We start from the raw sequence: 110000 nt of genomic DNA on the forward strand, positions 1-110000 counted from the left end.
CATTGTCCACATTCACTCGGCATGACGCTGCATCCTGTCAGGAGACTCACAGACATGCCGCACAGTATATGTTTTGTATAACTGACAGCGCTCAATTTACTGTATAAATGACTGCCTACCCCCGCCACCGCCACCGCCACCGCCACCGACACACACACACACACACACACACACACACACACACACACACACACACACCACCCTCAGTCCAACTCCACACACTCATCATTGTCTGTCCTGAAAACGAATTAGTCACACATGTATGCATGTGTACACAAACACACCCAGCAACAAATACACACACGCACGGGCCACACAAAGACACACACAGCCAAAGAAACACTCTCTTACAGACACACACACACACACACACACACACACACACACACACAGCCAAAGAAACACTCTCTTACAGACACACACACACACACACACACACACACACACACAGACACACACACACACACACACACAGCCAAAGAAACACTCTCTTACAGACACACACACACACACACACACACACACACACACACACACACACACACAGACACACACAGGCAACACTGGTGGTCCTGTGTGGGGGGAGCTAATGCTCTCTCTCCTTTGTCTCTCACGGGAGGGCGAGACAAAAGCAACAAGTCGACAGGTAAACAAGCCGTCATGTTTGGGCACCGTACCTGAGAAAGCGTTCTCCCCCTCCTCCCCCCTGCCTCCCCCTCCTCCCCACTGCCTCCCCCTCCTCCCCACTGCCTCCCCCCTGCCTCCCCCTCCTCCCCACTGCCTCCAGGCCAGGTTGTTACCACTAACAGCAGTACCCTCGACAGGGAGGCCATCAGGAAGACTGCCGTCCTCTTTGACATGCCAATCATCTCAGGCCAATGCCAATCTCTCTCTCTCTCTCTCTCTCTCACTCACACTCACACACACACACACACACACACACACACACACACACACACACACACACACACACACACACACACACACACACACAAGACAGAGAGCCTTACCACAGCCACCCATACCTGCTCTATCAGAGGCATACAGCTACAATGTTGTCCACAGGAGAGAAGGAGGGAGCTGAACCCTGTCTGTCTGCTTGCCTGTCTGTCTGCCTGTCTGCTTGCCTGTCTGTCTATCTGTCTGTCTGTAGATCTGTATGTCTGTCAGCCTGTGTGTGTGTCTGTGTGTGTGTCTGTCTGTTTGTCTGTCTGTCTGTCTGTCTGCATGTCTGTGTCTGTCTGTCTGTCTGTCTGACTGTCTGTCTGTCTGTCTGTCGGCCTGTGCGTGTGTTGTGGTGGGAAACATCTCCAGTATTTCTCCACTGAGGATAACCAGAGTTCCAGAGGTCCTTCTCCCCCTCTCCTCCCCCTCTCCGCCCCCCGTTCCCCTGGCCTGGCCTGGCCTGGCCTGCTAGGTGTGCCTGCCAGCCTGGGTGCCTGGATCCTGGGGTGCACTGGGAAAGAGAGAGGGGTGGTGCCCTGGGAAAGAGAGAGAGAGAGAGGGATAGAGACAGACGTATGGAGAGAGAGAGAGAGAGAGAGAAAGAGAGAGGGAGAGGAGAGGAGAGGAGTGCATCTCTTTCCCAGGCGCTGTGTCTCTGTGTGTTTTATTGGTCTCCTTAATGACGCTGTGTTTGGGTGAAGTTTTATCAGAGAACAGAAAGCAAGAGGAGGGTAAAGTGCCTCCTGCTAAAGACTCTCATGAACAGCTTTATGGGCAACAGATACTGTTTTATCTGGCAATCAAGATAAAAATGCCATGGTTGTTCATTGCTCCGGCTTTTCCACTCCCAGATTCCCAGATCTGGAGCATGTGGAATTGGAATTCCCAGGGCCGGGCTGTAAATTGTCTTTCCGGGGACGACGGGCCGACATGTCCCCCCCCCCCCAAATACCATTCACTCACTCACTCTCCCAAAAAAAAAAGTCAGGAATGTTGAGTTTCACCTATGTGTCCTTTGTGAAAAACACATGGATCGCTTGTTTTCGAGCCCTCGGCTGTGAATTACAATTGGCTCCTCCAGCTCCCCTGATGGTTCCGCAATGAGAACCGGCGTTTTGTGAGAAAATTCAATAGGCGGTCGACTTATTGTTGGTGTACAAACAGAGTCGAAGTCACTGAACAAACACATAGTGAGGTTTCATTCAGGCTCTGCGTTTTTCTGGAAATAAATACAACTCTTTAACTCATGAGTAATGTCATGGGGAAGTCGAAAAGCCAAGAACATGTCATTTCCGTTGTGCTGCGTCCATTTCAGTGAGGTTGATGAATCGATACTCCAATGAATGAAAAACACAGTATGTACAAACTAACCTGGGAGGTTCCAACCCAGTCCTCAAGATCCGGGATATTACAATATGCTGTTATTGTACCAGAGAACATAGAAGAGGGAACGCCAGCCGTACGCTGCCATTGTCAACAGGTACTGTATGAACATGTGCTATTTTAGAATTCATAGGCTAACCATGACCATAATGAGTTATATTTCACCCATACACACACACACACACACACACACACACACACACACACACACACACACACGCACGTGCACGCACACACACACTTATATACATATATATATATATAAACATCACACATATACCTTATATACATATGGGTATGATTTAGAGAAATATTGTTCATACATGATTTAATGTCTTGAATGATGTAAGCTGCCCAGAGTATTAGGTCCACTGAGCAAAATAAATTCTACATGTTTTTACATTTTCCATTGCCAAATAAGACCCAAAAGCCATGTTGAGAGGGTTTACTGGGCAACCTCCAAAACCTTTGTCCTGCACTCCCTAACGAGGTACGGGTCGGCGAGCTCAGGTGACAACCTTAGTCCCTTCGCTGGCTGAAAACACAAGTGTTTTTTTTTTTTAAATGTGGTGCCTGTTATACGAGCAGACACTGTGATGCAGGTTTCACCCCATCCACCCTGCCCTTCCCAGGTATCTCCATCCACCCTGCCCTTCCCAGGTATCTCCATTCCCCTGTCTGGCTTTCACCTGTCACCTGTGTGTGTGTCTCTCTCTCCGATTGTCCGTTTCCATGACTTTCATCACTGTTCACTATAGACCTCGTTTCCACTGAGGAGAAGGCTCTGGCAGCTTTTTAATTATTTCTCCCCTCCTTTTTCTTTCTCTTCTGACAGTCCCGTCCCGTCCCCCCGCCCCCCGTCCCCCGCCCCCCGCCCCCCGTCCCCCGTCCCCCGTCCCCGTCCCCCGTCCCCCCCGCCCCCCGTCCCCCCCCCCCGTCCCCCCCCCCCGTCCCCCCCCCCCGCCCCCCCCCCCCCCGCCCCCCGCCCCCCGTCCCCCGTCCCCCGTCACCCGTCACCCGTCACCCGTCCCTGCTCACCTCTTCACGGCTCTTACTAATGCGCTGGTGGCTCCCCCCCAAACCTCACCACGCCCGCCCACAGCTCCACGCTCCCGTGACAGTGCTGGACGCTCACTTTGTCTCCATGTTTGTCCAAAAATTGTTTCAATATGTATTTTTCGGAGCGGTAATGTTTACATAATAAATCTTTATGTCAGGGAATACAAAGGGCCTATATAGGCAGCGGCGGCTGTGTGTGTCTGTGTGTGTGTGTGTGTGTGTGTGTGTGTGTGTGTGTGTGTCACTGTGTGTGTCTGTGTGTGTGTGTGTGTGTGTGTGTGTGTGTGTGTGTGTATGTGTCTCTGCGCGCATGTGTGTGTGTGTATGTGTGTGTGTGTGTGTGTGTGTGTGTGTGTGTGTGTGTGTGTGTGTGTGTGTGTGTGTGTGTGTGTGTGTGTCCTGGGTGGCTGGCTGAGCTGGAGCAGGAGTCTCACAAGTTGTTGCTCTTGTTACCGACTCCAACTCAACGCTGCCGTCCCAGAAAGCAGGATTCATAAAATACTACTTATGAATTCACAAGATAGTCGGGTGTCCTTGACAACTAACTAAACACTCCCGAAATCCTATATCCAAGTTTAGCTTGTCTAAATATTAATTGGCGGCCTGTGGTGGTCTTCCCTGCACTCTGGAATAGGCCCCATGCAGGGCTGTTGTCAATGGAGAGGAGGAATGTGAATGTTCCAGAGGCATGTTACCATGTCGACTCCTCAAGGCTGTGAGCACGCCGCCCTCCACCAAGCACCGCTGACAGGCCTCAGGGTGTGAGTTGTTACCTTTCCCATGCTCATGGGTGTCAGCCTGCCTGCATTGGCAACCTGGTGAGAATCCGCAGAGCTAGACACACACACACACAGAGACACACACGCACGCACACACACACACACACACACACACACACATAAAGACACACACACACAGAGAGACACACGGATAAACACAGACACATACACACACACACACACACACACATACACACACATACACACACACACACACCTACTGGGAACTAATTTTCCCACATTCACTGCAGTCTGCTCTGCTAATGGGGAGGTGGAGGAGAGAGAGAGAGGGAGGGAAGGAGGGAGGGATGAGGAGAGAGAGGTAAGGAGGGAAGGAGGGAGGGAGGGAGGGAGGGAGGGAGGGATGAGGAGAGAGAGAGAGGGAGGGAAGGAGGGAGGGATGAGGAGAGAGAGGGAGGGAGGGAGGGAGGGAGGGATGAGGAGAGAGAGAGAGGGAGGGAAGGAGGGAGGGATGAGGAGAGAGAGGTAGGGAGGGAAGGAGGGAGGGATGAGGAGAGAGAGAGAGGGAGGGAGGGAGGGAGGGAGGGAGGGATGAGGAGAGAGAGAGAGGGAGGGAGGGAGGGAGGGATGAGGAGAGAGAGAGAGAGAGGGAGGGAGGGATGAGGAGAGAGAGAGAGAGAGGGAGGGATGAGGAGAGAGAGGTAGGTAGATAAGAAGAGGAGGGGGCAATGTGGAGTGAGAGAGAGAGAGAGAGAGAGAGAGAGAGATGGTGGGCCTAGAAAAACCAAACTGTCCACATTTTTGTCAACAGAATATGAGCAGGAAGAGAATGGCCTCCAACTACTGTACACTGACAGAGCGAGAGAAACAGAGAAAAGGGGGACACTTTTTTCTGTTTGAGGGCCGAAGGGGGGTGTATGTGCGCATGCGTGTGTGTGTGTGTGTGTGTGTGTGTGTGTGTGTGTGACAGAGCCGGGGCAATGCTATCCCAAACACAGCCGAGTGCTATAAGCCTCCCCCATAAATCTCGTAGCCTATGGAACCACAGCCAAGCCCGGTGAGGTGTGCTGTATGTGCTGGTCCGCATCGCGCTGAGCCTCGCGAGAAGCTAGAAACCAGATGTTACCGCGCGGGGTAAATAACACTATCTATCATGCGTGTGCTGGAGGCATCAGTCGAAGGGGAAGAAAACGACTTTGTTTTGGTTCAAGTGATGGCAGCCCAATCCCCCTGGAGCCTTCAGGTGATTCGGGATGAGATGCACCCTTATATGGTCCCCCAGGGGAGGCTGGTGGAGGTAGAAATCTGAGGACGGGCTTATTGCCATGCATGCATTACAACAATGAGCCCGTCCTCCGATTTCTACCTCCACCAGCCTCCACTGCCATATATGGTCACCCCCCCCCCACATCCCCGCCCTCTCCTCCTCCACCACCCTCCCCTCACCCCCCTTCCTCCCGCTCCTGGCAAAACATACACATCATGTCCACTGCAAATCCACTCTGTTGGTGAAATCATGGTTTTAATCCGGTATGGGAGACCGCCTGTATTACAGCACGCTGTGTGGTTAGTGTTTCTGGGAGCGAGTGAGTGAGTGAGTGAGTGAGTGAGTGAGTGAGTGAGTGAGTGAGTGAGTGAGTGAGTGAGTGAGTGAGTGAGTGAGAGAGTGAGAGAGAGAGAGTCCTGGAATACAAAACAGACCTGGTCCTCCTCATCAGCTTCCATTAGCTACAGCACAGTGGCAGGCAGGTGGCTGGGATACCAGGGGAGGCTGGTGGATGTAGAAATCGGAGGACGGGCAAACACACGTGTTTCATACCATTCCTCATTCCGTTCCATGCATTACAATGACAACAACTTACCCTTGGTAGTTTGCCTCTTAATTTAATGAGATCTAATTTATATAGCAAATATTAAGTTAAATAAATCAAATCGATCAAACCAAAACAATATTCTGATACAAAATACCGTAAGTCTGAAGTCTGTGATGGCAGCCAAGCCAACGAGGAGAAGTGAGGGGGGGGGGGGTTGAGGAGAAGTGAAGGGGGGGGTTGAGGAGAAGTGAAGGGGGGGGGGTTGAGGAGAAGTGAAGGGGGGGGGGGTTGAGGAGAAGTGAAGGGGGGGGGGTTGAGGAGAAGTGAAGGGGGGGGGGTTGAGGAGAAGTGAAGGGGGGGGGGTTGAGGAGAAGTGAAGGGGGGGGGTTGAGGAGAAGTGAGGGGGGGGGGTTGAGGAGAAGTGAGGGGGGGGGGGGTTGAGGAGAAGTGAAGGGGGGGGGTTGAGGAGAAGTGAAGGGGGGGGGTTGAGGAGAAGTGAAGGGGGGGGGGGGTTGAGGAGAAGTGAAGGGGGGGTTGAGGAGAAGTGAAGGGGGGGGGTTGAGGAGAAGTGAAGGGGGGGGGGTTGAGGAGAAGTGAAGGGGGGGGGGGTTGAGGAGAAGTGAAGGGGGGGGGTTGAGGAGAAGTGAAGGGGGGGGGTTGAGGAGAAGTGAAGGGGGGGGGGGTTGAGGAGAAGTGAAGGGGGGGGGGGTTGTCTTTTCTACTGATGATCTACGCACCAGACCTGTTTACGTTGGTAATCTCCAAGACCCGCGTAATCAAAACAGCACTAATTTCAGAAACGATTGGAAATTGTGACATCGCCGCTTTCAACAACACACTTCAAGGGGCTCCTGAGACCAGTCAAGGGAGGGAGGGAGGGAGGGAGGGAGGGAGGCATCCATGGCAAACTGGGTTTCAATGACATCATTCGTTGTTCTCTCCATGTTTTTGAAGTGGATATCCATCCGGTGTGGAAACCCTGTGATGTAAATGTTCTTGTCTCTCTGCCTCTGACTGGCTGCCTGTTCCCAGTTGGCCGTAGTCCTGCTCACACCACGCCAGTGATGTCACAATGGGCTCTCCAGTGCCGCGGAGCTTGTTGGTTGCTGCCCAGTGTCAGGCTCACTTAGCCCTGATTGGTTTAACAGAGTCTGGACGGTGTGTGCTACCTCTCCGGTCTCCACACGGAGCCACGGAATCAGAACGTAGAACTGATCCTGTTGGAGCTGTGTTCTGTTATGACTGTGGTGAATCAGTGTTGTGATTATTTAACTGGTCGGAGATACAGAGGATTTGACATTCAAGGACGAGGGACCCCCTTGATCTCAGGACAGTACTTGCAGAGAGACAGGCAGGCAGACAGACAGACAGACAGACAGTCAGACAGACAGACAGACAGACAGACAGACAGACAGACACACACACACACACAAACACACACCATTATGGCCATCCACAGCATTATATACTTCTGGAGAGAGTGTGTGTGTGTGTGTGTGTGTGTGTGTGTGTGTGTGTGTGTGTGTGTGTGTGTGTGTGTGTGTGTGTGTGTGTGCGCATGTGTGTGTGCATGTGTGTGTGCATGTGTGCATGTGTGTGTGCATGCGTGCGTATGTGTGTGCGTCACTGGCATTGTTATTGAGAATAACCATTTACTGCAGGGGGGGGGGGTGACCATCTGAAGTCAGACAGACATCAGCAGGGAAGGTTCCAGCCACACCACCACACCACCACACCACCCCACTGCACTAAATCCACCGCCCATCTTCACAGGACAGCAGTGATGATGATCACACTGCTCCACCTCCGGGCTGCAGTAGCACTTAACTACTAGCCATTCCCAGTTGTGGCGTAATTACAGCATTTAACTGGCTTAATTATACCTGTGTGTCGCAGGACTCATCGTTTTGCAATGGAAAAGACTTGACAGGCAGACAATTATACAGACACCATTGGCAGCATGCATGGCCACTGTTGCACGAACACTGCCCAGGGTCATATACAGGCCTAATGGTTATACTGATTTGTACTCTTGTGCAGTGGGAGGCAGACTTTGTGAAATTATTATATTTATCATAAATGGCAATAATCATCAATCATAGGCCTATCATCACTAAGAATAATATGAATTACTATAAACGTTGCTAATACACGTTATCCCTCCCTGATGTTATTGTTGTTGTTGTTGTTGTTGCTTCTGTTGTTGTACAATGTCATTGTTATAGTTTTGTTTTCATCCGTTATCTTGACTTCTAAAGCCAATACATTGATAGCTCACATTCAGATGAACAGCCGCCGCACTACAAATGAGAGCTCGAGAGATTACCGTGCCTCCGGTGACACGGTGGAGTGTAAAAGCAAGCACTTCAGCCGCGCGGCGATAACAGTCAAGTGCCGCTATAGTCGCACGGATCTATCTGCGGTTTACGTCATTGTGTAAAGGGCAAACACTGGCACATCCATGTTGTAGGCCTATGCCGACAGAGTCACTCACCAGAGTAACCCAATGCCCCTGGAAAGGTACGTCGCTCAAGCAGACCTGAGAATAGGTGAGTGAGGTCTACAATTGAGAAGGAATAACCCACTCTGGAAAGAACCATGGGAAATGGTCCCGCTGCTCTGTTCCCCGTACTCCAGAGGGACCTCTCTCTCTCGGCCCAAGAGCTCTACTTCTAATCCCCCTAGAAGCCCTCTCACAGAGCCGTGCTTTGGTTCATGCATAGCTCTTGGCTGGGTTAAAAAGAGAATATAGGCACAAATTTCACACTTTCTTCCATGTCTTTAACAACACAGTGAGAGAAGTACAAACGGATCTACAGGCTGGAAATGTACTTATTGCCTCCTGCGCCGAGGGTCTCGTCTGTAATGGATGCAGAGCGAATAGGCCGTGCAGAATAGAGCAAAATACAACGGTGCCAAAGGTTGATATCAATCTCGTTCGTTTGTATCCCTTGGCAGATGGGAAGTAGCCAGGGCCTAATAATTCATCTCATTTAACGCAACATTGCCTACCTAAATGTAGGCCTATCCGAAAGGTAAACGCCGAACAAGTTTTGAGTCTTTCTGTAGGCCTAAAAACGTCTATGTTAATAATATGTGTGTGTGAGTGCATCGGTGAAATAATACATATCTATTTGTAGTTCCGATCCACACAGTAACTTAAGGTTAATGCCGTACATTCAAGAAAATGCGGCGCACGTCTCGATGCAGCCCACACATATTTCTAAGTGACCAAGTCATGCCGACGTTGAATCCTTAGTTGTTGCATATGAGTAGGCCTATAAACACAATAGTCTATAGCTCACTGCGGCATACCTCAGTTGACCTTCCATTTATTTAGAATAAGGTAGGTCTATATGCGTAAAGGCCTAAATCCGGGCTGAAATCCCACGCTGCATGCTATGTCAACTTCAAGACCTTTCTCATTGTTTTGCTCGAACCTCATTCATATTTGCGATTTGCAGTCAATGACTGAATTGAATTGATTGAATTGCCCAGTTCTTTCATTAGGGTTCAAATTAATCCGTACTGCCGTGTACCTATAGCCCTAGCTAATGCATACACCTGGTAGGGACAACAGGTAGCCTATAAGACACAAAGGTAAATGCAATATTGTTTTCTAGGCCTATAGAAAATATTTAGACCTGATATGGCGTCAGCTTTGCAAGAATGTTACACTCAAGAAATACGTGATAAGAACTGCTTCGTCGGCCGTAAATGTAGGCACCCGTTTCATTTGAACAATTTAAATTAAAATAACCTGATTCAGAAGGTATAAGATTCTCTGTTCGATTCTTGAAATTAGTTAGACATTATTTCGTTGATGGAATACTTCAACGGGAGACACCCAAATATGTTTTCCAATGATGCTCCATTGGCTTCAAACACAATCAGTGAAAGGAATCAATTAATCATATTTTTTTCTCTGCGTTCTATTTTCCAGTATCATTGAATATGATTTAAATACAAATTGCAACGTGTAAAGCAACAGAAATATAGACTTACAATACTTGGAAGTGGCACGAGCTAGAAAGCTGTTTTCTGCCGTGGAATGACAAGGCTACTCTACTGCATTTAATCTGTTTTCTTGTTTACCTTTTAAAAGGTATGCGTTAGAGGAAACGTTTCAGATTCTGCAGGGCCCTAAGGCCTATACGTAAATGGAGGTTCGATTATTCCAGATCGTTTATCAAATATTCTACTGAATTGTGTTGAAAGCAAAAACATATATTTTCGAAATATAAAGACTTACATTATAGAATTAAAACAAGAATACGTTTTACTGGGGACAATTAAACATTTGGAATTATTACAGATAACGGATGATAATGCATCACCTGCAATTAGGGTCTTGAAAAACGGACTTAATCGAATACAAGTAACCATTAATCGGCGACCGTTACCCAATGCGACGTTTTAACCTTGAAACGGAGGAAAATAATGACTTTTACAATTTGGAGAAGTTTGAATATTTAACAATATACAACAAATTCAATAAAATAAATGAAACTTTAATACTATGCGTCTGCATGCATATTTACAATTACATTGTGAAGAAATGCGCAAATCCATCTGTCCAAGGGCATCTGAACACCATAAACCATCAAATTCATGTTTTTTTGTTTGTGCGTCCTTTACACCCGATATTTTTTCTAATAAACTATTAGGCCTATTTGTTACGTAAGTTATTGTTTATTTCGCATTTTACATTTGGTCCAAACATCAAAGATGGTTAAAAAAGAACGCTTTTCTGTATTGTCTTCTATATAGGCTAAGACTATCTAAAACAAAAGATAATTAACACAACGTAATATATTCAAAATATATAATGTTTACGCTTTAAGGCCCGTTCATAGGCCCTCCAAAGAGACCAGTTGCTGGTACACCTCCTCGAGGCAGATCGCGCATCCTGTATCACGTTGCCGTCGAGGGGTTCGTTTGCGTGACGTCACCTGGACACGAGAAAGGTCTCCTGAAGAAAACCCCGCGCGACGCAGAGCAGCTATCAAAGAGCATATTTGGACACAGCATATGCCCGCACTAAAGTGGATCTATCTCGCACCTGCATGGGGACATTTTAACTATATTTCTGTCTTTGCTGGGAACTAACTGGTGAGTGTCCGCGCGTCTAGAGTTATACATGCCTTACTTATTTAACAGAAGGAAGCTCGTCTGTGATCCCAGAGTGGTATAGTATCTAGGCGTGAGAGTGTTTTCTGCACGCCGCAATGCCGTTGATAGAATGTTGTGGACTGGTTAAGAATAGTATTAGGAGATCAAGGGTGTTGAGTATAACCCCCCGAACGACACAGCAATAGTGCAACGTGTTAACACGTCCAGTGTCTACACTCCAGGCTTGATATCAGAGTGCAGGGGAGACGGGGTGCAGACACAGCTGGACCGAATCTACCGTCCGGCTGTTATAATGGCAACACGCAGGCTTTGAGTATTATACATGGGCATGAAGGGCTTGTAACGTGATTGTTCAAGGGAGGGAATATATGACAGCCTTCCTGTTTAAAGTTTAATATCGCAGAATTCGAGTTTAAAGATATAGTTATAGTTTCCTCAAAAAACATCCACTCGTAAACATTGTGCAATTTAACATGTTAATGTGCAATAACTAAGACTAATTAGGATACTATATGCCTCGTAAAATAATTATAAGGTATTGCGTAACACATTTAAAAAGCCCACATGTTAGAGGACACAATCACATGAAGACAATAATAAAAGGCTCTTTATATTGATGTTTTGTATGTTTGCCCTTATGGTGTGAACAGCACTGTCTGAATCTGTACTAATCTCTGACTGACATGGCAGATGAAGCAGATACAAATAACTCTGTGTGTGTGTGTGTGTGTGTGTGTGTGTGTGTGTGTGTGTGTGTGTGTGTGTGTGTGTGTGTGTGTGTGTGTGTGTCTGTCTCGGTGTGAAAAGGGGAACCATGTATTATGTCACGATTTATTATCGACATAAAACGAGCAAAGGGATTCCTGGAGATAAGGGGGGTTATGTGTATACATCACGGTCAAGATAAACTTTTAGGCAACACTAGATAAAGATCTCTTGACTGCTTGGAACGAAAGGCCAACACATTGACTAACATGGGGAAAGAAGGTAGCCAATAAAAGTCTCTATTCTAGTTGGGTAACATTATCATAGCTTAAGCTATATTTGTCAATAAATAAAACAAACTGTATAATGATGTATATAGAAGGATGATGTTTAATGCAAACTGTTTATTTTGCTTTTCAGGCATCTGGAATGGAACTTAATTTGTCGAAGAATGCAATCTCTTGCGGAGATACAGGTATCACTAGCATGCTTTACCGCTCCTTCTTACATCATTTGGTAACACTTTAATTTACAGATGGCGGATTTTATTATGCAGCCAAAGCCTAAATGTATAGCACTTAACTAGTAAATGCTATAATGAATCAAGTCTAGGTGTAACCTACTATGAGCAGATTATACAGCAATCCAACCTCAACAGAAGATAGCATAGGCTGCATGCGTAATTAAGCCTTGGCCAGGTAAAACTAAAAGTTAACCGATAATTTAATTGGAATTTCAAATAGTATATGAGACAAACCAGCAAATAGGACTCGTAAAATCCATTCATTTTCTTGCATCTGAAGTTTTTCCATTTAAAAGGGTTTATAGCCAGATTGCCTGCTTTGCTGTGGGCCTGTAGCTTTTTGCGTACCTCGAAAACCCTTAAATCACGTGATTTTGTTTTCTACAGCGACACGCAGACTAGCTTGCATAAAAGTATCATAGCAAGATCCAGTGGTCACTGTGACAGATTGGATACAATTTGCAAATTAAGATTGGAAATTAAGATTACAAATTGTCTGTTGATGTGTGGTTTGATTATAGATGAAGAATATACATTGGGTTCAATATGATGTGACAATATCTATCCGTTCAAGCAAAGACACTGCATATAATGAAAGCGATCGGACGTTATCTTGAATTTTCTCGCGTTACCTTTCATTTGGTATGGACATACCTGAGGGGTAAAAGTGGAACAATGTTTATTGTCTTTATTGACTTTATAGGTTCATACATCTCTTTAAGTTATTGCTCTGTTTAATGTGTTATTGCAACATTGGCTCAGCAAAGCACAGTTTAAGCCATGCGTAAAATCAGGTAAAATAACTTTTCATAGTTATAGGAGGCAACAATAATAATGTATCTCATTGAAATGAACCAATACATAATAGGCCTATCGTGTCCTATCTATTATTTCGTGCGTGGGACCATGAGGCCAATTTCCAGTGAAACACTCCCTCAAATGTCAGGATGCTTATCGGGACAGGGTCAGGGCCTTGGAAGAAGTATCCACTCAAGATGGGCATGATGGTCACCAAGGCAATAATGACATTAGCGCTATACTCGTCTCCGGTTACGAACCGTGTCCAGTTACATTCAAGGCCCACTTCTTTCTTCCCTTTGAATGTCAGACAGCGTTTAATTTTCCCTGTTTTCGTTGCCCCAACCATGGTTTGTTTAGCTACCAGGAAAAGCGAGGATTAAAAAATACTACTTGAATTCTATTTTTATTTTTTGTTTGGTTTAACGACGGTCGTTGAGTTTATTTTCAGTCCCCCGAGAAAATATTACTGTTTATCTTGCCAATACCCTTTAACCTGTCTCGTTGGATAAAAAAGCTTTTGTAGATTATCCGTCACGCAAGTGGCAAGTGCCTACTCCTTCAGAACCTAAAAATGAACCAATATGCGCGCTCCAACTTTCAATGCCAAAAACGTTGACACAACATTTCTCACTGTTAATGTATTAATGGAGCTTTGATTAGACCTGCATAAGATCAAGATAGTAAGTCCCGGCAGCCGCTTACATATATAGGCCAAAGCTCAGGCAGATGTTATAGGCATCTCTATGGGCACAACACTCATTATCAAATGAGCGTTAAACCAGAAAGGCATCATGGCGCACACTGTGCGCCATTTTTATTGTGCACAAATCCATTGACAAGTGTTAAATCCAGTCCATCTAAATTCCAGTCCATTCAGGAGGTTCTGAACAGAGTTCGTGATTTGAAAACAATTGTATTGGCTGGAATTCAAATGTTAGTATGCACAGAGCATTAAGAGTGCGCCTAATCTTTAGAGTATCGCATGTTCTTCCTAGTGGTGATGAGCTGGGCCACAAGAACGTGGCGTGCAGAACACGCAGTATAGCCTACATTGTACAAAGAGGTTAATGAAAACAATATTAGATGACAAGGCGCAGGCGAGAGAGGTGAACAAATAAATGAAAAAAAAAAAGTGAGTGATTGTTGAGAGGTTGCACAATTGCCTTCTGAAAGATCCTAAAGGGCAGCTTTCCAGTTGGACGGGGTCTCATGTCAATGCTTAGCACTGGCGCCTGTACGGCTTGTAGACGGAGCGTAGCGAACGCCTTACCTGGCCAAAGTCATTACTTAAGCGACCATTTGTATGACGAGAAAATAGTACCGCAGCTGTTCTCGATTAACAAAACAATTATCAAGGTAATCTTCTTCCTTCTTAAAAGTTACATACATATCATGTTCCTGTTCATAGACGTGGGTTTTACGACAACAGCAAATTGCAATTCAGTGTTTTTAATGACAAAAAAATCCTAAAAGAATGCTGTCGAATAGAGTAAATAGTGGCCAATCACTATAGGATACAATGCTGCGATGCCTGCGATCAAACATCCATAGTTTTTCTTGCCTATATAGTGGACGAAAATAACTCGGTGAAGTGATGAGACATTTCTCCCCAGTCATTTGCGACCAGCAGGCGCCGCTCAATTACAGTTATGTCTGAGACAGTCCATAGGGTTCAGAGAGAGATTGCGACAAAACAACAAGCAACTCCATTCGATTGAGATATTTATGTGTTGATGTTAGCGACAGAAACTGTCAATCTAATGCAACATATGAAGACAGTTCCCTTCCATTAAGCCTATAAGCCGTAAGGCCTGTGCTACGACTTGTACATGGAGAGTAAGCGTCATTGTGCATGGTCTGTAGCCTAATGTTTTTATGACAGCATTAGGCCTATATTGTTGTTGTAGACGGGAATGGATTTAATATTTACAGGAAACAATTTTTCATTGTAGAGCTAATTGGTGTCCCTTGAATATTTCCATCTTAAGAAAGATTGTTCAGCAATGCACTGCTTTTGGAGTTTTTTTTTTATATTAACAGATGTAAGTTTGAGTCTCAAAGATATAAGCTGTTTCAGTGTTTTTAAATGTTTGTATCCTGTAGTTAATTGTGTTCTCATGTAGAGATTATTTGGTCTGTAGATAACAGGTATTATTTGACACAACAGGTGGGGTTTGCAACACACACACACACACACACACACACACACACACACACACACACACACACACACACACACACACACCATTTCATTAGTTCTTCTGACATAAGGTCTACCTCAGTGGTTGTATTACGTGATTGTTTATCTGACCGGGTACAAGGCGATCTCATCCAAAACGTCCCCGGACATGAATTGATTTACTATTACTGCACATTTTGCAGCAGTGTGCTTCTTTCATACACATAATCAAGTATAAATTAGGTACTTTCCCCGTATGTTTGGCGTTGGAAATAACAGGGAAGGCCTATGCCTATGGCAAATGTTTATTCAACTCAGTTCATATCCGAGATATACATTGCGTGCGTGTGTATACAAGCGCACCCAGCTGCCGCGCGGCCGCCTGTTCCATTGCCATCGAGCATATTTCAAACATGTCTGAATAAAAAGCCAATTTTCTCCCAAACTTTCCAACGCAACTGCAACGCATAAAGCGCCGTTGCCTCACGCGCTCCCCTGAGATAAATGGTCTGAAAAAAAAGTGCTCTCGCACGCAGTCAGATTGAACACTCTTTGTGGGTGGGACTCCTTCTCAATTCGGGGAGGTTTAACGGAAGAGATGGGTGGGTCCCGTGTCTTGGTTCCAGTGCGAGAGCTTCCATTCGGTCACACTGTCCGTATTCCCACCAGCGGAAACTGAAAGCGGCCAGGCTGCTACGGCCAGGCTGTCACTGTTGCACGGAAAAAAGGCTGTTTTTCCGGAGAACAATTCCGTGGAAATCTTGTTTTGCAATGGCAATTGTTTGGCTACGGATGGATTTCCAAGCATAGGCTTTAGGTGTTGAGGAGAGCTCGGCATATACAGGATTTGAATACAGTTTTTTTTAATAAGGCATCATTCTTTTCAAGGTGGAATGAGTTTGGACAGAATCGCAGAGACCGTGAGACCCCCACAGGCGCGCGACATGGCCTCGACGTTTCATTTGCCGAGAACTTCGAACACCACTCGAGAAACATTAGAGAACTCAAGCAGCGAGTCATCAGATACTGAAATAGCAGGTACATTACCACTATATAATGATGTTTTTAATTATCTCATATTCCTCCCATTGTTAGCGATTAATATCTCTTTAATCACGCCTATCGTCTTAAACCGACACATAGGCCTATTATTCGATAAGAGATATCAGACATTCAACCTGCAATGTAGGCTAATGCAACACAGAAAAACTTCCACTGTAATACGCATGGGCCATATGGTAGAGGGAGAAGTCAACGAGTGGCCTACGGTTTCTAAAACAAAGGCAAAAGTTTGTTAAAAGGTCTTGCAATGTTGGGCCAATTATAAATCAACTGTAGCCTATTTGACCACATGCAAGTTAATGAAAATTATGCCGCATTTTATTATTACTTTGATAATGGGTTATTAGGCGAGGTATATAGCCTGCACCTATTATTGAAAGGTATAAATGATGTCTTGCATTACCTTTTATGTCAATAATTCCAAGCAGAACGAGAATTGCGTTTCAATCGGTGCCAAATCTTCAAAGAGGTTATAACATTAAATTATTTATTTTAGAAAAGCAAAGTATGTTGACCTGATGAAATTACAAACACGCAACAACGCAAACAAGTCATGTCAACACAACGTAATGACTTGAGGAAGAAATGCAATGCAGTCTTACATGGTTTAACACATATATTGATCAAAAGTGTTTGATGTGGCAATGTGTGCTGTGGAAGAAGACTGGTCGATTTGTATTATTCCACTTATTCTCTGGTTTCAGGCCTAACGCATAGCAGATACACTAGCCCTGCAAACCACGTACGGAGAATTAGGTCTGTCAATAGATTGAGAAGTAATAATGGTGATCTTTAAATGACATTTTCTATGAAGAGTGACCTTCCACATGTAGACTATGTGGCTATTTTGATACTATGAAATAAAGGCTATCTTGGAAAGACACGAATACAAGATAATGGGGAAGAGATAAAACTGGACAAACTATGTGCCAAAAGGGAACTGTGTTGATCTATCGGCCACTAAATAGCTGTATAGATGTCTAATGGCAGATCTAAAAGAATCAATATTGAACCCGGAGCTAAGCTGTTAATGTTTGACCAAGAGAACGCGATACTCATTGCGGTCTTTACTTTATAATGTAATTTATTATAACTTCATGGCTTGTAGACACTTGAAATAATCTTAAAATACATACTGCACGGTAGGCTTATAAGCTAGATTTTCTTTCCTATACCGAGGTCAACAGAGATTGTGCATTGCTTGTATTGAGTTGGACTGTAGATGTAGGCCAAAGCAGGGGGAGGGGGCACAGCTCCTTAGTTGTTAAAATCAAAGTACCCAGCAAGGCTCTGTAAAGTAAACTGCATGTATTTACCTTTCTGTCTGTCTTTCACAGAAAAGGAGAGGAGCGTTGAACACAGAAGTGATGACGGAAACGCGGAAGACCCCAAGAAAAAGAAAACGCGGCGACAGAGAACTCATTTCACGAGCCAGCAGCTGCAAGAGCTCGAGGCCACCTTTCAGCGGAACCGGTACCCGGACATGAGCACCAGAGAGGAGATAGCCGTGTGGACCAACCTCACTGAGGCCAGAGTCAGGGTAAGGGCCGCGACACGCTTTTTGAGCCGTGCGTAAACGTCTACAATACAAAAACAATACGAATATGAATGAGCATAATTCTTCAGCAAACACTTCCGTTGAAACCTGTTTGGGTTTATTGCTTGACTTCATGCCTACACTCGAACATCATTTAGATGACTCCATCGCGATAATTACCAGTGATTACGAACATTATAAGGTAAAACTGACACTCTAATTTCCCTCCCCAAGCATTTCAGTTACTCAGCTAATCCCCACACTAAAGTTGACAACTCAGGCGAACTGGCTCTTTCTCCTTTGACATTTCCGATAACATCGCTGTCAGAATGACGTATGAACACAACTGAATCCACGTGTGATTACTTTGCGTGCTATTTATAAAATTATGCAAATTATAGAATATTTCTTTCGGTGACACAGTGTTATGAGTCACTAAGTAATTACTCTTTAATGTACAGTCAATAACAACTCCTCAAAATATTAATATTCTAAACATATGTTTACAATTGGCTGCTGCGTAACAAGTGGTCATCATTGATCATCTCTCGTTGTGATAATACGTGTTAAACCAAATATTGAACAAGAATAATTACAGAGTATAGAAACACAGTATATATAACATAGAAACCGGGTAAACAAAATAAGCGTGAGTTTTGTTCGCCCTAATCTCGTCAACATAACCCTAAACCTATTCAAAGGCCTAGGCCTATACTACTATACTTTTATACTAGGTCGTAGGTAGCGTAGCCTATAGTCCATGTTTTTCTTCAATTGCAAACGGACTCAATCACCGTGTGTCTATCCATCAATACAATATCAATCAATATAAACGCTTATTATAACAGACCATGATAGCTTTCCCTTTAATCACACTAAGTCGGACTCATGAGATTCTGGGTTACGACGTTACTTTGCTTTTGCTTATTAGCATGTAAACCTAATTACTTTAATATGCTTTAATGTTGTAAAAAAATAAAAAATAAAAATAAGGCTATATACGGCTATATTTTAGGTTTGCCTGCCTATAGCCTATGGCTTAAATAATTCAATCCTGGTTTCAAATACAGTTCAAACAACTATGCTCTGCTCTCCAACACTGAAGCAGGTAGCAACAAGTCGATGTTAACTTATTAAAATCAGGGCTATATGTTACATGCGCCTTTCGTTTTTTTAAGATACAATTATGGATGTTTTCCCATTAATAGCCTATTCATCATTTAGAAAAAATATATCTTTAATATGTAGAAAAGCATAACATTGATATTAATGGCCTATTCCATTGAATCACAGTCAAACCATACCGTATTGATAGCTCAACAGAAACGTTTTTTGGGGCAAATTCTGCACTGTTGCAAGTGCCCGTCCAAACATTGCTTCAAAGATGATTGATAATTCGATCACTTTTGTTCAGATAGTATAATTCGTTGGACATGGCATGTCAAAGTATTAGGCTTAGGCTTACATATTTTCTGGAGATATACTGAAGCTAAAACACAATGATGACGGTGCTTTTTTAAATCTCACTCTTAAGCTTTTGGTGTCAAATCTTTCATGTCTTTGTGGACAATTTATCAATACAACTATACCCCGGAAGACTATAAATAGCGTTAGGGTTAGGGTTAGGGTTAGGATGATATAATAGGCACCTACTTGTAAATTGTTTCTATAATAAAGTAAAAACGAATTGTTTCCATTACGCAAACTCCAGAAGACCGTCAGTTTTGTAAAATTGTACTCAATAATAACTGTGCATAGGTTTCCACCTTCTTTATATTGTGCACTGTATTTTGGGCACTTGTGTGACTAAAAATAATAATCAAAGCATAATGGTATGAATAATAATAATAATAATAATAATAATAATAATAATAATTTACTTTAACTTTTTTCTTTCATCTTTAGGTGTGGTTCAAAAATCGCAGGGCAAAATGGAGGAAGCGTGAGCGCAACCAGCAAATGGACTTGTGCAAGAACAGCTACCTGCCCCAGTTCAGCGGCCTCATGCAGCCCTACGACGACATGTACCCCGCTTACACATACAACAACTGGACGAACAAAGGACTGGCCCCGGCCCCCTTATCCACCAAGAACTTCACCTTCTTCAACTCCATGAGCCCCCTCACTTCCCAGAACATGTTCTCCGCTCCTAACTCAATCTCCTCCATGAATATGGCTTCCAGCATGGGCCACTCGTCCGTATCGGGGATGCAGGCTGCGGGCCTGAACAACATCAGCAACCTTAACGGTATCGGCACCTCTACAATCAACTCTGCCATGTCCTCGTCCGCCTGTCCGTACGGGCCTCCCGGTTCTCCTTACAGTGTATACAGAGACACATGTAACTCTAGCCTGGCGACCCTGAGACTGAAATCGAAGCAGCACCCAACCTTTGGATACAGCGGGTTACAAAGTCCCGGCTCTAGTCTTAACGCTTGTCAATACAACAGTTGACGCATCAGCCGTGATGAGAAAAAATAATTTGCGGACAAATTACCTGCGGAAGGGGCAAAAGACAACTAAACTGGATTAGTTGCAATCATTTATTTTTCAAATGGATTATGCGGGTTGTATGTGTTTACCAATGAACTTGCACAGCAATTTAAATATCCATGTTTTTGGATTTAAAGTGATGAAGACGTGTTACATTGCAACGTTGTACATAATAACGTAAGACAGACAAAGGAACTCTTGTGTATTTTTCGCTTGCTTGCTTTGAGGACTCAACCCTATTTGAACGTGGCTTGTAGGCCTATGTCTACTCTTGGATTAGGAACACAAAAAAAAGAAACAAATATGCCTATGTATCCGGACCCGGTAGAAGAAGAATTCTATTGTACATAGCTTAGACTTTTATATTGCTAATCTAATGTGTGCTTTTACCGTCTATGCAGGGGTGCCACGGGCCCATTTTAGGCATTGTGTCCTGTTTAGCGTGACTTTGCTTTTACATGCTTTGTCTGGAGTACTTTCGTTTTATTTGTTAATTTGTTGCTTAAATAGAAATCCCGCATGCTTAACTTGAGTGCAACGTGTTTTGTACAAGTTGGTGATAATGTAAGGTTTTTGCAGAACTAAGTAAGTAAAAACTAAGTCCATTGTAATGTATACAAAAAGGTGATTAAAGGTATCTTCATGTGTTTATGGTAATATGTTTGAATAAACTACAGCAGATAGGCTAGATGTTTATTTCAGGTATTTATTCAATGGGGGGGGGGTGTCTAGTGAATTAAAACAACCCAAAACAAATATACTCCAACCTTTTATCATAGTCGAACGTAATGTAAAGTAGGCCTGTAGGTCTAAAGCTAACAAATAATTATTTCAGAGACGACAACTCAATCAGTGATGACCATGAAATGCCATCCGGGCATTCCAGCGCTCTGTGCTATTCGTTCTAGCTGGACGTTTCACATCGTGACGCAGCGGGTTCTGTTGACAACACCGTCAGTGTGGGTTAATGTGGGCTGAACCGCAGAGGAGAAGCAGGCTACTGCAAGGGAATTTAGTGCAGCAATCATACTTGCCATGATGAAAAGCTAAGAGCTGGCTAGCGAGGAGCGACTTGGCACTGCCGCTCTCTCTGTAGCTCATTTATTTTTTAATGTGGGTCTATTCCTTTTTTTAGTGTTTCTTTAAACTGTCGACATAATAATAATAATAAGAATAATACTGCAGCAGGCATACACATACAAGTACTGCAGGCCTGTTGGTAAAATAGATCCATTCTCAGAATAACATTGGGTCTCGTCCCAGGACGTCAAAAGTATCCAGAATAAATTATTATTTATATGGTCAAATAGATAGCGGACGTTATATCTTAATGGACTAAAAGCGAAGTTTCAGAGACGTGTGTGAGGACAATGAGGGGGAAAATCAATACGATATCTCGTGGTCGACACCTTCAGTTCTGTCCCTATCTATATTACTGACCATTAGGCTGATATTCACGCCAAGCTAACAGTATCGACAACGTTTATATACTTTGAATTACATAGAACTGATAGTATGCCAAGCTTCATTAATTATTATTATTATTAACTATTATTGTTGTTGTTGTTGTTGTTAATATTATGATTATAATTATTACTGGTATTATTACTATAATTATCATTATTATTACCACATTAATCCTAACTTGAGAATGGCGCACACAACTCGGTTTGTTTGTGAACGGTTTGTTTGTGCATTGATTTCAGGAGGACACGTTTGCGCAAAATGTAGTGATCGGTCCAATCTATGTTTGAGATGATAATAAAACGAAATCAATGCTTTATATTGACTCATAACAAAAACAAAGCTTCATTGTCATAAATGCAATCATATACTTTCCAATTATATCCCTTTCAATTCTCTTTCATTGAATCAGTTGAAGGGCAGTCCAGGCAATCTAGACTAGAGGGTAAAGTTCAAGATGTCACTTTATGACATGTAAATATTTGAACTGGTAGACCTGTGCACACAGGAAAGTCATTGCTTGTGGGTCTACCACTTCTGAGTAGCTATCCTGCAATAATAGAACATGATCCTGCAAAGACAAAATAACCAGAATCATCTGATCAAACAGGATTACCCCTTCTGAGAAGAAAATAATATGTCCCATGAACCCAATTTATGGAAACCCCCATGTTAAGGGATATGACCCATCGCTATCAATAACAGGGGTGTGTTGTGTCTGTCTGTTTGTCTTTCTGCCAGCAGAGGGTAGGATTGTGCATCTGGGCCCAGTATTTCAAAACTGTTAATCTGGATCAGAATGATGTGGATATTTTTTTTCTTCTATCCAGGATCAGATCTATCTGGCTGATTTTGAGTAGTACAGGGGGAAATCAGCCAGCTCGATCTGATCCTGGGTAGCAAAAACTAATCTGGATCATTCTGATCAAGATTCAACGTTTTGAAATACTGGGCCATCTGTACCAGCTAATGTGGTAGCCTGAGATTTAAGAGAGCAGGAGGTTCACACCAGAGTCACTCAGGCTTTAGGTCTGAGGGGGCTACAGGTATACGGGCCATGGACACTGGACACTGGACACTCCTGATCATGGTCTGGACTGGTATATTTAAATGCTAAGTGGGACCCTTGGGAGGAACCAACACAGACGTCACCCCATTGAAGTTGAGTTTGAAACGGTTACAGTATGGGTTACGGTTAGGGTTAGGGTTAGGTTTAAGGTTAGAGTTAAGGGTTAGGATTAGGGTTAAGGTTTGGGTTAGGGTTATGGTTAAAGTTAAGGTAAGGGTTGAGGGTAGGGTCATCCCAGGGATCCCACCTAGCATCTCTCAACTTGTATAGGGGTGTGTGCAGGGAACCCAGGCAGTCCAGGCCACACTCAGCAGAGCACAACATTGTGGAACCTTCAGATCTAGAAATACATCACGTAAAACACGCTACGCCTCTCTGACATGTAGGGTGGGTGAATCATGCCCGGCTCTATCGATTCTACCATTCTATCTCTATATGCACCACTGGATGCCTATCTATTCATGACATCGCTATCTGCACCTTTCGCTAGGCTACGTCGCCATAGCGCCCTGTGGGGCATGACTCTGGCGGGGCAGCCGGCAGTATCTGATGGCACGGGCGGTCAGACGAGGAGGAGGATCAGCTGACTCTACTCTACAAGCAAGGCTCAGTTTCTCACTCGCCACCACTGCTGAGGAGCTGTTCCACTACATGTAGCTACATCTTAACTGTCCCTCCTAAAGACCTCTTCATCCCTACTACTAACCCTAACCCTAACCCTGTACAAGTTTCTCTCCTGTAAATAAATATTTAAAAAAAAATGTAATAATAAGTAATTATTCCTTCTTCTAGCATTGTGACTGCCAATAGCCCCTGGTCCTACCATAGATTACTTTTTCTTATGATGACTGATGGATAGATGATTCACTTACTTAGACACATGTATTTGTTGTGAGTCGCTTTGGATAAAGGCGTCTGCTAAATGCCATGAATGTAATGTAAATGTAAAAGCTCTGCCATCAGTTTAACTACATTTCGCAATAGCTTGGTGGTAGTTCAACAAATTCAAATCTTAGTCGTGTTTCTTAGCGGTGTAGTTAAGGTCCTGTCACAACTCACTACATTTAAAAAAATAAAATAAAATAACAACAATAACAAAAGACATAGGAATCTAACTATTATTCCAGCCCTTGAACTTCCACTGTCCCCACTCATTTCCTCCCTCCCTGCTTACAGTCTCCCCACTTTGCTCCACCTCACCTGTTTATTTCTCTCTTAAGAGCATTTCAGTTGTGCACCTTTTGTCCTACAGACAGGTCATCTGTCAATAACTGACTGGCGTGTGATGGACAAAGTAGTTTTGATGTAGTGAACTTCATACCATTTCAAAGCAGCTTAGGTTTGACCAACTATCTTCCTCTTAAGGGCAGCTCCAACCGCTTCCATTGTAAATTGGTAGCTTAGTAAAATATATTTTCAGAGTAGCTTCCCAAACAACACAGAGAGACATGTGACAGTGTTATAAATATGCCATAAATGTGCATATTCTGTATATAATAATAGTGCTATAGTTCCTCTCTGCAGGTTCAGGATGCCTGCCTGGCGCTCTGCTCCCTGAGCTTCATGTTCCTCTCCCTCTGTGCTTTCTGCTCCTCCTCCAGCAGGTCCTCCTCCAGCAGCTCACTCAGCACTAACATGGCCTCAGAATACAGCTGCTGCAGCCTGCAAGAGGATACATATCAGGGGAGGCTGGTGGAGGTAGAAATCGGAGGATGGGCTCATTGTAATGCATGCATCAAACACCAGCCTCCACTGAGATATATACAGTATACCATATATATATATATATATATATATATATATATATATATATATATACACATACATACATACACACACACACACACGCTCTTATTTGATCTTTTCCTAACAACAATAATGTCCTGTAATTGGAAATCACCATGGAGACTAACATCGGTGCAAAATATAAATGTTTTCTCTGTGAATGAGATATTATCCTTTTACTCTAGTCAATGCACAAGCCGCCATAATCATGTCCAGGAAGTGCCTCTGCACACTTTGTGTTGTGTCAGAAAGACAACATTTCATCGCCATTTAGATGCAGACTTCCGGGGATATAGTTTAAAGATTTGAAACTGAAACAAATCTACAACAAAGCAACAGAGATCAGTTCAAAGTTCTGTTTTGGTAGTAAAAACTCAACGGGGCCGGACGGCAATGGTGAATATTGTACAGTAAACGCACATGTCGTAACAAGCCCGGCTACACCAACAAAATTACTATAATGATAGACGCCCTGAGAAAATGATGTAATTACCCCAAATGCCATCTCTGCATCAACATAATTGTGACAAAGCCGACACATGACAGTCATTTGAGGATTAACCTCGTAAATCTATGTTGTTAGGTTGTGGCCAAGAGTACGGGAGTTGAATTATGCGAACATTTACAAATCATTGATGTATCCATTTCTTAACCACATTCTGGAAAAACTGCTTGGAAACTACTCTGTTCAATCCACTGCAACAACTGAGAGGGAAAAAAACATAATTCATCCTGAGGTGCAAGAATACATTTTCAGATCCACGAAATGAAACAAAAACACAGCCTAACCTACAGAGTATTAATTAAAAAAACATTGTATATTAAGGGTATTGTTTGACACCCCGTTACCCGTTTTACTTAAATGCGGCTTCTTCATTGTCAGGGTGTGAATACAGCTAGTGGTATCAACACTCAACCTACAGTTCCAATGCGTCCATCATAAAACTCTGTCATAACCTATGAACTATCAATTAAATTCAACATGAAGCCAAGGCAGCTCCTCTCTCTCGACCCTGTAGACTGGGACGATGTTAATCATCCCTGTTTACTGTCTGTTAGCCCTCACAGACAATGATTAACCCTTTAGATGGCCGAGAGAGCGTGCGCGCGCGTGTGTGTGTGTGTGTGTGTGTGTGTGTGTGTGTGTGTGTGTGTGTGTGTGTCTGAGCGTGCGTCTGTGTGACCTAGAGATAACTCTGGACTGGGAGGAGGGGTGCTAGCCTTATAAGTGACCCTTGTTATGCTCTCTTGTGAACAACTGTGAGTGAACCTATACAATGGGTCACTTCTGAGTCAGGGGAGGCAGCCTACTTGTTGACAGTGTTGTCCTGGTGGTCCAGGCTGGTCAGGTAGATGTCTATGAAGGACATGCTGGTACACAGGTCCTCCATCACCATGTAGTCAGTGTGTCGGAGGGACTTCTTGAACTGCTCCACCAGCTTGGTGAAGTTACAGTCGTTGCCTGTCTGTAAGGTAGCAGAGACATAGGAGGGAGTGGTGGTCATGTTGGCCTGTTGTTGTTGTTGCTGTTGTTGTTGTTTGTTTGTTTGTTTCCCACCACAACCCTCCTCCCCTAATTGGAGGACATGAAAAGAAAATAACAATTCTACTTACACATATACACTTATATACACATATAGACTATTATTATTTGTATTATTTGTATTATTTGTATGCTGCATTGTCAAGGAACCGAGCCCAAGAATTTTACTTCCTGCACTCATGTATGAGACGTAACAAATAAACTTGAAACTTGAAACTAGACACATAATTTCCCATCACTGCCTGTATTGGATTTATAAGTGAATCGGTTAATCAATTGTTTATTCCAATTTTAATTCCAACCCTCATGTTGGTCTGTTTATCAAGATGGCTGGTCGACATGCTTCAGAGGAGAGCACGATGGGAAAACTTTATTCACAGACTTCAGGAAATGCACACAGTGAAGAAGATGGTGGCTGTAGTGATCCGGAACATTTGTAAACAAAAGTAATTATAAAAACATTGGAATTTCATTGCAAACATAAAATGTTTGTTGGTCATTGTTTGCACAAGTGTGCAAGCTCCCTAACCATTGCCCTAAGTCAAACTCTAACCCCAGCCCCAGCCCTAACCCTAACCCTAACCCCAGCCCTGAGTCTTAACTCTAACCCCAGGCCCTAACCCCAGCCCTGAGTCTTAACTCTAACCCCCAGCCCAAGCCCAGCCCTGGCTCTAACCTGGCTCTGGATGAGTTGTCTGATCTCTTTCTTCTGTCTCAGGATGATGGTTTGTTTCTTCTGGGTCAGAGACGCCTCACGCTCCGTCTGCACCTCGGTCTCAAACCGCATCGTTGCATGCTGGGAAAGTGGCATCAAACAGGGTTCCATTTTGTTACCGGTTTTTTTGGTGTTTGTTTTCGCACAGCTAGAAACACACAGCATGTGACAATGAAATGATCGAGGGACATGAATACATTTTTACATACATACAGAAAAATGATGAACAGGAAAAAAATAGACAGAAAAAAAGATACATTTCTATACATTTGTGAAAACTATTTAGAATTAGGGATACAAAGAATATAATATGAACGGAACCAGGGAATTTGGGATTATGCAAAACGCAGGTATACGAGATAGAAGTGGAAAATCACTGACATACAAACTTAAATTCCCGATTGTAATTCCACATTTTAATTCCGTTTTATTTTTTTAAGTGTTAGATTTGTTTTTCCTTATTATATATATATATATATATATATATATATATATATATATATAGTGCCTTCAGAAAGTATTCAGACCACTTTTTCCACATTTTGTTGTGTTATAGACTCAATTTAAAATGGATTAAATTAAAAGAATTTGCCATCAATCCACACACAATAACCCAGAATGACAAAGTGAAAACATGTTTTTAGAAATTTCGTAAATGTATTCAGACCCTTTGCTTTGACACTCCTAAAATGAGCCCACACAACAAAATGTGGAAAAAGTGAAGGGGTCTGAATACTTTCCGAAGGCACTGTGTGTGTATATATATATATATATATATATATATATATATATATATATATATACACACACATATAGTTTATTTATTTTTATTCTATATTTTTTGCTCCCCAAACAAGTTGTTAGCTGTCCTCTGTGCTCTGTGCTCCGGGCTTAGGGAGTGGAGTTGTCTGCTGTCCTCTGTCCTCTGGTTCTTAGGGAGTGGAGGCTAAGCTCCAAATTTACTTTCTATGACCTTGTTATCTTTATTCACCCAGATCAGATTACTGCCATGCATCTCCCTCATGCCACATGGCTGAGTAGGGAAACAACACTTCACACACTAGCAGGGAAATATGTTACACTATCACGGTATCATGGTAGCTAGAGGAAACCCAGAGTGTGGTGTGTCCTCCCTCCCCTCCCTCCCCTCCCTCCCCCCCTTCCACTCCCATCACTTTAGTCCCCCAACCGGGCCTCAGAGCACCACTGGACATTTATGTTTGAGAGAATTATTATTTTTCCATCTCAAGGTATAAAAGAAGGTGGACAATGTTACCCCCCTCTCTTCTCTCTTCCCCCACACTCTCTCTTTCCATCTGAGTGTGTGTGTGTGTGTGTGTGTGTGTGTGCGTGTGCGTGTAGCAGTGATACTACGTGAAGCTGAGGTTCTCAGGAGTGTATTAACGAAAGGGCCGGTCCGCCCGTCCATCCACCCGCACGCCCCCCTCCCTCCCTCCCTCCCTCCCTCTTCTTTGCATCAGCTGTGCACAATTATCTGAAGTGCCACATCTGGGCTGGGCTGAGTGCCGGTGTCTGGCCATCGTGTTGGACAAACCCCCACACAGAGACAGCAGAAACAGCAGAAACAGCAGAAACAGCAGATCAGGCTTGAGCCGGGGGAGAGATCGAGGAGGGGGGCACAAGGGGTTAAACCCGGGGCTTTCAATCGAACACAAGCTTAAGCAGGTTTGAGATCTAGTTTTGCGGTCAATTCAGTTCCACTTCAGTCAATTCAGGGCTGAAATTCAACTCACGACTTGTTGAGCCCTACATTCTGCAGAAACATAACGGGCGATTTTCAGTTCATGAACTGAACCTGAAACTGAACTGAACTGACCCCAACAACAAGCCAACCCTTTATGACAGCGGTCCTGGTAATGGACCTGGCACCTACCTGGATCTCCATGATGACCACGCCAATGAACATGTTGAAGAAGATGAAGTAGCCGATGAGGATGAAGACGATGGTGAAGATGCGGCTGTAGCCCATCCCCAGGTCGTCCAGGTTCTGCTGCAGGTCCGTCCAACCGTCCACCTGAGGGCAGAGGAGCGAGACGGGGGGATGACTTTTTTATTCTCCCTGTAATGTGTATTGTACTGCATTTGTGTTAAACGTGCTTGTGTTAAACGTGCTTGACAAATAGTCTGATTGACTGATTAACAACAACGATGCTGATGCTGAGATTCTGTGATAACACAACTGCCATAGGCCATACTGAGGGGTCTTCGTATGCCTTGTATGATAATCATGTAAAATCATTTTTCCTTGAGAATATATTGTATCAATCAATCACATTTTATTTATGTAGCACAATTCGTTCATAAATGCAACGCGTTTTCTGTTTTCGGTAAATTACTTGAGTGAAATGACTAGTGTGGAGGGTTGGTAGAGCACGGCGCTAACAACGCTTAGGTTGTGGGTTTGATTCCCGCTGGGACCGTGTATACTGAAATGTGTGCACTCACTGCAATGTAAGTCGCTTTGGATAAAAGCGTCAGCTAAATGGCGTATATATAAAATGTGGTTATGACACAGTGAGGACTTGCCATGGAGGCTTAACATGTAGCAGTGGAAAAGTACTCCGGTTCTCACCGTCACTAAACTGAAGAGAGTGAAGAGAGCACTGCCCAGGTCTCCCCAGTTCTCGGGGTCTCCGGTGTTGGGGTCTCCGAAGTAGTAGTAGCCAATAATGGCGAATATGAACATGAGCAGAAACATAAGGCCAAGGACGTAGATCACGCTCTTTATCGTCTTGAATAGAGCCAGTATCAAGGCCTGTCAATCAAAAACCATAAATGAACAAGTCCTGACCTAATCACAGAAATAATAGCCTAAATGCGTAATAATGACTCAATGACTTAATTCTGTACAGTTACCGAGTGCTCATATCTTGGCCCAAACATGCCTATCCTACCTGTAGGCCCCGGATAAAGGAGACGGTTTTCAGGACGCGCAGCGAGCGACATGCGCGGATGATGCCTATGGATCCGAGTGCGCTGGACTGACCCGAGTCCGCAAACATCGGGATGAAGGACACGACCAAAATGGCAGCATCGAAAACGTTGTAACCGTTCTTCCAGTAAAGCAACGGCTCCACGTACACCTTCATAACGAACTCCATAGTGTAAATGGCCATGAACAATTCGTCTGCAATCTGTTGAGAGAGAGTTCGCAAATTTGAATGGTCTACAATACCACCTGCTGTATGACCTTGTCACTGATGTAGTTTACATGTAGCCTATACACTTTTTCCATTAGCATCATGAAATGATTCTACCCACCTCAAAGAAGGCGAAAAATTTATATTTGAGGTCGTAGTCTGTCTCCAAAGCCATGAGCAGAGCGTTGAGGATAATGGTGACCATAATCATGCCATCGAACAGCGATTTCTGAGTAATACTGGCAATGTAAGTGTAGAACTCGATATCCTTCCTCCTGAACAAACAAAAAGAATTTACCAAAATATTCTACATTTTACTAAATTAATCAGAAGGCCAGAGAGGTCTGCCGCACGTAGGCCTAACCTTGAAACAGTAGGCCTAGGCTAATAATAAGGCTATAATGTTTTATAAAACTATAATGAAAAATGTATTATGAAAAAAATCGCTTATCACATGAATATATTTGTGATGTGATTTTTGCAGTGATAGATCACAGGTGTCATTTATTCCATTGATTGCATCTTGCCTACACACCTCAGCCACTTTTTGTGTGTGTGTGTGTGTGTGTGTGTGAGAGAGAGGGACAGAGTGTGTGTGTGTGTGTGGGAGAGAGAGATATGTGACATTAATATTTACAACATTCAAACTGAACAGCGAAATGATTGTTTACACTTTCGAACCCGGCGTTGATCCTCTCCCGATGGCGTCCCAGTCAGAAAATCGCCGGAGCGCTATCTGACTAGCTCCCTGTTGAATGATAAATCTAATGTATCCGCTTCCACTCTCTTTGGCCTCTGGATTTTGCTCCATCTTAAGTGCCAAACTTCATGAGGTAAAAGCATGTACTCCCGTCTAAATCCCTGGTAGATGGCGTCAAATAAGTAGCACTCAGACGCACCAATGGCATCACAAAGAAATGGAATCCGATCGCATTCTTTTATTCACGTGCAAAACCTGCAGTGATAATGACAACTTTTTAGAATTGGTTAATTCAAGAGATAAACATGTCAAAATACAAAAAAGGAACCGATAAGGACACACATTTAATTGAGGTTTTATTTGAAATTACAAAGTTAGATAGTACAAAAAAAAAATGACCCATGTGAAATAAAGAGTAGGAAAATCTACATGGTGAGAGCAATTTTGTCAATAAACTTGGCCAGTTTGATATCCCGTTTGGACAACCCTCCACAGTCGTGGGTGGTTAATGTTATCTGGACCTGAAAAGAGAAATATGGACAGACAGAGAGAGAGAAAGAGAGAGAGAGAGAGAGAGAAAGAGAAGAAAACAATCAATAAACAACAACAACAACAAAAAGAACAAGATTTTCCCAGAAAGGAACCGCTACCAAACACATCCAAGTCCCGTGGCGTACGAGGCCCTACAGTATGTGTGTGTTTTTTCAGAGGCCAATGGAAAGTAGAGGGAAGGCCCAGAAACCTGTCCCATCCTGCAGCCTCTTTAATAAAGAGAGGATTACAGGAGAATTCCTCTCAGCACAGTGGGTCCGCCACACACTAACTCAGTGGCTGAAGCCTAATGCTCAGAGATTTGCAGGGGCCCTGTTTGTCATCTCACACATTTTCTTGTGAAGATTTTCACAAGAAAATGTGTGGATTACTGGGCAAAGCTACTGCTGTCTCCCCCCGGCTCGCTGACGAGTGTGTGATGGGGTGAAGCGTCAGAAAGTCCTCCACAGAACTGTTACAGTTGTTCAACATGAAATGAAAACCTCAACTGTATCAAAAGCCAGTTGAAATTGATGTGTTTGGGGGGGATCTCATGAAAATTGCAAATATTACATGTTAATCAGAATTTCACACTAGCAAAGCTTGTCTTCTGGAGTTAACACGAGGTTCAACCACAGCAGAGTTGTTATAGCAGGGTTATTACCATAGTCCTATGTTTATTACCTTGTTATAAACGTTGAACCACTCCGGATGATGGTTCATCTTCTCTGCTTGCAAAGCCACTCGAGACATGAAGCCAAATGCCTGGGTGAGGGAAACAGGGAACAACGATCAACATCCATTCCCAAACTCTAGGACACAGGATTGTTTTTTTCGACTAAAATCATTTTCGAACTTTGTGGGGTTTTCAGCTTGATATTTCCCTGGAGTGGTCCTTTAACTTTAACACACACACACACACACACACACACACACACACACACACACACACACACACACACACACACACACACACACACACACACTCACTCTTCATATCTCTGGTTGCATGTGTGTGTGCACTCCAATCAGAGGCCATCCAGGGAGTGATTATGGTTCTTCTAATTATCTACAAAGCAGAGTGAGATCCCCACTGTGCCCACTGTGGAGAAATCAGGTAGGGCTATTTCAGAGCAATTTCCCACTGCAATCTCAATTAAGCCCCTAAATACTTCCTATAGGCTAATTAAATCAACTGAAACGCCATTGTTTACAGACCATCTCTGCAGCCAAAGCTGTGGTCCTATCCACCCTTCTGACATGACCAAACAGAATTACCTCGGGGGGGAAATTGAGTTTAGTCTTTAGTGTGTTGCAACCAATTTGGGGACCTCCTTTCTCCGTGCACATGATGTAACACGATCGGCGGCGTGATCAAATTGGTTATCAAGGGAAACCATCTCCTGATCAATTTAAGTAATTGCCATATTCCTGCAACTTGACCCCCTGGCACCAATTTGAGATTGCTTGTAGGTCTGCTTTTTCTCAACTTCCATTGGCAATAATGGGGATTATTATTACATTGACTGGCATGTCAGGTGCTGCCTGAACACTCCCATCCTCTGTCTGCTGCAGCCTCCAACCTGAACTAAGCTGCACCTTCAGACTGACAGGACAGGTTGGTACAGTCGACCATGGTGAGGACAAAGAGGCATTTATGTCCTTTATCTTAATGCGGTCTAAACTCAAACTTCTTCTGTTTTGTTTTTTTTATCAATTCAGACTCTTGACTTTCTTGCAATTGCAATAACAATGTTCCATTCAAACTCTTTGATAAATGGCGTAATCAAGTTTTGGCTGTAAAAACACAGAAATGTGGAACATGTCTATGGAATGGAATGGATTCTTGTGAGTTCCGAGTTCTGTTCCAGGGAGGACCCTCCCCCAGGCCAATGAGGACTCAGAGAGGGACACAGACAGACACCAGACAAAGAGGTTTGACCACAGTCATCCAGAGGTCACCCCAACACTCTCCACCCTGGACACACGACAGCACGACCCCTCAGCTCCCACCTGAGACCGCAAGTCAACCCAGGTCAAGGACTTGGGCCAGTTGTTTATCTTGTGTTGTATGGTGGTGGACACACACGCACACGCACACGCACACGCACACACACACACACGCACACACACACACACACACACACACACACACACACACACACACACACACACACACACACACACACTTCTGGCCAGCCACACAAGCCCACAAGCTGTCAGGGTCTAGTAATTTGACGTGACATTTCACAGACCCTCATCTCAAATAATCAGAAACACCCAACGGAGGGCCAATACGCCCGCCTCCCCCTCCCTCCCCAGGCCTCCCTCCCCCGCCCGCCCCCCCCCCCCCCTGCCTCCCCCACGTACCGCTTTGACGGGCATTTTTGGGGCTATTACTGCGTGATTGTCATAAAACACTGGATGAGACAATTTGATGTGGGAGCGGGGTTTCCCTGGCTGTGGCCGGGGCTGGAGCTGAAATACGGCCTCAGTTTCAAACACATGTGTCTGTTATTTACAGATCGGTTTTCCACCACCGCGCGGTCCAGGGCTTAGGGACGCCTGCTCTCTCTGCCAGGAGTAAGTGCATGCAGATTGTGCCACTCACCCCCCACCCCACTCCACCTCCTCTCTCCACTCTCTCTCTCTCTCTCTCATTCTCTCATTCTCTCTCTCTCCACTCATCTCCCACTCCACCATCTTGCTCTCCCTCTCTTTTCTAATATCCTCCCCCCCATCCCCCCACCACCTCTCTCTCTCTCCCTCCCTCCTTCCATCTCTCCCGCTCGCTCTCTCCCTCCCTCCCTCCCTCCTTCCATCTCTCCACTCTCTTCCACCACCACTAGGTGATTATCATCAGACACCCCATCATCACCTGTGCTCGCGTCAGAAGCCTCTGACCACCAGAGAGAGAGAGAGAGAGACAGAGAGAGAGAGACAGATAGATAGAGAGAGAGAGCGAGAGAGAGAGAGAGAGAGAAAGAGAGACAGAGAGAGAGAGAGAGACAGAAAGACAGAGAGAGAGAGGCAGGAATGCAGTGAATAGCATGTTGATTGTTGATGATGATGACCACATCTCTTAACATTACACTCACTCAGGGTCGGCAAGTGCATTCACTTGGCTCCTTGTAGAACACTCTCTCCACTTGGCTCATTCTAGAACATTCTAGAATTCTGTGATATGGGGCCCACTGTCATAATGTTCCAGTAACGCTGTGCCAATATTCTGGGGGCATTTCACATGGTCTGTACAAATCCCAAGGAATTAGCATTCATAACATTGAAAATTCAATATATTCGGGGGGGGGGGGGGGGGGGGGGGGAGAGAAACGTTTCAATCTATTCACTTTGACAAAGGTGCAGCAAGCAAGCACATCTACCCAACAACCCTACACAAAAAAACGCCAAAGCAAACAATATCATATGGAACACATTTTCCTAAAACGTCAACCCCTATTTACGTATGGTGTCATGTCGTTCTCAAGTGCGGGTGTTAGAGAGATCCTATGCCAACCCCTTCAATGACAGAGTTAGCCACCAACCAGACAGTCTTAACAAGACATCACCTCCTCCCTACAGACAGCAAACGTCACGGGCCATCTTGGCTTACCAAGACTGATAGGCCCGATTATCTAACCACCTCCGTTCGGGGCGCCACACCTTACTGCTCCCCTGCAGCCAGAGATCAATGAGACAACCCAGACAACAGTTCCCAGGGAAAGTGGCATATTCTGTGGTGGAGGGAGGAACTGAACACCGCTGAGCCGATTAACTGCTGCTCCCTGCAGAGAGAGGAGGGGGGGGGGTTGGGGAGAGGGAGAAAGAGAGCGAGAGAAAGAGAGAGAGTGAGAGAGAGAGAGAGAGAGAGAGTTGGGATTTTCCAGGGGCTCAGTGTTAGTTGTACAACAACTTCTTCAACATGAGCAGAGCCAGGTCCATAAGGAGAGGAGGAGGCTTGAGAGACATCTGCCTGGAGAGGGAGCCCCTCTGGAGAGGGAGCCCCTCTCGGGGTAGAAAAAGGGGATCAGCGTCAGGGTGTGGACCTTAGGGACTCAACTGGATGGAGCAGTGTGTGCAGAGCTGAGCAGACAGATACTAGGATGTCAACGGCAGTAACACTCTAACATTAAGTTGCCTCCATACCCCCTGAAATACAACTCTAGAAACAACATTGTGCCAACTAACACGCCGTTACAAAGTTGGTTTGCATGGTGTTATTTTTATTTATTTTGTTCAGTTATTTTGCATGGGCTATGGAGTTGAACGGTTCGTGTTCCTCCACATATGCACTGTGATAACACCACAAACCACTCAACTCCATTACTATGCACCTACAAGGCAATTACTAATGTGACCGTTTGTTAATATAACTGCAGAATGACCATACAGGACAGGTATGGAGGGAACTTCATGTAAAGTGTGACCTAGAGGGAGGTGTTTGATACCGTTCCTCATTCCATTCCATGCATTACAATGAGCCCGTCCTCCGATTCCTGCCTCCACCAGCCTCCCCTGGTGTGACCTCAACATCTGCCTTGGTCCCAGACCTGAACTGTGTCTGTTCGGAGAGTGACCAGACCAGGTGACCAGACCAGACCAGGTGGCCAGACCAGACCAGGTGGCCAGACCAGACCAGACCAGGTGGCCAAACCAGACCAGGCCAGGCCTCCCTGACAACGTTCCATGTGATGAGCGTCTAGACATGGCAGTGGTTTAACCCTTTATCAGCAGCCCGGCCCTGATCTGCCTAGCCTTGTTGACAAGCAAAAAAAAACCTTGTGAACTTTGAACGTCTCCCCGGCACAGAGCAAACACAGAAGACGTCTCATTCCTCAGCAGTCTGGCAATGGATCCTTCAGTGTGCGTGTGCGTGTGTGTGTGTGTGTGTGTGTGCGTGCATGTCGATCTGTGTGTGTGTGTGTGTGTGCGTGCATACATGTTTGTGTGTGTCTGTGTGTTTGTCAGTGTGTGTGTGTGTGTGTGTGTGTGTGTGTGTGTGTGTGTGTGTGTGTGTTGTCAGGGTATGTCTGTAGAGCAGTAGACATCATCAGCCACCTCACATCCATTGAGTTTTATAGGTGTCAGTGGTAGTACTGCTTTCATCAGGTTATGTGGCCTTTTATCCAGACTTAACATGAAAGAATGTTAAGAGGACAGTGGAATGTGTCATAGATTTGACTTCCAGGTAGTGGACCTAAATTATACAGCAGCTGAAGACACTGCCTCTTAAATCCAACCATTAAAACGTGTCCTATGTATCCATCAGCCTGAGAAACGAAAACCAGATGAGCAGAAAGAACCGAAAAACATGCACTGTATTTTCCAGTTAGTTTCCTAAAACATAAAATCAAGGAGTTTAGATTTAAAAAGATCTGCTATTGAGGATATGAAACACATGAAACACACATACTATACAAACAAAACATCTGAGCACCGAAATATAACAATACTATACAACAGGGTCTGCTCCAGAACCAGGATTTAAACATTCAAACCTGATTAGATATTCCTGCTCTCGACAAGGAAAATAACTCTATTTCTCTTCCAAATATGTGCAATATTCCGCAGATAAATTACTACCGGTTGGGTTGTATGGAGCATCATAACAACATTTCCCTTTGGTACAATCAACAAAAATAAACACTAAACTAAAACCCCAATGTCTTGTTTGATGACTAATTAGCAACTGTGAGAGGCAGACATCCTCTGTGTATGCTTCCCCACTGTCCTCCACGGTTCACACACCGGTGGCTAACCCTCTAGCTCCCCCCAGAGGCCCCGAGAGGAAGGGATCCTCTTACGAAGAGAGAGGGGATTTGTGTCTGTCATTAGAAACTCATGGGGATCTGATTTCCCTGAGCCCATCACTTGGAAGTAAGTGGCCAATGGAGAACAGCCAGGATGTCACTCTTCATCTCCATTCTCCCTCTGGTAAAGACCTTAAAGAACACACAGCCATGAAAAAACAGCTACGAGATGAGTGGAAATACAAGAGAGAAGAAGGGGGGGGGAGGAAGGAAAAGAAAGAAAGAAAATGGCCGAGATGTCAAATTGGAACAACGTGAGCTGGGCATTACAATGAGGCACAAACAGGGAACAAGGAAAAAGAGCCGAAAAAACATCCAACCGGCAGGAATGATGGGATTGTTAGTGGTTTTCTGCAGCAGATGAAACATCTTAACCAATTTGATTGTTTGTGAAAGAAATCATTCTGATCGAAACCCCAATTGCTGCCAAATGCCCCTCTGGAGTGTGTCAGGGTAATGCTGTCTGACATGGGGGGGTAAGAGGAGAGGGGTTTAGAGCCCGAGGAGCAGACGGGGGAGGTCAGAGCGTGGCGCGCGACTTCAAACGCAGGGAAGTGTAAAAACAGAGTATGTTAGGGGCTAAAACAACTAACCGCTGGATTAGAGGATGTGCACTAAGTGGCCTTGAGATTCTGCAGTTTACATCTGCACATTTGGGGAGGAAGAAAATACATGTTACAAAATGGTGTAACACAGCCTCGTCGAAATACGGCTTTGGAGTTTCCACTTTCTAGTCTCGTACATTGAGGTGGGATTAACGTGAGGCGGATCGATGTAGGTTATGTCTGCAAGTTTAACAGGGATACACTCCCTGTATTTAGGGATACACTCCCTGTATTTAGGGATACACTCCCTGTATTTAGGGATACAATCCCTGTATCTTTAAAAAAAAAACTTTAGCTGACTCACAAGTGAAAGTGACCAAAATAATATTTTGTTATCTTCTATGAGGATGGAGAGCAATTAACTCATTAACCGAAAGGTATTCTGAGAACCTCACACACCTGAAGGCTGGCAATACTCAGTGGGCGAGGACGTTGCAATAACCTGTCCCTCGTTGCACCTGCAAGCAATCAGCTCAAAAACACACATGAATTTGTACAACACATTCCCTGTGGTCATTCAGCCAGGTGCATGTCTACTGATCTTCATGTAACAAATCTGAGGCCCACAAATCTGTAGGAAGCCCCCAGAAGAGCAGGCCCGGGCAGTCAGCCCTGAACATGGAAAGAGGGAGGTAGACAGGTAGACAGGTACAGGGTCACTCAAGCTAAGAGGGGGATAAATCACCCCAACTTCCCAGGGAGATCCCCGACTACGAATCACATCTTCAGCATTTCCAACAAGCTTTTATCGGGAGGGAGAAGTGTACTATAGTTGGAACAGAAGTCACGTGAATTAACACAACACACCCGCACGCACGCGCACACACACACACACACACACACACACACACACACACACACACACACACACACACACACACACACACACACACACACACACACACACCTGATTGAAGGTTTTGAAGTTGAGCTCTTTGTAGATGGCATCCCTCTCATCCACTTCCACCCAGCCTGTTGCCTTCAGCTCCATCAGACGCAGCTCTCTGTCTGCAGGGGGGAGCCAATGGGAGTCAGACGCCTGGAGGGACAACAGACATCACAACAGAAATCTGATTATCTATGGCCCAAATTAGTAAAAAAAACAAGAAAAAAAAAAACTGAACCCCTAAACCCCATATTCTATACTATGGCCCTGTCCAAGAACAACTCCTAGTTCCTAGTTCCTAGTTTTCCTAAACACTCTGTAGATCTGAGAGAATTGGATAAGTACAAGCAAGATGGTGAGAAAGGCGGAGCTACGACCATCTTGCTTACATCCATCCAATCATTTCAGATCTACTGAAATGTCTAGGGCAACGGGGCAACGGGGCGAAGGGGCAACGGGGCAACGGGGCAAGGGGTTGTTTCAGGGCCAAACTAAGAGCCAAGTGTGTTTCACTCAGCAGGCAATGTGACTGCACCACCTGCTGGAGAAAATAGGTAACACTACTACATTGAAGTTTGAAAGCGAGGTTGATATTTCTCTTGCCCATTATTTTACAATATTTTGTCGGTAGGTCAATAATTGGTAAAATTGTAATACAGGTTTGAAATGTCACTTTGCATGTTAAGTGCTTTGCATGATGCAGACATAATATCTCTAGCATAATATAAATAAATACAAATCAATTAAAACAACACTGAGTTGAGGGCTCGGTAAAAGATAATGTTAACTCAACTGGCTAACCCTGCTGTAGTAACCTCTGGCAAAGAGATGTGCCTCTGTAGATACAAATACTGTACCTCAACAGCAATAATGCAAAATCACTGATGTACAAAAATGAATGTCCACTAGATGGCATCCAAACTACTGACAGACACGTCAACACGAGTAAACTAAGTGAAAACCATTTTCCATGGCGTCATTTGCAACAATGACAATGTAGCTCCACCAGCGAGCGACGTTCAGTTACACTGTGGCCAGCTCATCCAAAACACTGACAAACATTGTTGACACTTTTTGCAACCGTCGTGCAATCACACATTCTTCCTGGTCAGCAGTAAAACTAACGTTTATCGATAGTAGTCTCGCTAAATCTATTGAAGCGGTGTGTACGTAAACCTGGCTGTCACTATTAGAACCTGGATGTCACTTGTAGGGTAGTGGCGATGCTCACCGCTTACACAATCTAATCTACACGACGTTGCTCACGCAATCATGACAGTGTACGTACCATTTTAGATGATAGTCTGGGCAGTATCAGTTTGCCCACGTTCGAGAGGGTACACGGCCATAGACTGTTAGCCCTGAGACTAAACATTAACCCATGCATAATAGAGTTTAGTTAACTGTTCTGTCCTCTGTCCTCTCTCATAGCTTCCCCTGCACGTCTGAAACCATAGCTGTCCAAGACGTTGCCTGATTAAAAACCTCCAGTTTTTTTTTCCTGTATGAGATGTTGTGTATGATCTTTTCATATCTTTACTGTTGTACTAAAATAGGTGCTACGTTACCCACTAACAGTGTTCTGTAGACACTTGCCTGGCTGTATTCCTATACACCTAGTGAAGGTAGAAATCGGAGGACGGGCTCATTGTAACACACCTTTGATACCATTCCTGATTCCATTCAATGCATTTCAGTACATATGGTCCCAGCTGGAATCAAACCCACAACCTAAGTGTTGTTAGCGCCATGCTCTACCCACTGAGCCACAGAGGACCACGTTCCTGTTCTACTCTATCATGTTACTTGCTTAATGCCTTGCTGTATTTACATTTACAGGGTCTACACCAGTGTCATAACAACACAGACGACAGGACACGATTTATTCCACTAATTTCATTTCATTTACTCACCATGAAAACAGATCACAACACCATGACAACCAATGCAAATAAACAAAAGATCATGTTGAGACATAACACATTTTGATTCAGCAAATACTTACGTACATTCAAATTCACAGCAGTTATTTTACAGACATGGCAGCACTCAACACCAACCATATGAGCAGAGAGAGAGGGTGTGTGTGTGTGTGTGTGTGTGTGTGTGTGTGTGTGTGTGTGTGTGTGTGTGTGTGCATAAGGTTAAAGAGATAGAGTAATGAGACAAATGGTATTTCCTTCTCAATGTTCTTGTGGGTGTCCAAGATCAGATTAATATCCTATTCAGCCCAAACTTCCCCCCGTAGAGGGTAGACCCGTCAGCCTCTGTATGGTGACTCAGTCCTGGTGTTCATGCTCTTGCCCTGGGATGAGCCACCGGATACTGTCTGTCCGCAGGATGGCATAGGTGGTGAACCCAGAGATGAACAGGATAGAGAACACCAGCAGCCAATCGATGCTCTTCACCGGAACACTGGGGAGCGGTCCGGAAAGGTCGCCCTCAGTTACGTTCTGATCTGGGCTGGCTTCGAAACCTGGGGGCAGAGGTGAGAAGATCAGTCATTTACATATATATATATATATATATTTTTTTTACATTGATGGCATTTAGCAGACGCCTTTATCCAAAGAGACTTACAACAAAAGTCGAAAACCTGTGCAGGTTCTGATCACTTTAATGTGTGTTAATGGGGCTAAAGCTTGAGTACATATTGATCAGTTATATTAGTCTCAACCATCGGAGATAAGGGAATGACAATAATACACTGATCGGCCTCCAAACGTTATTCAGATAGGATCAATTAAACTAATGGTAATAAAAAATGGTAATTAAACTAATTCTGAACAACGGTAGGGAGTGGAAACACCTTCTGAGGACATACCTGTCTGGTTGGCTATGAAGGACATCAGCGTCTCCAGGGTTCTGTCTGTCTGGTTGAACCTGGCCATCGGCTTCACGCCCTGGAACAAGAGGATGTTAGGAACGGCTACAGTCCCAAACCTCGTGGAGAGACTGGAGCGAGAGATGGGGAGATGGGGAGAGAGGGGGAGAGATGGGGAGAGAGGGGGGGGGAGATGGGGAGAGAGGGGGAGAGAGGGGGCAGGGAGAGAACAGAATAAGTTAACGTGTCACATAAAGAAAACAAAAATACCTCCTAATTTCTGTAAATAAAGGATATACAAATGTCAACATGCTGATCCATATATTGGTTGGTTTCACTCAACTCTTAGTGTGTTAAAAACACACTTTAGTGGTCAGTGTTTCCTAACATTAGCAACAATCAAGTATCATACTCTAGCTCCCTCCAGTATCTGTGATCAAACTACATCGTCTACATATACATATATATTACATATTATATACTACATATATACAGTAAATATATATATAGATACAGTACCAGTCAAAAGTTTGGACACAAACTTGCCGAGAGTGTGCAAAGCTGTCATCAAAGCAAAAGGTGGCTACTTTGAAGAATCTAAAATATAAAACATATTCTGGTTTGTTTAACACTTTTTTGTTTACTACATAACTCCATATGTGTTCCTTCATAGTTTTGATGTCTTCAATATTAATCTACAATGTAGAAAATAATAAAAATAAAGAAAAACCGTTGAATGAGAAGGTGTGTCCAAACTCTTGACTGGTACTGTAATATATACACTTTATTAGGAACACTATACTAACACTGGGTAGGGCCTCCCTTTGCTCTTTATTAGGAACACTATACTAATACTGTGTAGTACACAAAAGGACGCTTCATTCCTCCACTCAGCAGCTGTTGGGTCATGTACCTGCTGTGCTGGGAGGCGTCCAGGGCCAGGAAGTGCATGCCTGGGAAGACCCGGGGCAGGGCGTTGAAGTGGGGAGCCAGGCTGGCAGAGAACTGGCACCAGGTAGTGAAGAACAACACCAGGGAGCACTCGGTACCGTTGGCATTCAGGAACTCCATCAGATCCTGGAAGAAACACAGCACACAGAATGCAGATAGTTGACAAACTATCTTTATATATATTTATATATATATATAGCACTAGTCAAAAGTTTGGACACGAGAGTGTGCAAAGCTGTCATCAAAGCAAAAGGTGACTACTTTGAAGAATGATTTGTTTAACACTTTTTTGTTTACTACATAATTCCATATGTGTTCCTTCATAGTTTTGATGTCTTCCATATTAATCTACAATGTAGAAAATAATAAAAAAATAAAGAAAAACCATTGAATTAGAAGGTGTGTCCAAACTTTTGACTGGTAGTGTATATATAAAAAAATATTTTTTATAAATTGTTTGTGTAATTAATATAATATAATATATGCCATTAGCTGATGCTTTTATCCAAAGCGACTTACACTGCAGTGAGTGCATACATTTCAGTATATATGGTCCCAGCAGGAATCAAACCCACAACCTAAGCGTTGTTAGCGCCATGCTCTACCAACTGAGCCACAGAGGACCAATTACAGTGTGAGACAGTATCAATATCAGACAGTATCAATATCAGACAGTATCAATATCAGACAGTATGGCAACACAATAATGTTTTGACAGACTATCCTTCGTCTATCTATCTATCTATCTATCCCTCTATCTATCTATCTATCTATCTATCTATCTATCCCTCTATCTATCTATCTATCTATCTATCTATCTATCTATCTATCTATGGCGCTTAGAAGCAGTGAGACCTGCTATTACAGTGAGGCTCTCAAGCCACAGATGCATATTGAAACGTAATGCTGAATCTCAAATTGACATTGAACCCCTACACCCTACCTCCTAAGCACTCCTGTAGATCTGAGAGGATTGGATGAGTGTAAGCCATATGGGGAAATTCCTACTTAGCCAATCAAAGTACAAGATTGAGTTTTTACCATAATACTTATTACCTATCCTATCCAATCCTCTCAGATCTACAGTAGTGCATAGGGGGTAGGACCTAGAGGCTAGGGGTCAAGGGTCAGTTTGTTTCGTATTCAGTAAAAGGTCTAGACGTGATTACCTGTGAGGCATTGAGGACCTGCACGGTGAAGTTGTCCATCCCTGTGATGTTTCTCTTATCGCAGTTGACCTTGTAAGTCTTTGTCACCTCGGTGGTGTTCTGTTCATCCGTTGCCATGGAGTGAACCATTTCCAGAGTGACAGGCTCTGAGGGTTCCATGCTGCCCTCCTCTGAGGACCCCTCTGGGGTCAGAAACGAGCCACACTGCGATTGATCTTCACAGGGCGAGAGTGGGAACCCTGCCTGCTCTTTTACATTCTTGGGGATTAGTGACTCGATCCCTGAGGGGTTTACAGGTAGTTCAGTTCCCATCAGGGCGTCTGCGATCTCCGCTGTCTTGTACTGCCTCTTGGGCTGAGACTCCAAGTCCTCCATCCCTACGAATTTGGGACTGTTCTCAAAGTCTGAGACAAAGTCCTCAGAGAACTTGAATTCTGGCAGCTCATCGTTCTCTGTGGATACAACAGTGCAACAGTTATCAGACATTATAAAACAGGTTCAGGAAAATATGTGATCTTATTGGCAAAAACTGCGTTCCAAGCTAACTCCCTTCTTATCATTGGTCATTTGATTGTAATATTCTGAGCATCGTCAACTACGTATCCAGTACATAGCACGACAGGTATAGATAGTCCTGAAACATGACTAAATTAACGGATGAATTCAGTATACACACGACTAAAGGAATCAATATACAAAGATTATTTAACTGAGTAATTTCATGGCAAAGATAGCCTATGTTGAACTGTCATCGCTTGTCAAATAGAAAGCCATTGTTGACACAAACTGCAGCGAGTTAAACCTGTAACTAGAAGCTGGCTCACTCTTGTATTTACTAAGACAATGTTATATGACTTAATATTGGTTTCCTTTACATGAGACACCAGAACTATATATTTTAGAAGCTGCTTGTCTGGCAGCTGTCATCAGAACAGCCAGTGCTAGCTAGCCACGTTAGCTCGCTATCAGCCTTACCTTGAGCCGTCACTGAGACCTTCCCTCTGTCAGAAACGGTAAGCGTGAGCCACACAATACAGGTCAACTGGAGTACACTAGAGAGCCACGCCATAATACAGCTGTTGAATAGAAACTGTATTAGCTAAGCAACTCATTTAATCACTCATGTTGAAAGGACACAAGGAACTCATGTTTTGCGTCGCTGTCGGAAGAATCACAACGCGTACCACAGTGAGATTCAACTTCCGGTGGAATTCAACTTCCTTTCCCCTTCCTGGCTGCATTCGAGGTCGATAAGGTTTTCTAATGTTACTCACTGTTGCAGTTACGTCAAGAACCACGCCACATTCCATTACTATCACATTCAATTATACCAATATAGTTATCATTCTATGGGTCATATAACGGAATGCTAGGGTGGTCAATTCACTTGTATGAAATCCGAAGGAGTTGTTAGTATAGGGTCTGCAAACTCTTTCACATCTATAATCATTAAATGAGACATACCAGTCAAGGTATTTATTTCAAGTTTATGACACAACTTTTCAACACTCAACAATCATGCAAGAGTAGTAAAACAAGAGAATATACAAATTCATATATCATTATATTGAGTACAACATGGTATATATAACTGGGATTCACATTTCCATATAAACAATGACTTGAAGTTCTGAGAAAAGAGAATGTCTTTGTAACAGTTTGTTAGAGAAAAATGCAACTGTAGTCCACATGTAGATCTGGCTAGTAGAGTTGAGTGAGACTGTGGAAAGAGAGAGAAAGACAACCCCTTGAAAACAGTTGAGTGTGACAAAGAATTATTGTGCAACAATACTCAGTTTCAATATGTTTATGAGTGAAGTAGACACTAAATAAAGTATAGCCACAACTTTAAAATCACTGCTGTCAAGCAGTCATGAGTCATTTGCTTGTGATAGTCCACAAAGTCTCAGTGCAACCTTTAATGAGTACGGGAGTTTCAAAGTGAGTGAGTGTTCCTCTCCTCTCTGTCAGATAAAGGATTATGTGGGAGAAATCAAGTCTGCGTGTGTAATATCTACAGATGAATAACAAAATCATTTCCACAAAACACCAAATATAAATGTTTAACCATCATTTCAAAAAAGAAACTATTTTGTGAACGTTTCTTACTGAGCATTGTTGTTACAATGTCAAACAAGCACCAAACCAAGCCATAAGAGTAAAGGGAAGGGCTATAAGGTCAACATATTGAGATTACTGTAAATGACAATAAACAGAGAGTGAAATACAGTATGAAATTGCTACAGATAGGCACTACATAAAAGGCATTAGAATGTACTGCAATGTGAAATATAGAGAGAGGAGCTCTTGGCTTTTTCATTAGTTATACATTACTGCTATTGTTTTTATAGGTGCTCCAAGAAATTTCCAATAATAGTTATTTGGAAAGCTCTAAGCATTTACATATGCAGGGCACATCCTGTATACAATTTTAGATGCAACACACTTGTATTGTCTGTATTTACAGAGATCACTGAGTAACAATTGTATCATTAATACCTGCGTAAAGATAGAGGTAAATAAGTGCTTTTCCTATACAAGTTACAGAAAGTTACACAATAGAGTATTCATTTGATATTCACTCAAGTGATCTGGGTTATTAGTATGAACTATTCTAGCATGCAAGCACTTGAATAGCTTAGAGGCTGAAAACATCAGATTCTTTGGTTAAGGAATATAAAGGAGGACGACGTGAACAGAGAATGCCTCTGTTTTTCATTAAACTAATTTTTAGTCCAAATGCAATTAATCTCTTCAATGGAATAACCTTAAAGGTTTGGGAGGTATTACATAGGAGGAATCTTCAAGTGCTACACATATATCCAAATAATAGACATGATAATATTTGTATGGAAAGTATCAAAATGATGACGGAAGTTGTAACATAACACAAAACAGATTATTGCACTCAAAACAGACAACACCATTTCAGTGATCCTTAATCCTATTCTCATACGACAGATTTTTTTGCCTTGTGACATATAGAAGGAGGAAATGCTTACGATATTTACAAACTAACCATTCACATTATGAACCAAGAAAAATGATGTATTCATCATGACATTCCAAGTTATCATATAGTATGGGTTCCCCTCAGAAATCATATTTTTAAAAGACTTAGAAAGCAAGTCGGCTACCCAATAGTCATTGTTTCAACTGCACTGACGTGCTCTACTTGATATAGCTGTAGATTCTAACGTAAATCAAATTTCACAGGTAAACACTCAGCAACGATAGGGCCACATACAATACACATGCTGATTGTCTGTTTACTGTATCTGAAATCATAATGCAAATGATGACTCAAATAGCATGAACGTTATGTTATTTGGTTTAGTACGGCGGGGAAACCCATTGAAGAGGATGGGAGAGACTCTTCCTAGCTGGTGCAGCGTATTTGGGGTGCTAGACCAACAGTTCCAACACAAGGCCCTATAGAACCCAATGTGTGACCCCCAACAACAGGTTCTGTTAGTTAAGCACTGTGTGTATCATAAGAGTGATGTGATCGATGCCAAACTGACAAACCATTTCTGTTACACAATAATAATCACCTCTCCGTCTGCAATCAAACCCATGTCAATACATTCTAAGACGCACACATAAACACATAGCACCTGTCGGACATGTTGATATGAAGGATTGGAGAAAGACGAGTCTCTCTCCGTCTGTACATACCATTGTGCTACTAAGTGAAAACTCTTTCCACCTGCAGTGATTTGCATTTGATTTGATTTGAATCCTTAGCAGAACTACACGTACATTAACATATTTAAATCGATGTGTGTACTGTGGATTCGACCAAATATCAGATAGTGGTGGGCTAGATAGTTTTTTCTGTTAACATCAGCATGCAACTGACACTGTAGTTAATTGAGACAAGACATGACAAACAAGATTGGAGTCCTTTTCTTAGCGATGGTATTTGGCCCCCGTTGTCCTGTGAAGAATGATAGGTTAACTTCTCTCTGTCAAACAGTAACTAAATTTGTGTTTACTTCCTGTTGTACCCCCATATATCTCATGTGTTTCTGACTGGACAGTGGCAGACAGGCAGGCAGGCAGGCAGGCAGGCAGAGAGGACACACATGCCACTAATAGTACATCTGTATCTCCTCATGCATGCTGGGAAATGTTACACGCACGCACACCCTCTTATTCGACAGCATTTAGGACATGCACCCTCAACTGTACCCTCCACTGAACCCCTCCACCGAACCCCTCCACTGAACCCCTCCACCGAACCCCTCCACTGAACCCCTCCACCGAACCCCTCCACTGAACCCCTCCACTGAACCCCTCCACTCCTCCATCCAAAAAGCAACATGAGAAAAGTAAATAAAGCAGGAAACTTTACTCGCTCGTTTCCTTCTCTTTACACGAGGGTTCGCATAGGCCTCCTTTATGCGTCATGTTGTAGGGGAACGCTGCAGCGCTGCAGGTACCGTAGCCCAGTTTGTTGAGGCGAGAGAGGGTCTTGATGCTGCCCGGAGGCCTGCCGGGGCTGACCTTGTACCCCGCTGCCTTGGTGGTCCCCAGCGGCCGACCAGGACTGGTCTTAAACCCGGCAGCCTTGGTGGTGCCCAGTGGACGGCCCGTGCTGGTTCTGTACCCAGCTGACTTGGTGGTCCCGGACGGCCGTCCCCGTCTGCCTGACCTCCCCGGGCTCTTCTTCTTCTTCGAGTCCTCAGGTTTCTCACTGTTCTTGATCCCCACCACCTGGGAATGGGGGTGAGGCTCGCCCAGCCCGTCCGGCCTATGGCAGGACATGGGTTTGTGGGGGTTCTGGGAGGGCAGCTGGGGGGCCAGAGGGGCTAGGGTCATCTGGAGGGAGGGGGGAGGCGGAGGGGGGTAGAACTTGTTGGACTGGGCGGTGCAGAGGTCGAAGTGGCTGGCAGGGTGTCGGCCATCTTCTGCCAGGCAGGATGGCCTGCCAGTCATACAGTAGTCATTGTTGTTGGCCACCTGGCGCATCATCTTCTGCTGTTTTGAAACAAGATGGATAACAGATGTTATATTGTTGGGGGGTTTGTGAAAAACTACCCAGGTTAGATTGCTAACATTTAACCGACAGGCTCATGGAGACACAATAAACTAATTGCAATTTAAAAAATAAATAAATAAAGGTGCAAGAATACTGTTCAGGTAACATTAAAACGGGTAAACATTACACTAAAAGCCCATTGAGTATGGCCTGTTCTGTCTGCTGATGCAAATGAGAGACTGGTACATCTATACCTATTACAAAACATGCTTAGTGGACTGCACACAGGATGTATGATGTAATGATGAACATAAAAGACAATCATCTATACTGTGTTGACAAACACAGGCCTATTGTCACACATCTCTATTGTCAACACGCATGGTATATATATCAGCGGCATATTGATAGTGTGGGGTGGTGCAATTCAACGTACTGTAGTAGCCTATTGTATTGGTGTCCTTACGGGATCTTATATGTTAAAGAACTTAAAACATACAGATTTTCAGCGCAGAAATCGGCTACCAAACCCTACATATGCACATCAGAATCTAGCCTCTTCTAGATTTACAGACATAGCCTACATTAATCAGTTGTTGTTTGTTCAATGTTGCAGATATCTAAAACAAAAGCACTCTTTGTTTTCGCCAAAAATCACACGCGAACAAAAAGAAAAAAAGCTTATAAGGTGAGCTAGTGTCTACTTACAAATTCGACCGCGTCAAACCGGGCGTAGGGCCTGATCATTTCATAAAACCAATGCAATTACTGTACCTCGATTGTTCGCGGATCATGGAATGCAAAGGGTTAAATATAAAAATGACAGATCTTCCATCCTTCAAATCAAGAGCCGATCCATTTTTCCTGGTGGATCATAAACGATCGACTTCTATACGTCTACAAATAAACACTTTATATCACCGAAGGGGCAGGGAAGCTCCGTATTTAGAGTTGTTTTTCCTCTGGTACCGGAGGGGTTTAGATGAGAAACGCAGCCATTCCTATTAAAAATTAATAAGCTTGGAGAGCAGACTGAGCATGCGCAGTATTCCAAAAGGGAATTGCAGCAACAGCAACGAAACAATTCCTGACATTGCTGTTCTGTTAATGGTTTTTCTTGTACACGTTGATAGTTTTCACTACGTGAGTTACCTACCCATTCTACGTCATTCACATAGCATACTTCCCTCCCCAAATCATTGATAATACAATTAGAAACTTTCGAACTTTGACCAATCAATTCTCCCGTAGGTTGGACTGCTGTGCATTGACATGAACGCGTCATGTGTTTGTGGTGTATTCTAAGAAGCCAAAGGCTAATTTCCACATGGTTCGAATTATTAAGTTTATATTTTATTCTTAACATCGCACACAATGTCAATACAGCATAAAACAAAGACATACCAGTAAGGATAACATCCACAGAACAGCAGACACAATGTCTTTTATCAACACATTGTTTTATTTATGGGGAGAAGAAGTAAAAACATATTACATCATTCAAGGGTTGTTCATATAAACAATGTGTGATTGTATCCTTGTGCAGATGACTGAAAGAGACCTTCGATATTTTACACAGAAATAATACAGCATACAACATACACCAGATGTTTAAAAAGAGAAATGAACAAATGTTTCTGCCTAGATGGTAAAGAACCCATTGTAGAATATAAATCAAACATGTTTTATGGTGAGTGGTGACCTGACTAAAAATTAACATATGCCAACATAATCCCAAATTAAGTACAGGGGGAAACTTTCTCAAAAATACGAGAAAGTGAAAAAAGAAACCTTGGAAGGATAGTCGCTACTGTGAGATGTCCAAGGTTGTTTTGACATTTAAAAAAATATACTAAAACAATCTTAAACAAATGATGACCAGCTGCAAAGAGGAAGGGATGCCTCCGTCATCCTCTACAACACCTTGTATCTGCCTTTGCTGGTTGGCTGGTACGAGTTTTGCTGAAATGAAAGAAAATAAACAGAGAAACTCAGTTTTCATTTTATGAAGTAAGTTCACGAAGTATATTAGTATGTTTAGGTAACCACAGAAAAACAGCATTGATCCGAGAGCCCTTCTAATGAACGTTATTATTCTAAAAGAAGACTTAAAAAGTACAAGGTAGGAGACAGGAAGGAGGTAGAAGAAAGGAGAGTAAAGACAGAAAGAGAGAACTTACTAGTCTAATGAGCTCTTCCTTGATGAGCCTGGTGATCTCAGCCTTGGCCTTAGTCACCGCCAGCTCATTAGCGCCTTGGCAAACAAGCAGATGAAAACATTAGATCTTACAGAAAGTGCAACATTCAATGTTTGTGAACACTTGGTTGCTGCAGTTGGAGGTTCTACTTAAAGTACGCTAAAAAATATTAGAAGTTTCATCAATAACCCTCATGGCTAAAATGCAACATTCAGCGTCAGAATTCTTGTGAACAATGAGTGGTTATTGTCACTAGGAGGGGGTACCACTTGCTGCTAGCAACATTAAGGCTGTGGGGGTTGGATTCCCGCTGTGCCCATATATACTTAATAATACATATATTTTATATACATCTTATATGACTTACTCTCAATAGCCAGGTAGATCTTGCGTTCCCCCTCTTTGGGTTCTTTCCCAGGAGGGAAGTACGTTCCTCTGATGGTGATGGCTGCCTCGGAGTACTCCCCGATCCTCTGGAGGGCTTCCTTAGACGTGACCTTCCACCTCGCCGTCTGGTACAACACAACAACAAACACTATTTAACTATTTAACTCTGGATTCTGGCAATTTGTTACTGCTCTCGTCTGTTGCTGTTATGTACAACGTCATCGCTCTCTTGTGTTTCATGTGGACCCCAGGAAGAGAAGCTGAATGAAATAAACAAGGGAAGAACTAATGAACTACTGCATTCACTTGTAGGACAGCTTACTTGACTGCTGATGGGTATAAGCAAGATGGTATGGATTTCCCCTAAGCAATCAGATGACAATGTGGAGCTACAACCATCTTGCCCATACCTATCCTATCCTATCCTGTCAGATCTACCTACACAAGTGTCCAGGGCCCAGTATTTCAAAGCTTTTAATCTAAAGAATGATCCGGATTCTTTTTTGCTATCCAGGATCAGATCTATGGCAGATTTTGAGTAGTACAGGGGGAAATCGGCCAGCTCGCCAGATCGGATCCTGGACGGCACAAAACCATCCGGAGAATGGGCCCTAGCCCAGAGTCGGTTAGGGCTTCAGAAGCGAATTAGTCTCGCTGACAGAGACTCAACGACTCTATTAAAAAAAACAAATCTACTTCTACGCTGTTCTAAGACAGCGTCCGCGGGGCGAGACTAGGCGGGGCCTGACCTGAGGGAAGTCGTTGATCTCCAGCTCCTCCTCGTATCTCTTGACGGTCTCGGCCTGCTCGGCCGCCTGCCTCTCCTCCTCCAGCTTCTCCACGGGGATGTAGTTCAGCTTGGCGTTGATCTTCTCTGCCAGCTGCTCAGCGATGGTCTTGGCCGACACCGAGGGCGCCATGATGGTGCCGCCGCGCAGGATGGCGTTGGTGGCCTGTTGCATCACATCCTGTCCCGAGAGAGGTTGGGGTTTTGAAGGTGAGGATGGGTTGGTACTGTACAGTGGAGGATGGGGAAGACTAACACCCCCCCCCAACACACACGTGCACGTGCACACACAGCTGTGTGGACCTACCTGAGCCTCTGCCCCCAGGTTCTTCTGCGCATTGATCCTGAGTGCCAATCTCTTGGCCATCTCAAGTTTCTGGATGTTTCCAGCAGAGGGGGCTCCCAGGTTGGTCATCCCCCCACCAGCAGCAGCGGCCGAACCCCCGCCCTGCCCCCCACCCCCACCTGGAGCAGACAGATCCTTCACCCGCTTCTTAGAGTTGAACATGCTCTCGATCTGCTCATCGATCTGGAGGGAATGGAACAGGATAGAATAAGTATGATTTCAGGGTTCTCCCCAAAGAATGGAAGAGTGGCGCTGTGCCACGCTGGGAACTTAGCAGCACCACGATGTAAACATTACAAGACAAATTAAACTATATACTTAAGGGGGCGCTTAGTGGCATAGCACACTAATGTGCACACCACGTAATCGCAAGGTTCCTGGATCGATTCCGACCCTCGACATATCTTGCATGTCATCCCTCCTCTCTCTCACCCATCCTTCCTGTCAATCTCTACTGTCTCTCTCTCTCAATTAAGCAGAAATGCTCTAAAAACAAAAAAAACAACTATATATTTAGTAATGATAGTTACTCTTTGATCGCCAACGACATGTTAAAAATGAAAGCGAAAGCGTTATGAGTGAATTCAGCGTTTTAGCTGTACTTTTTGCGCCATTTGGACATGAAGAAACGCAAGTGGGGTTTTGATAATACAATCCAGCGCCACGCCGTTCAAAAATCCTGGGGAGAACCCTGTATGTTTTGTTGATCTATTTGCACAATAAACAGACAGAAACAATCAAACAAACAAGACACAGTAATTGGGTGAGGAAAGAAACCCAACATGGCCTTGTAGAAGAGCCTAATCCTCAGTCAAAGCTGTACATAATAAATGACCATCTCCCACACCTGAGACAAATGTTTGACCACAACGGGGGACATGGAAGGCAACCCCTGAACCCCATGTCAACCCCTAGACCCTGGCCCCAAACTAGTGTAGACCTGGGTCTAGGAGGTAGGGGTTAGGGACGAGGAGGTACGGGCTAGGCGTTAGGAGGAAGGGGGTAGGGGCTAGGATGTAGGGGCTAGGAGGTAGGAGGTAGGGACTAGGATGTAGGGGCTAGGAGGTAGGGACTAGGAGGTAGGGACTAGGGGTTGGTTTGTGCTGTTCTGTGCCAGGCTTCAGAGGAGTCAGAGACAAGGTGACAGTGTTGTGTGTGTTACTGTTATGTGCGTGGCAATGTTTGCGTTTACACGTTATTGTTTGTGTTTACACGTTTGGGAGACTCACATCCAGAGCTCCGTCCTCGTCGTCCGAGTCCTGCAGGCCCAAGGCAGCCTTCTGCAGCTTCTTCCTCTCATTGGCCAGAGCGTGCTCCGTCTCGTCAAACTTAAAGCCCTTTCCTGAGAACCCGCTGCTGCTCTTGATGCTCTTCCCCTCCTGGGGAAACACAACAACAACAGGCGTGTCACGGAACATTCTCTGGGGCCGCTCCACGTTGGCAGCCATGAGGGGTGAGACTCAGCAAGAAACGGGCCCGATCATGTTGCACTGGCAGCTTAAGAAAACATAAGAGTGTTGAACGAACGCTGAAAATGACACTCCCCATAACCCCCTTTGAACTTTTCAAATTCCGGAATGTTTCCGCTCCGATATTCTACGGTTGGCTGTGTGGCTCCGCTCTGAGTGTACTACGATTGGCTGTGTGGTTTCTTACGGCTTTCTGCTGGTCTTTGAAGGAGGCCCAGAGCAGCTCCAGCTCGGTCGGCACAGCGGTCCCAGACAGCTCCAGAGCTTTGAGGATGTCCCCAGCGTAGCGCGCCTGCTCCTCTGTGATAAACGTATAGGCGTAACCCTGGGAAACAAACAGACGAGAGAGGGTTTAAAAAAAAAAAAAAAAAAAGTTCCTTGAACTTGGCTTTAGCACAGTGGGCTAACACAGTCCTGAACCACGCAGGAGAGACCGTGGTTCGAACCCCGTCCCAGTCACGCGGACGGGCCCCAACACTCACCTTGTTCCCGGCCCTGCCCGTGCGCCCGGCCCGGTGGACGTAGTCCTCGTAGTGGTTGGGACAGCTGTAGTTGATCACCAGGATCAGCTGTTTGACGTCCAGTCCCCGAGCCGCCACCGATGTGGCCACCATCAGACGGCATGTCCCGTTCTTAAAGTCGTTAATGATGCTGTCCCTGTCGTACTGGTCGATGCCTACAGGAGAAGACATCGTTAATGATGCTGTCCCTGTCGTACTGGTCAATGCCTACAGGAGAAGACATCGTTAATGATGCTGTCCCTCTCGGCAAGATCAGCGTCTACAGGAGAAGACATCGTTAATGATGCTGTCCCTGTCGTACTGGTCGATGCCTACAGGAGAAGACATCATTAAAGATGCTGTCCCTCTCGGCAAGATGAACGTCCACAGGGACACAAGGTTTACCACTTCCAAAATGTGTCGTTCATTAGAGCAATGGTTGGACCCCCAACTGGGTCGAAACATTGTTCCAATAAACTACACATTTGGGAGCAGCAACCACAAAACATCAAGGGTCAATTTCCCTGATTACGTAGATTAAGCCTAGTACTTGACTAAAGAGCATCTTCAATGGAGATTTTCCATTGGCGGTGTGATTCAGTCCAGGACTAGGTTTAATCTGTGTACAGTAGAGGTGTCCCTAGGACAGGTGAGTCGGAGGACTAGGTTTAATCTGTGTACAGTAGAGGTGTCCCTAGGACAGGTGAGTCAGAGGACTAGGTTTAATCTGTGTACAGTAGAGGTGTCCCTAGGACAGGTGAGTCGGAGGACTAGGTTTAATCTGTGTACAGTAGAGGTGTCCCTAGGACAGGTGAGTCGGAGGACTAGGTTTAATCTGTGTACAGTAGAGGTGTCCCTAGGACAGGTGAGTCGGAGGACTAGGTTTAATCTGCGTCCCTAGGTCCTGTGAGTCCTTACCTCCGTGCAGAGACATGCAGGGGTAGGAGGCCTTCATCAGGTCTTTGAGCAGGCCATCAGCGTGCTCCTGTTTGTCCACAAAGATGATGACTGAGCCCTTCTCCTGGTAGTGGCCCAGAATCTCCAACAGCTTCAGGAACTTCTTATCCTCCGCAATCACCAGCTAGACACAGATAGGAGCACATAACCACAATTTAATGACCACAACTAAAGAGCTATTACAATAAAACTAATTGGGTGGTGACGCTATTAATTTAGGGGTACAGTAATTGCACCCCAGTTGGCTGAAAATGTGATACACGGCAGAGAGAAAGAAATGATTGTGAAATGTCTTTTTATTTTTTTTATATGTTTTTAGGGCATTTCTGCTTTATTGGGATAGAGACAGTAGAGATTGACAGGAAGGATGGGAGAGAGAGGAGGGATGACATGCAGGATATGTTGAGGGTTGGAATCTAACCAGGAACCTTGCGATTACGTGGTATGCGCATTAGTGTGCTACGTCACTAAGCGCCCTGTGCTAGTCTGCCCTGGACTTACTCAGCTAAATGGCCTATATATTCTAAGCAGTTCTGGAATAAAGACTGCTAGATTTCATGTGTGCTGAGGTGTGTAGTAGTGTTTGTTCGTTACACAGCTGGACATGAAACTCCCAGCAATGGGACGATCAAGACTCTCTGAACTGAATCTAAAAGACTCAAATAACACAAATAAATACAAATGATAAAATGTAATAAGTCCTTTACCACATGCTGCTCCACATCGGAACACACCACACTCCTGCCCCCGACCTGCACCTCGATGGGCTTGGACAGGATCCTCCGGGCCAGCGCCTCCATGGCCCGCGGGAACGTAGCCGAGAACATCACCGTCTGACGATCCGGACGCACGTTGTCCATGATACGCATCACCTGGAGGGGTCAAAGTTCAAACCAGCATCAGTGGTTAGGATTTGATATTATATGATGCTTTTGGGGGGTCAACATCTTAGGAGGTACAGAGCCCAGAGGGCAACATGAAGGCACCAGACAACACGTACTCCCAACGTGGTCTTTGGTGGTTCCATACTTGAAGTTTTTATTTTTATTTTATTTTTTACTAGTTAATAGTACAAAGATGTTCAGTAAAAAGTGGACATCGCTAAACTCCGCTAACATGCTAACGAGTGAGGAGAGCTTACCTGTGGCTCGAAGCCCATGTCGAACATTCTGTCTGCCTCGTCCACCACCACGTATGTGACTCTGCGCAGGTTGGTGACACGACCTACACACCCAGGAAGAGCCACACGGGACAGAACAGTTTATCTCAAGAGAAGAGTCATACAAGGCTTTCTCTCACACACACACACACACACACACACACACAACCTACCTACTGGTACATGTACTGTATCTCAACTCGACTTATCTAATCAACAATCCCCTTCCTAAAATACTCTACTCATTAAAAGTATACACTTTTACAACAACAGACATGTAACCTATTCTGTTTAGGACTACTACTTCAAGTGGCCAGACTGTGATGTTTCTTTGAGTTATTCTCTGGTCTTGCGTACCATCTTAGAGGCACGGGGAACCTGTAAAAGTCAGAACACATCCACATGATACAATAAAAGAGGTGGGGCCACATCAACCCTTAACTGACCACCGTCTTTCCACCTACAGAGAAAACATATTAGAGATTACCTTGCATGTGTGGAAGGCTCGAATAAGCTAGACCATCCCATTACATCACTGTATTTTTTTTCCCCAACCGTTAATTGACAATTAACATCAACAGCGCAAAACAGTCACAGAGGTAACATTGCAACACAGCACTCCTGATTGGCTGATGCTTTAGCATGCTCTCACATGTTACTGGAGATAAATACACGAGTGAGCTGTTTTTTTTTTTTTTTTTTTTCTCAAGGCTAAAAGCAAACTGAACATAAACAGTAGGTTGGGTGTAAACGGACTTACGCCTCGGAACATCGGGACCTTGAGGCAGTTCTTCACCTACCTGTAGCAGACATTATCCTCCTGGGAACACTTCAAACCTCTTGTGGATAAGATTCCCCCGGTGGTCAAATAATGTTGACAGTTTAGTAAAGTTTGGAACTGACTGGACTCAAACACACGGCAACATTCCATGCAAGGCAGGACAATCACCTACAGCTCACTACCCATTTGCAGTGCCTGTTTTTTAAACTGTTATGCTTCGATTGCCATACTCTATACAACCTGTGGTCCTCTGTGGCTCAGTGTGGTCCTCTGTGGCTCAGTTGGTTAAGCATAGCACTAACAACGCTTAGGTTGTGGGTTCGATTCCCACTGGGACCATATATACTGAAACATGTATGCACTCACTGCAATGTAAGTCGCTTTGGATAAAAGCGTCAGCTAAATGGCGTATATTATTATTATTATCTTTATGAACAATCTTGCTGAGCCAACTTGTCGTAAGAGGAAATTGTAGTCCTCTTAGTCCTTGACTTTCTGTCCTTTCCTTTATGATTTTATTCATGTAAATTGTTTGTATTATGTCTGCTTGGTTTAACAATTGGCAAATAAACCAAACTGTTAGGCCTCTAGGGCCACTCTGGTCCCCTGGGGGTGCCGTCCTGCTGCCTAAACTATTCACTGGTCTCATAGCCTCTTCTCACAGCCGACTCTGGGGTGGAGTGTGAGCAGAGCGCCTGTGGGCCCCAATTTGCATGTGCAAAAATGAGTAAAATTGGGGTAAATTCGGCCATCTTTATAATTACACCTTAATATTACTAACAGACGCAATGAGAAATAATTTTGAATAACGTGTCTAGTGTTTCCATGGTATACAAATGCATTTTCAGACTGTTCACAAAATCTATGATTGAATTATTACAGTTCTCTCAAAACCACTGTTAAGATCAAGCTACAATACAAATCATGCTGTAGAGTGTTCTGAGTTGTAAGGTGTTTTTTTGCTCTGCTCAGCACTATTTGCTGAATCTAAACCAGTAAGACCAGTTGCCCCAGACCAGTAAGAGATGTCTTACTTTCACTAGCTTGTATTATTGGGAGAAGGCTGAGTACCACAGTTGGGACATCAGTTTAAAAAACAGATCCTGCAGATGTCCCACTGATCAGACAAGGCTTTCATTCCATATGCCGTATAACATGAAGGTAGAGGCAGGTGCAAGGCAAGGGGCAGCTGCACTCACCACTGTTGGCTCCTAACATGTCAATCATCCGTCCAGGTGTGCACACGATGATCTCCGCTCCCCTCTTCAGCTCAGCAATCTGTTAGAGGAAGAACAACAGAATTCCTTTATGCGTTTTCTTTTAAATCTCTCTTTAAAAAAATGTTTTAGATTTTTAATTTGGATTTAATTGTTGTTAATTTATCTATATGTTTTAAATATTACTGTAGAATGTTCTCTATTGTTTGAAATATGACTTGATTAGTCTGTTTTCATTATATTTATTATTATAAATATTATTTTAATGTTGCTTTCTTTTTCTATGGAATTTGACTTATGCTTCTCTTCTTTAGTAGCACTTTGTAACCTTGTTTAGAAAGGTTGTATTATTATATGGATAGTGGAACTATACAACATACAACTTGAGTGCCATGCAACAATGGTTCTAGGAATTAGTGCTTGACTGTTCCCCAGGTGTGACAGGTAGGTGTGTGTGTGTGTGTGTGTGGCTTCTGAGTGTGTGTTGTGTACCTGTTCACTGATCCCCGTGCCTCCGTACACACACACCACCCTCAGGTTCAGGGGCTTGGAGAACTTCTTGCACTCCTTGGTGATCTGAAGAGCCAGCTCTCTGGTGGGCGTCATGATCACAGCTGTGACGGAGACAGAGGAATCATTACATTTACATTGATGGCATATAGCAGACGCCTTTATCCAAAGCGCCTTACCACAAATACAGCCGGAATCGAACCAGGAACCTTGCGATTACGTGGTGTGCTAGTGTGCTACGCCACGAAGCACCCCGACCACAAATACATTTGTCTAAGTGAGTGAATCATCTATCCATCAGTCATCATAAGAAAAAGTAATCTATGGTAGGACCAGGGGCTATTGGCAGTCACAATGCTAGAAGGAAGATTTTTTAGATTTTTTTTTAGGAGAGATTCTTAGCTGTTGTTGCATAGATAGAACAGGCTAGTGTTTTACCAAGCAGCTCTGTTTTATCTGACCAGATCACTCTGCACAACACGTTAGAATTTAGATTTTGATGATAATGGGTGGCTTGCTGCTCCAGTTTTCAATCCAGGAGTGTTAGTGGAATGAATTATAATCTCAGCACTTCATCTTTCAATCCAGGTTTTACTGGAATTAGTTATAATCCTTCAGAAAAAACAGACCTTGCTCTCAATGTGACTCCCTGCCTAAATAAAGGTTAAATACAAATTAAAAAAATAATCTGCACACTCCAGCTTTCAATCCAGGTGTTACTTAAATTAGTTATAATCTGAACGTTGGGCCCTTACCTAAGGGTCCCTCCGCCTCCTCCAGGGGTCTCTGGTCCAGGATGTGTCTATACATGGGCAGGAGGAAGGCGATGGTCTTGCCACTGCCCGTCTTGGCAATGCCAATGAGGTCTCGGCCAGACATGATGGCAGGGATGGCCTGGGTCTGGATGGGGGTGGGCTTCTCGTAGGAGTGTCTGGAATGAGGGGAAGAACCAGTTTTATAACAGGTCTTACAATGCATTATAAAACACATTATAAAACTTAAGTAAAGTGTTAGCAAAATGGTAAATCATTTAGATTTTCTAGCCTTGCCTAAATAGTGAAGAGAAGTATGTGGCAAATAAATTGCTGCTAGAATGGAGACTATCCCTCCCTCCCTCCCTCCCTTTTATTTATTTTTTACAGTCTGGATCTCTGCATAGGTCTTGAAAATGAACTTTCAGTAACCCATGACGCAATCACAGCAACAATAAACTTTAAGTCAAAGTCAGTGGGGAACAAGTGGGGAAATCAGAGGGGGGACCTGCTAGGTGTATCTGTTATGGAGTGAAACCCGGGGAGGCTGGTGGAGGTAGAAATCTGAGGATGGGCTCATTGTAATGCATGGAACGGAACAAGGAATGAGGAAACATTGTCAGAAGAACCACTCACCTCTTGAGTGCACTCAGGATCTTCATGGAGGTGCCACATTGCACCCAGGTCTTGATGGGCTTGGGACAACCCTTCCCTTTGACCACGATCCCCTCCAGCTCCAGTCTGTACACATTCACCTCTGTGGAAAATCACAACCAGGGCCAGGACGGGAGTTAGACCGCCAGCCGTGTTGAAGACTCTCAAATGTGGTGTGTGTGTGTGTGTGTGTGCCGTCTGTCCCCTTACAGAGAAGAACTAAAATGTCCATTGTAACAGCCTACGCTTACCCCAATCCTACACTTTTAAATCTGTGAAGGGGAGCGGACAAGTGCACCCTTCAGGGACAAGGATGGACAATTGGGACGCAGCGAGAGACAAATATTGAAAGTATTTTATTGTCCCTCCCATCCTGTTGTCTCGTGTTCGTCTCTCACCCTCAGGGGACATCTTGCCCAGCTCGGGCACCTCCACGTAGAAGTTCTTGCGGTAGGGTTCGTACTCGATCTTCTTGTGGTCCACTGGTTCCAGAACCTTCCTCTGCTTGGTCTGGTAGCCCGTCAGAGCCGTCTGCAGATCCACCTCCTCCTCCTCTGAAGAGTACTGGGGAGACATGCAAATACAGCATCAGTATTGGTAAGCACTCCCTCTCTCTCTCTCTTTTTTCTGTGAGAGGGGTTCTGAGAGAGATGTCCTTTTCGTTTGTGAGTGACAATCTCCGTCCCACTTCATTTGGATAGTCCTCAGGGCCCAGTATTTCAAAATGTTTTATCTAGAACAGAATGATCCGAATGCTATCCAGGATCAGATCGAGCTGACTGATTTCCCCCGATACTACTCAAAATCTGCCAGGTAGATCTGATCCTGGATAGCAAAAAATAACCTGGATCATTCTGATCTAGATTAAACGTGCTGAAATACTGGGCAACATCTATAAAGCAACTGTTGAAGACTATCCTAATAAAATGTTACCACGTCATCTGCTCCATATACAGAAACATTGTTGCACCAAAGGATAGACAAATCCTCACCTCCATTGCATCCTGGTCATTCTCCATCAGCTCTCCCTTCTTCTTGTGGGTATGTATTCCTTTCTTTGTTTTCATAACTGTGACCACTTTGGATACGTGTACACCTCCCTTCTGTTTGTGTTGGAGAGAAAACGAGAGACGCATCACACAAAATGGCAGCTGATTGTAAATAATCAAACCAGCAAAACACAGGCGGGGCATTTGCAATGAACGAGACTTGCGTGGGGGAGTTGATTGATAAACAGTCAGGCACATAACGTCTTCTCCTTACCCACTCCTGTAGATCTTTTTGATCTAGAAATTGGATTGGTATAAGCAAGATGGCACTAATTCCACCTAGCCTATCAGAGAGCCGGGTCAAGCAAATCACCATATTGCTTAGATCTTTCCAATCCTTTCAGATCTACAGGAATGATTAGCAGGGTTGGGGCTAATTCCTTCAATTCCAGGAGTGAAGCTAATGAGTGAATCCAGCCGGACTCACCTTGTCGTTCCCCTTCATGTTCCCGCCCATGTTGAACTTCTTCACCTCCTCCTTGACTTCCTCCATGTAGGCGTCCAGGGGATCCACCTCATCCTCAGCCTCCTCCTCCTCCTCCATGGGAGTCACTGCTTCCTCCTCCTCCTCTTCCTCCTCTTTCTTCTCCTCCTTTATCTCCTTCTTCTCCTTCTCCTCCTTCTCTTCCTTCCCTTCTCCATCACCCTCCTCCCCCTCCTCTTCTTCTTCACCCTCCACAGGTGCATTGCCTTCCTCATCGTCATCTGAAATGGAAGAGAACACAGATGAAGCCCTTTCAAAAATACCATTGCTCATTCCATTCACTACAATGAGCCAGTCCTCAAATGTCTACCTCCAACAGCCTCCCCTGGTTTGTATGTGTGTGGACTTGCCTTTCAATGTCACAGCTGTGTCCCGATTCTCTTAACATAATCCTTTTTTCCTTATCTCCTTTCCTTCCAAACCACTGGTCTACAAAGCCTAGACACGACACTTGTATGTTTGAAATGATGGAAGTGTTACTTCGAATCGTTAAAGAGTTATTCAGATCAGGGGAGGCTGATGGAGGCAGAAATCGGAGGACGGGCTCATTATAATCCATGTAATGTGTTGGATACCGTTCCTCATCCCATAGCATGCATTACAATGAGCCTCTGGTTTCTGCCTCCACCAGCCTCCCTTGAGTTGCCTCTGTTTTAAGACTGAACTCCTCACCGCTATCATCCTCCAGACTCCATTTCTTCCCCTGCTTCATCTCCTCCAGCTCTCTCTTCAGCTCCCCGATGTTCTCCATGGCTTTCTTCCTCTGCTCCTCCCTCCATTTCTCCACTCGCTCCTTCCTCTTCCTCATCTCCTCCTCCAGCTTGTTCTGGTCAAAGTCTTGCTATGGGGGCAGACAAGAAAAACAGGCAAAAAATATTTAGTCATCTATATTTTCTCAGTCAATGGAATTACCGAAATCAATCAATCTATCAAATGTATTTGTATAGTGCCTTTTACAAGGACAATGTTTCAAAGTGCTTTACAACAAGAAAAATACAAAAAATAAATACAATACAAACAAACTAACACCGAACCATAGACCCCCAAAAAGCAAGCGAAAGAAAAACATTGGGCACAGTGGCAATGAGACTTACATCCTCAGCCTTCTCCTCTTCTTTCTCTTCTTTTATCTTTTTCTTCTCCGAGGAGGCATCTGGATTGTCTTTCTCCTTGCTTTTAGACCTGGTAGCAGACATAAACAGAGAGAGAGAGTCAGGCGGTTGGTTGATAGATAAAAGACATTCACAAAGGGAATTTTATGTGTAATATCTCACTTTTCATCAGTTTTCCTGCTCTTGCTGGGGCTGGCAGATCTTGAACTACGCCTTCTGCTCCTGCTCCTGGAGCGCCTCCTCTCCCGGCTCCTGGAGCGCCTCCTCTCCCGGCTCCTGGAGCGCCTACCATACATTAGACACAGCACCGGGATGAGACCAGGCTCCTGGCTACCACACACTCAGCCCCATCAAATTCACTGTCTTTCCCACATGGTCTCTTTACACACGCACGCACAACTCACCTAGGGCGCTTTCTATCTCTGGACCGTGAGCGGCGGCGGTCTCTGCTCCTCGACCGCTCTCTCCTGTTGCGGTCTCGGTTCGTAGCCCGATCATCCTTCTTGGAGCGTTTGTCCGGGGAACGGCTCTTTGACCGACTACCGGACCGACCCCTGGACGCCGAGCGCTTTCTATAATGCCTGTCAAGTAGTTTCCACAATCATTAACTGGTCGGCTATAGCTTAAGACTGAGTAGCAGAGCAAAGAAACTTCACAGGCTGATATTGTCACTGACTCCATTCTGGCCTATATGTAAACGTTAGCTAGATAAGCTATGCGACGAAAGGAATATGCGCCAAATTAGAGAACGGACAGAGATAGCTCAAACCAAGATAGAGTTTGACCAATTGTACTTACCTGGACTCCCGTCCCATGTTCACCTTTTTAACCATAAATGCGAGGAAATGTCTCTATATTATAACGAAACGTATGGCGTTTGTTTTCGTGCGTGTTCAGGCTCCCAGTACTTACACACTACGTAATAAAAACGCGACACAGTTGTGGCCGTTCTAAACAGCTCTGTCCCTAGTGGTGGGAGGACGCAGTGCAGGTCAGGACGAACTGATCCGCTACATACACGTATGATCAATATGATTTGTAATATTCTATATACCAGAAAAATAAAATGAGTGAATTATATTAACAACAAAAAAACAGAAGCAACTGACAAATGTTCCACGGTTTTATTGGTTTTACACACCTTATTCATTCCAGTAAATGTTGTTAGCATTGGTATTTAGCATTAAATACCATTACACGGTAGTCTTCATCTTTGTGTTGGTATTCATTCAATAGTTCACATAAAATAATTAATCATAAATACAACATTTACACTTTAATAATCTAACAAAATAATGATGTAAACATTATCAAGTGAAACCAACAAACAAAAATCACACATGAAATTACACAGAAAAGCTGTCAGATAAATTTAATAAATTAATTTGGATGCAATGCAATGTAGAATTAACATATGATGTAACATGCAAAGCCACACAGAGAGAATATGAGTGAGGCTGGGACAGCTAGCAAAGCAATACATGACATTTCCACAATCAGAGTTATCCAGCACAGATATACAAGCTTACAAGATCCCACTGCCCCACATTGAACAGCAGTGACAACACACACTTTCCATAGACCTAAACAATCCTTTTCCTCGCCCAGATGGTAAATCCCCTCTTTTGATAACAGCGTATGCATGTACAGACAGTTAATAAAAATGCCTATAAGCATCAAATGGTGCAAAAACCATTACCAACATTCACCAGAAACCTGAAAGATGTGCATCCCCTGTCTTTCATACGAGATGCACATTCACCTGAAAACAACAAACCACAAACTAACTGGACCCTTTGAGTAAACACTGTAAAAGAGCCACAGGTACAGTTGCATAACAGATATAGTAACTTAAAGCAGCTCCTATGTACAGGTCAAATATGCATGTTATAGGACCCTGTTAGTTCTTCTGTTCTGTCCTCCAGCCTTACATATCCACCTGTAGATATGCCACCTCCCCCCCCCCTTCCTTCCTTCCTTCCATTGGCTGTCTGAGGGATGGCTCGTCTGAGGGATGGGATATGGGCGGGGACTGGGAGACAAGACTGGGGATATGGGTGGGGACTGGGAGACAAGACTGGGGCAAAAGGGATCAGTGGTGTATCCAGTGAGGTGAACACATCACAACATCGCAGTCAGAAATGCGATGCATGGAGCAGAAATGACTACCTACGCTACAGGACAGACACTAATACCTGCAGGACACATTTCTATCTGAACGTTGTGTTCCACGTTCCAACCTCCTAAACAGACCGAAGCGATCGGGGGGGGGGGGGGGGGGGGGGGGCTGGGGGGTCAAGGGGTCAGGGAACTGCCCGTCTCAATCACCCAGAGAGAGGAGTGAGGTGACATCACCATGGCATCGCGGCAGCATGCTATGGGTGTCACGGCGTCTCTGAGCCAATCAACAGCAGGATTTCATGACTTATGATGAAGGTGAAGAAGTAGAGGCAGAGGTCAGCGAAGACGTCGCCCATCTTCCTGTAGGTGTCCATGGAGCGGTTGATGACCTCAGCAGGGATCCCAGACAGCAGCAGGGCGGCGGTCAGCACTGTGCTCTTTGTCTTCTTCTCAACCTGGGGGGGGGGGGCGCCAGGGAGGGGGGGTTTAAACAGATGCTACAGGACTTTTGTTTCTAATTACTGTCATCAAAGTGTTGACTGTATGGTTCATGATAGAATGTGAAGTGATTTCTTATTTCATTAGGCCACAGAGTACTCAGTTTAAAGCAAAACAAACGTTGTAAAATAAGCTTATGTTCATGTTGGTGGGTGTGCCCCTCTCTGTCCAATCAGGTCAAATGTTTGTCTATTTCGGGGACCCGTTTTTGGCTCGTGAGTGAACTAGTGGCTGAAAATGTACAAACATCCTGTAGCATCTCTTTAACTCAATATTTATTCATTAGATTTAACAGGGACCAATTAAAACTGAATCTAACTAAATAGTTTTGAGTGCAAAAAACCATGGCCATTACAGTATACTGTATTTCACATTCACTGTAGGTGTGTTGTTTAATGGTACAAGCAATGGGGATTTATTGAAGGCATCTTACCTTTGGAAAATATTTGTACAATCCCATGTAGGCCAATTCCAGGGTGAGAAATGGCGCGAATATGGACTGTAAGACAGAGGAAAACGACAGCATCTTTAATAAACTGTTAAAACATGTGTTCAACTTTAGACTGGAAGCATTTCAGACAGAACAAGTGGTAATTATTGACAGTTAGCATGTTCCCATAGAAACAGACAGCTCTTTCCTGCATAGACCCACCAGGTACTTGCAGACAAAGACTCTGACGAAGATGGCGAGGAGGACACTGCCCACCATCCTGAAGAGCCTGAAGGCGTCAATCTCCTCTGGTTCTGAATTAGCATCCTGGGCCTGCTTCTCATTGGCCAGCTGGCCCCGGAGCTTCATGGCGTCATCAAAGCGGGACAGGTAGTTCTGAAGCCCCCTGCGCGGAGAGCGGTTGGGCTCGTCTGCTGCCTGTTCTCCGCCTCGTGGCCTCTGTCTGACTCCTGCTACCCCCACCACCTCGTCCTCCAGCCCCACGCCCATTTCCCCACCCAGCACCTCACTGCTGTCTGGCAGGGGGGACCCCCTGCTCCCTGGGGAGTCGATGTGGAGGTGGCTGCTGCCTGAAATATCTGGGATGAATGGGGAGAGTCTAGGGGAGGCTGATGAGGCCCATGCGTCAGTTCTGTCCAAGTCAAGATGGAACCTGGGCTCTGTGACACGTCTGGAGTCTCCTGGTGGAACACAGAACACAGGCGTGGAATAGGAATTAGTGGACAAGAACGTCACTGTCGCCCTACCCCATGAGATATTGGCGCATGGACATTAGGAACATTACGGAGATAGCGATACACATATTAGGCTACAACAACTAGTTTCAAATTAAGTAGCTAATGACCTTTAGAATAGATAGCCTTTATTGTTTGTGTTTCGCATTTACATGTATGGCATTGAGCAGGCGCCTTTATCCAAAGCGACTTACAACAAATACATTTGTTTAAGTGAATCATCTATCCATCAGTCATCATAAAATAAAGTAATCTCTGGTAGGACCAGGGGCCATAGGCAGTCACAATGCTAGAAGAAGGAACAATTACTTATTTTTTAACTTGTGTACCTGACAGAGCTGACTGGTACAGTATAATAAAGCTAGCTAATGTCTGATTCCAATGAAAAGTCAATGAGCCAGCTAGCTATAGCAAGCAATGTATGCTAGCTAATTTGGTCGACCACTATTCCAGTGAACCTGCATACCAACAACGATCAATGCTTTACCGTTATTTTCAGTGACAGGTTTGCTGAAACCCACGATTCTGTTCATCCTGTCTTCGGAATTCATGAGCAATTTTCGCCTCCTAATTTCTGCTCTTCTTTGCGCAGCAGAAAGACAGACTTTCTCTTCGGGGCTCTGCTGACTAGTTTCCTCCATTGACTCCATAATTTTACAGATACGAAGATTATTAAAGGTAACTACGACAGAATATTGTGATCTGTGTGATTGTGCACACAAATCCTCAGATTATTGCATTAGCTAGCAACAGCGTACACAACAGAATCGGCCGAGCATTGTCTGAAGTGCGCATGTTGATGATCTCATCTCCAGAACGCCCAGGGACAGGAGGCCGTAGAAGCTGATCGTGGATCAGTTTCATTTCTATTTTTGCACCTGTCCCTCATAATAGTAAGTCTATGGATCAAGATAAGGATTTGGAGAGGGTAAACTCATCCAGGATCTGTGCCTGCCACACGCACACACTTGAATAATGATTTGGGTTCACAGTTCACATTAATGCAGACATGCCTCATGCTGTTAAACCTGATGGCTCATCCACCTCCTCCTACATTTTCCTTTAATTTGCAGGAACCTCCAGGAACCATCTAATTGTAATTGGTCTCATCTTATTGGTTGTCATGTGGTTGTTGTTCATGGAAAGTGTTCTTGTGCTGTATCTAAGCAACCGCAGACCAACACCTGGACTGCTCGTCTCTGATAGACACGCTTGATCCAGCAGGTTCAGTTCAGTGGTGACATCAACACTTCATCAGATGGACGACGAGCACTCAACAAAAGCCCACACGTTTATAGAACTATCATTTATTCATTTTAGAAATGTACACACATTAACACAAAGTGACACACAAGTACAAATAATGTCTTAGGTCATTAAGACAGGTTCTGTCCAGTCTAGGTTCAGAGATAAGAACAGACAGCATTCAGCAACATCCGCCAGGTTTGTCAAGAGTACAAAGTAGCTTAGCACAAGAAGCTAGCTGACAATGACATGTACTGTATACTCCATTCCACCCCAGGATCATGTAAGGCTGAGTTATTAAGTTATTATGGGATGTTAGCTAACTTCCATTACATAATAACTGGTGACATCTTTACATTCAAGAGGATCTTCCTTCATTGTTTCTTAGATTCTATAGAAATAAGAAAATAACATAATTCTGACTGTAGGAATTCTGTTAAATGTTTTGTGTATTCAAATCCCGTTCTCAGTCAGTTGCCTGGTTGTGACAGTTTGATATGTTATTGAATAGGATCAAAAGCATGTCGTGGAGATACAAGCTTTTTCAGGTGGAAAAGCATAGCTTATGAGATACCAGCCCTGCTAACTGTACCCTCCATGACACAAACCACAACTAGGTTTTTAAAAAGTCCCAAACATTTTATTTTCTTAGCGTCATATCACCTTAATATGTACTAAAATCATCAATTCTTTTACCATTATAATGTAGTCTTTTCAATATACAAGTATCAATAAGCATGATTAAAAGATCAACAATGGCTTTGTTATGTCTGTTAAAGAATTTCCCATATCCTATTATATTAAAATATTTCATATATAGTGTCTGTATTGACAGACAGAGGCTTAACAATAAAAAGTGAGTTCCCATACAAGGCAATTACAGAATTTAATCAGATTGGGATTCTCATAAATTAAACAAAAACAAACAAAACATTGACAGCTTCAGAGGTGTTTTGAATGTCGAGAGAGAGAGAGAGGGGGGGGGGGGGGGAGCATAGAGAGAGAGAGAAAGAAAGAGAAAGAGGGTGAGTGAGAGTCTTTGATGGACAGACCAGACCCAAGACAAAAAGATGAAACATTGTTTTCCATTGCTTAGTCAAGACATTCAAAGGCAGCAAATCATAAAGAGCTCAGTTCACCTCCATCTTCAATATATTTCTGCCTTTACAATAAGCCTAGAGAGATTTGTTCGACACACAATGATAATAACCCAGATAAAAAGCACACACATCTCTGTCCTTCCCCACTAAGACTAGAGAGTATTATTACTATAGTTGAGTTATAATGTATTCTTATGCTCAAGGTGACAACCAATAATAACAGTCCTTTGTGGGCAGACGATTCTCCTCCACAGGGCCTTTACCATGATACATATATTACTTTATTAGCAAAAAGACAACTGTGCTTCTTTGAACAAAAAAAAAAAAAAAGACTTCACACATCCACTGCCTGTACTGTTCTGAAACTGTACTGAAAGATACCCTCTCTTAGAAAGCACTGTTCTCCATGTGTATAAACACTGATTCACTCGATCATAGACATTACATAGATCATATGGGTTTTTCCTGGTTTCAACAAACTGTTCCAGCAGAAAAGTGCCAAATCAGCAGCAAAAATCAGTCCTCGTCTGTCTCCTGTAGTCCTTGTCGACAACATAATAAAGTTTGATTTGTTTTGAATGAACGTTTTTGCGCCGATTGGGGGGGTGGGGGGTGGGGGCGGGTCTTCAGGAATCCTCAGGGAAGGCATGAGAGACACACAGGGAAGTCGTGAGCCACACACACAGCTGAAGATGGTTGGTGTGAGAGGGGGAGGTGGACAGTACTGAACTGGTGCAGCCCTCCCACTGTCCACACACACACACACACACGCGCACGCACACACACGCACGCACACACACACACACGCACGATGCTCCCCCCTCCCATCAGTGTGTGGTCTCCTGACTCCTCAGACAGCCGGGCTAATTGGAGACTTGTTGTTGGACATGGAGTAAGAACTCATAGTAAGACAAGGCAGACTCTGTCCGGTCCTCGATCATGTTCTGCATAAAGCTGGCTTTCAACGGGCTCTCATCCCTGGGGGAGGAAAGATAGCATATCATCATCAAATGTGTTTCTGTTAACATACATGCTTTGTTTCTTACAAAATTCAACTCTGAGCCATTTCATACTGAAGGTTGGCCGATTTCCCTCCGTAAGCAGGTCACAAACCATCGGGTGATTCAGTCAACGAGTTCAAATAGATCTCAATGCTAGTCGGTGTATTGTGGGCATGTTTGACCAGGGTAAACATTGCCTCTGAAACCCTACGGCCTACATTCTCTGGCCGAGTGGAGCGTTGCCGTGCCTACCTGATGACATGCAGGGTGGGGTAGAAGGGTCTCTGTTCTCTCAGCCAGCCAATGAAAGCTCTGGTTCTCTGGGAGTCTGCAGTCTCCAACTCTGGAAGCATGGTCTGTTCCAAACACAACAGCAAACACAGTCCTGGTCAGTTATACAGGGCTTGTGTGTGTGTGTTTCTCTGAGAGTGTGAGTACAAGTTTCTGTGTGTGTGTGTGTGTGTGTGTGTGTAGAGGGCTCAGAGAGACAGTTTATGGAAGGTGGGGGTGTTCATGCCCGGACTCTTACCATGTTCTGAGGCAGAGCAGCATAGCTCGGGACCCCCAGCACCTGCGTGAGGAAGTTGGGGTTGCAGTTCCTTCCGACCCACAGATAAATCACCTGTCAGGAGAGAAGCAGCCCGAGTCAGTGGATTCACCTGGCACCCAGTTTCTCTCACTGGCCAGCACATGAATATCCACAATAGAGTACATCTATACCTTTTGTATGGTAAATAATACGTTTAAGTTATCAGAATCACTTGACATTTCATGTGTTTTCTGAAAGTCAAAATATGCAATGTCGGGACAATATTTGACTAAACGGAATCAGCCATCATCAGTCATTATCGTCCGACTCACAGAGCCAGCGTCCATGAGGAAGGCTCCCTCTCTGCTCAGCTTCTCCACGGAGAGCTGCAGTACCCTGGGCTGGGGGATGGTGCGTTCACTGATGTTCAGAGCCCCCTGTGGATGAAGGGATGGAGGATGGGCGGAGGAAGAAAGAGAGGAAAAAAACACAGGTTAACACCACAGAGGAAATACTCCTAAACAACAGATGGAAGCAGACATGCACATAATGATGTTTCACTGCTTAATAGAGGGGCCTTCCTGTACACAGGGCTACATACTGCATGTAAGGGACCTGCCATAGAAACACACTCAAGTCTTATTCATGTTGTTATGTAGCATTCTGATCATCTACAGCTCTGGTGTGTACAAAGGAGATGTGCTATACAAGTAAAGCCCCATTCTTAATATTCATATCATCATCATCTTCATCTACAGCTCTGGTGTGTACAAAGGAGATGTGCTGTACAAGTAAAGCCCCATTCTTAATATTCATATCATCATCATCATCATCTACAGCTCTGGTGTGTACAAAGGAGATGTGCTGTACAAGTAAAGCCCCATTCTTAATATTCATATCATCTTCATCTCCAGCTCTGGTGTGTGTGTGTGTGTGTGTGAGATGGCCCTCTCACCTCGTCGGAGAGGTCATCCATGCGGTACAGAGCAGGGTGGATCATCAGCATGACGTAGGCCAGCGGCTGGTGCTTGAGCTGACACATGGCAAACACGCGGTCGTCCAGCCTGGTGCTCATCCCCGTCCTGAAGGCTATCTGTGGAGGTCAGAGGGCATAAAAAACAACCAATCACAAACGCTCTGAGGAGAGACTTGGGCCAATGAGGGCAGGGGCCAGGAAGAGAGCTGCTGAATCCCAAACCACTAGACCCCAGCCATTCCTGTAGATCTGAAAGGGTTGGATAGGTTACAAGAAATAAAGTGATTATTTCTACAAAGCCTATCAGGGGGCATGATTGAGTTATTAGCATATTGCTAATGCCCATCAAATCCTCTAAGATCTCTACAAGTGCAAAGGGGGTAGGGACCAGGGCTCAGTTTGGGACATGGGCGAGGGACCAGGGCTCAGTTTGGAACATGGGTGAGTACCTGTTTGAGCAGGGCTAGGATGTAAAGGCAGAGAGTGCTAAGGAGGTAGGTTCTAGGGGTTAGTTTTGGACTAGGACTAGTATGTAGTGTAAGGGGTAGGGTCTAGGGGGCAGTTTGGGACTAGTATGTACTGTAAGGGGTAGGGTCTAGTGTTCATGTTGGGACAAGGGCTAGTGTGTACTGTAAGGGGTAGGGTTTAGGGGTTAGTTTGGGACTAGGACTAGCATGTACTGTAGGGGGTAGGGACTAGGGGTTAGTCTGGGTGTAGTGTAGGGGGTAGGGACTAGGAGTTAGTCTGGGACTAGGGGTTAGTCTGGGTCTAGAGGTCAGGTTGGGACTAGGACTAGTCTGTAGTGTAGAGGGTAGGGACTAGGAGCTAGTCTGGGACTAGGGGCTAGTCTGGGTGTAGTGTGTAGAGACTAGGACTAGGGGTTAGTCTGGGTGTAGTGTAGGGGGTAGGGACTAGGGGCTAGTCTGGGTGTAGTGTGTAGAGACTAGGACTAGGGGTTAGTCTGGGTGTAGTGTAGGGGGTAGGGACTAGGGGCTAGTCTGGGTGTAGTGTGTAGAGACTAGGACTAGGGGTTAGTCTGGGTGTAGTGTAGGGGGTAGGGACTAGGGGCTAGTCTGGGTGTAGTGTGTAGGGACTAGTCTGGGTGTAGGGGTAGGGACTAGGGGTTAGTCTGAGTGTAGTGTAGGGGGTAGGGACTAGGGGTTAGTCTGGGACTAGGGGTTAGTCTGGGACTATGGGCTAGTCTGGGTGTAGTGTGTACCTGTTTGAGCAGAGCCAGGATGTAGAGAGGGAAGAGGCGGAGGCAGGCGGGGGCCAGGAGGCCGGGCTGCTGGATGGTCAGGACAGACGTGCGGTACGACGTCAGGGAGTCGATGGCCGCGTTGGTCATCGCATCGCGGGCGTCACTTAGACTGGCCGTCACAGAGCGATCCACGGCTGGAGGGAGAGAGGGGAGAGGACACACACACACACACACACACACACACACACACACACACTTACAATGCATTCCATATTCTCATCGACTGTAATTTTCCCTCTCAAGACTCAAGGCAGAGTCTCTCGTTTTCCTGTAATGAAGTTCTACAGTGGCCTTTGTTATAAAGAACATTTATTATGAAGTAATTAGTTTAATTCCTTTCTGGTTAGTTTAGTATAAATAGCTCCTCATACGAGCAGGCCTGTGTAAACCTAATAAACGCCGTCATAAGTATCAATATCACACAATTAGTCACTCTGTCTTTCTGCAAGGTCACGGTTACCAGGCAACCAGAGCTGCCATCATCACTCACGACCATCTGTCAACGCAAATTAGGCAGCGTTGGCTGTGTGTGTGTGTGATGTGTGTGTGTGTGTAGTTGACAAGCCTGTTCTGAATATGAGAAACGCACAATGAAAGAAAGATCTGACGATATAAAGATTCTCTCCTACCGTATGACGGCAATAATCCTACAGGCCTCTATAACACCAAGTATAACACCTGGGTCTTAAACTGTGTATATATGCCAAATAGGAACCAATTGTCCCAAAAGTGCGAACCTTTCACATATTCAACATTTGTATTTGACTTGGGGCCCCAATTTGCTGGAGCAAGTAGTGCTGACGGGGCAGAGGCAAAACAACAACTCAACATTTTTACTCCACCGTGTCTTCAACAATGTTTCTGAGAAAACACTGCTTAGTAAACAGTCTGAAAATGCATTTGTACAGTACCGGTCAAAGGTTGGGACACACCTTGCCAAGAGTGTGCAAAGCTGTCATCAAAGCAAAAGTGGCTACTTTGAAGAATCTAAAATATAAACCATATTCTGGTTTGTTTAACACTTTTTTGTTCACTACATAATTCCATATGTGTTCCTTCATAGTTTTGATGTCTTCAATATTAATCTACAATGTAGAAAATAATACAAAATAAAGAAAAACCATTGAATGAGAAGGTGTGTCCAAACTTTTGACTGTTACTGTACATCACCTTCACCGACAACCATCTACCTGTAAGTACATCACCTTCACCTGACAACCATCTACCTGTAAGTACATCACCTTCAACTGACACACATGCTAATTGTAGCGCTAGGTCTGCTAAGACCATGCTATATGGAACGTACCCATGCTAGCCAGCAGCCCAGTGATGGCCTGGACATCAGCCCCAGCGAAGATGTCTGACAGCGAGTTGACAACAGGCAAGCACATGGTGTGGACGCGGATCCTCCTCTCTCCTGGGGAACGGCAGGGCGACAGTTACACATCACATCTGGAGGCCTCAAGGTACAACCCAAGCAGTAGAATATGCAGGCGCGCACACACGCAAACACACACACACGCACACAAACACATTGTACCTTGTGTCATGTTTACAAACACACACCCACCCACCCACACACAGTGTATCTTGTGTCATGTTTACAAATGTGCACAAACAGTGCACCTTGTGTTATGTTTACACACGTTTACTCACACACACACACAGTAGTACTCTACCTTTGCTGGACGTGTAGAGCAGGGCTGCCTGGAAGGAGACAGACTGCATGTCGACCAGGTTCTCCTCGATTGACATCTGCACGGCGAAGCCTGCGTCCGGGTTGACGTTGGGCAGAGACAGCAGGTCCGTGGAGCGGACGAAGAAGTTCCCATGGAACGTGTGGATGGACATACCTGGGAGGACGAGGGGTCAGACCGCAACGGTTAGACACAGTTCACCCTACCGGCCGTTCTCCTACCGCAGCAAACTAACTGCTGTTTCCCAGGCACTGCCCACCTACGCCTCATGTACCACCTGGGTTCACACACAGCCTCTCTCAGCACTGACTCGTCTAGAAGCATTGGGAGATTCCACAACGGCGTTCTGCTGGTCAGAGTGGCGCCAATGAGCTTCAAATCGTTCCATACTGCTTCCTGGTTGAACTTCCTGACTTGCCCAATATTTATGTTTTCATTGGATCAACAACCGGTTGCCAGGCAACATGCTCCTCCAACATGGCCGACGGAAAGCTGCGCCACTCCCCCTTACAGAACCACTCTGCCATCTGGCTGACCCATGACCTATGCCTGTGACATCTGACCTTTGGTGCAACGTATCCTCATGACGGCCTCGAAGCCGATCTTGCGGGTGATGTATCTCTTCAGATCCTTCTGGAAACGCTCCACCTGGGCAGGGTTGTGCTGCTGGTGGTAGGAGGGGTAGTAGTACACACTGCCCGCTGAATACCTGGATATGCAGCCTGGAAGAGGGGGTGGGGGGGGAGAAGATGGGGAGAAGATGGGGAGGAAGGAGAGACGAGAAGAAGAGGGAATATTACATTACACATCAATTTAGTTTCTTCACCAGATTTGAGGTAAAGTGAGGTGACCTCATGATTAATCACACACGCACAGCGTGATTATGGAATAACATTAGTGACGCTGCTTTACTCTACTACATTACCCACAACTCTGCATGATGTCCATACACTTACGACATCCATATTACTCAGTGTTAGTATTTTCAATAAGTAGGGGTTATTATTTTCATAAATACATTCACCCCTGCTAAACACTGGTATGGCCCTGAGGGCATCGGCACTCACCCAGAGAGGCCAGGTCACAGTACTGAGAACTCAGCAAGAACAGGTCCACGGCCACCTGCTGCCCTGAGCAGTCCAGAGCCAGCTTCTTATAGAAGTCTGTGGCAGGAGACAGGTGCTGGATGTCCTGGAGAAGCAACACAGAACAAGACCACGGCGTTAGAACGAATACCACAGCACAGCTCAGCTCAGGGGAACTGCTATGTGAGGCATTAAGTCATTTGATAGAGTTGGTCCCTCATGGCTGAAACGACAGCAAGACCCACATCCTTCCATGTTAAGTATGGCTTTTAACTCACTCGGCATTGGTATTGTTTGTAGCGTATGTCTTTGTTGTTTGTGCTCAATTTTAAGATCTTTCAAATTGAATTGAACCCTGCCGCAGGAGACCCTCCCTCCCTCCCTCCCTCCCTCCATCTATCGATCGATCCATCACTCCTTCCCTCCATCCATCACTCCCTCCATCCATCACTCCTTCCCTCCATCACTGACTCCCTCCATCCATCGATCCATCACTCCCTCCCTTCCCTCCATCCCTACCTTAGCTGAAGCCCTCTGGTTGGGGTCTTCTCTGGACTTGAGGGCCCCTACGCCCAGGCTGGGTAGCTGGGTCTGGAAGACGGACACGCGGCCCCCCGTGGGAGACAGCAGCTTGAAGGCTGCCTGCAGGGAGGGCCCCAGGGCTGACTGGGTCTCCATGGTCTTACTGAACATCTGGGGCAAGCTCTTCAACAGATCCTGTACCAACTGTGGAAAATAACGTCAAAAAGACCTTCAATAAGTTTGTTATGAAAAGCAGAGAAAGAGAGGCGTTAGGAAAATGTGACACAATGCGAAAACATTCTTTTGATGTATTGTCACAATGATGGGAGTCGCTTTGACAGATGACTAAAAATATTTTCATTTGAATGGGAGAAAATGAAAATATGTAATTGTTTTAGCATATGGAGATTGAACTCTGTCAGATACATCCTGACAGCCCTGAGAGTGGTCATTGTCTGCTTCAACAGAATCCACAAGACAGATTGAGCTAAAAACAGAGAAGTTCCTTACCTCCTTGCATTCATTGAGGTTCACTAAAAGGCTGTCTGGTGTTGGTAAAAATATATCTGGAAGAAAGAAAAAACAGACAGTTGAGTTTAAATGTCACGAAAGAAAGAATTCAGCATTTCAATGGACTGGTTGTGTGTTCCAATATCCAGACTAGTACACCACTTAGAACGAGGGAATGAATAAGGCCATGGATTCATAATTGTATGCTAGTGACCATATTGGAATTTGGCCAATTATTCTAAAAGAATGAGGTCATCTGGAGTCCCCTCTCCAACCACCAGGCCACTGAAGCCCTGGTACCCCCCCCCCCCTCTCCGACCACTGAAGCCCTGGTACCCCCCCACCCCCCTCCCCCTCCCCCAGCTCCCTCTCCAACCACCAGGCCACTGAAGCCCTGGTACCCCCCCCCCCCTCCCTCTCCAACCACCAGGCCACTGAAGCCCTCGTACCCCCCCCCCCCCAATCCCCCTCCCCCAGCTCCCACTCCAACCACCAGGCCACTGAAGCCCTCATACCCTCATACCCACCCACCCACCCACCCACCCCCTCCCCCCCCCCCCTCCCCCAGCTCCCTCTCCAACCACCAGGCCACTGAAGCCCTGGTACTCCCCCCAGCTCCCTCTCCAACCACCAGGCCAGCTGAAGCCCTGGTACCCCTCCCCCCCCCCCCCCCCCCCGCTTCCCCCCAGCTCCCACTCTTACCACCAGGCCAGCTGAAGCCCTGGTACCCCCCTAACTCTCTGTCTCACCTTCAATGTCAGACACAATGAGCATCTGTGGTTGGGACAGGCCCTCCTGGAGGTTGTAGAAGTGGATGGTGCTGTCAAACGTGATGAAGCCGATCTTCGTCCTCGAGTCTCCAGGTAGCCTGGAACAGTCACACACACGCACACACACACACACACACACACAATAAGTTGACAGTCACAGGAAAACAACCCATTTTCTGTTGTGTAACCCATCACATTGGGTAAGAGCGTCTCTTCCGTTATACTATGAGGCAACCGGTCACGTTAAATTGACACACATAAGTATTGATGTTTAAGGTAAAAAGATGTACATACGCGTTGATGTTCTCCAGCAGCGACTGACAGACAACATCTAAATATCCCGTCTCCACAGCATTGTGGGATACGTCCAGTACGAAGAGATAAACAGCAGGCTGCGGGGGTCTCAGCTGAGGATGACAGATTCCACAGGGTCAAACACGGACCCTAATCACATGACCAAGCCGAGCCAAGCCGTACCGGCCTGCTTACACATTCAGCACAGTTGCAGTAACAGAAAAAAAGAACACTGAGAAGAAACCATCCAAGCCACCACAGTTCAGGTCAGCCATGTAGAGACTCTTGACAGGCTGTCAATACACACACACACACACACACAAAACATGCCCTGAAGAGACTCTACAGGCTGACAGTAGAGGTAGGCACGCGCACACACACACACACACACACACCATTACAACTTCAGTAAATCTTGATGGAATCATTTTATGGGTTAGCATAAAGCCTGTAGCATATAGCGTGTTTCATCTGCATTGTATTAGATGGTTAGGAGAGGGAAGACAAACGGTAGCCATGAGGCTAACCATCCAGAAGGACTCTGAGGCTAACCATCCAGACGTCAGACAGAAGGACTCTGATGAGTGATGGTGAATCTCACCATGTACTCTGAGGGAGCGATGAACTCGATGGTGGCGTTCTGGACCTCCGGTCGTTTGTGAGGCTCTCCGTATGATCTGCTGACTGGGTTGTACATGAACTCCTCCGGCACTGCTCCAATAAAACACACACACACAGGCACACACACACACACAGGCACAGGCACAGAGACACACACACACACAGAGACACACACACACGACACAGAGACACAGAGACACACACACACGGGCACAGAGACACACACAGTTATTAGCCCCGTCAGAGAAGCACTGGGCTAGACTTCAATCACTGCAATAATTAGGTCATCATCATCATCATCCTCCTCTTCCTCACCATCGTTGACCCGGTAGCACAGGTTACACTTCCACCGCCTCTGGTCCAGGAAGGTGACGAAGGGGTTAATGTACGTCCTGCAGGAACGACACCTGACAATGGTGCTGGAGGTCACCACTGGCAGTTGCTGCGCACGACACACACACACACACACAGCATGAATGCCAAATTCCAAACTGTTCATACACTGCAAATGACATCAAATGAAGAGGCATCTGTTCTGTGTGCAAGCCTTCTTCCAAAAAAAAAGTGTGTTACTTTTACCGAGAGATCTTTGAAGGGGTGCAGTAGCAAGCCGAGGGGCAGCTTGGCTTTGTTCAACAGAGACTGGGTCTGGGGGATGCTGGTCAGAGTGCTGCGGAAGACCCTGTGATGGAGGAGGAGAGAGGAGGAGGAGGAGGAGGAGAAAACACACAAAGCAGGTCAATATCAGGGGACTGCTGCTGAGAACACTGGCTAAATGAAGCCTAGAGACGGTCCTGAGAGCATCAGCTGGAAGAACAACAAAGGCCAGAGGACAGACACAGTCCAGGGGGAGGCTGGGGGAGGTAGAAGTCGGAGGACGGGCTCGTTGTAATGCATGGAGTGGAATGAGGAATGGTATCATTACAATGAGCCCGTCCTCCGATTTCTACCTCCACCAGCCTTCCCCTGATGCATTCATCATTATGACAATGTGAATGACTTTGAGTGGACGTGTGTGTGTGTGTGTGTGTGTGATGTAGCTTGGAGTTTGGCCTTTGGGGACGATTCAATTGGTTCCATTGTACCAGGGAAACAAAACCAAAAAAGTGCAGCTCGAGCATTTGACAAATGTCCTGTATTAGACCCAGCCCAGGGTCTCTACTCAGGCCCAGATCCACTCACTCTGGGTTGCAGTTGATCTTCTGCAGGTCCTGGGAGAGGCAGGGGGTCGGGGGGATGATGGGGCCTGGGGGGAGGAGGTTCCTCTCCTGCAGCAGGTTGACCACCCTCAGGGCCTCGGGGGTGTGGGACTGCAGACTCAACCCTGCCAGGGAGGAGCTCAGCTGGGCAGGGCCTGGGGGCTGAGGGGGTAATCAGAAGGTGATTAGTCACTTCTCCACCTTAAATCTCCACAATATCTGGTTCTCCTCTGTTAGCTAGATGCTAATTGTTTCAAAGGCTAGCTTGAAACCCCCCAGGCATCGACTCAGGTGTTCAGTAGGTTGAGTCTATTCTACTCAGGTGTTCAGTAGGTTGAGTCTATTCTACTCGTTGCAATGGTGCGTTACAGAGCGTGTAAATGTGTAACGACACATCTGGCTTTGTGTGTGAGTGTGTGTGTGTTTGTGCGCATGTACATTTGTGTATTGCTGGTAGGACTGAGGTGCTTGGTGTACGTGTATCCGAGTGTGTACGTGTGTGTACATGTGTGTGTGTTCTCCTACCTGCTGGTAGGGCTGAGGTGCTTGGCTGTAAGGCTGCGTGGGGCCGGCCTGCATGCCCATAGGGGGGTGGTGCATGGGGGAGGCGTTGGGGGGACCCGAGTTGGTTTGGTACCCCGGGGGTAGAGAGGGGTAAGACTGGCCCATGTGTCTACCAGGGGGGCCTGGCTGGGGTGGGAGGGGGCCAGCTGGAGGGAACGAAAACTCAGGTCAGTTATGAACAGAGCTGCAATCAAATGAGTGATGAATATCATTATAGTAGATATAATAAGTAGAATAGCATAATAACTGGTCTCCAGTTAACTCCAGAGCCCAGTGTTTCAAAACGTTTAATCTAGATCAGAATGATCCGGATACTTCTTTGCTATCCGGGATCAGATCTGTCAGTCAGATTCTGAGTTGGAAATCAGCCAGCTCGATCTGATCCTGGATAGCAAAAAACTAATCCGGATCATCGCGATCCAGATTAAAAGTTTTGACGTACTGGGCCTGGGCAAAGAACACACAAGGTGCAGAGAGCTTACCCATTTGAGCGCCTGTCTCCAAGTGATCAAAGTTGTTGGGGACGTGGCCCAGGCCAGACGTGGGAGTGTGTCTAGCTCCTGTTGAGGTGAAAGCATTTCACATTTGGTCAGAATTAGATGCAACATTTCTGCAAAAAACGCTGGTAAATTGCACTACATCTGTGACGGTCTTTATATATACACACACCAAACATTCACGGCTAACAATGGAGGGCAAACAATGATTTGAGGGAAGTGAATATCCATGGTAACTGACGGGATGGATACGAGGGTAACACCCATCTACCACAGCAAGGGAGTGGAGGTCACAGTAAGGTACGGGTAGCGAAACAAGTGGGAAATGTAGTTCTACTATTCAACAACTTCGACTCATCTGAAAGACCTGTTGCTAGTCCTCTGGGTCTGGTACCATGAGGAAGGGACATGGGACACAGTTGTGAATCTACGAGACACACAATGGAATCAGTGGGAGCAGAAATCGGAGGACGGGCTCACTGCAACGCATGGAATGGAATGAGGAATTCAGGAATTCAGGAATCATCCTCATTCGATGCATTGCAATTAACCTGTCCTCCGAATCCGGCCTCCACCAGCCTCCCCTGGACGGAACGAGTAACGAGAGCGAGGACGTGATCAAACTAGTACAGACAGACAGAGAGGACAACAGGCACCACCACGACACTGACAGTAGTGACTTCACATGAACCACACCTGGACACTCTATATCCCCACTCTCCTGGCTGTTGTGCTCTGTGGGGGCCAGAGTGCTGTTAGCAACAGCCACACCCCCACCCTGAGCTGGCATGGGGGGGGGGAGAGAGAGGGTAATGAGACTGGGGCACAGCGGGCCTAGCTCTGGGAGCAGACAGGACACAAGAGAGCTCGTTCACAGAGAACATATTGTGGCTGAATAGAAAACTTGGGCCCCCATGTAGAAAACAATAAAACACACACACGCACAAACACCCACCCGCACCCACACCCTTTCTGTCTAGGGGATTGAAAGAGAGTCCTGCAAGGCTGGCAGGTGGAGGAAGGGACTCTCGCACACTGCCTCACTCATTTCTTTCTCTTTTTTTCCTTTTTAAAACATACTAAACAATCATCAATAAAGATGCGGGGTACAAGCCTGCGCTTCAGGAACAACAGCAAACAGGAAGGCATCAGAGCTGCGGCTCGAGGAAAGTCAAACCAACAGAACATCAACAGACCGCAAAGACGTCCTTGACTTACCATCGGCCATGTGGGCGAGGGGAGGGGTGGCATTGCCCATGGGGGGTGGGGTGGGTCTCATCGCCGGTGGGGGACCTGTAGGTGGGGGGCCGTAGGCTGCTCTGCCTGGCTGGTATGCATGAGGGGGGGCCATGGGGTTCATCGGGGGAGGGCCTGTTCCAACACAAGAGCAACATGACATCACACAACAATCACCATCATCACTTCCCCCTCCAGCTCCTCCTCTCGCGACACCTCACACAACTGACTCAACGTAAATGTGACCATACTGACATGCAAATATGAACGCGTCTATGGCTCTTGGACAATGAACCCAATATATATTCTCACTGGGGACTTTGCCTTATTTGCCCTGTGGCACACAGGAGGATCGAGGCACCGCTGAGGGCCGGCGACATTATAAGGGTGACGACAGCTGATGCTCCTAACACACAGCTAGCTAATGTCAAAGAGCTGGGGAAGGAGGGGGGAGGGAGGGACACACACACACCTATTATTAACAGTTCAAACCAAATCCCTATCTGAAGCACCCATGATCAGCCATTCAGGACTGAGTGTTCAATCAATCAGGTAACAAATATTTGAAATTGAAAACTGTCGAGTGAACTAATCACACTGGAGTGACTGATCTGGCAGCCATCTTCTTTAGTTTCTCTTAATCACATTTGTTGTGGTATGGCTTCAAATGTCAGCCCACACACACACGCCGGTGGTGGTGGTGGTGGTGGTGGGAGCTAAACACCGTCAGTGGCATTGCTCTCCTCTCTGTATTTCGATGGAGGTGAATATGGTGAAGTTACTGAAACACTCATTTGGCCTCTCTACAACTATTGGAGTAGTCTTTGCCAGAGAGGGAGTTATGTGAAGCCAATCTGACATATGTGTGTGTGTGTGTGTGTGTGTGTGTGTGTGTGTGTGTGTGAGAGAGAGAGCTGGGGTCAACGTCCACCTCCAACATCAGCCGGCTGTTGAATCACTGTGAGCTCATAGTGACCCAGCATTTCACTGCTAGTCCCAGGCGTTGAGGACACTGCTCCAGCCTGGTGCTACTGGTGTACTACTGGTGCAGATTATCACACGTTTGGTCAAATCAACAATACTCCGTCAAAACACAAAACAAAACAAAACACAATCTAGGTGTTGTGTGTTATGACTGAGTATGGTTGATAGTAAAAATTCTTAGCAGTAGAAAATCAATAGGACTCATAAAGCCGGTATAGTTGGTGTAAACAGAAATGTGTTATGTGCAGTTCACATTAACTAGACAGTGTGTATGAGTTGACCTGTATATGGCATACAGATCAGGGGAGGCTGGTGGAGGCAGAAATCGGAGGACGGGCTCACTGTAATGCATGGAACGGAATGAGGAATGGTATCAAATGCACGCGCACGACACAGGAAGCCTTGGGGCTGCTCCACACGGTGCTGTGCTTTACCTGGCTGGCTGTATCCGTGGAGGGAGGTGGGGGGCAGGGGGGGCGTGGCGTTCTGAAAGACAGGGAGCGGCGCTGCGTTGTACACCGTAGAAGGCTGTGGCGGTCCCGGAGAGGGCGACGAGGTCACGTGGTTACCCACAGGGCCTTGGGGCGGCATGGTCATCGGAGGGGGCGCTGCTCCCATTGGTGGAGCAGCTCCATACTGCCAGGCCGGTGCTGGGGGATGCTGGGGGTTGGCGTAGTAGTTGTTGCTGGACACAGGGGGGGGAGGAGGGGTGGCTTGGGCAGGGGGGGGCATCCTGGGACCAGGGCTGCGGCTGGGGCTGGCTGACTGAGGTGGGGTCATGGACTGGGGGGGTCCCATCAGAGGCCTGGTCAACATGGGCTGGCCTGGGGGGAGAGGCTGATAGGAGCTGACGGGAGGGACGGCCTGGTAGGGCCCAGAGTTATAGAGTCCAGGGCCCGGGGGCAGAGGGCCCTTGGCCTGCATGAGGTTGTACGGAGGCTGATGGCTCATGGTGTATCCCGGTGCTGGAGGCTGCAGCGCTACTGGATTCTGTGATGGACCTGGAAGACAGGATGAGAATAACAATACAGGGTTATATTATATCTAGGTCAGAGTTACAATATATACATCGGTAAGCAGGTTTATCAACGTTGCACAACTCTTGTGACGTGTGTGTGCTGTGCAATGCACTCGTGAGCCTCCCACAACAAAGGGAAACAACGTCATTGTGAAACCGCACTTTTCCTTACTACTTCTGTTTGCAGCTGTGACGGGGCATGCCTTGATTCTGTTAACCGTGAGAGAGCAGCAACAGCAGTAGTAGCAGTAGTAGTACCACCAACAGAACAGCAACACCGACGGAATTAAGGATAAACAAAGCTAATGAGCGGTGGACTGACACGTAGCCATCAGATTACCACACTGTGCAGGATATAATCCCCTCACCTGGTCTTAAAGCACAGTCCTTCACTTACTGTCAGTAGTGTGCGTGGAGAGGGGCTGGGAGAGCCAGCTAGCCAGACACAAGGCCTCTCTCAACACATGCAGATCACAGAGAGAGAGAAGGAGAGAGAGAGAGCTTTTCCTATGCAGTCACCAGAAAAACGTTCCGGCGGGCGGTCTTCAGACTCATTCTGATATGGCCCGGTGGTGCGTTTCAGGCTAGGATAAGCAGGTGGAGTGGTGGGATTAGAAAACGACTCTTCGCAATTCGCGAAGATGAACACGCATAATCCCTGTGCTTCCGGGGCAGCAGGGAAATCTCCGGAATTAAGCTCCCACTCGGCCACGACGACGGTCACATTATGAGCTCCCCTCCAATCAGAATGGGCCTGGCCTGGGCCGAGTAAAACTGCTCAGCCAATTAGGCTACACAGAGCAGGCCGAGGAATAAGCACACTTGACTCAAGACAAGAGCAGCACTTAGCCTTACACATGTAAATCTCTCTCTCTCTACACACACACACACACACACACACACACACACACACACACACACACACACACACACACACACACAGGAGGGGAAGACATAAGTCTCTATTGTCACTGTGAAGGAGAGAAACAGATGGGTCAAACAACCTTTTCAACAACTTGAGTGGCATTCGTTGGTGGCAGTATAGTCTGTGAACTGATGGAATGCGTTGCCTACTCAGTTCAGAAGACGGATTCTTGAAGCAACTCAGTTTGATCAGAGTTCAAAGACCAATGCAATGGTGGAGGCTCTTAATTGCCTCCCACTCAGAGATAAGAAAAAGATCAAGGCGAGATGAACCCTGGTGAGCTTCATCATAAGTCATCAATCGCCAAGACCATGAAGACCCTCCTGTGGTGCGCCAGCTCTCAGGTTACTACCCCTCCTTGTGGGACCAAAGAGAATACCACTGATTACAATAACAAACACTGGTCAAGTTGGACAGCCAACGATTTAATGAGGTTGGATTGCTACCTTTCCCTTTAGACAGAGATTGGATATGCTGTATCTCTTTACGTTAGAGGCTAGATATCAACCTGATCCATGCCAAAAACCTAACCAGAAAACAAATATAACCCCAGTTATTGTACTCTGTAAGAAGCTCGTATGAGAAAGCATCTTTGAACACATCAAGCCGCTCAGAGAGAGAAGCCCCACTAAAATCTGTTGATACTGAAGCTGTGGGGGAAAAGGTTCTGACAACTGGACTCGTCCCAAATGTGCCACATGTACACTGACACGGAGCTAGGACGCAGAGAGGCGCCACCATACATGATTTGCTTCTGCAAATTCACGTTGCACAGTAATATAAGTGTCAGAATTGTATGTGATAACTTGGCCAGGTTGTAATCGGGAAATAGAAAAGCAACTTGAGGACTGAAAAATCACGCGACAACAAGCAGTAGAACCTAAACGACCGGAGGTAAAGAGGGTGACTGGATCACTGCGCCCCTCAATGACACCAGTAGTAGGGTGACAGTTTAATAGTGGGCAGGTTTTTAATCCTATTAGCCACTAAACTAACACAAGAGACACCAGCCTATATGATCGTTTGAGCCAATTACTTAAGTTAGATAATTACTAAAATCCACCCCCCCCCCTCAAGATTTAGCTGCCAAACTCGATCTAACCAGCTTCTGGTGGTGGTGTTAAAAACGATTGATTTGTAGAAATTACCACATTTATTTCATTGGATTATGCACATTAAAAGAAAATCCTTTCGCCAAAAAATCTGCTTGCCCTACAAGAACTGGGTGAAAATACAATGAGCAGGATTGTTGATAGTCCGCTAATGGCTAACTAGCTATCATCAGGTTAGCCCAGGCATTAGCAATCATTCAAGTTAGCAAGGCACGGGAGTCGATTAATCCCTGTAACGAAACCGTTTCACAAAACGCTCCGTGTTCAACATAGATGGTATACGAGGTTTGTAACGGGCACCTATATGAGACGCGTGCTGATCAAAAGCCCACGCAAAATAACAAATGCTGCTTAACTGACGTGAAACGTTCGCTCAATGTGTCCAATAACGATCTATGCAGCTGAACCGTTCCATTCCAATCCAGCAATTAGACTGACCCAAGGTACGTAGCCTAGCTTGTTAGCTTGCTAAGCCAGAAACCTAGCCACCCAGACAGGAACACTAGGTTAACCTACACAGTGGCTTTGTGTGACAGGTACGTCGCTAAGTGTGTAAATTAGATAGCTAACCGAGACAACATTGGGCAATACTCACCATTCGCGTACGCCTGTCCTGCCCCATTCTGGGAGTTGAACCCCGTACTTGACATCTTGAAATAGACACCGTGATCAAATTTAGAGATGCTTGCTTGGCGAATAGCGAGCTAGCCGCGTCTTACTCTGCTAGCTGGCCAGCTGTTTAGCCAGCAAATGTGGAACTGTTTGGTTAAAGAAGCGGCTTTGCCACCGACTCTAAGGTCTGTAAACGTGAATAAGCCGACTTGTGAGCGATCACAGGAGCATGATCGGGCCGTTCCCGTCCGTCTGCGGGAGGAGAGGAGGCCTGGCGAGATCACCGTGTGAGACACTTCTCTTCTCAGACAGGAAGCTGGGATCACCCAGCAGGACCGACGCAAACCTCCTCAAGCATGCGCAGTTGGTACACGTGGCATTTCCTGTTAAAGTGTGTGTCCAGTGGATATCCCGTGTACTGGAAACAGGGGGAAAGTTGAACAATGTTATCCTCTGTTTTTGTCCTTTGAGATCGAATTAAAATGACACAGGATCAGTTTACTGCATTGTGACAAGCTTACACGATTAATAGACGTTTCATCACTAATCAGACTAATGGTTAGCAGTGTATAAGGTGAATGAATAATGTGCCTATGAGTTGATATCTCTTGGAGAGCTAAGGGGAACTCTCTCTCAAGTTGCTCTTTTTAAAATAGTTTCAGATCAGATATAACCTGACACGTTGTGGAGTTGATGCAATGTTCTCTGATGAATAAACTTAAATGTTGAGTTATTACAGCAAATGTTGTTGTTTTTTGTAACACCTTGATGTCAAGAAATGTCTAAATTCATTCGTCTTTTTGTATCCCCACCGGAAAGATGATTGTGAAACATAAACGGAAGCGGCCGGGCTGACGGGGAGGTGCTGGACAGCCATTGCTGTGTCGTGGCTCTGTAACAAAACACGGAGGTAGAGTCGAAGACGTCAATTGCGGACTCTCATTTGACCAGGAGGCAGATTTTCATGGTTTTAAAAGCAACGATATTTAGTCAATTAATCTACACTTAGATAACGGGTAAGTTTTCGTACACACGGTCACACTGGAGTTGAGACAACAGTGCATTTTAGAATCGGCAGAACGGCTAGCGCTGCGCTGCGCTGGGCAGGACGGAGCTGTGCGCTAACGGTCGTAGCGAGGCAGGAAGCCCTGTCAGATGGTGTAAGAGGCGAGCTAAGCCAGCCGAGTTCGTTCTGCAAGTGCATGAAAATAATGTTTATAATAAGGCGAATGGCAAAATTGTGAGAAATGTTCCCTAGCCGAGTACCTTACCGTGACACTGTTGACTTGTATATTTGTGTCTATTGCTAGCCTTAGCATGCTAGCTAACTTCTCTCCCTCCCCGGTTGCGGATCAGCAGCTATCCAGATCATGTCTTCGCTAGCGGGCTAGCAGACCCTCTCCTGAGCATGACACGTATATGTGTTCTAATGCAGCCTAAGAGGCCACCCAATCAACATGGCCATCGTGATAACTTGGGTGCGCAATTTCGTCAAAGCGATCCATAAGATTTGCGAAACGCTCTTAAACGTTAGCCGGCTAGAAGTGTGTGATATGTTTCAGTGTCAGCCCGTTGTCAATTATATTAGCAGGCTAGCCGTCCTAATAGCGTTCTGGACGTTGTCATTAACAAATGGGCACCGTGAACAGACGAGTTGTAATTGACATTTGTAGCTAACGTTGTTTTGGGAATGTCAAGCCCCGACGGATAGTTGAGCCCTGCCGTGTCCACGGTGGTGAGTTGTTGCGTGGCGGGCGCATTCCCTTCAAAGGGCCTTGGTATCTCTGGTATGTTCGAACCTCATTCCTTGTAGAACATTTGTCCCCTCTGTGAGTGAAAGCCTGTGACACTTAGATTGTCTGGTTGTGATATGTCTTTTGACATATAGGCTAAAACTACCTCCTAATCTTAAATAAATGGCCATTGGAGGGAGATCATCATTCATATTATGACTGATCAAAGCTAGGATGTAAATATTGCTTTGATTGGTGGGCATACAGGGGTCTTTGGCTATGTGATTTGTCTTTTGATTTCCAATCATTACCACAGCTGTTAGGCCTAAATGTTTCAGATAACATTTATTAGGATGATGGTCTTTGAACGTCGTAATTGGTATTTAACTTTTCCTCATCTCCTCATCTATGGGTGTTACAAAGCAATCTGTTTTCACAGATTAACATTTCGAAATTAATTAGGTCGAGGACGCCTCTGGCTGCAAACAATGACTTGATTGTTCAGTGTATGTAAATTCATACAAGCAAGCTGTCAGAACATGCTGTGGGTGATGTTTGAGGTGAATCCCATTTCAGAGGATTTAGGAACAAGGTGAGAACATGCATATATATTCTCAGCTGCCAGGGATTTTGTCTCCATATCAATCCTACTGTATGTGCAGTCTCTTTGCATGGACGTGAGACTACTGTAAGTGGAGCCTTTTCTCTATCGTCTGTGCTAAGTAAACTGTCCTCTCCTGACTTCTCATCTACTGACCGTGATATTTAAAAATCTTGTAACGTGTAGCAAATGTGCTTTGTGTAGGTTATGTGCAGTTAGACAGATAAATATTACTTTCAGTTTTTGGGCTTGGTTTCATTCTGGAATGCACACGTTTAAGTTTGGTTGAAGTGTACTGGCCAGGGGACTTAAAATGTGATTAATTTGCACTGTTGAGCATCTGCTGGTGTCGTCACGTAAAACCAGCATTTTTATGGTCCCCATCAGGGCGATTTGTTCAGTATCGGGCTCGATAGTCATTTATTGTTTAATGACGGGAGGATTCTAGCTTAGTAGCGTGTGCAGCTGGAATCTACTGTCGTAAAACTTTATTTATAAAGCACCAGCATCTCATCATGCAGTAGCCTAGATGCTAGGTGTCCAGCTGGGCTGCGTTCACCGGCACCCACAGCCTGTGTCACGTCACACCACACGTGGGATCTTCCAGCCCAGCCCAGCCCAGCCCAGCCCAGCAGTGTGTCAGCTCAGCGGCCGCCAGGGCAAAGGGAGCGAGCCGTGGCCAGGGGGAGACGGAGCCCGGTGAGGCTGCGGCTGCTGACGTGTAGTTCAGCTGTATTTGCATGGTCTTGACCTTTGCCCCCAGTATACTTTAGCCCTGGAGTTGTTTGCATGTTGCATAACTGCAGCCACAGGTCGGCAGGCCTGGCACATTTTAGTCGTGCCACACGAGAGAGTGAATGAGACAGAGTGGTGAATGAGACTGAGTGGTGAATGTCTGGCTGTCGTGGAACATGGCCTACTTAGCCAAGCGTCTTTTCCTTTTATTCCGGAGAAAGGTTTTTTTCCCCTTTTTTGTTTTTTTTTCGCCTGCAGATGAGAAAAGCTCTTATGCAGTCATTTGATCACGCTTCCCCAGAGACTGTGAAAAAGAAATAAGACACTCTGAATAAGGTCTTCGTGACAACAGCATTTTGTTGTCACAGAGAAAGCTGCACAGCAAGTTGTTTTGTTGTCATTGAACAGTATTATAGGCTAATGTGTTGCCAGATAGATCTGGTGTTAGGGTTGTCCATTTCTAGGCCCTCTGTCTATTTTCTCTGAGTGTTGAGACACACACACAGTACACACACACACACCCTCTCATGAACTCTGCCTGTTAGGAAAGAGACAGTGTGTGAACATTGGTCTGAACTGCTTGTACTTCTGCCTGTTGAATCCATCTGGAACAAGATAATAGCTGTAGAGTAGAGCATGGCCATTGATTGTCATTGTCTTTATCACCTGCTGCTGGAATCCTCCAGATAGGAGGAGGGTTGTGTCGCGGGGCCTGAAGCGTTGATGCAATTCATGGAAGTCCATTTTGGTCTTCCAACTCCTATAGACGGATGGCGATGGACATCCAAGTGTAGGAAGTCCACCTGTCATTATTTGTATTCCGAATCGGTGCCTTATCATCAACATCTCCCGTACACAAAATTAAAACTTCCAGAGACTTGTCGATGTTAGCTGTCTGCACTAGCTATAGAGATTTATTTAGGTGTACAGAGAGCGCAATTTACACCTTCAACTTGTAATTGGTCGGTGGATTCTCAAAAGCTGGGTTCATTAATTCCAGACGTACCGCATTAGTTGGTACGGATGGCTCGAGACTAGGAGGAAGGTGTGTCTCTCTCTCTCTTTCTCCTGACCGGGCAACAGCACCTTCCACAGACTAAACACAGACAGATAGCAGGCCTTTAAACGTTGAGATTAGTTTGGTTGGTTGGGTTTACCTCTGGAGACCCCAGCACCTAATACCTCATCATGAGTCATCCTGTGTCACTGAATACTTCTGTGTCGTTCAGAGATCTATGTCCAGGTCTCTACAGAGGAACAACCCTGTCTCGACACAGATAGGCCTAGTTACTGTTTCTCTTCAACAGGGATTCATGACATGTCAGGTCTTATCTTCTCCAAGCTCTGGATCTGGTCCGTTCGGATCTTGTGTGTTTCCTTTGCGCTCTGAAATGTTTTTATCGCCTCAGGCTCGTCAACAGTCAAACATTCAACGTCACCACACCATCTGTTGTTGTCATGTAGCTGCATGTCGCGCTCTCTCAGGGAAGGCTGGTGGCAGCAGAAATCGGAGGGTACTCCATTCCGTGCATTGCCAAGAGCCCGTCCTCCGATTTCTCCCTCCACCAGCCTCCCCTGGCTGTCCTGTATGCTCCTGTGTGTGTTTACCTCTGGTGCCCTCTGTTGTTGTCTTGCAGGATTCACAAGCTCCGGATATGTCCTTCATATTTGATTGGATTTATAGTGGTTTCAGTAGCGTACTGCAGTTTCTAGGTAAGTACGCACACACACACTTCACACTTCATCAATGTAGTTGTAATACTACATTGTCTGTCTGTCTGTAATACTACATTGTCTGTCTGTAATACTACATTGTCTGTCTGTAATACTACATTGTCTGTCTGTCTTCAAAATGCTTAGCTCTGATCTCTCCCCATTTCTTGTTTTCCTCATCAGCTCCTCAATACAAGTGTGTATAATGTTGGAACTATAGTTATACTCCCACTAGTAATCCCACTTAAACCTCTTGTGGTTGTTGGTGGTAGTGATCTGATCAGCTGGTGTTGTGCCCTGTGCCCTACATCAGTCGTCGTTGTTGTCGTCCCCTCCCTGCACACACACACACACACACACACACACACACTGCTAGGCTACACTGAATCAAGCAGATGAACAGCCAGGCCTACGCACCACTCCCTGTAACCTCTTTAGACTGTCTGTGTTGCTGCCTGGGGACTGGGGGGGGGTTTAGTGACTCCTGCTCACCTGGTTAGACAGGTAATACTCTGCCGGGCCTCCGTTGAGTAATGATGATGTCAGTCAACCAAGAGCTGACTCAGGGAGGAATGAGAAGCGTCTGACTCACTTGGAGGGAACATGAGTGCGTAGCCTGGTTTGTAGGCGGTGCCGATCAGCAATGTGGTTTTTAATTTTTATTTAGAGCTCGAATATATACGCCATTTAGCTGACGCTTTTATCCAAAGCGACTCACATTGCAGTGAGTGAACACATTTTTCGGTATCCATGATCCCAACAGGAATTGAACCCACAACGTAAGCGTCGTTAGCGCCATGCTCTACCAACTGAGCCACAGAGGAGGAAGAAAACTGGTATAGGCAGTTTTCTTTTCAGTTACCTGAGAAACAAGTCTGAACTTGATATTCCCACTTTTGACTTTGTCCTTTTTTTGTTGGTGAGAAGTTGAGTTTCATCCCAGGGCTATTATGAACTTTCTAAGCCAGACAGTATAAAATGATAGAAGATCCTATCGTCCTCTGTTGTCTGTGTTCAAAGGAAATATTGGACTTTTTTATACGCCTTTGACTTTTTTTTTATTATTTCAGGACTGTACAAGAAATCCGGCAAGTTAGTGTTTCTTGGACTGGACAATGCTGGCAAGACGACGCTACTGCACATGCTCAAAGATGACAGATTGGGACAGCATGTGCCTACCTTACATCCAAGTAAGTTTGATGTGTGATGGATGGATGGACAGGCAGGCAGACAGACAGACAGACAGATAGACAGACAGGGCGGGCTCACAGACAGCTGATATTTGACAGACAGACAGACAGACAGCTGTCTATAGCAGTGCATCCATCCAGACCTATTGAGGCAGACATCTCAATTATTAGGAGCATGTCTCCTCGCATCCTCTCCTCTGTCCTCCACTCGCGTCCTACTCTCGCGTCCTACTCCAAACGCGTTGAGGAGAAGGCCGAGGTTCCTCCCCTTACATGTTCTCCTCCAGTGCTTTCTGAGGAGAGAGGGAGTGGAGGAGGCGCGGAGGAGGAGTCATGTTCCTAACCATGAGACAAGGCTCTAGACCAGTTGTTTTGTTTGCCTTGACCGCAGGTATGTAAATCCCTAGGTTCCCCTCGTCCATGTAAATTCCTATGGAATCTTTTTAGTTATGTAAATTTCCATCCGTTATCTGTATTTGACTGCAGTATGGAAGTAAATAGAAAGTAAATAATACAATATGAATCTACTGTACACACGGAATAGGTCAAGCAAGCACTTCTGAAGTGGTCTCAAGCCTGGTCTGATTCCATGGACTCTTGTCCTGCTGCAGACTCAGATGTCATTACTGACTGAACCCTCTTGGCCTTCTGGGAACTGTAGTGAGGAAGTGGGACACACACTCATAGACTCTTGATAATGTGATGTAAAAACTCTGTTGACTGGGCTTTATCAAAGTACACGTTTCCCAATGTAACCTGTGGCCTGTTTTACTCCCCAGCATCGGAAGAGCTGACAATCGCTGGCATGACCTTCACCACCTTTGACCTTGGAGGCCATGCACAAGGTGTGTGTGTGTGTGCACTGAAATAAATGTTCCTTGTGGTTTACAGCACGACAACTTTACACTCATTACTCTCTCTCTCTCTCTCTCTCTCTCTCTCTCTCTCTAGCTCGCAGAGTGTGGAAAAACTACCTCCCAGCCATCAACGGCATCGTCTTCTTGGTGGATTGTGCGGACTTCCCCAGATTGGGCGAGTCCAAAACAGAACTTGATGTGAGTGCTATGTACGCTCTCTGCTGCTCGATGGATTGGATACGTGTTGTCTAAGATGGGTCTGATGACAGGTTAGTAGTAACACTGTATGTACCTAACCCTTTCCCTGTCCGGCGTGTCTTCCTCCAGGCACTAATGACAGACGAGACCATTGGAAACGTGCCTATCCTGATCCTCGGCAACAAGATTGACAGACCAGAAGCCGTCAGCGAGGAGAAGCTGCGTGAGCTGTTTGGATTGTACGGACAGACAACGGGCAAGGTGAGGACAGGAGGACAGGTCCGCTGGACTGATGGACGTCCCTGTCAGTCATGGGGGTTGGGGGGGGGGGGCGGGGGGCAGCTGCTGCTGCTGCTGCGTCACAATGCTCGACCCTTTCCCCTGTTGTGTGCCCTTCTGTATCCCCCCCCCCCTCTCCACCTCCCCCCCCCCCCACACACAGAGGTTTTAAAGCATAGGATTGCTTGGGTTGAGGCCACCAGGAAATGGACTGATGCTACTTATGGACTGATACAACCTACTTATGTCATCCCAGTGCATCAGCCACTCGATTATTAGATTTATTCAAATCTGGTTTGTCTTTGAGCATCCATTAATTATTTCGTCTCTGTGGGTAACATGGGACCCTGGGAAGTGGAAACATTCCTAGCAACAATTAGTTGATTAGCTATTTTGATGTCGTCGTCGTCCCCACCGCACCCCACCACCCCTCCCACCCCCCACCACCCCTCCCACCCCCCACCCTCCCCCCCACCACCCCTCCCTTCCCTCTCCTCACTGCTGTGTTTTGGTTTGGTCTGGTTTCCAGGGCAACATTCCCATGAAGGAGCTGAACACGAGACCCCTGGAGGTGTTCATGTGCAGCGTGTTGAAGAGGCAGGGATACGGAGAGGGCTTCCGCTGGCTCTCCCAGTACATCGACTAGAGCTCTGCCCTGCCCTGACCAGGCCTGACCACCGGAGGGCGCCACCACGGAGCCGCCCGCCCAACAACAACAACAACAACACCATCAACACCACCACAACCATACTCAGTCCCATGTTCGGTTATAAAAGTCTGCCTCTTCCGCTTTCAGAAAACAACCAGTACAACAACTTGAACCCAATAGACTTTGTATTGGTCGAACATTTTGGTTACACACACACTCTCTCTCTCTCTCTCTCTCTCTCTCTCTCTCTCTTTTCTCTCTCTCTCTCTCTCTCTCTCTCTCACACTCTTTTTCTAAGAGAATAACATAGCATCGATTCTGCAAGAAGTGTTTAAAAATTATACAAACCGATGAACCTTTTCTATTTTGTTTCCATCTTTTGCTGCCCCCTCCCCCCTCACTCTGCCTTGACATCTATTGGTGTGATGAATGCATTATAACTGTAAATCTGTATATGATTCTAATGGTATAGCCCCCCACCCCCCCTCCGCCCATCTCGCCCCCCCCCCCCAAACACATTCTGAACAGTGAGACAGAACTGAGATGTTGTACACATTTGCAATACACTTTTTTAACAGGAAAGACAACATGCAGACATGTGACTAGTATTTAATCATCATGTTTTTGTCGTTTTTCTCCTCTTTTTTTTCTTTTTCTTTTTACATGGTTTCAATAAACATATAGAATGTGGCCACGTCAACAGCACTCACCTTTAAGACAATGTGTCTGTGCGGCTGTGTCTTCCTCTTACCAACAGGGAACCTTCATTTATATCTATTGTATTGGCGATGTTACAATTTGTTTGTCACATGTATTGGAACTTAAAGGTAATTAAATTAGAACACAGCTATTTTCTGTCCGTGGACAGTAAATAGTTTTAAGGCTGTGTCTAGGCAGCATGTACCCCTCGGGTCCCTTTGGACAGCGGTGCCCGAGTAAGGGGCTGAAATCGTTGGGTAGCACACCAGACATGATCACGAAGACTATATTTAACTGAAGGATTTGATTGACAATAGCTTCATAATAACATGCAGTAAAACAAATAAAGTGGTTGGCACAATGTAACATCTAGTAGTTGTCAATGTTAGAAAGCCATCTGTGGATGAGTTCCCAGCAGCAGACCGTATGAGAAGTATCTAGTGACCAAGTTTAGATAGAAGGACTAGTCCACCAGTGGGAACAGGTATAATTTAGGTATGAAACCTGTAAGTAAGGGACCATATGAAATGTACACGACCACCGTACATGGAGTTTTATAAGAGGTTCCCTTGATCAATGTGCATTACAAGAGACTATTATGCATGCCTTTGCTCTTTGATTTTTAATGACCATATAACAGGAAAGTACAACTTGAGAGATAAAATGCCAAATTACAATGTAAGGAGAATCGAGAAGCTTATCTCAAAAAAACTGTTGTTGTGTTTCTTTTTTTTTTCTTTTTTTTTTTAAGAACCATAATGGAACGGCGCATAATACACTTTCTTTCTGTTCTGTCCCTCTTCTTTGTGTCTCTTTATTCCCTCATACTCCATGAGTTGCTCCGATAAGGGAGAGACTTTACTGTTGTTTGCATCATAAATTGTAATAAATGTTTGCAATGAACAACAGGATTAACATCTGTGGTCCGTCACAAAGAGTTATTTTGGTGTGGTTCCGTTTCCATTCACCCGTTCTCCATTGTTGACTGTTGCTGTTGGTTACTGCAGTGATGCTCAGGTCCAGCCTCAGGTGTCTGTCCTGGATTCCTTGCGTCCTCTGTTCTCACCTTCTCAAGATGAGGGGAGGAACCCCGTACCCTCTCCTCCAGTGAGTTAAGAGAAGGAGGCGAGGATGGAGGATGGAGGAATCAAGGAAATGCTTTTGAGATTTGGGCTGCGTTTAGACTGGACAGAAAAGGCGAGAATATTTCCTTTCCTTGTAGCTTTGGCCACTAGAGGGCATAGTTGACAAGTAGTAAAGGAGAAAAGCTTTATATTTACAAGTGATATGGCAGATATATTTGATAAAGAAATTATATAATTATATATTTGTTGCTTCAATTTATCAAAAGATATATATATATACATCAGTGACAGTGTATACATAAATATATCAAAGTGGCATCCATCAAATAGCACAGTTTTGAAGAACAAATCTATATATTTTACAAATAACTGATTAATTGAAGGGCTTGCCTTGTTCTGTGCTCCTCATGGAGGGAAATCCAACTGATCCCGTCATCTCCAGTCACACTACTCCTCAGCCTCTCTACCGTACGCCTATACAACGTGATTCCAATGTGTTTCCTCTGATATTCATTATTCTATGAAGTCCTCCATGTCCTTCATGTTCTCCAGCCTACAGCACTCTCCCGTGATAACGTCAGCCACACAGACGCCCAGGGCGAGGAGAGGGGAGAAGATAGCCAGCACCACAGCCAGGGCCAGCTGGCCACACTGCCCACAGTGACCCTGCCCTGCCTGGGCTCCCACGATGGCCCCGGTCCCTCCAGCACCCTCCACCATGCCACTCACGGTGGGAACCCCCACAGCCCTACAGGGCTGGGCCTGGACAGCCTGGGCCCCAGGGATGGGGCCATGCCTCTGGGGCTTGGAGGAGCTCATCCTCCACCCCTCTGGGTCTCCTCCAGGGGGGCTGCGGATGTCCTGCCTCTGGCTGGGTGTCTGGTGTAGAGACCCCTGGTCACCAGCTGTGCTCCAGGCCTCTACAGGGAGGCCAGTCTCATCTGTACCCAGAGACGGAGCTGACTGGTGTGGGTGCGGTACGGTGACGTCCCCTGGTACCAAGGGAGGCTGGCTGGCCATGATTGAGCAGCCTGGCTGGTAGGATGATGAGGATCAGGTTCAGCTGTTGGGAGTATGAATGATCGGAGAGGTTTAATAAAGAAGATCAAATGGAAACCTTGGAGCCTTCACACATAAGCTACTGTACAGTATATGCCAGTTCAATACACCATATTATCAAGTTTGCCACTTGGAGTGGATGCATGCTGTGGTGTTTGGAATTACAGAATATCATGTGTTGTTTACGTTACTGTTTTTGCCCTCCTAAAGACCTCTTCACCCCCACTACCCCCCCTGTACTAACCCTAACCCAAACCCTAGAGACCTCTTCACCCCCACTACTCCCCTGTACTAACCCTAACCCTAGAGACCTCTTCACCCCCACTACCCCCCTGTACTAACCCTAACCCTAACCCTAACCCAATAGACCTCTTCACCCCCACTACAAGTTCTCTCCTGTTTAAAAAAAATAAAAAAAAATAAAAAATAAAATGTTTCTGGCAGTGCGACGGCCAATGGCCCCAGATGTGAGCGTTGATTACTTTGTCTTATGATGACTGTTGGATAAATGATTCACTTACTTAAACAAATGTATTTGTTGTAAGTCGCTTTGGATAAAGGCGTCTGCTAAATGCCGTAAATGTAAATAAATGTAAATGAAACATGAAACATCACTGAGGTGTTTCATTCCATTGCTCTCCCTCTCATCATTATTATTGAGAAATCAAATGCTTCATTGTTGTGGACAGACTTGATTGATAGGAAATTCGGGAAGATTCCCTCTTACCTGTCTCTGGGTCTGGTCTCTTGTCTGTTCTGCTGGGAGCGTCTGTGTGTCTGTGGTGGGATGTTGTGTGATGTCTTGTCTTCTCAGTGGTCACCTCCATCCCACTCCCTTTCACATCAGCATGCTAGACACGCCTGCCCCGGTCACAGAGGCTTCATTTACTTTACCTTGTACAATAGTCAAGTCATTGAAAGTGTGGGACATGTCTCAGAATGATGTCATTCGTAGTTTCAGGTGAACTGTGATGTCTGAGGAGATAGCTACACTTGATCAGTATGGTATTTTAGACAGATGGAAAAACACACACACACACACATACACACATGCGCACACACACACACCAGTAGAGTGAGATGGGTGAGATACAGGGGAATTTTGGCATGAGGAAAACACACACATACACACAGACACACACACTGTTTAAGGAAGTTCCATAAATAGTGTCTAACTGTGAAGATGACAATCACACTGTGTGAATAGTTACTGTATATCTGGTTGTGATGACGATCCCTTGATGTTGTTATTGCGGTCAATCTACTTCAGTCATGTCATCATGACTGCAGAAGACCCATCTCTTCAGGCTACATCTCAACAGTCCCTACTAGAGACCTCTTCATCCCCACTACCCCCCTGTGCAAGTTTCTCTCCTGTAAATAAATAAATAAAATAAATAAATACATTAAAAAATGTGTGTGTGTTTATGTGTGTGCCTTTGTGTGTTTCTTCTAGCATTGTGACTGCCAATAGCCCCTGGTCCTAGCATAGATTACTGTTTCTCATGATGACTGATGGATAGATGTTTCACTCACTTAGACAAATCTTTTTGTTGTAAGTCACTTCTCAGTAAGGCGTCTGCTAAATGCCATGAATGTAAATGTAAGTGTCTATCTTTAGCTTCGGTGATTAACCAGTCTCTGCTTGTTGTGGGGGTCCATTGAGTGGCATAATTAAAGGGATAGTCCACGTTTATCAGACGATTACGTTTTGTTTTGGAAAGCCATGGGGTTGGTGTATGTGTCTAGTCACCTCATTCTCAGCTGTACGGTTGTCAAAGATTAATCCTGAGTTGGAACGCGGTTTTAGCCAATCAAATCACATATTTCTCTGAACCCGTTTTTATAAATGCCTAAAAAGTGGCAAAGAATGTAGAGAATAATCCACATCCCAGATGTGTTAGATCTGGCCTCATCGACCGTTCACCATTCATATGGGGTTTGGGTGGACAGCTTTAAAAAAAGATGCAACTTAGAACCTAAAAAAGGTTCTAATGCTTTTCCTTGTAGGAGAACCCTTTGTAGAACCATTTTAGGTTCCATGTAGAACTTTTTTAGGTTCCATGTAGAACTCTTTTAGGTTCCATGTAAAACTCTTTTAGGTTACACGTAGAACTCTCTCTATGAAATGGGTTCTACAATGCACAAAAAGGGTTCCCCTGACAAGGACAAGCCGAAGTGTTGATTGATCTGCACATTAGACATTGACATTAGGCCCTTATGAGGTCAGAAACCAGCAGAAAAACCCTGGCTTTGAAGTTAAGTATGGCTTTGATAATGAAACAGTTCCTGGTCCCAGTGCCAAATCATGTTATCTACATGTTAAACCACTCTGGACCCTGATTGGCTGGAATACCATCCACAGCTTCCTGAGATTAGGGATGTGGTACACCTCCTGTTCTCAGATATGTTCTGGAGGGGCAGTTAGGAGAGGCAGGAGAGGCAGTTAGGAGGGGCAGTTTGGAGGGGCAGGAAGGGTATTTAGGAGGGGCAGTTAGGAGGGACAGTTAGGAGGGGCAGTTTGGAGGGGCAGTTAGGAGGGGCAGTTTGGAGGGGCAGTTAGGAGAGGCAGTTAGGAGGGGCAGTTTGGAGGGGCAGTTAGGAGAGGCAGGAGAGGCAGTTAGGAGGGGCAGTTTGGAGGGGCAGGAAGGGTATTTAGGAAGGGCAGTTAGGAGGGGCAGTTAGGACGGGCAGTTAGGAGAGGCAGTTAGGAGGGGCAGTTAGGAGGGGCAGGAGGGGCAGTTAGGAGGGGCAGGAAGGAGGGGTAGTTAGGAGGGGCAGGAGGGGTAGTTAGGAGGGGCAGTTAGGAGGGGCAGGAGGGGCAGTTAGGAGGGGCAGTTAGGAGGGGAAGGAGGGGCAGTTAGGAGGCTCAGAGTCGTTGCCAGAGAGACAAAGCTCTCCCTCAGGCAGGTTGCCGCTGCCCCATGGTAACCCAGAAATAGAAATGAAATGTTTACAGACTTGGCAGGCTGGCAGGGAGGGATGGAGGGATGGAGGGATGGAGGGAGGGAGGGATGGAGGGATGGAGGGAGGGAGAGAACACTGGCACTGACCACAGGACATCAACATCTATGAGATCACTGACTGTTTGGAGGCTTTGGTGAGAGGGGGAAGAGAGACAGAGAGAGGGGGGAGGAGAGAGGGATAGAGGGGGGGAAGTGAGAGGAAGGAAGAGAGATAGAGAGGGGGATGAGAGGTGAGAAAAAGAGAGAGAGAGTAAAAGAAGGGGGGGTGTAGGGAGGAGGGCGAGATCCTCTCTTGATTAATGATGCAGTAACAAATGGAGCCTTTTCTCGTCAACAACTCTAAATAAAGAAATCTGGAAGTACAAACTAAACTGGGAAGACCAGACACCACTGCACAGGCATGCATGGAATGCCCCCATCCCCCGTCCCCCCGCCTCCCTGAAGAACCTCTTCCTTGTTACCATGGGAAGAGCGCTAGGTAGCTAGGTATCTGTCAGTGGTGTGGCGTCACGGCCGTAAACAGCTCTGAAAGGGAGAGCAACAGAAAAAAAAAAGAGCAGCGAAAACAGGCTTCTATTTCTGGAGGCGCGGGGAGACAGAGAGAGAAGGAGGGAGAGAGAGAGAGAGAGAAGGAGGGAGAAAGAGAGAAGGAGGGAGAGAGAGAGAGAAGGAGGGAGAGAGAGAGAGGAGGGAGAGAGAGAAGGAGGGAGAGAGAGAGAAGGAGGGAGAGAGAGAGATAAGGAGGGAGAGAGAGAGAGAAGGAGGGAGAGAGAGAGAGGAGGGAGAGAGAGAGAGAAGGAGGGAGAGAAGGAGGCAGATAGGCCACAGAGCTGTGTGTCCTTGAGTGGTAGGGCGCCCAACAATGTTGCACGCACACACACACACGCACACACACGAACACGCACGTGCACACACACACACACACACACACACACACACATACACACGCGCAGGTGTGCACACTGACACGTACACAGGCGCACACACATACACACACACACACACACACACACGTACACGGGCACACACACACACACACACACACACACACACACACACACACACACACACACACACACGTACACAGGCGCACACACACACACACACCCCACAGGGGACTCTAAATAGACAAAGTTAACCAGTGGAGGCAGTAATGAAGGGGATACTCTGAGCATTGTCAGCACACTTCAAAAGCCAGAGAAGGAGGAAGTAGAAGCCTGCAGCCGTGGAAGGAGCAGGATAATGCAACATGCTGAAATACTCTCCCTAGACGATAAACATAGAAAACTGTTGTTCATCAGTTACTCTTCTACATCTTAATAAACACACACACACACACACACACACACACACACACACACACACACACACACACACACACATGCTCACAAGTGAAGTGAATGAAGGCAGCAGCCATCTGAGAGAGTGAATGTTTGATGTGGGAAACTTCTAACAGATACTGTTTTTGAAATATAAATATCAATAGAGTTCATCTTTATACAATCACATCACTACAACTCCGTTTGATTTGGTTGAAAGAAATTGGGTTGAAAAGATCAGTAGATAGACACAGACAGCAGACACACAGAAGTATCAAGCAACACACATTTCTAGTGTATAAATATGACATTTCATGTAGTTATCCATACATGTGTAGGGGCAGTAGGTGGTGGAGTAATACATGTATATATAGGCCTAGATTTCCATACATGTGTGTGTGTATGTGTGTGTGTGTGTGTGTGTGTGTGTGTGTGTGTTTGTTTGTTTGTATGTATGTGTGTGTGTATGTCTGTGTGTGTGTGTGTGTGTGTGTGTGTGTGTGTGTTTGTTTGTTTGTATGTGTATGTCTGTTTGTGTGTGTGTGTGTGTGTGTGCGTGTGTGTGTGTGTGTTTGTGTGCGTGTTTGTTTGTGTGTGCTTATGTGCTGTGTGCAAGTATGCGCTTTGTGTGTTTCTGTGTGTGTGTGTGTGTGTTTGTTTATGTGTGTTTCTCTGTGTGTATGTGCTGTGTGTGTGTGTGTGTGTGTGTGTGTGGATCAGTGTGTGTGTGTATGTGCCTTGGTGTATTTCTCTGTGTGTATGTGCTGTGTGTGTGTGTGTGTGTATGTGCTGTGTGTGTGTGTGTGTGTTTATATGTGTGTGCCTGTGTGTTGGTGTGTACGTAGGTAATGCAAGTCCTGTTCATGGCCACCAGAGGGCAGTAGAGGGGTAGTCGGGAGCTTCAGCTTCACTGACAACAACACCTCTCCTCCTCCTCTCACTCTGCAGTCATCTCAGTTACCCAGCCTCCCCGAAATGTCTTTACGAGGACCGTAAAGCCGGCTGAGTTGATGTCCACCTACTTTCACGGAGAAAGACACTCCTACACACGCCACCATTTGTTTTAAGTGATGCCCATTACGTTGGCATGGCATTGAAACATACTGCAGACTCCCCCTCTAAAGAGCTAGTTTGCTACCTAGTACCCACCTGCATGAGATAAATGGATGCCCCCTCGTGTGGCAGGATGATCCAACTGCAGCCCGTTTTAGGATGTTACACAAGAGGATCTGGGGAGAGGTTTCACCAAAACATCCACATCACCATCACATCACCTTTTACCTCATTTGGATGTTTTAAGCCTGTGAAATAAGGCTTTTTACCACATAACTACCCACATAAGTATATATCTGTTGTTGTATAATTGTTCCTGTTTTCATACGAGGTTATTTGAGTGGATAGAGGCTGAACTTACAGTAGGGGGGGGGGGGGGGGGGGGGGGTGTTAATAATATACACACACAATTAAGAGGACTGGATAATTGTTCTCTCAGACACAAACAAGCAGTAAATCATACATTTATGACTCTAATTATTCCATCTGTACTCGTATAATGAGGCTTCCCTTTTTCAACTAAATGTTTTAACAAGCTCAGTCCCTTCAATTAACTGAACCCACAATGAAATCACATCTCCCTAAAGGGGATATCCGCTCAGCGTGACGCAATGCCGGGTCTCCTCTCCCACACCCCTGTTTCCCACCGGGAGACATAAGGAGGGGTTAGACGCTAAGTGGGATCCTTTGGGACGACCCCAGCCTCAACCGTTAACCCTAACCCTTTTAAATCCCCCACCGAAACGGGGTGATGTCATAGGCGCGCCCTCCGAAGTATCCCACTTAGCATCAACCTCCCCCACTCCCCCCCACTCCCCCCCACTCCACCCACTCCGCTACCATGCTGTGTGTTTATTTACTCGTGGCAGGGCGTCACACGTCACTCACTGCAAAGTGCCCTGGCCCCGGACCAAGAGCAACAATAACACACCATCCTTCATCTCCAGACGGCTGGTGTGTGGGATGCTTTAAACAAGCCGTCCACAGAGTCAACGGCTTGTTTCTTCTTGTTTATCAGCGAGCAGCGGGACTCATAACAGAGACACAGGGCCACAGGAGTCTTCACTTTTAACCTTTTGTCAATGTTTGGTTTTTGTTATGTACTCTTGAGCACCGCGATGTTTGAAAAGACATCTCTTTTATGCTAACAAGAGAAAGACAAAGTGTTTCAGACACTTGGAAAAAATGATTAGCCCCCTAGATTTATTAAGTTAAACCGAGGTCCAGACTCTCGTTAATCGTTAAAGATTCCATGGCACTTTTCACAAGAGTAGGCGTGTTAATGCCGGTGTCCTGGCTACATTCCCAATCTAGCCTGCCTGCTATCATGGCCAACTTATCATCCCCTGCTTTCTATTGGCTCATTCATCCCCTCTCCTCTCCTCTCCTCTCCTCACCTCTTCTCCTCTCCTCTCCTCTCCCCTCCTCACCTCTCCTCTCCTCACCTCTCTTCTCCTCTCCTCTCCTCTCCCCTCCTCTCCTCTCCTCTCTTCTCTTCTCCTCTCTTCTCCTCTCCTCTCCTCTCCTCACCTCTCCTCTCCCCTCCTCTCCTCTCCTCTCCTCTCCTCTCTTCTCTTCTCCTCTCCTCTCCTCTCCTCTCCTCTTCCCTGCAACTCTTCCCCAGGTCGTTGCTGCAAATACTACTACTACTAATAATGCATTTATTTTGTTTTAGCGCTTTTCTCAGTATTCAAAGACGCTCCATTCCGCGGAGAGAACAAGAATAGATAGATGAATAAAAAGTCAAACAAAAGCAGCAAAAACAGCAAAAACAACAATAAAAATAGTCCAAGATTAAAAGCAAAATATAAATAATTCAAATCAAATAAATCCCCCCCCCTCCCCTAAATGTGCCATTGCATAAGGACTGAAATCACAGACTACCAATCAATACATCATGGCTGTATTCATCAGCTATTCTAACCTAACCCTAACCCTAACCCTGACCCTGACCCTAACCTATCAGTCAGATCACCTCTTCTCACATACACACCTGTAACGACCTCTCTGTCCACTCCCCACCCTAACCCTAACCCTGACCCTGACCCTGACCCTGACCCTGACCCTAACCCAACCTCCCAGTCCTGCATCCGTCATACAACATACAACCATCATGTGATGACTGACTGCCTATGGGGATCAATCGGCCAGCCCGTCCGTCACTCTTAAGAGTGTGACAGGTTATCTATCAGTCAGCAGACAGAAACACTGGGGCTGATAGACACCCGATCTGACACTGATCCAGGGAGGAAGTTCTCTCCTTACCTCAGGCTACATTCGCTGAGGCCAACATTGATTCAACACAGTGTGACTCAGAATCAATCATCCTTGAACAGCCACTTAAAATAGACAGAGAGGAGCTCCTGGGAAGATGTGTGTGTGGACCAATATGTGTGTGTGTGTGTGTATGGATCAGTGTTTGTTTGTGTGTGTGTATGTGGACCAGTGTTTGTGTGTGGACCAGTGTGTGTGTGTGTGTGGAGCAGTGTTTGTGTGGGGACCGGTGTGTGTGTGTGTGTGTGTGTGTGTGTGTATGGATCAGTATATGTGTGTGGGTGTGTGTGTGTGGACGTGGACCAGTGTTTGTGTGTGGACTGGTGTGTGTGTGTGTGTGTGTGTGGATCAGTGTGTGTGTGGACCAGCGTCTGTGTGTAGATCATTGTGTGTGTGTGGACCAGTGTGTGTGTGTGTGTGTGTGTGTGTGTGTGTGTGTGTGTGTGTGTGGATCAGCGTGTGTGTGTGTGTGTGTGTGGACCAGTGTGTGTGTGTGTGTGTGTGTGAACCAGTGTGTGTGTGTGTGTGTGTGGATCAGCGTGTGTGTGTGTGTGGACCAGTGTGTGTGTGTGATGAACAGAGAGACAGGAGAGAGCGTTGATACACAGAAAGCACTGCTTTATTGACTGCACTGGTCAACCCCACCATAGTGCCGGGGGGAGGGGGGGGGACAGGTAGGGGGAGGGGGGGGGGGGGAGAGGGGGTCATAGTGGACGCAGCCGTCGTTAAGGCAACACAAACAGCATGCAGATACAGTCACATGAAACATCATATTGCTTTTTAAAGTTTGCTTAAACGTTGAAAGTGTACAAAAAGGAAAAAATAGGTTTTTGCACTAATGAAAAATACATTTTTTCGGTTTTTCCTCCTACAAAGAAGATTCTAATACAAGAAAATAAATATTGCAAAAAAAAAGCCAAAAAATAATTTAAAATAGCTCTTCTTTTTCATATATGTTCAATATTTCTCTTTGCTATTAACAAATGGCACAACATTCTTTGAAACAAAGAATACAGAAGGATCAACTCCTGCAACATTCATATTATCGTATTGTAGAAGTGGTGTGGAGGGAGTTCCAGTCACAGAGAAACCAGCGCCTTCGCAGGACAAATAAAGACTGCAGGTGGAGGGGGAGGAACCCATGTCAGACTCTGCTGTGATAGGACAGATCACGGATTAATACCAAATTAAGCATATTTTTAACCAATAGGAGATCAGGAGAGACTGAGAGGCTACCGGATCGGCTACGAAGACGGAAACGGAATTACACGACGTTTGGTTCTAGAATAGAGAGACGGAACATCCGGAACGCAACGTTTGGTTCTGGAACAGAGACGGAACCCGGAAGGACACAGCGTCTGGTTCTGGAATAGAGACGGAACGTCAGGAGCACAATGTTTGGTTCTGGAACAGAGATGGAACCCGGAAGAACACAACGTCTGGTTCTAGAACATAGATGGAACCTGGTTCCAGAACAGAGCCACTACTGGTGGGTTAGATGGCCCGGCGCCAGGAGGAAGAGGAGTGAGCTGGACCACCAGGCTGACTTGTAGTGGATTCATAAGTGCATACAAGTCAGGGAATGACCCAGAAACAACATGGGAACAAGTTGTTGGAAACTGAGTAACTTAATAGAGACACTGAGGAAGAAAGTCCTCTGCAACTCTCTCTCTCCATGTGAAGACTTACATCTGATTATCGGCCTGACATGCAAAGTTTGAGCTCAAACTTCCAGAGAGAGCTATTGGTTTTAATGAGAGGAGCCATGATGTGACCTGCTGTCAGACATATCAAGTGTTGCCAGAGCTCGTTGTGTGTGTGTGTGTGTGTGTGTGTGGGTGGGTGTATGTGTGTGTGAGAGAGTATGTGTGTGTGTGTGAGAGAGTATATGTGTGTGTGTGTATGTGTGTGTGTGTGTGTGTGTGTGTGGGTGTATGTGTGTGTGAGAGAGTATGTGTGTGTGTGTGTGAGAGAGAGTATGTGTGTGGGTGTATGTGTGTGTGTGTGTATATGTGTGTGTGTGTGTTCTCCACGGAGGAAGTGAGGAGAACAAAAGGTCTCTCCCAGGCTACAGCAGCATGCTGAGCAGCCCACAGGGGAGCCAGCCTCAGCATTTACACTGCAATTAGCCCAGGGTCTCAGCAGGAGCCCCCGCATCCCAGAACACACACACACACGCACGCACGCACGCGCACGCACGCACGCACGCACGCACGCGCACACACGCACACACACACACACAGACAGACACACACGCACGCACGCACGCACGCACACACACACACACACACACACGCTCACACTGGCTCTTCAGTTCTCTCTTTTTAATGTTTTCAAATCAAATTCTCTCTGGTTCTGCATATAAAAGCAAGAGCATTGAAGGCAAATAAACGCTCCAGAGAAAACAGATAAGTGTTTGCTCTTTGAGTGTCTAAGTCAGAGAGAGAGAGGGAGAGAGGGAGAGAGAGAGAGAGAGAGAGAGGGAGAGAGGGAGAGAGAGAGAGAGACACACAGAAAGAGAGAGAAGGAGAGCCTGGCGTTGCTTAGATTTGCTGCTTGTTAAGTTCACTGTGTGGACAGGGTGCAAACACCGAGAGGAAAGAACAAACTGTCCTCTCTCACTCTCTCCCTCCCTCCACCAGTGTTCCTTTTCTCTCTCTCTCTCCCTCCTTCCCTCCCTCTCCCTCCCTCGCTCAGTTCCCCTGACCAGAGCAGAGAGAGTGACAAATATTAGCCCCCCCCCCCCCCCCCCCCCTCCACAACACATGCACGTCATTAGTTGTCCTTAAAACCAGCTCCTTTGATCCTTGTGTTCTTCAAGCAGTTCAAGGAGCCGTGGTGTGGATGCAGAAGCAGAGTGGAGGGAGGAGGGGAGAAGAGAGGAGGGGAGGGGAGGGGAGGAGAGGGGGAGTGGGGGAGAGGGGGAGAGGGGGAGAGGGGTAGGGGCACGGCGTGGTGCAGGGGGGGTGGGTCTGTTGGGGATCTGGTGGAGATTTAAAACCATACGACTTCTCTGAGTGGAAGTGTGTTGGAGCATCAGAGCTAGAAGGAAGCAGTAGTAGTAGTAGTAGTAGTAGTAGTAGTAGTAGTAGTAGTAGTCCTGATTCAGCCATCTAAGTCTAGGAGCGACAGCCGGGAAGCTAAAGCTTTACAGAACAGCTTGCAAAAGGCTTTTTTGAACACGGAAAAAAAAAAAACAAACAGAAAAAAAAAAAAAAAAAAAAAAGAGAAGAAGTTGTCTCTAGTACTGTACTGTATTATACATGATTATTGTTGGTGCAAAAACCAGATGAACGGCGGCAGGTTCAGACTACAGCTGTGAGTCTGTTTCCCTAGCGGAGGAGCAGCTAACCGCGGCTAACCCAGGAGAGGGGACAGGCTTTCACAACAACCTTGTTGTCTTCTGTTCTGTTCTGTTCTGTTCGTTTGTTTGTCATCCTGCAGAGAACAACAACACCAACACCAACACCAACAACAACCTTGTTGTCTTCTGTTCTGTTCTGTTCGTTTGTGTGTGTGATGATGCCTGCAGAGAGGCAGCAGCAACAACAACAACAACAACAACAACAACACTTCCTGGGTGTTGCTAAGAGACAGCACTATGGCTGAATTCCAAATCAGGTAGACTAGGAGGTAGGGAATAAGGAGTAAGAGATAGGGACTAGGAACTAGAAGGTAGGGACTAGGGGATAAGACATAGGGACTAGGAGGTAGGGACTAGGGGCTAAGTGACTAAAGTCTAGGGGCTAGGCGCTAGGGGGGGCTGTTTTGGAATTCAAAGAGACACAGAAGAATCTCCAGAGAATAACACCATCGGTGCTAGTGCCATCCACCTGCTTCAGGACCCAACAGAACAGAACAGAACAGAACAGAACAGAACAGAACAGAACACACTCAACCTGACTCCAGCCCACTGGTGGGTTCTGAGAAAGCAGAGAGAGAGAGAGAGAGAGAGACAGATAAAGAGAGAGACAGAGAGAGAGAGAGAGACAGAGAGAGAGAGAGAGACAGAGAGAGAGAGAGACAGAGAGAGAGAGAGAGAGACAGAGAGAGATACAGAGAGAGAGAGAGAGAGAGAGACAGAGAGAGAGAGAGAGAGAGGGCACATTGACGTTGCCACACTGCAATAATAACCTGTTTTTAACTACTACATATGAGGCCGTATATGGAAGGCCGAGTCTACGCCAGTCTACACACTGTCTACACAGTAGTCTAATCATCAGAATATTGAATATTGAACCAAGTTTACATTTCATTGTCTTAGCAACACGTAAACGGTTAGGGTGGTGGTGGATTCTACCCCCCGCCCCGCCCCACCCGCCCCGCCCCGCCCCCGCCCCGACCCACTCTGTCAACAAAACAGTACACCTTTGTTGTTGTTGTACTGTACATGGTCTGTTTCCATGGGGATGGTGGTATGGTTGCCGGAAGAACCAGAATGTCTGCTGTGGTAAGTGTGTCACATGTCCGCTGTCTGTCTGTCTGTCTGTCTGTCTGTATGCCTGCCTGCCTGCCTGTCTGTATGCCTGCCTGTTTGTCTGCCTGCCTGCCTGCCTGTCTGTCTGTCTGTATGCCTGCCTGCTTGTCTGTCTGTATGCCTGCCAGCCTACCTGTCTGTCTGTCTGCCTATCTGTCTGGGGGGTTGTCTGCTTGTCTATCTGCTTGTCTGTCTGCCTGCCTGCCTGCCTGCCTGCCTGTCTGTCTGTCTGCCTGTCTGTCTGTCCGTCTGTCTAAAAACTAAAATCATCCTACATTACAACCCTGTTAGACCAGCACTGTGTGTGTGTGTGTGTGTGTGTGTGTGTGTGTGTGTGTGTGTGTGTGTGTGTGTGTGCGCGTAGGTGAGGTCGAAGAGATCACACACACCCACACATACACACCTACACACCTACACACACACACACACACACAGTTCAGCAGCATTCGGTTCTTTCGGGGGGAGGTGGGGAGTGAAGGGAGATGAACAAGCCATTGTACAGACTGTATGACTCTACTTCAGACAGCAACACAGACAGCCAGACCCCCCAGGTTTGGGGGGGGGTCCCCACCAGGTTTGGTGTTGGTGGGGTGGTGTGGTGTGGGGGGATGGGGAGTC

The 110000-nt window shown here is 45.6% G+C and overlaps 10 protein-coding genes across 15 annotated transcripts; 2 read left to right on the top strand and 8 right to left on the bottom strand.

Annotated features, from left to right (window-relative positions):
- The first annotated feature begins 10929 nt into the window (after window positions 1-10929).
- pitx1 (paired-like homeodomain 1) lies at window positions 10930-21070 on the top strand. 2 transcript variants are annotated; one of them, XM_083664813.1, is made up of 5 exons: window positions 10930-11053; window positions 12200-12254; window positions 16171-16320; window positions 17682-17884; window positions 19787-21070. In XM_083664813.1, the coding sequence occupies exons 2-5, from the start codon at window positions 12209-12211 to the stop codon at window positions 20333-20335; spliced, it is 948 nt and encodes a 315-aa protein (XP_083520939.1). In that variant the 5' UTR covers window positions 10930-11053; window positions 12200-12208; the 3' UTR covers window positions 20336-21070. The 2 variants fall into 2 exon arrangements, with proteins under 2 accessions (XP_083520939.1, XP_083520940.1); XM_083664814.1 differs by lacking the exon at window positions 16171-16320.
- A 3363-nt stretch (window positions 21071-24433) lies between these two features.
- Window positions 24434-30922, bottom strand: LOC310801341 (cation channel sperm-associated protein 3-like; the record flags this gene model as incomplete). The annotated part of the gene is made up of 8 exons (XM_083665335.1): window positions 24434-24569; window positions 26004-26158; window positions 26912-27031; window positions 28845-28985; window positions 29544-29726; window positions 29866-30105; window positions 30233-30386; window positions 30783-30922. The coding sequence occupies 8 exons, from the start codon at window positions 30920-30922 to the stop codon at window positions 24434-24436; spliced, it is 1269 nt and encodes a 422-aa protein (XP_083521461.1).
- A 228-nt stretch (window positions 30923-31150) lies between these two features.
- LOC310801460 (pterin-4-alpha-carbinolamine dehydratase 2) lies at window positions 31151-40085 on the bottom strand. Its single transcript, XM_083665501.1, has 4 exons — window positions 39932-40085; window positions 38665-38796; window positions 32027-32107; window positions 31151-31332 (listed from the first exon to the last, which is right to left on the bottom strand). The coding sequence occupies exons 1-4, from the start codon at window positions 40028-40030 to the stop codon at window positions 31237-31239; spliced, it is 408 nt and encodes a 135-aa protein (XP_083521627.1). The 5' UTR covers window positions 40031-40085; the 3' UTR covers window positions 31151-31236.
- A 445-nt stretch (window positions 40086-40530) lies between these two features.
- Window positions 40531-44742, bottom strand: txndc15 (thioredoxin domain containing 15). The gene is made up of 5 exons (XM_083689519.1): window positions 44563-44742; window positions 43588-44039; window positions 42381-42544; window positions 41468-41598; window positions 40531-41119 (listed from the first exon to the last, which is right to left on the bottom strand). The coding sequence occupies exons 1-5, from the start codon at window positions 44654-44656 to the stop codon at window positions 40923-40925; spliced, it is 1038 nt and encodes a 345-aa protein (XP_083545645.1). The 5' UTR covers window positions 44657-44742; the 3' UTR covers window positions 40531-40922.
- A 316-nt stretch (window positions 44743-45058) lies between these two features.
- On the bottom strand, window positions 45059-49598 carry cUnh5orf24 (chromosome Un C5orf24 homolog). Of its 4 annotated transcripts, none has more exons than XM_083665471.1 (3): window positions 49346-49598; window positions 47945-48567; window positions 45059-47527 (listed from the first exon to the last, which is right to left on the bottom strand). In XM_083665471.1, the coding sequence occupies exons 2-3, from the start codon at window positions 48562-48564 to the stop codon at window positions 47500-47502; spliced, it is 648 nt and encodes a 215-aa protein (XP_083521597.1). In that variant the 5' UTR covers window positions 48565-48567; window positions 49346-49598; the 3' UTR covers window positions 45059-47499. The 4 variants fall into 4 exon arrangements, with proteins under 4 accessions (XP_083521597.1, XP_083521598.1, XP_083521596.1 ...); XM_083665472.1 differs by having other exon boundaries at window positions 47945-48570; XM_083665470.1 differs by having other exon boundaries at window positions 45059-45307; window positions 47945-48570; window positions 49280-49598.
- A 356-nt stretch (window positions 49599-49954) lies between these two features.
- ddx46 (DEAD (Asp-Glu-Ala-Asp) box polypeptide 46) lies at window positions 49955-63842 on the bottom strand. The gene is made up of 23 exons (XM_083685332.1): window positions 63732-63842; window positions 63338-63514; window positions 63096-63218; window positions 62916-63003; window positions 62494-62662; window positions 61765-62042; window positions 61281-61391; window positions 60687-60852; window positions 60271-60391; window positions 59638-59813; window positions 58865-58986; window positions 58355-58433; window positions 56357-56439; window positions 55923-56087; window positions 55177-55339; window positions 54241-54434; window positions 53946-54083; window positions 53519-53668; window positions 52251-52472; window positions 51906-52124; window positions 51137-51281; window positions 50752-50825; window positions 49955-50533 (listed from the first exon to the last, which is right to left on the bottom strand). The coding sequence occupies exons 1-23, from the start codon at window positions 63764-63766 to the stop codon at window positions 50486-50488; spliced, it is 3246 nt and encodes a 1081-aa protein (XP_083541458.1). The 5' UTR covers window positions 63767-63842; the 3' UTR covers window positions 49955-50485.
- A 213-nt stretch (window positions 63843-64055) lies between these two features.
- Window positions 64056-67504, bottom strand: camlg (calcium modulating ligand). The gene is made up of 4 exons (XM_083665140.1): window positions 67225-67504; window positions 66205-66683; window positions 65986-66051; window positions 64056-65509 (listed from the first exon to the last, which is right to left on the bottom strand). Exons 1-4 carry the CDS (start codon window positions 67385-67387, stop codon window positions 65318-65320), a joined length of 900 nt encoding a protein of 299 aa, XP_083521266.1. The 5' UTR covers window positions 67388-67504; the 3' UTR covers window positions 64056-65317.
- A 1345-nt stretch (window positions 67505-68849) lies between these two features.
- Window positions 68850-86775, bottom strand: sec24a (SEC24 homolog A, COPII coat complex component). Of its 2 annotated transcripts, none has more exons than XM_083693044.1 (23): window positions 86479-86775; window positions 83263-83829; window positions 81827-81979; window positions 80594-80671; window positions 80073-80257; window positions 79531-79709; window positions 78928-79030; window positions 78664-78790; window positions 78329-78438; window positions 77728-77840; window positions 77413-77531; window positions 76664-76719; window positions 76151-76357; window positions 75614-75737; window positions 75110-75268; window positions 74529-74702; window positions 74156-74266; window positions 72808-72983; window positions 71568-71705; window positions 70945-71049; window positions 70613-70705; window positions 70336-70439; window positions 68850-70060 (listed from the first exon to the last, which is right to left on the bottom strand). In XM_083693044.1, exons 1-23 carry the CDS (start codon window positions 86531-86533, stop codon window positions 69946-69948), a joined length of 3351 nt encoding a protein of 1116 aa, XP_083549170.1. In that variant the 5' UTR covers window positions 86534-86775; the 3' UTR covers window positions 68850-69945. The 2 variants fall into 2 exon arrangements, with proteins under 2 accessions (XP_083549170.1, XP_083549169.1); XM_083693043.1 differs by having other exon boundaries at window positions 78922-79030.
- A 605-nt stretch (window positions 86776-87380) lies between these two features.
- On the top strand, window positions 87381-96066 carry sar1b (secretion associated, Ras related GTPase 1B). Its single transcript, XM_083689896.1, has 7 exons — window positions 87381-87511; window positions 91202-91277; window positions 92348-92467; window positions 93247-93312; window positions 93419-93522; window positions 93652-93783; window positions 94331-96066. Exons 2-7 carry the CDS (start codon window positions 91220-91222, stop codon window positions 94445-94447), a joined length of 597 nt encoding a protein of 198 aa, XP_083546022.1. The 5' UTR covers window positions 87381-87511; window positions 91202-91219; the 3' UTR covers window positions 94448-96066.
- On the bottom strand, window positions 95872-98218 carry LOC310818844 (uncharacterized protein). The gene is made up of 2 exons (XM_083689908.1): window positions 98021-98218; window positions 95872-97297 (listed from the first exon to the last, which is right to left on the bottom strand). The coding sequence occupies exon 2, from the start codon at window positions 97252-97254 to the stop codon at window positions 96748-96750; it is 507 nt and encodes a 168-aa protein (XP_083546034.1). The 5' UTR covers window positions 97255-97297; window positions 98021-98218; the 3' UTR covers window positions 95872-96747.
- Between the last annotated feature and the right edge of the window lie 11782 nt (window positions 98219-110000).

This window comes from Argentina silus, assembly GCF_951799395.1.
Source record: "Argentina silus genome assembly, chromosome: 2".
Classification (NCBI taxonomy): domain Eukaryota; kingdom Metazoa; phylum Chordata; class Actinopteri; order Argentiniformes; family Argentinidae; genus Argentina; species Argentina silus.

Bases quoted from the DNA above. Each gene is read 5' to 3' on its own strand.
- LOC310801460 (XM_083665501.1), bottom strand. From the start codon at position 40,030: ATGCATGGGTTAATGTTTAGTCTCAGGGCTAACAGTCTATGGCCGTGT. The intron at 38,797-39,931 runs GTACGTACACTG...TTGTCCCTCCAG, and splicing joins CCAGACTATCATCTAAAATG to GCGTCTGACTCCCATTGGCT. The intron at 32,108-38,664 runs GTGTGTGTGTGT...TCCCTCACCCAG, and splicing joins ACTTCAAAACCTTCAATCAG to GCATTTGGCTTCATGTCTCG.
- sec24a (XM_083693043.1), bottom strand. From the start codon at position 86,533: ATGTCAAGTACGGGGTTCAACTCCCAGAATGGGGCAGGACAGGCGTAC. The intron at 71,050-71,567 runs GTGAGAGGGCCA...CTTCATCCACAG, and splicing joins TGGATGACCTCTCCGACGAG to GGGGCTCTGAACATCAGTGA. The intron at 70,440-70,612 runs GTAAGAGTCCGG...TGTTTGGAACAG, and splicing joins CTGCTCTGCCTCAGAACATG to ACCATGCTTCCAGAGTTGGA.
- sar1b (XM_083689896.1), top strand. From the start codon at position 91,220: ATGTCCTTCATATTTGATTGGATTTATAGTGGTTTCAGTAGCGTACTG. The intron at 91,278-92,347 runs GTAAGTACGCAC...TTATTATTTCAG, and splicing joins TAGCGTACTGCAGTTTCTAG to GACTGTACAAGAAATCCGGC. The intron at 93,784-94,330 runs GTGAGGACAGGA...TCTGGTTTCCAG, and splicing joins ACGGACAGACAACGGGCAAG to GGCAACATTCCCATGAAGGA.
- cUnh5orf24 (XM_083665469.1), bottom strand. From the start codon at position 49,318: ATGATCAGGCCCTACGCCCGGTTTGACGCGGTCGAATTT. The intron at 48,571-49,279 runs GTAAGTAGACAC...GTTTCAAAACAG, and splicing joins GGTTTGACGCGGTCGAATTT to CAGAAGATGATGCGCCAGGT. The intron at 47,528-47,944 runs GTAAAGTTTCCT...CATTCTTCACAG, and splicing joins AAAGAGAAGGAAACGAGCGA to GACAACGGGGGCCAAATACC.
- LOC310818844 (XM_083689908.1), bottom strand. From the start codon at position 97,254: ATGGCCAGCCAGCCTCCCTTGGTACCAGGGGACGTCACCGTACCGCAC.
- camlg (XM_083665140.1), bottom strand. From the start codon at position 67,387: ATGGAGTCAATGGAGGAAACTAGTCAGCAGAGCCCCGAAGAGAAAGTC. The intron at 66,684-67,224 runs GTAAAGCATTGA...GTGTTCCACCAG, and splicing joins ACCTGTCACTGAAAATAACG to GAGACTCCAGACGTGTCACA. The intron at 65,510-65,985 runs GTAAGATGCCTT...CCCCCCCCCCAG, and splicing joins TGTACAAATATTTTCCAAAG to GTTGAGAAGAAGACAAAGAG.
- ddx46 (XM_083685332.1), bottom strand. From the start codon at position 63,766: ATGGTTAAAAAGGTGAACATGGGACGGGAGTCCAG. The intron at 56,440-58,354 runs GTGAGTGCAGCT...CTGGGTGTGTAG, and splicing joins CATGTTAGGAGCCAACAGTG to GTCGTGTCACCAACCTGCGC. The intron at 54,084-54,240 runs GTGAGTGTTGGG...TTTGTTTCCCAG, and splicing joins CGGGCAGGGCCGGGAACAAG to GGTTACGCCTATACGTTTAT.
- pitx1 (XM_083664813.1), top strand. From the start codon at position 12,209: ATGGAACTTAATTTGTCGAAGAATGCAATCTCTTGCGGAGATACAG. The intron at 16,321-17,681 runs GTACATTACCAC...TGTCTTTCACAG, and splicing joins ATCAGATACTGAAATAGCAG to AAAAGGAGAGGAGCGTTGAA. The intron at 17,885-19,786 runs GTAAGGGCCGCG...TTTCATCTTTAG, and splicing joins TCACTGAGGCCAGAGTCAGG to GTGTGGTTCAAAAATCGCAG.
- txndc15 (XM_083689519.1), bottom strand. From the start codon at position 44,656: ATGGCGTGGCTCTCTAGTGTACTCCAGTTGACCTGTATTGTGTGGCTC. The intron at 42,545-43,587 runs GTAATCACGTCT...TGTTTCTTCCAG, and splicing joins AGGTCCTCAATGCCTCACAG to GATCTGATGGAGTTCCTGAA. The intron at 41,120-41,467 runs GTATGTCCTCAG...CTCTGCCCCCAG, and splicing joins CTTCATAGCCAACCAGACAG to GTTTCGAAGCCAGCCCAGAT.